The sequence below is a fragment of the Medicago sativa genome, chromosome 4 (assembly GCF_051527215.1).
Source record: "Medicago sativa cultivar Bolivia chromosome 4, Bolivia_mono, whole genome shotgun sequence".
NCBI lineage: Eukaryota > Viridiplantae > Streptophyta > Magnoliopsida > Fabales > Fabaceae > Medicago > Medicago sativa.
Genome location: NC_140752.1, coordinates 84400378 through 84519911, shown reverse-complemented (window position 1 = coordinate 84519911; position 119534 = coordinate 84400378). Strand labels below are relative to the sequence as shown.

Genomic DNA, 119534 nt, shown 5'->3' with positions numbered 1-119534 from the left:
CTTTTTTCTTCTAGTAGTTTTTGGCTGAAACTATGTACAGCAACAAATTTAAGAACTAAGCCCAGCTAAAAGTCAGAAAAAATAATCAATACAACCTTTGTTCACGTTTTCTGAAATCCACCCAGGATTTCCACCTTGTGTGGTGAAGTAAGTTACAAGTTACAACAGTGAGAATGAGAGAGCTCAAGTAATTCCCCAACAAAGTAATTCCGCATAGCATCTGGAGATTGGTCTTAGAGTTTCACAAGCTATGAATTGAGTCTTTTTGGGTCATATTGTCGGGTTGGGACCTTGAAGAGGGAAAACATTGAGTCTCTTGCAGTGACAAATTCATGAATAAATTGGAGAGATGCTATATCCCTGCGGTAAACAAATATCCTGTGTTCTTTTTCTTTTCCATTATCTATGTCATTCTCTGCCATCATTTTGTTAATGGTTGCCGCTAATTTTGCTTATTGGTGTGATTTTTAATAGAATTCACACCACTAGATTGTAATAACAAAGATCATTTTTAATTTTCAATTCCACAAGTATACCCATAAACATCTTACATATATTTTGCAATATGACAAATTCATGATAACAAAAAATACATTTTTTTTCCTTAAAAAAAAAATACATTTTTTCGGTTTTAAAAATCGAACCGATCATTGACCCAATAAAAATATTGGATTACTAGCTCATTGGTATAACCACATGTTCATTGAACTGAGATAATTTGTGTGTGAGATCATTTATTCTGTGAGAAAAATAAATCTAAAGTAGTTTGATATTTTCATACTTAGAATAAATTAATAGCTCTAGTATACTTGGTCATACATTAATTTGTCTCCGGTATTAAAATGTCAAATGATTACTTTGGATATTTTATGTTATTGAGTAACTAAATTGATCCACACAAGAATTATAAAGATGAAAATTGATCTTCACTTAAAAAAAGTCTTTACGTTGAGATAAAAATTGATCGAGTGTTATTTTACACATGTATTCAATGATGTGTTGTTCAATTACTGAATATAAATACATGAATTGCCAAAAAAAATATATAAATACATAAATTGTCATATTTATTAATTAACTTGTCACCACATGGTTTGATACGCATATGTAAAGTAATTATACACGAACCATACTAATTAAATCCATTTTAAATATGTTTGGTTTAAAATGGAGTACATACTTATCAAATACCGGTGGAACACACAACACAAGCGATCTAAAGATCCGGTTTCCGGTTTGGGCGTACTCTTGTTCACCACCACCACCGTGGGAGTTAATTTGTTTGTTTTTGTTGGTAGATAAATAGATGAAGACAGTGATGATGTAATAATAAGAACGAAGAAAGAGTGAAGAAGATTTAATCAATCCTCCAATTCCAACTCACTCGCATCGCATCGCATCGCATCGCATGGAGACTACTTTCCCACTACTGTTTATCTTCTTCTTCTTCTACTTTACGGTAATAATAACTAACAAATTCTCATTCATTCTCTTCAGTTCATTCATTTTTTACCTTCCCTATATATATTTGCATTGCGTTTTCAGGTTCATGTTGCTGCTCATTCCACAACCATGTCCATGTATGTAAGCTTCCTATTCCTATTCCTATTCCTATTCCTACACCTGTTAGTTAGTTAGTTTAACATCTTTATCTATCTCTCTCTACAGAGGATCATCCTGTCACCAATGTCATGAACGAGACATAACTCCAAATAGAATCCGGAATTATCCTCATCAAAAGGCATGTGATGTATTCTTTCACCAATTTAATTTATTTGTTTTACCATCATCTATAACACAAATAATAATGATTTTATGCAGGACATTGACATTATTGCAACATACAGTGATGCATCCGGTCATATTCGCCTAGCTAGGTTCAAAATGACCGACTTATCTGATTCTTGGCTTTGGGAAAACCCCAAACATCATAATTACTCACATGGAGGAATGGAGGACTCATTGCAAACGCATTCAAGATTTGAAGATAATCTCAACCACTCCACATATGATGAACATTATCCTGAAGAAAATTTAGTTCAAATTCCCTATTCCTCACCATTGACTCCGGTCAAGATCAAGCGCCGAGTAAGTGATAATCCAAATTTGTTTTTTACAACTCAGCCAAACGATGGATATTAGAGAAAAGAGAAATTGTTTTGTTCCATTTTCCTTCTTTTGCTGTTGGTCTGGGCTTTTTTAATAGTTTACTATCCCTTAGATAATGCGGCTACAAAGAAGAAAAGCTCGTGTTGCTGAGCTTATACACCAAAACAAAGACACAGACAGTCGCATTGTATCAGCAGCAATTGAACGCTCCCAAGGACTTGATACCACTATCAAGGGAAGGTATAGTATATGGAGGAAAGAATATGAAAACCCAAATTCTGATTCAACTCTTAAACTCATGCGAGACCAAATAATAATGGCCAAAGCTTATTCCAATATTGCAAAGTCTATCAACAAAACTGATCTTTACGAAGCTCTTGTCAAACACTCTAGAGATAGTCAACTAGCTATTGGAGATGCAACTTCTGATGCCGAGCTTCAAACTGGGTATTCTTTTATAGACTTTGTCTTGTTCCTTAGACTAATTAGGCTGTTTCAATTTACATATAATAAAGTTTCTACCAATTGCCTTTGCCAGAGCACTCGATTGGGCAAAAGCTATGGGTCACGTTCTTTCTATAGCTAAGGACCGACTTTATGACTGCAATTTAGTGTCTAGGAAGTTAAGGGCAATGCTTCAATCAACCGAAAATAGAGTGGATATGCAGAAGAAAAGAAGTGCATTCTTGATTCAACTAGCTGCGAAAACAGTGCCTAGACCATTGCATTGTCTTCCCCTGCAACTCACAGCGGATTATTACCTACAGGGATATCATAAGAAAGGCAATGTTGGAAAAGAAAAGATTGAAGATCCGTCTCTTTACCACTATGCTATCTTTTCTGATAATGTACTGGCTGCATCTGTGGTCGTTAATTCTACTGTACATAATGCAAACGAACCTGAGAAGCATGTATTCCATATAGTAACTGACAAATTAAATTTTGAAGCAATGAGAATGTGGTTTCTCATCAACCCTCCTTCTAAAGCAACCATGGATGTTCAGAATATCGATGATTTCAAGTGGCTGAATTCCTCGTATTGTTCTGTTTTACGCCAGCTTGAATCAGCAAGACTCAAGGAGTATTACTTTAAAGCCAATCATCCTTCCTCCCTCTCTGCTGGTTCTGACAATCTAAAATATAGAAATCCCAAATATTTGTCAATGCTGAATCACTTAAGGTTCTACCTTCCTGAAGTTTATCCAAAATTAGACAAAATTCTATTCTTGGATGATGACATTGTCGTGCAGAAAGATTTGACACCTCTTTGGTCAATTGATTTGAAAGGTATGGTGATCGGTGCAGTGGAGACATGCAAGGAGAGCTTCCATAGGTTTGATAAATACCTAAATTTTAGTAATCCACTGATCTCCAATAATTTCAGTCCCGATGCATGTGGTTGGGCATTTGGCATGAATGTCTTTGACTTGAAGGAGTGGAAGAAACGAAACATCACCGGAATCTATCATCGGTGGCAAGATCTGGTAAAAGTCACAAATCTTATTCCTCCTTTTATATTTGTCAAAATATACCTAACTATTTTAAGCCATTCTGTTTTCTAAATATTATGTAATGAAATTGTTTGCTTGAAGATTCCTATGTGTGTATCATGCCCTTCATTTTCAGACGTCAAATTGAAATGCCATTATGTAATGAAATTGTTTGATTGAAGATTCCTATGTGTGTATCATGCCCTTCATTTTCAGACATCAAATTGAAATGCCATAAAGCAATGTCTTACTGTTTTGTGCCTGTAGATAGTAGTTTCTTCTTATCAGATCTACATTTATCGTTTTTCTTCTCTGCAGAATGAGGATAGAACTCTCTGGAAGCTTGGAACCTTACCCCCGGGATTAATCACCTTTTATAATCTGACCTATCCGCTAGATCGAGGTTGGCATGTTTTGGGACTTGGCTATGATCCTGCTCTGAACCTAACGGAGATAGACAACGCTGCCGTCGTTCACTACAACGGAAACTACAAGCCATGGCTAAATCTTGCTGTTTCCAAGTACAAATCATACTGGTCCAAATATGTAATGTTTGACAATCCATATCTTCAAGTTTGCAACCTCAGTGAATAGGGATTTTTGTGCACATATATTTTCTCCACTAGCATATTGTACCGTCTGATAATGGTAGCACATGTAGTATAGGGTGTATGATTACAATTTACATCACAGGGTCCACTGTGGATAAAGCCTTTTAAGCAAGTCTTTTATTCTTTTAAAATTAAAAAATTAGCCCATTACTATTTCTCTAATTATTCCATTATGCTCCTGTAATTATCTATCTTAAACCTTAATAGAAACACACTAGTTCAATTTTTCCTCTCATCCAGACCTGGTTTAAAAACTGTGATCTAAGCACTAAGACAAGTTTGTAGCAATCCGTTTTGATGTATGTCTTACTGCATTTTTATTTGATTTGATTCGTTTGTGTCCTTCATCATATTCCACTTCTGGATTGTTTTGACATCACTATATATCATATTTGTAGCAATTAAATAAACTGACATTCATTCTATGGTGTATTAATGTTTGTGCAGATAATCTGCCATTGAGACTACTAATTAATGTTTACTATTTTCATTCATTCATTTTAAGCCATGTCCTGTTACTATTTTCATTGATTCCTAGAAATAGATTGTGTGCTTGTCCGTACTGCATTGTGTAATGTTTACTCTTAGGTTTGGATTTGAAGTGTTTTCTTTTTATTTCTAGCATAGATACAACAGATTCATGTCTGAGGAAACAGTGTTCAATTAAGACTAAAGTGCTCCTTGTATATTCTGCTTTGATCTTCAAAAAACACTAATTTGTTTGTTGAGTTGCTGGTCTATTCTGATATTTTGTTTACGGATGACATAATAAGGATCTATTCTTGCGTTCATTTTTTATGATAACATTGTCGTTATGTGTTATCAGCAATGAACTCTTATTTGATATTTTTGTCAAGTTCTAGTTTGCAAACTATCATTCAGATTATTAGATCTAATGAATTTTCCCCGTATATGCAGTATACACACTTGACTCATAGTAATGGAGATAATCCTTGGCTGACATGAAATAAGACACTTATTGAAAAGCAATAAAAAAAAAAACTAAAGGAACCTAGTTATTCGCACAAGTTTTTGGCCCTGTTTTTGTTATGATAGAAAACATGTTCTTTTTACCAACAATCAGTATATTTTGGTTTGATGCATTTTTGTAATATTACTAATTTTATTACTTAAAATTAGAATAATTTTTCACCTGCCCAAGATCACTTGGATTTGGATAAGATGGTGAATGATCTCATCCAACTTAATTAGATGTCATGGATTCAAATCGAGCCTTGAGAATACAATGGTGTTAAATATTTTGAGGTAGAGTTTTGTCATCCATTGTTATCCTATCCGTCTCGAGGGATTTGCCACCCATTGTAGTCATTCCCGACTCGAGATTTTTTTTTTAATGACAAATGTTAATTGTTAGTTTGTTAGATTAATATTTCATCCTTCGTCTGAGTTTGAACTAAGGACCTCCAACTGTTTTTTCTTTAACTCAAATCAGTTGAGCTACTCAACCCCCCTCGATAGATTAGTCTCTACAAGTGCAATTGTTGTAATGTAGAGAGTGGGCATTAACCGCCAATAACTGACATAAATGAGTAGCAATCAATCTTATAACTTATACATATCACAAGATGATGAATGGACTGGTTTTGCCGGGGAATGACATATATTCTCCTTTACAGGTGAAAGAAAGTACATAATCAAAGAATATCCATATGGTATATACAGAACAACCGCAGCAATAACAGAAGAAAACATCAAAATGTGATTCCACACTCCTAATCAATGCCTGAAAAATTCTAAGAAGCTTTTTTCTTCTTGTACTTTTTGGCTGAAACTATGTACACCAACATATTTAAGAAGCTAAGTCCAGCTAAAAGCCAGAAAAAATAATCAAGATGACCTTTGTTCAGGTTATCTGGAATCCACCCAGGATTTCCACCTTGTGTAGTGAAGTGAGTTACAACAGTGAGAATGAAAGAGCTCAAGTAATTTCCCAGTGAAGTAGTCAAAAGTGCCAAAGCACTGCATAAACTCCGCATGGCGTCTGGAGATTGGTCATAAAAGAATTCAAGTTGCCCCACGTTTGTGAATACTTCTGCTGCCCCAAATAAGAAATACTGAGGTATTTGAAAAAATATACTAATTGGTACAGCAACAGGTTTATCAATAAGGTCAAGCTCTTTTGCAAGCTGCAGACGCTTAATCTCAACAACAACAGCTGCTAACATGCTAAATATTGAGATAAAAAGGCCAATTCCCATTCTTTGCAACTCTGAAAAGCCTCGTTCTTTGCCTGTAAATTTCCTTGCCAGGGGAACTATAATCCTGTCATAGACTGGAACCCAGAAAATAACACTTATTACATCAAAACTTGAGAGGGAAGCTGGTGGTATTTTGAATGAACCAATACTTGTGTCCATCATAGTTCCTTGTTCCACAAACATTGTTGACAGCTGGGCATAAACAGCATTAAAAACTATTCCGGCAGCCCAAATTGGAAATATTCGGATCAAAATTTTCAATTCCTCCACCTGTGTCACAGTGCAAAGTCTCCACAGGTTAGAATAGTCGCCACTTTTCCTCTCAGCATCAGACACTATAGCTGCTTTATCGAGACACCTTCATTAAAACAATAAGACACTGAAAAACGTAAAGCAAAATTCCTCTTAATAGACAATATCACAAAATGGTGTTAAATTAAATCTTCTGAAGCAAGGAAGGACGTCATCAATAACTGAACCAATTATTATTCAGACAAATTAATAGTAAACAATTACCTTAGCTCATCACTATGCTCTAGTTTCCGACTTCCTAGAATTGCAGAACTCTTGTCTGGTGTCTCGTACAAGAGACTACTATCCTCAGGGACAACCAAATACCGCTTCTGAAAAGATGCTACCACAACTTGGAACATTCTTGTAATAGGACTTCCCCCTGGTTTTTGAAATCTGTAGAGGGGTGTGCCTAAAAAGAAGCTTCCTATAGCTAATCCCATAAATAAAGTAGGAATGCCGAATCCAATACCCCAGCCTGCATTTTCTTGAATCCACACAATAAAAGTGCCTGATACAAGGGCTCCTATGTTGATAGAAAAGTAAAACCAATTGAAAAATGACCCCTTCTTAACCCTTTCTTGGGGATCAGTATCATCAAACTGATCTGCCCCAAAAGACGACACACATGGTTTAATACCACCAGTCCCAAATGCAATCAGGTAGAGACCAAAGAAGAAGGCAGCATATTGTGAAGGAGTGGCTGAAGGGCATGCTGAACCGAAACAGTCTGCAGGCTTCAATGCGGGAACCGATGCAGAAAGAGTCAATGTACACATTCCCTGCATGAAACAGCCTTGTTACAGATTAACACAAGTAAGTAAAGATAATTAAACAACAAAGCATATGTAAGCAAAGGATGCATAGAAAAATACGATGATATAAACATACTGAGACAAATTCCAACTGTTCCTAATATTGACCTTATATATTTTTTTTTAAATGGGAAAGTGCATTCATTCTGAGTTATGTTCAGTGCTCAAGTGGAATCAATCAAAAAATACCTTAATTCAATTTTTTTTGAAGAATACCTTAATTTAATGTTAAAAACTTCAATATGGAGTAGAATCGATGCAATGGAAGGAAAGTTTTTGGATCATAGTAAATTCAAAATAGGTTTGGATCCTCAATTTTCCAGTGCTTTTCTTCCACATCCTTCATTATTCTCTAATCAGTTACAATGACATGTAAAAAAGAATTTGTACTCCAAATGGATACAATAAATTGCATCTTGCAAAAATTAGACGTGTGTGGAGAATCATTTCCATTTTCCAGCATTATAGCAAGATTGAGATGTGTGTGGAGAATCATTTAACTATGAGAATAGAGCCTTATCGGATTGTAATAATTACAATGAAATAAATGGCAGAGAAAACAGCAATAGTCCAGTATCGCCCCAAGTAAGAATCAGCTAGAATAGCTCCAATGAGTGGTGTAAGATAGCAAGTGCCTTGCCAAGTGGTCACATTTCTTGCAGCAGAGGCATTTCCTTGATGTAGTTTGCGGGTGAGATAGGTGACAAGATTTTTCGCAATGCCATAGTATGCCAAACGTTCGCAACATTCATTGCCTGTGATTCGTATTTCATATCAAACAAAAATGTTACGCACAAACACACACACACACACACACATTAATTGATACATAAGAGAAATGAAAAAAAACTTACCTAGGATAAATGGACAAGCTTTCCAATGGCCGGTATTCTGCTTGAGAACAGGCCTCCCTTTAAAGTCAACCGAACCATCTCCGGTGTATCGCCTTCTCTGCTCATCCTTCAGAATTCAGATACAAAATAACACAATGAATTAAACTAATAATCATGGTATAATAAATATAATTAAGTGGATATGACAAGGTATTTACAATTACTGGAAAAACATTTTACAGCAAAAGCAATACTTTGGACACTGATTTACAATGGATTCAGTCACCATGTTACAGTCTAGTTTGTCAATATTACTATTATCACAGTCTAGTGTCTTTCAACATTTCAAGACAATATTTGAAGAAAAAAGGTAGAGAGAAAGGGAAACCTGAAGAAGAGATTCTTCTTCCACAAGTGATGAATCATTCTCTGTGGAACCCATATATATATATAGCTCTGCTGAGAGTTGAGACGCTACAATTTCCTTTTCGAAGAAGTTGTTGTTGTTGTTGTTGTTTAATCAATTGAAAATCATGGTTGTGCGTTTGTAAGAAACTGAGAGCTGGAACTCTATAGAGTACGAAATTTAGTAGAGGTCAACGTAAACTGCTTAGCAATAAACCCGATATTTTTGTCGGAGTTCAACCGAGTGTCCAAAAAATATCTAATGTTTTTAATTCTATTTTCAATTTCTTTTTCTAAAACCAACTAAAAACCACTTCCGATTCCAAGACTCTACCTATTCACTTTACAAAACTGAAATTTTAACCACAATGTTACTTAACAAAAAATGGGATTTAACATTATTTTTTTAATTAGTAGTTTAGATATCAAAATAAAAGGAATAAAATTGTAAATATAATAATTTCAATAAAATATTAAATTGAAAGTAAAAAAGTCACCACAAAATCATGTATCATTTTTTTTTGGCTTAATTACACTTTTGGCCCCTTAAGTTTCCCAAAGTTGTGATATTGACCCCCTAAAAAAACAACTCTTTTCAAGCCCCCTAAGATTATTTTCTGTTGCAATTTTAACCCCCGAAGTTTACTTTTCAGGCCCCCTAATTTCGAGTCAAACAGTAAACTTAGGGGGCTAAAATTGCCATGAGGGGCTAAAATTGCAACAGAAAGTAAACTTAGGGGGCTTGAAAAGATTGTTTTTTCAGGGGGCCAAAATCACAATTTTAAGAAACTTAGGGGGCCAAAAGTGTAATTAAGCATTTTTTTTTTTGCAACATGTATCATTCTCTTAGATATATCTATAAGGGATATCAATAAACCAATATTACGTGTGTATCAAATGAGAATTCATTATTATATGAAAATTCCTTGTTTTAAACTGAATTTATAAAACTCTTTGAATACTCGTACTCATATTTTAAGGACGGTGAGTTGACAGCATAGGGATGAGGACACCATGATTTTCAATGTTGATGGAAGCGCGTTGACAAATTCATGAAAGGCATGATTCGGTTGATTAATTCATGCTATGATGGAAGTTTTCCACTTGGTTTTTTTGGTAGTGTAGGGATCTCAAATATCTCACATAAAAGACGCTATGAGGTCCAACCATTATGCAAATCTCTTGGAACTCATTCAGGTTTATCTTGTTAAGGGCTGTTCTATTTATATCCATTGTATCATTCAAGAGGGGAATTATTGTCTTAATATTCTTGTTAAGTTAGGAGCTAACAGTTCAAATCATCTTACTTCTTTTAACGAACCTCTTATGTGTTTATCATTATCGGTGTTATTAGATGATACTTTAGGCATGTTCTTTTCAAGAACTTTGTTAATTTTTGTTTTTGCTTCCTTTTTCTCATGTAACAAAAAAACGGAATTTATAATTTTGTCAAAAATAAATAAATTATAATTAATATTTTCGAGAGACAATTTATAATTGTAATAAATATATAATAATTAAATATTTGGTTGAATGATTGATCTTTTCAATTGTTGTGCAGAAATATACTATTAATATAAAAAATCAATGTAGTACTATATAATTCAAGGCAAATTCAACTGTGTAATAATCATTTTAATTGTTGAATGTGTAAAGAGTAGTCACAATAATCTTTTATTGTATCAAAATTCTAAAATAATCTTTGATTGTGTATTCTGTTAGTCAAAATAGTCTTCGGCGCTCCTTTAATACTCACAATAACTTTTTATTTTGGGGCTGAATTGATAATAAGTAAGTAACTATAAGGACTTATACAGTAATAAATAAGTATATTGAATGACTAATATGACAATATTAACGAAGTATTTTAATGTCGGATATTAATTTGACTAACGAAATACACAATTAACAACTATTTTAAAATTTTAATATACTATTGGTGTGTTACCAGTTACACCCTATGAAGTCAGGATACTCTAAAATAGAGACGTACCAATATCGAATACGTATCGTATACCGATACTCCACGAATAACGAAGTATCAGAATTAATTATTTAATTTTTAAAAAATATTTTATCATATACATATAAGATACTCCACATATACACAAATATACTTCATAGATACGTATCCTAGAAAAGATGAAATGTAAAAAAAATGAGACAATGTTGTAAAAATTCATTAAACATGTGTATGATTCGATTTTAGATATACATTATTAGAATTGTTTTTTTCGATGAACCACTTAAATTTATACTTCTTGTGGATAAAGGTAATGAAAGAGAAGTGATTCAATTAATCAACATTAAATAACATTTGTGTTGCATTCTTTTAATAATGTTTCTCTCAATATTCCAACATATGAAAATACTCCCTCCGTCCCTTAATGTAACCACCCATTTGATTTTATTTTTGTCCCTAAATGTAACCCCCTTTTCAAATTACTAGATGCATTTATTATTTTTTTCCTAAACATACCCCTAATTAATACTACTAACTTGTCTTGAAATATGAATAGTCAAATTTAATACACATACAAACAAAGGACAATTTGGTAATATTAATACATAAAACAGACACATTAATTACACTGACAACTTTTCTTAAGAAATGTGAAAAATGCAAAGGGGGGTTACATTAAGGGACGGAGGGAGTATAATATAATTTATAATCAAACATATCTTTTTTTTTTTTTTTGAGAGATAATCAAACATATCTTAAACGTACGATATCCTAAATTTCAAAAAATACATGTATCGACCGACATACACGTATCGTATCAGCACCGTGACCCGGGTTGCACCACACCAAAATGAATAAGCGAATATGAGAGTGGGCCCCAAGAGAAGGTTCGGGAGTAAGTGTTAACACTGAACAGAAGGTAGCAGAGTGCGAGCGAGTTAGTACAATGGAGGAAAAGAATTCAGGCGAAGAAGAGAGATCGAATCTTCTACTACTGGATCGTGCATCTCGAGCGACAAGAGGTAAACGTCTTTCGAAGCTTCTCGACGACGAAGTTCAACAAGATGAATTGTTCTGGGGTCAGGATGCTCTCAAAGAAGAAGACGAAGACGATAACTACCAAGAAGAAGCCGAAATCGCCGACGAATTCGACTCCGATTTCGATCAAGACGTAACTCTCTCTCCAAAACTCATTCATACCGATTAATTAATTCAATTCAATTCAATTCAATTAAACTAATTCTTCTTGATTTTCTCAGGAGCCTGAACCCGATGAAGAACAGCCACAAAACGATGATGAAAGAATGAATAAAAAGAAGCGATTGGTATATCCTGGGAAGGCGACATTGGCTAAAAAGAAGAAAAAGAAGAAAATCTTATCTAATTTGGATGATCCTCCCAAAATTGATGATAATGATGACGGAGATGATGATAAAAACAACAAGAACAACAACCAGGACGATGATGCGAAGGAGGTAATGATTAGGAAGTCTACCAGAACTTCCGTCATTGTTCGCCAAGCTGAAAGAGAAGCCATTCGCGAAGCTCTCAAAGCAACCTACAAGGTTATCTCCAATATCTTTTTCTGTGATTCATTAGGGTTTCTTTTCAATTCTTCATGTTATATCAGTTTTTCGATTATATATTTGTTTGAATTAGTGTATTTGTGCTCATCTAGTGGGATATACACCTGTGAGATTATTTGTGAGAGCTTATGTAAATAACTTATGACATATCCATAAGCTGTTTTTCAAGATAGCTTATGCTTCTGTTTGGATAAACAACTTAATTTGCACCTTATCACAACAATAGATAAAATGAAGTGAAACTGCTTTTGTATAAGCTATAAGCTGTTTTCACAAGTTACCCCAGAAAGATTATTGAAATAAGCTTATAACAGCTTATGGACATGGTATAAGTTCTTCTAAACAATATCCCAGGTGCTTATGCTAGTAGATAAGCTAAAATAAGCCAATCTTAACAGAATCTATGTAAATGGATTATATCTTATATATGAAAACAGTTGTCATTATTTTTAATCTTTTGTTATAGAAATAGACTATACATAAGCACCTATATGATAAGCATTTAAGTTAGAAGCACTGGATTAAGTTGTTTACTCAAGTTCCAAACAACACCTGATTATGGTCTGAAAATGTTTTTTTTCTTTTTTTTTTGGCTCAGCCAGTAATAAGGAAGAAAGGCGAGGAGAAGAAAATGTCACAAGAGGAGATGCTTTTAGAAGCTGCTCAAACAGGTCAATATTAGAATACACTTGGCATCTACTTGTTGATTTCTTTGCCTGCTTGTTTGTTTTAGTTTTCTAAAGATCCTTTGATGTTTCAATTATGCTTTTGGCTCTGCAGAAATTATGAACTTGAGGAATTTGGAGCGAGTTTTAGCTAGAGAGGAAGAAGTTAAGAGAAGAGCTATTGTGCATAAAACTGTCTTTAATGGTCCACAGATACACTACATATCACAAAATGGTTGGATGCTGCATTCCATGTGCATTTAGTTTGGTTGTATTGGTTCTTGCCATTTTACATATAGCAATCTGTTTATTTTTTCAGGTTGTTCGTATTTGGAGTTTACTAAAGGGGCATCATTTCACTCAGATATTGCCACAACGTCTGAAGAATGTGCGTCCCTTTTATTCTAGCACTATATTTTGGTTCATTTTTATGTTGAAGAATGTAATATATTCCGTTTCTTGGTTCATAAAGTTCTCACATGTGAAATTAAATTCCCAAAGAAATTGTTTCGTCATTGGTTTTCACAATACATTATTTGTTTGACTTATTGTTATTAGTTTATAGGCAATAACTAGAATAACTGGACACATTCCAAAGGAAGGACCTTGGTAGAGGCTTTGTTTCAGATGGTATCATTTTGCTGGATTAGACTGATGACATTATAACAAGTGCTAAGGTGCAGTTGAACATAAATGTTTTGGAGACCAAGGGATTTCTCTTGAGTTGTCCAAATACCGAATTTACAAAAATTAGTTAGGTTTAGGAAAGGAGGATGGATGAGAGTATGTATAGTAAACAATGAGTAGGAAGGAAGAGTACCCACAACTAAGTAAGGGCAATCCGGTGCACTGAAGCTTCCGCATATGCAGGGTCCAGGAAGGGGTCCCACCATTTGGTGTATTGTACGCAGCCTTACCCTGTTTTTACACAAGAGGCTGTTTCCAGGACTTGAACCCGTGACCTTACAGTCACATGACAACAACTTTACCAGTTGCGCCAAGGTTACCCCTCAGTACCCACAACTAAGTGTTTTAGATAATTAGGGTGTATCTTACAAAAGAAAGGATTGATAATAATGTCCCACAATATCCAAACAGGACAGGTTGAAGTAGAAAAATGCTTCAGGTGTTTGTATGCGCCTTTAAGTAGAAAAAGTTTTACAAAATCCTAGTAAGATTTGCAACTATGTATGGGTCAGAAATGTTGGGAAATAAACTGCAATCATGAGCATAAATGATGGTTGTAGGAATGAGTGGAGTATGGGACGAGTGGGCATACTGAGATGGATAGGTTTAAAGTGAATTCGTTAGATAAAAAATTGGAAAAGCTTCAATACAAAAAAAATTGACGGTTTAATTAGTTTAAAGTTAGGGTAGCTACTATATGGATAATGATTGACAAATCGTATATCATACTACCACCACATGCCTTCATAATATGTGAGGTTGAAGATGGCATGTTGGTAACTCTTACAAATGGGTAGGGGGAGATGAAAAAAAATGTGATAAAACTTGAAAGACTATTGAGAAGAATTTAAAGTACCCGGCATCAGGAAATTCTATGTAGCTAAATAACTATTTTATTTTTTTACTTATAGCCGACCCCACTTAGTGGGATAAGGCTTGGTTGTTGTTGTATTTGTTTTTTTACTTATACGATATATTGATACTTCTTTTCAGATCCAGAACAACCTGTTTGCGTTATTACTGGTTTGCCTGCCAAGTAAGAGCCTTTCTTGATGTATTGATGTGATTGTCACTGATTGATTACCAGTAGTTCAGTTGGATTATTAAAAAAAAAAAAAAAAGAAGTAGTTCAGCCGGAATATTTCCCTTTGTCTATAGCCACTGTACCTCAAATATTGTTAAGGAGTTCTCTCTTGATACAGGTACCGTGATCCAAAGACTGGGCTGCCATACGCTACAAAAGAAGCTTTTAAAATAATTCGACAACGGTATGACCTTCTAGATTGCAAGTAAACTTTTTCTGAATGTGTATTGAATTTGTCCTAATATTCTTTTATAACAGTATGTTAATGTGATTCACTTCATAGGAGTATTTTACAAAAACATCGACCAAAAAGATAACTTTTTATGATGCTATTTTCTCGCTACTCTCTCGTTTTTTTTTTTCATTCTGCAATGGTTTGATCTAATGTTCCAATAGAAGGATGACTGCAGACCAGTTTTCCCCACCATGATGTTATTGAATTACTAAAGCTATCAAAGTTATTTTGAATACAGAATAGAATAGCATGAAATTACAAACCAATGAACCATGTCATCTTAAGAAGGAAAGAAGTAATTGACAAATTGATGCTCAACTTGCGTCATTTGGATATTATCTTCGTTTATTCTTTTTCTTAGTCTTGAAGTCCAAGGCACATACTATTGTTGGATAGCTAATGATGGGTGTTATGTATAAAAACCATGCACGTGCCTTCACCCAATTTCTCTAGCTTTTCAGAGAGAGATGGTTTAGACATAGTATTAGAGCTTCCACACCCATGAAATTGTGTTTAATCCTAGTTATAATTGTTCTTATAGTATCGAAAAATTAAATTTCACGAGTGTCAGATAGCTTGTATGTTGTCTGCCAACTCTACACGTCAAGCTGTAAGAGCTATTGCATGAGGGGTTGTGTTAAATATAAAAGCATTCATGTGGGAGTTGGTTAATGATAGTAGGATTAGGCTTTATTTTAAAAAACGTGTTGATCATTGAATATATTGTTCAGAGCATGTAATCAAGTGATTGCTTGTAATTGATTTTAATTGGGGATTATTTTGCAGCATTCTGGATGAAAGTGCAAACTCTAGAAAAGAAACGAATATGGGAGGCTTATATGATTCAGTTTCTGGATATGGTTTTCCAACCAAGAAAAAGAGATCGACAATGCGAGATAAAAATATACATCCACATGATCGGTCCTTGGCTCGGTTTCGTAGAATTCCTACTTTTGAGGATGAAGATTCTGACTAACTGCCTTGGTGATTTTTTTTTCCTCCTATTTTTAGTCTTCTTTTATAGTTCACCCTCTTGTAATAACGATGCATTATTTTAATTTCAGTGCCAAATCATGAAAGAAGCCATTGCTGTGCTTCATCACGATTCGGACCTCAGGTTGGGATTAAAATAGAAACAGGGTATTTGAGGCCTGTTTCAGTAATCTTGGGTCTTCTGTGGTGTGTATACTTTTAAAATTGACCCTGCTCATTTTTTTATCAGGAGAATTCACTACAAAAGTTTGCAAACCTTGCGCTGAAGTATTGGAATATAACTTTTAGACTTTTACAAGACAGACACCATGGAGTTGTATAGATTGAAACAAGGAGTGGAGTGAAAGAAGATTAAAATTTGCTTAGATATCTAATGATGAGATTGGATACGGTATAACAACGATTGGATACTTTTCTGTTAGATGGGGTTGGGTGAGAAGATCAATTGACACCATAAAGTCCTATCATATATTTTGGGTCAAAGGCATATTTTTTGATAAAAAGTTCAAATGCCTGTTATTTAACTTCAAATCTTTCTTAAGGGTTTGACTAATAGTTTTCTTTGGTCTCCCTCATTTCCTCATTATCAAACTATTCTCTACTTAGTCTACTCTGCTTACAAAGTTACTAGTATTTCTGTCTGTCTTCTCCATACAATACCCGAGACAAGATTCTAATATATTTTCTGTTATCCCAATTTTCTCTCTAACAATTGCATTTAAATTCTGTTTTTTTATATGACCACCCATCCGGTGTGACATTCTCGTCTTTACATCTAGTTGTATACAACATTGAGGATCTTACAATTGTGTGGTAAAATTTGCTTTGGACTTGAAAGGTTTATATCACTTTGAAAAATCAACTACTGAGATTTTATGTTTGATTAATAGTACTTTTGATTCCCATAAAAATTTGTTTTGAAAATACTTAGTAATATTACAGAATTTTTTATGCAAAAGTTACCACTTTTAATTGCTTAAAAAATATCCTAAAGGCGCTCGTTAGTATTTTCTTATTTTATATACATAACAATCTTTTTAGAGTTTTCTATATACATGTGTGTGTGTGACAACTATAATTGTTGAAAGAGTTTTCTCCACAATGAGTATTAAGAATTGAACACGGAATCCCAAGAGAACAATTATGAAGTATATTTTTTTTGGAAAGAATTATGATGAATATTTATGTTTTCAAAATTAAAGTAGTGTGTGTTTGCGCACGCGTGTGGGTGGGTGCGTGCGTGCGTGTGTTACCCTCACTACTCAAGACTTTTGGGTCTGTCCCTGACTGTATTGACAAATTAACAAACAGATGTCTAAGTTTATTAAATTATGTGCATTAATCTTCGTATTGCTCGCTCTTGGCCTTGCTGCCACCGGAGCGGAAGAATTGAATTTCAATGGTGATATGAAAACGGTGGTCACATGCGGTTATCTCAAGTATCTCTGCCAATTCATAAACCCGCCTCTGTTTTGTCCTATTATCTATTATTCAAGTTGTACCAGATTCAATGGTGGTGGTGGTGATGATACCACCACCGTTGAAATCCCACCTAACTTCGTTCCTCCCGCTCCGCCTGCAGCCTCCAACAACTAGCCTCTCGCTATGCATGCGTAATCCCACCTAATGAATAAATGTTGTGTTGTGTGTCTCTCTGCATGAATGTCTTACTTATCTCATAGTGTTTTTTTTTTTCTTTTCTTTTTTCTTTTGTGTGTTTGTGTGAAGTCGTGTGTCTATGAATGTATCAACAAATTGTACCGTTGATTGAATAAATAAATTATGATTTGAAGAAGATTTCCAGTTTGTGCATGTTATATGATATTTCCAGTTTGATAATGCTTGCTCTATTCGTTATGCTTGCTCTCGGCCTCGCTGCCGCCGCCATAGCGGAGGATATTAAAACGGTGGTCGCATGTGGCTACCTCAAATACCTTTGCTAGTTCATTAACCCAGCTCTATTTTGTCCTATATACTATGCCAGCTGCACCGGATTGAGTGGTGGTGGTGGTGATGACCAACTCCGCCTTCAGCCTCCAACAACTACAGCTAGCCTCCCGCTCTGCCTTCGTAATCCCACCTAATGAATAAATGTTGTGTGTTACTTATCTCATGGTGTGTTTTTTTCTTTTACTTTTTTTGTGTGCGTGTTTGTGTGAAGTCGTGGAGGGCCAAAAGAGCCGAATTTCCACCACATGACATTACTTATGTTAAAGATACGGTTTTTCTCTTTAGGTGTGTATTACTTTCAATAGAAATTCATAATTTTCAAACACTCAGTTAACATTTTTATTTTATTTTTATCTCTTTCTTCCTCTAAACTATCCAATCCATTAGATCATTCTCTCTACCTCTATCTCTTTGTTAGTGTTGAATGGATAATAGGTGTGTATACAGATAATTTTCCTTTCCCATAAAATAAATAAATAGAATTATCACTTGGTAGGGATGGTTGTGGAAATTTTTGAGTATTAATGTATTTGAGAAATGACGTGAATGCGTGGAGAATTAACACATCCATCCTCTGCTGATTAATTTAAACATGAAGATTGAATAAGATTAATGATGGTTGGAACAAAAGCTGAGCAGCCAGAAGGGCGCCAACGTGAATAAACGACATAATTGTGTTTAGATTTAAAAATATTTTAGGGACCACGTGACACATGCAAATGAGTTGCCATTGTCGATCAAATCAAATATATGAGAAATTTATACCAACAAGTTTATCTTTCAATTTTCTCTAAAAAAAAAAAAAATCGATCTTTCAATTTCAATTCAACAATTACACATACGAAAAACGTCATACTAATTTGAGTAAAAAACAATACTACTAACTTCGTTTTATTTTTTGACATTCTAAATAAAGAAGACCTTAAGTAAAAACATTTTACAGGAGTTTTTTTTTTAACAATGTAAAAAACATTTTACCGGAGTTAATTATTACCATTATTTATTTTAAGAAAGAAATTAATTGTCAGACATCGTTCAAAAAAAAAAGTTAATTGTCTGACTAAAAAAAATTATTTTTCGTGCTTTATCTGTTATACTAAGGGCCCGTTTGTTACGGATTAAAATAAAAGTGATTTTGATATAAAATAATTTAGAGATTATATTTTAGAGATTATATGAAAAATCAGAATCTATTTTGCGTTTGTTTACTGTAATAAAAATCACTTTTTTTAAACAAATAATCTAGTTTGTTTGGATACAACTATATAAAATAAATTTTTTTGTTACAAAATTAGTTCAATCTTTTAAATTATATTTTCTCTCTCCTCTAAAAAAAATCTATTTTATTTTAAGCTGCTCCTAACAGCTTCTCATTTGAAGCTGTTTTTAGATTATTTTTAGATTCTGATTTTTTTTTAAAATCTGTAACAAACGGATACAATACTCTTAAAAGTGATTATTTTTTAAAAATAAGTGATTTTTTTCTTAAAAAAGCTATAACAAACGGGCTCTAAATTAATATTATTTTTTTTGGGATAAAATATGCAAGGTCCGACGTTCAAACCCCGGCTACTACCAAAAAAAATTAATAATTTTTTTTAATTTGTTTTTGTCTTTCGATCTTTCATTTTTTTTTTTTGCATGATATTCGTTTTAATATCTTTATTTTTATTTTTTTTACTCCCTCCATTTCAAAATGAGCGTTACTTTAGCCAAAAAAATTTGTTTCAAAATGAATGTCACTTTACATTTTCAATACAACTTTAATTTTTTTCTTCCAACTTTACCTTCAATAAATACTCCAACTTTTTTCTCACACAATTTTCAATGCAACTTTAATTTTGTCTTTTTCTTATAAAGTAAGGGCAGTTTAGTAAAAGCGTCATATCCAATGATTATTTCATTCCATTTCTTAATCTATGGGTCAAAACCTAAGCGACACTCATTTTGAAACAGAGGGAATATCTAGTAGCTTAGTGGCTAGCTGTGAAGCCCAGATACGAGATACGATACGGATACGATACTGCACCGATACGCCAATACGGAAAATTTTCAAAAATCAAGATACGATACGGCTGGGATACGTTAATAAAAAAAATTATATAGTTAAATGTACAATATAATTATAACCATTTTTTTAATATGCAAATATATTAACAAACACAAGAAACCAGGCTCGTAGCACATTAACATAAATATAAATAATATTGACGATTAAGAGCGTGGTCATTAGTCAATTACATACGCAATATATACAAAAAAGAGCACCATCGGTGCTATACATCAATGCTACAATATATCCAAAAGGAACATTGTTAGTGCTATACTATATCGATCCAAAAAAGAAGCGCTATATCCAAAAAAGAACACGTCAGTGCTAAGAGTTAACACTTTTACATCTCCTCTCCTCCATTCCCATCATCAAGATACAAATCAGCTTCCAAATCCGGTTCATCCAAAGACAACTCTGCTAACTTAATTCCAACATCATCAAGCGGTTCATGCGCATCTCTACTAATGTCCCACATTCTTGATTGTCCTTTCTTATATCCATCTTCTTTCCTTGACAAGAAAATGGCCGAGCAGTTCAACGGTGGCCAAAGTGGACGGCGACCACTTTGGAAGAAAAAGTTGAAACCCTAATTTTTTAGAAAGGGGAAGATGCAATTGTTTGTGTGGTGTGGGTCGTACTGGCAGGGGCGGATCTCTATTGAGACCCCCAGGTGCCGTGGCACCCCCCAAGTTTACTATATATATAGCATTATCCATAATACAGCAAGGAATTTCCAGTTGTTCTAGCGGATAGGGGGTGCTTTTACTAGGTTAAAGGTTGTGTGTTCAACCCTTTAGCCAGTATATTTTTGATATTTTCTTGTGCATTTTTAATATTTTATAAAAAAAAAACGTTCCCAAGGAGAATCGAACCCGCAACACAACGCTTATTTAAAGCAATTCAAACCACCAGATCACTTATTATTGTATGATATTACTTGAAATATTGTAATATATAAACGTTCATTAAAGGTGGAGTATACAAAAGCATTTGGCACCCTCAAGAAAATAAGTGAAGATCCGCCACTGCGTACTGGCACCAAAGAAAGATAAATGAAATGTATATATATTATAGTAATATAATGTTTTTATTCTTATTTTTTTTAAAAAAAAACAGAAATCAAAACAATATAAAAAACACAAGTATCCGTGCGTATCGGGATGTATCAGGAAGTATCGGATAATTATTTTTTAAAAAAATAAAATTTAATATTTGGATACTCTCCGGATACGTATCAGGAAGTATCGGGCAGGTATCGGTGCAGGATACGCAGGGGATACGGTACGTCATCCATTTTGAAGTATCGGGGCTTCACAGGTGGCTAGAATTCAGCTTTTTCAAGGTGAATAAGTGGAGTGTCCGGGGTTCAAACCCCGACCCCTGCATATAACAATGCATGTCCATGGCAACTGAGTTATGCTCACTGAGACAATACCTTTATCTTTTTTATTAAAGACTAAAATGAATGTTAGGTCAGGTGCATAAGGTTTTAGATTAGTTAGATTTCGGGGACTTTGAACAAAGATATTATCACATAGATTGATCTAAGTGGTACGAGACTTGAACTACTTAAATACGTGGTATGAAGTAATTTGATTTGGATGAAAGAACTAATCTTACGTGTTCTAAATATTTCTATCGAAACTAAGTGACGGTGAAAACTTCTAGCGAGTATTAATTAATTTTTAAAAAAATTGCAAATCAGTCAACTACTTAATCAAATTTTATCGGCTAAGTTTAATTATTACTCCATTGATTGATTTATTAGTCAAAAAGAATTATAATTAATCTAAATATATAAAGTTCAGTTTTTAATGAGTTTTTTTTTCTTTCTTTTCTGTGAATTTAAATGACTTGTTTTGACTTTGTATCCTTACCTTAGCGACGTTACCCTCCGTTATCTCTCGCTAATCTAAATCCCAAATTATTTCTCCATCGCCGGCCACAAAACAAAACCCAACAAAAAACAACCAAACAAAACAAAACGATAATAATAATTTGATTACAAATTTTGTTTCTTCTTTCTGTTCTGTGTTTATCTATCTATCTATCTATCTCTATTTTCATTGTTGAAGATTAAATTAAAAGCTGCAATAAATAAATAAAAAAAAATAATTGAGCGATTCGATGGTGACCAGAGGCGTGCCGGCGGAGGCGGTGATGGCCGTGGTCACCGCCCTTGACTTCACGGAAACATCCAATTGGTGGAGAGACATCAACAACTCTCCTCTCTGGCAGGACCGTATCTTCCACCTCCTCGCTATCCTCTATGGAATCGTCGCCGCCATCGCTCTGGTTCGTTTTCTCCCATTTTCGTTTCTTAGGGTTTTATTTCAATCCAATTTTATTTATTGATTTTTTGTTGTCAATTTTAGGTTCAACTTGTTAGAATACAATTAAGAGTACCGGAATATGGTTGGACCACGCAGAAGGTCTTTCACTTTCTCAATTTTTTCGTCAATGGGGGTTTGTATCATTCAAATTATCTTTCTTTTTTTGTTGTTGAATTTTTTGCTTTGAATTTCTTATCAACTTTTGTTGTTCAACTATGATTTTGATTGCAGTTCGATGTTTTGTTTTCGTTTTCCGGCGAGATGTCCAGAAGTTACAGCCAGAGGTATGAACATCTCATTGTAGCTATTTATTCTCATACTCACTTAGGACAATCGTTCCGAGAGAACCAGAATTCAATCACATAGTTGCATTTAATTCTAAAGGTGAAATATTGTGTGTATGTAGATTGTGCAACATATCCTACTTGACATGCCAAGTCTTGCTTTCTTTACCACATATGCACTTTTGGTGCTCTTCTGGGCTGAGATTTATTACCAGGCAAGTTTTACTTTTTTTGTTTTACTACTATTTATTTACATTTTTAAATAGCAACTTTATATTGGTAATTTGTTATTTCGCAGCCTGATTTCATGTTTGATCATGTTTTGCAGGCACGAGCTGTATCTACCGATGGTCTGAGACCAAGTTTCTACACAATTAATGCTGTGGTTTATGTTATTCAGGTGAAAAATCTTGCCCATGATTGCACTTGTGGTCAAAATAGTTGTTTTTTTTTTTTTTTGTGGCAATGGATGTTGTGTGCAACCTGTTTACATTTTCATCTTGTGTTTCTTAGCTTATGTAGAAACATTTACAGTATGTTTTGCGTAATTCGTAATCATCGTTCACATAGCTCAATTCGTAATCATCGTTCACATAGCTCTTTCGTGCGTAATTCGTAATCATCGTTCCCCTCTGATCTCTGTGTGTATAGGATATATCAGGAGTTTTACTCTATAATTTTCACTTACTAGAAAATTTGAAAAAACCGGTCAGACAATCCTGAATTGAGCTGTTGACCTCACATTATAACTGGGTTAATTGCGTTGATTAACCAACTCCACCTTAAACAGGCCAAACCATGTAGAGTCGTAGACTTCTTTAGATTCATAGCACTGTATTCTCTATCAATCTTATTTTTTGCTTTGATGACGCGTAATTGCCAAACATTTGCCAAACATTGTTAGTTTTTTAGTTGTCTGGTAACTTCCCATTGAATTTGCTTGTGACTCTGCCAGACTGTAACCACATATAATGCCTAACGAATTTCTCTATTGAATCCACCTGTCTTGAAATTTTCTGGTAATTTCCAATTGTTCACTATCATTGTATCAGGATGAATTTGCATTCCTTATATTATACTGTTACTCTTACTTCGTCAAAATCTGTTTGTTTCAAAAGCTTTCCAGTCTCCATGACTCAATTTTAGTATTAGTTTTTTACTAATCAGCTAGAATGTTATCATCATCTACCAAAAGTAGGTGTTTGAGGCACTTGTTCTGAATATGTGCGGTAAGTATGTACGTTGTACAATACAGACGGGAAAAAGATGAAGTCAGAGGCAGCTGTTGCTGTAAGCCTGTTATACGAATAATCATCACAACCACTAGACAACACTGCTACATAGAGCCTATTGCCACACATATTCATGCCTTACACCAAAGACAATATCCACACATACCTGAACGCTCACCACTTAACATGTACAGAATCATTATCATAAAAAACTTTGTCACTTGCACTGGTCCTAATCTGCTATCTAAACAGTGTATAACACCAGAACATACCAAAGCCACCAGTCAGCCCCAAGAAGTCAATTTTTAAGTACCAAAGAAAATAGCCGGAGAAAAGGTCACTAGAAATCCCTAGCAGATCCAAAAATTCCTTGAAAGTCGCCGGGCACTGTTTTATTCAACAGACCTGCAAGCTGCTAGACAACCTTTCTTGGACCAGAAACGCACCAGCCCAGATAGAAAACTCATGCGCAGAAGTGAAAAATGGCAAAAGGAACAAAAACACATTAAGTCGAGCCAAATTACACTGAAAGGCTTAAATCATAGTGCTGGAATGTTGCCATGTGTTTGTTCACCGACACACCTTCCCAACCATTTACATTTTTCTATGTGTTGGAATTGAGTCCCCAGTCACCCAATAATGCATTGCTTAGCCTCATGTACGCTGCCACCAGTCTTCTAACTGATGTTATTCAACTATGAACAGTTGATCACTTGGACAACTCCTTGCTGACTTCCTAAAACTTCAAACGCCTGTCACTGTAGGCTCCCATGCCCTTCAAATATGATATTTTTCATGATCTCTCTTTAATTTTTTTTTTTCTTGTCACAATGTTGAGAAGTTACTCTATAGAATATTACAAGTAAACGAATAATTGGAATGTAAAAGAGTTCTATGGGCATATTCCTGAAAAAAAGTTATATGGACCTTAACACTGCAGAACAGATAGACATTGAAGGTGGATGATACCACTCTAATAAGAATAAGGGTAGAGAATAAGGAAAAAAGAGAGAAAACAACTTCAGGTGATAAACTGAGAATATAATTGATAATGTACGATGTTCCAATATCTTAGCCTAATACTCATTCATATTTAATACTAATAATTTGGTCAAGTATTGATAAGTCCACTAACCATAAAACCAACAGCCTAACTACGGAAACAATCGATGAAGATACTATAAAATAATCTAAAAGTACTCTTCATACTCTTCCACAGAATTTATTAAAAATTATTAAACATTTGCCTCTGTCTTTGACCTTTGTTATCAGTTCTGTTATTCTATACTCCCTCCGTCCCGGATTAACTGAGCCATTTACTAAAAAAAAATGTCCCAAAATAACTGAGCCATTTCAATTTTCAATACTACTTTCATCATTCCCAATTCAATATATTCCACTTTTTCCCCTTTATAACTCTAATTAATACTACTTTCATGATTCCCAATTCAATATATTCCACTTTCCCCTTTATTTATACATTTTTCTTAATAAGTGTGAAATGAGCCAAGGGCTCAATTAATTCAGGACGGAGGGAGTAATATCTATTCAGAATTTGAAATAGTTGCTACTTTGATGTTGACTTGTTTTTTGTATTTGCTGATATCTCTTTTATTTGTATTTTTTTATAAACACTAGTATTTTATTTAAAATGTTTCAGATTGCTTTGTGGTTGATATTATGGTGGAAACCTGTCCGCATGCTGGTGATTTTATCGAAGATGTTCTTTGCAGGTTTGTCTGTTTGTGTTTTTGTTTCATTTTGTGTGTTTGGACCAGGGGTCAACTATCAGATCTGAACGATCATAACATTAATCAGGTTTTCCTATACATGTATGTAGGGGTCTCTTTGTTTGCAGCCCTTGGCTTTCTACTCTATGGTGGAAGGTAATTGTCTGTATAAATTTTCAACTGCATTTGATGTGTTTGGACTTTGGAATATTGAATGGAATTAATGCACCTGGGTTACAAAATAACAGTCACTTATGAATTTGCCTTGTCTGAAGTGAAAAAATGAAAAATAAAATAAAAATAACAGATTAGCATATATAGAAGCAATCTAAGTTCTTGAAACCTATGCTGGTTTTCTGAAATTGTGAAATTCCATTATTGCAAAAACATGGTCACTATGTATAAATATTTTGTCTATGGTCAGTGTTCCATTTAGGCTCTGTACAGAATATTTCTAATACTAAATTTTAAATGTTATAAGTTTACTTGCATTAGGCATATACTTCAGTATCCTTTGATCACCATACCCACTGTACCTTTTCTGTGCGTGATCTATGACAGATTATTCTTGATGCTACAACGCTTTCCTGTTGAATCTAAAGGTCGTCGCAAGAAGCTACAAGAGGTACTCAATTTTACATGGAATTATGTTTGATTGCATATCATAAAGGGTCCGTTCATCCCTCTCTCCTTTCCTTTCCCCTGAGTATTTACCTGCTCTTTCTAATGCAGGTTGGCTATGTGACTACCATATGTTTTTCATGCTTCCTTATCAGATGTGTTATGGTTAGTGGTTTTTTTCTTTAACTCTATGATTCTTGTTGATTGGTTTTTAAACTGAGTTTGATCATATTTTACTGTGTCAGATGTGCTTTAATGCATTTGATAAAGCGGCTGACCTTGATGTCTTGAACCATCCCATTCTAAACCTTATATATTACCTGGTGAGTTTGTTTATTAGATTCCTTGTAACATTCAATTTGAGCTCATAAGGTTAATGATGTTTTGAACCCACTGTTGAAAGCTGACATTCCCCTGCCTGAATTTTTTCTACAACCACTGAATTATGTGTTAGTTTTATTAACCTGCCTAAATTAATTTTTTCTGGCGTGCGATTTGAAGCTAGTCTTGGATTCTTGGTAAGGTCGTTTTCACATGAAACCTAATTAGCCAGTGAATTTGTAAGTCAGATAATCAAGTCATTGTTGTTTCAAATTCCTCCAATTCATATTGTTAGGGATCTATCTTTAGCAACATTCCGACCTGAGAAATTTTCTCTTGGGAAATGGTTAATTGGTGTTTTAATGTCCATGTAAAAAGGAAATTATTTGCTGCTATGAGGTATTAATAATTGTAATATCTCCGATGGTTACAGAATTATTTTACTCGGTTATTAACATTTGGTGTAAAGTGTAAGTCATGAAAAAGGGTGTTTGTTCATCGTGCTATAGGTCTCTCAACTACGATTCGTCATAACTTTCTTACATTTTTGCTGCAGTTGGTGGAAATATTGCCTTCTTCTTTGGTCCTTTTCATTTTGAGGAAGCTACCGCCTAAGCGAGGTATCACACAGTATCACCCAATTCGCTGAAAAGATTATGGCGAAAACTTAGTCATGAGGCATCATTAGAGGTTACATGTTTCTTGGATGTTTCTGCACTCCAAGGATAATTTCTAGAGGACAGAGAAGTCCGTATTTTGTATGTCGAGTGAGAAAGCTAATATCTTGGATTTAAAGTTCTCCTTAAGGTTTGTAGATTATGAAACGTGACATTATATGGATTGTCAAACGTGTTGGGCTATGTTCTGTATAATAAGATATATACTTGCACAAACAAAACAAAAAAAGATATATACTTGCATTGTCTATGGGAAAATGTCGGTGCCTTTTCATGTTCAGCAATTCAACACATTGAGCAAACTTTTTTGGGAGAGGACTCTGATACTGATATATTTGTAAAATAGTTTTGAAGTTTTAATTCCTGTAACTGTTACAAGTGGGTGGAATGTACTATTACTTTTCAGCCACGATCTAAATATTTCATTCAATTACTGTGTATCCCTACTTTCCTTTTTTTGTGAAGCTTAAATTTTCCTTTTGACATAAGCATAGCCTTGAATTTCAATTTTTTCTGATATTCTGTGCTAGTTCCTCAAATTTCATGGTTGAGCCTGATTATCCCTAAAGTTTATGTTGACAAAGCGTAGTGAAATTTTCCTTTCTGGAAAGTTCACTCTTCTTTAGCCTTGTTTCTTGGTTACCCTTGAGTTCTTAGTGTCTATGTTGTCCAAGTTATGTTCCACCCTCATGACAAACCAAGTTTGTGATGTGGCATGAAGAAGATTATTAACATACCATAGAAAACAAAAGTATTGAAAATGCAGAACATACTATAGCTAGAATCTTAGAAGATCAAAGAATTCATACCTGGGAACTATTTGCTTGAATTTGATGATGCCATCAATCAAAAGCATGCATGCTTCTCCGATGACGGATCTTGAGGCTCTAGTTTGATGAAGGGCTCTGTGTTGTGAATTGGCTTCTTTAGCATATCATTTCGATTTCAACTTGCATTAGTATCAAATATCGGACAGACAGTATTTGAATGTTTGGTTTGACTTCCTTCAGTGAAAGATGGTAGGTTTGAATCATTGACTATACCATAGCATGTGAACTGTGTTATGTTTGGGTTACGAAATAAAGTGAGAGAAAAAAGAAGAATAAAAGTTTTTTTCTTCTTATTCTGTAGAAAATAAAAGAAAAGGAAAGAGCAAATTTTTATAAAATAAATAAATAATGGATAGAACGATCGTAAATACTCTTTTACACAGTTGACGCATCCAAACACACATTATACATTATATTGGTAACCTCGTGCAATCATGTTATTGTGGAGTAAATGTGATACGCAAACTATAATCCTTGTTGTGCAAAATATAATTGCTTTTTAGATCTGAATGAAGATTGAAGAGGTTAGTGTTTCAATCAACATGATCAATAGATCATAGAAATCATAGAGCGGAAAGTAGAGTTGAGACAAAAACTTAAGGTATTAGAACCTTAACTAGATATCTACTTCATCATCAAATTAAATGTCACATTTGGATTATGTGTAGTTTTTAGAAAAATGATTAGATAAGTTGATTCCAATAGTAAAACTAGTATTATTTATGGAAATATCATTAATTGTACTTCGTAGTTAAGTAGAATAAAATTTTATAAAGAACAGTATATTAGTAGAAAAAAATGTTGCATTGATATTCTAAGTCGACAATTATTTCCAGACAAAAAAAATGCAAATGTGGTGCATTCTGAGACGGAAAAAGTATAGGAACTATGTATTGCATTGAAATTTGTGTATGTTTGGATGTGAAACACATTTGTGAAAACCACAACAACGCATAAACTTTGTTTTCTCGTTTCTGAAATCACGACAACTTTGTCTCGAGAATCGCATAGACAAGCAATGGCGGCAAAACGAAGCAGATCTAAACATATGCTTTGTAGTCTTTAGAATGAACAACGTGAATTAAACCCTCTTATCCTATAACAAGAAACTTATTTCTAATTACAAATGTTAATAATTAGTTGTTAAATTAGTTTTTTTTTTCTTCGTCTGAGTTTGAATCTAAGAACTTCAATTTCTTATCTCTTAACTCAAACCAGTGATTTACACAACCCCTCAATCCTATAAGAAGGAACTAAACTCCCCTTCCTTACTAGTCACGGGCTAGTTGTTGAACTAATGATAACCTTGAGCGGTTGTGTGCCCCTACAAAACATTAGGAACTCGAAACATTCCAACTTCATGAAAAAGGACGTATTTTCCTTTTAACAAAAATATTTTTTTGTCGAATAGTCTAATGGTTGGGGGCTTACACATTTTAAAGGCTTAATTGGACATTTGGTCCTCTAAATAATTATGTGTTTACATTTTGGTCCCATAAGTTGTAAAACTCACATTTTGGTCCTCTTGGTTTTGCTCCGTCAGTCAAAAATACCCTTTCTGTCAAATAAGTGAGTTTGCCGTTAGTGAGTGCACACGTGGAGGATCCAACGTGGCACGTATATAAGGCCTGGCTTGGACTTAGAGAGAGAAAGCAAGCTGTTTTAGAAACTGAAAGGGTTTTAGAGATAGAGAGAGAACGAAGCACAAGCACTTGAAGCTGTGGATTGAAGGAGAAAGAAAAATCTGTGTTTTCGCGAAAGTTGAAGACGAAAATGCCTGCAGAGGACGACGATTTTGATGCTCCGATTGATGAGGTAAGTATTCACCGTCGTTTATGATGCATAGTTAAGGTTTTTCTTATTTCCGGTTTAGGGTTTCGGTTTCTGGGATTTGATGGTGGTTTCTGGGTTTGTTTTCTGGTTTAGGGTTAGGGTTTGAATAAAAAACACATTTTTAATCAAATATTTATTTGGTTTTAGGGTTTTCGTTAAACATGTTTAAATGTCGTTTTAATCTTCATCTGGGATTGGGTAAAGTTGATATTTGCTATTTGTAACAGATGGAAGGTAGATTTGCGTTGGTTCTACACCATGGGGGGAGTTTAGTGAATTTCACCATGATGGCTATGAAGGCACACATACTGTGTTAGAATGTGAACCAGACTATTGGAGTTACTTCTCTTTGCTAGCAACTATTAAGAGACTAGGTTGCCCCATGATTAGGCAACTTTGGTACTATGACCCTTATATGTTGGAAGACTTCATTAGGTTGAATAGTGACAATGGTTGTAGAAGGATGCAAGCCATAGCAGAAATGAATGGTAGGGTTCACCTTTATGTAATACACAGTGTAGATGCCCCAGAAATTCATAATTTGAATCCTTTAGATGAAGCAAATGACTTCCCTGTACCAAATGCTGGTGTTGTGTTGGAGGAAATAGTGGAGGAAGGGCAAAATGTGGGAGGTGCAGTGTTGAATTTACCTATGATTGAATACCCAGTAGAAATTAATGGGGAGATGGCAATGGTAGAGCCTATGGTGGAAGATCAGGGAAGTGGTGAGGCTATGGTGGAAGATGAGGGAAGTGCTGAGGTTATGGTGGATAAAGAGGTAAGTTCTGAGGTTATTGTTGATAAAGAGAGAAGTGATGAGAGGTTATGGTGGAAAATGAAGAAAACAAGGGAGATGAGGGTAATGTAGTAACTATGGAGAGTGAAGTAGGAGGTGACATGGATGGTGGGGATGCTGGTGGGACCAATGGTGTGGTAAATGAGGAGAATAATATAATTGATAAGGGTCCCACAAAAGTGAATGAAACAAATGAGGTGGGGTCCACTGAGGTTGGTGGGGGAATAAATAATGACATAAATTGTGAAGGGCCATCTGTTGTTGAGAGTACTGGTGAGGAGGGAGCCAAAACAGGTCTAGAGGAAGATTTGTGGGATGGTCTGGAGCAAATTAACTTAGGGGATGAAATTGGGGGGATCTGGGAAGGAGAGCAAAGGGAGGACAGTGCTCTGGACATTTCTTTTGATGACTCAGATGAAGAGATTGGGGATGCAGACAACTTTGGTGGTGAGGTAGGTGATGAAGTTGTAGGTGAAGAAGTTCATGTTGAAGCAGCTGTTGTTCAAGAAAATGTGGTTGAAGAAAATGTTGTAGCAGCTGAAATTGTTCATGATGAAGTTGTAGGTGAAGTGACTGAGGCCACACAAACTGAAGGTGAAATTACTCAAGGAGCAGCAAGTGGTAGTAAGCCAAAGAGTAAAAGGGGAAGACCAAAGAAACAGAGAAAAAGGGCTACTAAACCTGTGTTTGAAGATGAGATATTGGCTGGGCAAGTTAACAGAAATGAAGTTGGTGGGGAAGAAATTGGTCAGTCTAGCATTGTGAGGGATAGGGGATTGAGTGATGAGGAGGAGTATAATAGTGATGTGTTAGATAGTCAGTCTGAAGATGAAGAAGAAAATGGAGGTAAGAAAGTTAAGTTTCTCACTTTCAAGCTTCCTGAGAACATGAGAGACTGTGAGTGGGAGGTAGGTACATACTTTGTTTCTAAGAAGGCTTTTCAGGAAGGTGTAAGAACTTATTCAGTACATGATGGTAGGCCTATAAAGTTTAGGAAGAGTGATAAGACAAGGGTGAGGGTTATATGTAAACTGCCTTGTAATTGGGAGCTATATTGTGTAAAGATACCAAATGAAGAAACCTGGCAATTGAGGAGGATAAAGGGCAAGCATAGCTGCACTAGGGCATTTAAGGTCAAGATGATGAATTCAGAATGGTTGGGTGGTAGGCTACATTCAAGGGTGAAGGACAATCCTGCACTGAAGTTGAAGACTATTGTGGAAAGAGCTCAAGAAAAATGGGGTCTGGGGGTAAGCTCACTAAGGCATATAGAGCTAGATCTAAAGCACTTGACATGGTTGATGGATCCTTTAGGGAGCAATACACTAGGCTTTATGACTATGCACATGAGCTTTTGAGGTCTAACAGAGGATCTAGTGTATTTATCAACACTATGCCATTCCAAGGGTCAGAAGAAGATCTTGAGGCACCTGGTGCTGTCTTGTGTCCCCATTTTCAGAGAATGTATGTTTGTTTCAAAGGATGCAAGGAGAGCTTTTTCAATTGTAGAAAAATAATTGGACTAGATGGTTGTTTTTTAAAAGGTTACTATGGTGGGCAGCTCTTGGCTGCAATTGGAAGGGACCCTAATGATCAAATGCTTCCAATAGCATTTGCTGTGGTTGAAGGGAAACAAAAGAATCATGGAAATGGTTCTTGGAGCTGCTCATTGCTGATCTAGGTGGTCCTGGATTGTGCTTGACTTACACTTTTATAAGTGATCAACAAAAGGTAAATTCAAGTTATAATTTATGTTGAATCAAATTTCTTTTATTTACTTTACATTGTATTTAACTTTCACATATATACAATGTAGGGACTTTTACCTGCTATGGATGAACTACTTCCTGGAGTTGACCAAAGGTTTTGTGTGAGGCATCTTTACAACAATTTTAGAAAGAAATATCCTGGAAAGAAGTTGAAGGAATTGATGTGGAAGGCAGCAAAGGCAAGTTATGATAATGCATTCAATGATGCAATGGCAGAGATAAAACAGATAAGTGAAGGAGCTTATGAATATCTTATGAAAATCCCTGCAAAACATTGGAGCAAGTCTAAGTTCACAAGTGGACCACTATGTGACACTCTGGTGAACAACATGTCAGAAGCCTTTAGTTCCACTATTGTTATAGCTAGGGGAAAACCAGTGGTGACAATGTTTGAGGACATTAGAGTATACTTGATGGAGAGGTGGGAAACAAGTAGACAGAAGATTGCAAGGTATGAGGGTGTGGTCCTTCCCAACATTAAGAAAAGAATTGAAAAAGAATCTGCATACACCAATAACTGGCTGGTTAGGTATGTCATCATTTTGCAAATTTGTATATTAAATTCACATTATGCTGAAATTATGGAATATGTTATGATATTTTGTGTTGCATTATCTAGGAAATCAACTGAGCATGATTATGAAGTCAGGCACATAGCTTGTCAAACAAATGAGAAGTATCATGTCAATCTGCTTAGGAGGGAATGTGACTGTAGGAGATGGCTCTTGACAGGATTGCCATGTTGTCATGCCATCTCCTGCATGAAGTCCCAAGACATGAACATAGATGACTATGTTCCTGATTGTTACAAGAAGGAAAGGTATGCAACTTGCTACAACAGTGTGATCTACCCAGCAAATGGACAATGTTTATGGGAGAGAACTAAATATGTTGATCTTCAGCCACCACCAATTAGAAGGCAACCTAGCAGGCCAAAGAAGAAAAGGACTAACAAATAAACATGACTCGAGTTGCCACTAATTCTGCATAACAATATTGTTCCTAACACTAAGCAAACACCAAACCAAAATAATCCAAAAATCAGAGACATCTTCAACCAAAATCTTGTCTTCCCCAATTCATTCTTAAACTTTGTATTCTTTTTCTCCAACTTTGCAATTTTCAGATCCCTATCATCAGTGAACTCTTCATCAACTAACTTGAAGAAACTGCAACCCTTGTCAAATTGATTTTTGTAGTTTCTGCAACCCCAGAACTTTTTTCCACATTTTGGATTGTAGCTATCTGTGACAGTTCGAACAACTGTTTCTTCTCCACACCTGCATTCCGTGATTCCTCTCTTTCTGAGACTAGAACCAACAGACCCAGCTGATTGACCCATTTGTTTGGACATTTTTCAGATTCGAATTTGACTGGAGGTAGAGGAATGATGGAGAAAACTGGCGATTTCAAAGAGAGAGAGAGTTGAAGATGAAGATTTCAAAGAGATAGAGAAGAAGATTGAAGATGAAGATTTCGAAGAGAGAGAGAGAGGAGAGGAAAAACAAAGATTTCGAAGAGAGAGAGAGAGGGGAGGAAGAAGATTGAAGATGAACCCTAATTTTCGACCCTTATATACGTGCCACATTGGAGCCACGTTGGATCCTCCACGTGTGCACTCACTAACGGCAAACTCACTTATTTGACAGAAAGGGTATTTTTGACTGACGGAGCAAAACCAAGAGGACCAAAATGTGAGTTTTACAACTTATGGGACCAAAATGTAAACACATAATTATTTAGAGGACCAAACGTCCAATTAAGCCCATTTTAAATATGGAGAAGTGAGGAGTTCGAGGTTCAAACTCTAACCCCTGCATAATATTGTTTTTTTGCAGCTACCAACTAATTGTGCTCACAGGACTAACAATAATGTTTTTAACACATTTTTTAGGAGAGAACGCAAGCGTTAGGAACACACAAATATGACATTGTATGTGTCTCTTATAAATATCAAATACATTTATTTATGCTTTTATGGTGAAATTTTATTTTTTCTAATTTTAAAAAAAAATATATAGATAATAATATAAGGATATTTTGTCAAAAAAAAAAAAACCCACTTGACTTGCCTTAATGATGTTTGGTTTGGCACGTTTTTGGTTTTGTTTCTCTCAATGTACCAAGTTTGAATCCTCTATATGTCAATTTCGGTGGATTGGTCCATACAAAATTTTGCTAAGACTTAAAATGAAACATCCTTCAAGTGGATAATTGAATCCTTCGAATTAGTCGGTTCCAAAGTAGGATATCGAGTTAAAAAAAAAAAAAAAAACTTCCATATGTTTGCAACCACAAAAACTTGTTTGTATCTCATTAAGGGTGCGTTTGTTTCAGCTTTAAAAAAAATAGATTTTGGGTTAAAAGAATCTAGAGATTTTTTTTTAGAGGTTTTCTAAAAAAATCTAAAGCTATTTCTGCTTGTTTACTAACAAAAAAAATCATTTTTTTAAGATTTGAAACTCTTACCCTTGAGTTTCTTGTGTTTAGAGAAAAAAAATAGATTTTGGAAAAGCTACTTAGAATAGCTTTTCATTTTGAGGCTAAAAATGATTTTTTTTAACAAGATGAATTTTTTAAAAATCTTAAACAAACACTACAAAAATGAAAAAAGTGATTTTTTAGTTAAAAAAATAGATTCTTTTTCAAAAAAATCTGAAACAAACAGGCGCTAAGCTTAGAATGCCTCGTTAACCAATAAAATGCAAGATTCATATCAACGTGTCCTTGGTTTTTAGGAGAGACAAACACAAATAATTCAGTGGATGATTTCGGACCTTGTGATCAGAGTATGATTAATAGTCTTATGATCTCTTAGATGGCTATAGAGTAGAGGATCATTTTAGAGCAATAATGATATTCTGACCGAGATGGTCGTGCACAATTGTCTGACAGTCTCCGACATTAAAGAATCAAATCTGCCGGATTTGTTTCCTCTGCCGGATTTTAACCAGCGTTTTAAATTTACTAATTTTATTACCAGAATAGTGCTGAAGGGAAATAAAGAGCAAAATTAGATATGGCATCATTTTATTGGGCACAAAAGTAGAATTCCCTATTATTATTTTCATTGAATCCTCAAACATAGCTCAAAAAATTGTGAATGTGGAGTAACTTAGTGTGTGAAATTAATAAAAAAAAAATTAGAATTTTATAATGGTCTATAATTGAAAATAATCTATGATATAAATTTTTGTTCTGGTCAAATTAATCTTTATTCTTAAAGAGTAATGATATTTTGACATCCATTTGATGACAACTTTGTTGACAACCTTGTTTTTCTCACTTCTTATTGGTCAAAAACAATGGAGAGAGAAAAAGGAAGAGAGGATAACAATATCAGGTGAGTATGAGAGAGAAAGTTGTCCAAAAGTTGTCAAAAAGTGGTTGTCAAAATATCATTTCTCATTCTTAAAAACAATCTCGCGCTACCAAGAAATTATTTTAACCAATTCAAGCACTATTTGGTCATAGTTACAATTTGACGTGGACAGTAACAAAATCTCAAAAAGCAACTAGAAAGAAGATTGTCTAGTTACTCGCCACTAGAAGCAAATAGAAATAGTAGTATTTTGCAATGAAATTTACTAAAGATTTAGCTTAAATTTGTTCCATGCAAAAGTCATCATAAGTGATATTAAAATACGTAACACGCTTGAACCATCAATGGGGATCTTAAAGGCTTAAGTAATTAAGAAGTTATATGTCAAAACAATAAATTAAGTTCAGTTAAAATGATGTTTATAGGACTAACTTAAATTGAAATACAAGCTTCCATCATATCAACTAAAGGAAAAAACTGTATTGTAACTGCAAATATTATTAACTCTCTAACGTTACAGGCTTGCACTCTGCATGAGAGTACAGCAAAATGCCCCACTTCTTACATAAAAATATCAACTCAATCAGATTAAAACACTGTAAAAATCAATACAAGAAAATAAAAATTGACAGATATTACCCCAGTTGAGGCCTACATGCTTAAGCAGAAAAAAGCTGCTAAGTTAAAGAGACAATATAAGGTCTCATCAGATCATTATCAATAGCAAAATATGTTTATGAACTTCTCCATAAAAATTATGAAAGAACAACACCAATCTTCTTGGCAAAGTCATCCCCATCTTCATCTTCCATATATTCTTGCTCTTGATTTTCACCCTCAACTTGTTCATACTCATACTCCTCATCACCTTGCTCATATTCATAGTCTCCTTCACCTTCATACTCCTGATCTTCGGCAGCTTCATCATATATCATTCCTTCCTCAGATGATTGACCACGAGTTACATCAGTATTGTCAACTCCATCAGCAGCCTGAATCTTGGGCTCTTCTTCCTTGCTCTCTGACAATGTTCCGTTTTCGGTAATTCCTTCATTCTTATTGTCATCATGTTTGCTACTGTGGGAGGAGCCTGCACCAGCTCCAACTCCTTTCTTCTCCTTCAGAATTTCACTAAGTGGTTTTGGACCTTCAAATGGTACATCATCTTCATATTGTTGGTGATCCCTGAAGCTTTTCCTCTTTCCAAATGATTGTTGGTCATTATTCTCAGTGTTCCTCCCATACTTAAGTTCAGCAAGACTTTTTGGCGCAGAGAACCCACTTCGGTCCTCATTCGATCGACTGCTGAAGTTTCTCCTCTCGTCATCTGGCAACCTTCCTCTTAATCTATCCTGGATCCTTCCCTCATGAGGCGATTGAAGCCTTCCAGATGACAACCGGCCACTGATTCTTCCTCTGTCCAAGTCCCTCTCTAGGTGACTGCTGGTTCTTCCTCTGTCTAAGTCCCTCTCTAGGTGACTGTCACCACCATTTGGTGGAAGATTTATTCTGCCTCGGAAACGATTATTGACGGATCTCTCATTTGAAGGTAACTGGTGTGAATCCTTCCGAGAAAATCGATGACTTTGCTCCTCATCATGAGCGACGACAGATTTTAAGCCGTTTCCCTTCCTGCGCTTGGATAAACGATGTCGGAGATCTGAGACCTCAACACTGTCAGGACTACGAGATCTGTGATGAGTCCTTTCTATTTGGGCTGATCCCTTTCTAGGTTCCCAGCCATATGGCTCTTGCATGTGATCATATGAGTCATAACCTTGGGGCACACGAAATCTATCTCGATCAATATCAGCAGCTAAACTATAATCAGCAGAATGCCCTACATCGTATTCATTCAAAGAGTCTGGGCCTCTTTCATCTTGACCTCTTGTTTTACCAAATTCATCTTCCCCATGATAGTAATCAGAATTTCTAAGTTCGTCAGCTACAAGAACATCAAACCCAGGAGACGACTCTCTGAGAAACTCGTCATTGTCCTTACCACTATGGAAATTGTGATCATCTGGCAAACGAGGTTGATGCACACGATTAGACCGGGCATTAGGCCCATTGGTTGGCGGTGGAGAACTAGTTGTCTTAAATCGCGAAGCCTCATTATCTAACCCTGCAGGTGGTGGCGGTACATGCTTCACCAACTTAAACATATTTTTCTGTGGAGCAGTCTCAAATTTTTGGACAGGTTTAGCTTCAACACCTGCAACATTTGCTTGGGAAGTTTTCCTTTCTTGTGCATGTTTTTCAATGCCGCCAAAAGGTTTCTTAAAACTTGGATTCTCAGCTCCTTGGTTGGTCATTGTCATTGACCCCTGTGTAGCTATTTTACTGCCACTGGTAGGGTTTGGTCCATGCAGGAAGGCACATCTGTCACCTTTTAAGCAAAACCCCTTTTGAAAGAAAATGCAAGGTACGGCTTGTTTACTACCATTATAAGGCGGTGCATGGGTTGCAGATGTTGCCGCAATCTGTGGCGTGGGGACAGATGGTCCAGCAGCAGCAGCAGTTGCCGGTGGTGTTCCTAACAACCCGTCAAGAGGCTGCATGTAAAAACAAAATGCTGTTAGTAAAAGCCATACAGACAAGTCAAAAGATAGGACAAAATGGCAGATATTAGCTCATAACTCAATTAAAATAAAAGGACAGAAAACTCGTGCTGGTAAAGAAACTCACCGGATGACGGAATGAACACTTGGGATTCAAGCAGTTACCATTCAACCAATACCAACAATCTCTAGGATTGACTCTAGCATACTCACTATGGCGGTACTCACATTCGTTTCCCTGTTTCAATAAAGAAGAGAACAAATCAAAATGACGTCAGCAATGAAATCAAATTATGTATCAGCTTTCAATGACGAGATAACCTTATATTCTTAATAACAGATGCACATTATTGTTCAGCAAAAACTAATCATTGCCACATGATTCGCACAGCCACAAAAATAAAAGCAGCATGTATTAGAATGAATCTATAAAAATAAAAAATAAAAAAAAAGCAGTTCTTTCAAGTAGATTTTGAAATCTAGTTAACAAAAACAACTTCCAGGATTACTCAAAAAAACACAACTGCTAACAAACACTATACAGGCTAACCTATAATCAAGACTCAAATACTCTAGCTACAAACTTTTTATTTTAATAATAATAGGGACCTGTTTGGATAAATAGCTTATTTGCAGCTTATAGCACAAGCGCTATCATGATAAACGCTTATGTATAATACTCTAAACTTAATGAAAGGCCATTCACTACACTATACACATGCTTTCAAAATTCCAAATGCTCAATTGACATCAGCTTACACTTTTGTGGCTGAATTTATGCAATTGATCTAATCTAATAAAATAACAAAAATTATGGTCCTAACAATCACAATTAGGGTTCAAGAGCCCCGTTCATCCTAATTTCCTTCACCCACTATGTTAAATACAAAAGGAATGATCAAAAAGTGAGGCAAAAAACAGTCAGTGAGATCCAATCAAATAACAAGATGATCAATTAATCAAGATACCAAGAAACGCAATCCATAAAAAATTCACAGTCTAACAAAAAAATCTTCATGGATGGGATATCTACAATTCAACAATTTTAGGGAATTAAAAACACAAACTTTAATCAAAGAAAACCAAACCCCATTAATCAAAATTAAATTTTTATTTCAAATCAATAATTAAAAGATAGAATAACCAAAACTAATTCGAATCTGAAACCCTAAAAGATATAATTGATAAAGAAAAAAAAAGGGCTTTTTAGAAAAAGGTAGAAGAAGAAAAGAACCTTTTTGCATGTCAAGGGAGAAGCAAGAAAGTAGACACAATCGGTGTTCCTTTTCAAGGCTTCATCTTGAGGAGAAGGTGTTGGTTGCTGAGTCTGAATCTGAAGTTGTGGCTGTTGGGCAACCATGGCGAACAACCCAACCCAGAAGAAGAGATCGATGGATCCAAATCTCAATCTGAGAAGAGGAGAAGAAGTAGAGGTAGAGAGAGAGCCGCCACAGAAATTGGGTAGAGAGAGAGAGAGAGTAGATGAGAGAGAAACAGAGTTTTATTATTTGTTAGAGAGAGAGTAAGAGAATGTGATGATGGGCTTTAAGGTAAAACAAGTAAGCGTGGTTTGGTTTTATTTTTGTGATTTTTGTCGAAATTGTAAGATTTACATGATTCATATTTGTCTTTGTGTTTGTGTGTTGTGTGTACTTTTAATGGTTCGATTTGAATGAGAGAAGATCTTGACAAAATTTTGTTGGACACCTGTCCTATTTCTGTTGACTCACTTGTTATCATCATCTTCTCTCTGCAACGGTATAGTGAAACAAAATACTTACCGCACCACCATAGGGCTTAGACTGCCTGCCCTCTAGAGCTAAAAGACTTTCTTTTCATTTGGTTTTAGGTTTAGGTTTTAAGTGTTAAAAAAAAGTGTTTTGCTACCTTAATCACTTTTTATAGTGTGTGTTTGATATGGCGGTGGAGAGAATTGATTTTGATAGAATTGAGTTTGAGAGAATTGATTTTGGTTAAAAGTGAGTTGGATGTGAATTGATTTTTGTTTGGATATACTTATTTAAAAGTGATTCTTATGAGTTGATGTTGTTTGGATAGTTTGAATCAAAATTGATTTTGAATGTGTAATGACCAAATTATCCTTTTAATTGTATTTAAAAGTAAATGTCTCATTCTCATTATATGATTATTTCAACTTATCATAAATGGATTTTATTACTTAAAAAATTCATTTAAAAATAATATTAATTTATAAGAGTAGCTTTTTTTTTCTGTCAAAAAAAATAAGAGTAGTTTTTTTTCTTCAATTGGGTGATTTTTTTAATACAATATAAGCTTCGAAAGATGTAAAAAAAAATATAAAATAATCCATTATAAACAATAGGTGCACCGTAATAAATAAATCATGGCTTAAAAAATACACAAGACCCTTTTTTTTCCGTAGAAACTTGGCCTTATCCTTTAACCCATTATCCTTCTCCGTATCCACGTACAGTCTCTAAGCAAAGAAACACCACTCCCACAAGAAGCTTACTCCATTGAAGCACTGATTAAGAACAGATATGCGCAGAGTTTTGATTTTCAGTCTTTCAATTCATTTTCTTTGATTTAATTTATATTACGTTTTCTCCTCTTTTCTTTGTTTCATCTGCAAATCTGTACAAAATTAGGAGATCTGAAGAAAATTGGAGAAGAAGGTATGGGTAAATTGGTCACTTGAGAAATTAAAGGTTGAAACCACGTTTTCCCAGCCGTAGAAGCTACAAAACTCAGCTTCAGGAAAACTGGCTTTTTGAACCAAAACCACGTTTTACAAACCGACTTTTTCATTCATCCAAACAACATGAAAAATGCAAAAACGCGGTTTGGCAACAAAAAACCACGTTTGGGAGCTGAAAACGGGTTACCAAACACATACATAGTAAGATTTTTGTTTTACGACAACAAACTCAACTAATTTCATTGTAATAACAATCAATTATCAATTATATATTTGATTAGATACAGTATTATAAACTTAGGGACTAGATGTAACACTACCGTGTTAGCTAACAAATGAAAGACCTTTGTTTGTTTCAAATGAAACTTACTCTAAATATTAGAAAAAAATTGTATCAAAGTTTTATGATGCAAAATAATGCTGCTAAATTTGAGGTGAGAGTTAAGTATACAAGATAGATCATCCTTCCTAAAAAAATGATAAGTCGTCCATAGATGACTTACAATCAAATTCAATAGACGCAATAATAATGTTCAATTCATCAAGCTCATTTATAACTTCTGGTTTGACCAACCTCGTTGTTTCTGTTTTCTTGTGCATTGGTATGATGCATGAGTGTGCAACCAACTGCACTAGCAGTTCTGCGTCAACTGCACAAAAATCATGTGTCTTACTTCGTGGCTTTCCCACTTTTTATTTTTTTTGGTGCCGCCAAATACACTACAATATCATTACGAATCATCAGGGTCGTCTCATAGCCCGTCTAGACTGGGTTAGACCATTGGGCCTCAAAAAATTTGGGCCCATCATACTTTTTTCTTACATATAAGGTTGAAAACATTCGTTATATGATGTCAAAGTTAACTATTTTTAAACAATTTGCAGCAGATCAGTGGTTAAGTGTAACGCGTGTATGCCCTTGGTCTTGGGTTCAAATCTTCGATAGTGTAGTGAATCTTTTTAATGATTTTAGTAAGTTTTTTAAAATTGTGTTTTTAGTGTTTGTTTTATTAAGGGCCCAATTCATAAGATTAAAACGAGGCCTTAGAATTGTCTAAGACAACCCTGCAAATCATCAAACATGATCATGTAACCTTACCTATAGAATCTTGAACAAAAGTGATATAAAACCATATGTCGGCTTTACTAAGCCACTAACAAGATTCCAAAAACTTATCACTAGCCATATCTCTCTTGCTTTGTTGCATCCAAAAAAGTGTGTCAATCGTTCTCATAAGAATCTTCACAATGAGTACAACAATCGAAACAATTCACCACATTCTTGAACATGACAGGAGGTCGGAAGATAGCCCCTTACTACACGTCAAAGGAACACTTTAACATTTTGAGGTATTTTCAAGTTCCAAATCTTCATCTGATCTACTTCTATTTCATTAATTTCATCTATTGCATTTGCTATTTCTTTCTCTTTAGATTTTGCTTCCTCATCAGATTTGATTCCCGCATCAGGCATGTCCCCTGCATCAAGCATTACATCATACTTCATTTTTTTTAGTTCCGGTTTTTAAATTCAACAAATACCATATCTTTATTGATGATAATATTCTTTAAAATTGAATCATAGAGCCTATAAGCTTTTGATTCTTCACTGCTTTCAAGAATTGCACGATTAACACTTTTGTCATCCAACCTCTTTCCTTAATTGTTAGGTATGTGAACATGATTTAGGAGAAATGTTCGAAACATCTTATTTTCAATTTCAACATACTCTTTAATATTCGCTCTTTTATTTGATAAGATCCACACGTGTCCTATCACTTTATGTGGAGACTCATTTACAATGCATAGGATCTACATTGATTTTACCTAATGAATGAATGTTTGTTTGAAAAAGTGTTGAGAAAATAGTGTTATTAGCACTTCTCCATAGCTTATACACAAAAATTCTAACGAAGTGACCATAGGGCTTTATATCACTCCAAGCTTCTTCTCGATTAATATATTTTACAAAAGATGCAGGATTCCTTTTTGCATAGGTACCCAACTGTTTACCCCTTTAGGCCAGAATTCTAAGGTTATCATTTTCAGACAATATATTGCATACCATATTTTGTTTTTAGAATATAAATTTTGTGTGTATAATATGTTAGTTTACTGTTAATATACTTATAATTTTTTGGAAGAAAAAAAATCATTACCAATGGATTATTCCCTTAGAAAAAATTTAAAAATATCATTTAAATGTTATAGTTATCTAGGGAATTTTCCTTCAAAAATTTACCTATGAGTGTTTTCTCAGAAACCTTACCTACAATAGGTAACGTTTAGGAGAGAAACAATTCCAATTGAATTGTGTCCATGAGAATCGAATCCTCAGAAACAACACATTAACCCAAAATTTATAGGGTTATCGATGGATTTTGCATGTGGTTAATCAACACTTTTCTTGTAGTGTTCCAAATATCTTTGATGTGTCATTGTTGAAGATATTCTCGGTAATTCCTCTATCAATTGCTTGAAAGAGGTGATTCTTGATCTTCAAATCCTGCCCCCCTCCCCTTGTCTTCCATGGCTCCTGTGTTGCACCTTGAGGTGGTGTGAAAACTTCAATTTCAATCAAGCTAATAATATTCTTTGGAACATTGACCAATGATCATAGCTAGCGACCATCAAATGTGAAAATCATTTATACAAAGAGTTCTTTAACTGAAAAGCTAAAAAAACAACATAATTCTAAAAAGCCAACTAAGTAAGTTTGGGCCTGAGTTAATTAATACAAACACTTAATAACTTGTTATGCAGAAAATGTATGCATGATTTTAGAGTTAGCATGGGAAAAATAGAAGAATGCATATTTAACATGGGACGTGAGTCTCATTAATTTTCAAAGCAGAAACGGCAGCAAGAGATTGCTTTAGTTGAAAAATGTCCGGCTTGTTCTTCAACAGCACCAGCTACGCCCTCAGCAACGACCTCCTTAACTTGATTATTTCTATTGGCTTTTGCGGCCGCGGCAGCTCGCATTTTCTCAGCCTTCTGCCTTGTTGCTGCTATTTCATTCTTCACATCATCATGTGACTTCCGTAGTCTTTCAATCTCTATCTGCAACGTACCAATTTATCTTGTTTTGAGAATAAATTATTTTTATTATATAAAATTTAGGGAAACAAGGAGAAGAAGAAGAAATTAATTTTAACAAACAAAAGAATGCACACACACCTCAATTTTTTTCATCTTTGCTTCTGCTTTTGCTATCTTATGATTTTCCCATTCTTGAATTTTCACCTCATCGCTCTTAAATCTGCCGCATAGCTTAAATCTGCTGCACAGTACGTCCCAATTATTTTATTCTAGAACTAGAACAACTCACGATATTTACACATTTCAAATATATTGTTAATTATCCTCTCAAAAAAAAATATATATTGTTAATTATGTTAAATGGATATTACTTAATGAATAGAACAATACACTGCAATCAACATCCACTCAATACATTTAACCGCAAATTTAAACATCATTATCCATAACTTTTAAGTGCATTTTTTTTGTCGGGGTTTAAAATCCAGACCTTACATATTTTATGCATTGTCCTAGTTAAACTCATTTGAACTCAAATAAAGGTTAATTAATACTACTTTGTGTCTCATAATAACTCACACTTACACAAAAAAATATATCCCAACAAAAAAAGTCACTTATAGTTTTCAACGTAATTTTAATAACATATTCTAATTAAGATCTTTATCACTCTTAATTTATCATTTTCCATAATTTATCATTTTCCATTTATGATAACGAGAATACACATATCTTTATATTTTTATCACTTTTTTTTAAGAGAGCTGCTAAATAGCACGGAGATATTTCATACCAAATTTCACGAAGGGCAAATTGACATCACCAAAGTGAGTGGCTTCCCCTCGTAAAATTATTTTTTAACTTAAGTAAGATTAAATCAAACATAAAAAAAAAATAAAAACAACCATACTGGAAATATCACCAATAATGCTTCTGCCTAATCCTACTATCAATGAAGTCGTCGGGAAAATTTGGAGGAGGAGATTCTAGAAAGAGGAAGGCTAACAACACACTCTGTTTGATTGTTTAATATTCACATGGGTTCCACTAAATCACGTGGGTCCTATATAAATTTGGTGGGTTCCGTGTGAATTTTAACGAATCAAAAGAGTGTGTTGAAACAAGTGTTGCTAGCATTTCTCTTTTAAAAATTAATTTCATCATGTGTTATAAAACTGCTATGGAAATTCAATAAAAGAACTAAGTGTTAGCTTGTATGAAGCAGACAAGATTGATAGAGGTGCTCAGAAATCTTTTCGTGGGAAGAGAAGTTGGTGGTGGAGTACTTTTCTTTATTAGATAATGTTTCGTTGCATGTTAACGTCAATGATAAATGGGTATGGAGTAATGCTCATAGTCAAGATTAGACGATATTCATATAGTGTGTTGACGAATAGGGATTGCAGTACTTCTCGTTTTTGTGATGTCATTTGGAATAAGCTTGTTCCACTAAAGGTCTCGCTGTTTGCGTGGAGGTTTAGCAATAAACCACTTGGGAGTTGGGTCTTTAGGTGTCATTGTTGTTTAACTTTAAATGTCATAGGACGTCTAGATGGTGCTTGAGCATTTATAGGCTTGCCTTAGTTGGCTTATGTTTAATTGCTTCTGTGTACTATCCACTGTACTTTTTGTTTATTCCAGCACACCTTGTACTTTGAATAAACTGTTTGGCTTTTTCAAAAAATGAAACACTAGACTTCTATTTATGATTCTGTAGGAATAAAATATCAAAGAAACAAAAACTGGACAAATAGCAACTCTTCTAACTGACAATTTTTTATGCAGAAAATATATCATTTAATACCATGAAGAAAATACAAGAAGCATATTGAACATGCTTGGACGTAGGCAGCAAAAGGCAATGAACACAGAACACCTATAGAAAAACAATACATTAACAAGAAACAAGGAGTGACTCTCTTTAAGAGCACCAAGTGCAGCAATGAAATGAAAAATATGAAGAAGGTACATGACCGGTTCTTCTGATATATTCTGCTTGCTCCTCGGTTTTAGCAGCTTGATTATTTCTATTGGCTTCTGCTGCTGCTCGCTTTTCCTCAGCTTTGTGCCTTGCAGCTGCTAATTTGTTCATCAGCTTATCATGCGACTTACTCCGTATTCTTTCAACCTCTACCTGAAACCAGTGTATTATTGTTATTGTTGGCGATTTTTTTATTGGGGGGGGATTATGAGTATTGTTTTCATAAGTTTAATAGCTATATATCATCAATGTAAAACAAAGTGTATACAAATGTTCAATTGTATTTTGTCATCTTACTACATAATAATATTATTTCTTTAAACACTCACAATTACTTATCATGGTAATATACGATTAGACATGTAAAACTAGTTTATATTGTAGGTATATGATTATTAATACTCTTGCCTTCTTAACATGTGTTAGCAAAATGCCATGTTAGAAACAACAAAATTAGTATTTAAGCAGACAATGCACACCTCAATTTTTCTCATCTTGGCTTCTGTTTTTGCTTTCTGATGATTTTCCCATGCCTGAATCTTCATCTCATCGCGCCTAAATCTGCATAATTAACACCATATCCCTATTAGAAAAATGACAACAATAAGATTAAAGGAGTTAGGTAACAGAGAATGACAATCTTCTAGAGGTGTGTTATGTACTCACTCACAACTCACAAGAATGATAATATTTTTATTTTCATCTATAATCGATATAGATCAAATAATTAGTGCACTTAAGTGCTTCATTGCAGTTTAAAGCATTAAAACATTCTTATTTTGTAACTTCTCAGTATAGCTCCTATTTTATTTTATAAACCAAGGTATCTCCCGCACGTAACTGCTCTTCAGATAGCTCGTATTCAACTGATAGTGAAAACATTCATAATTAGAGTAAACTTACCTGGCCATATATTTGGCCTTCTCAGCCTCCTCCCATGCTGCTGCGCGTGCTTCAACGACACTCTTAGCTGGTCGTTCAGCATTTTTTGTTTTAAGTGAAGTGGATGCATCCTTATCCTCTTCTTCTTTGCTAGCCCAAGCGGCAATGTTCATTTTACCTAGTTGCGTCCCAAGGACCATTATTTCTCGCCTGGTTTTCATCTGTAGCTCCTTTTCAGACAACTCGTTCTTGTTAAGATTCAGATTATCGTTACATGGATCGGTAAAAATTGTAGGGGCGGCTCTAGTGGGAGTAGAAGGCCTGGAAGAATTAGGGCTACGCATTGGTGTTGTTGCCCCTACTGGTGTACCTGTTCTTGATGGCTCTTGGCTAGCAATAGGTGTCATTTCTGTTCCCATATCTCTCATTGACACCGATCGAGCTGTTGATGGGGGAGGAACAAATGTTGCTGCAGTCTGGGCAGCAATAGATGAATTATGCTGGCTGAGACTAACCGCTGATATCAAATAGCCAAAAGAAAACAGCAGAACAAAGAAGAATCAGTGAGAGTTGGTCACAAGTACTATAATTACTAAATTAAACTACTTCGTTTATTTAACTGCTTATTTCCATAGTTTTAGCAACTTCTAATCATAGGATATCATTAGTTAATTTCACATCCATGTGTCCCAAGTCTCAAACTATTTATTATATGACTTAAGACTTTCAAATCCAGTCAACAGAAAAGTAAGTAATTGTCCTAAGTAAATCTAATGTGCCTACTCAAATGACTTCGCTGTTAGGCCTTAGAATGAAAGTTTATTTAAAACATAATTTCTTAAATTTTCATAAATAACAAGATTTGAGCAAAACTATGAAGAAATCAGCATAATTATGGTTAACCATTGGTGAACGTGCACGGAAAGTCTAATTCAAGAAGCCAAGGGTCTAAGACACACACTAGCAGAGTCCTTGGATGACAAATAATGGAGTGAATCACGAGGAATGATGCTAGATCAAAAATAACAGTAAAAAGTTCTCTATGCGAGACAGCGGAAGGTGCCAGATGTCTCTGGCAAGGCCGACATAGCGGTGGAAGGTATCGCTCTTATATCATATTAGGAATCAGACAAGGAAGAGGAAATCAAGGAGAAACTATACCTTTAGAGCTGGGAAATTGAGAGTAAAACTCATAGGGAATCATATTGAAAAGATGTGAAATGAAGGATACAAATGGATTATTTATAGAGACTAGCCTCCTAAGTAATTCCTAACTAACTAATTAATCCTATTATAACTGGCATCCTTTAACACTTCCTATCAAAAAAATTGAATAGAGGTTGTTGATAAAATTAATAAAACTACCAACAGAAGATAAAAGACAGGAGACACCTTGGCATTTCAGTACCACACCTATAATTCTCAGACATTACACTGGATAAAATTATATGCCAGCTTTTGGTACCGAAAAAGTGGGTATTCCTGCCATTCCATTTTTGGTTAAATGCTTAGCAACCTTTTTATTTTAGCTTTTTATTACACTCTGAGCATGTTTTAAAAATGACTTGAAAAAAAATGAATGGCGGTAGGTAGTAGAAGTGTAGAACCCATTCTTTCAATACTACCGAAGGGCAATAAATTTTTCCTAGAAAAAGACATGCGTCACACACCTGGAAGTTAATATTTTTCATACCTAATTATATCATTCATACAGGACTCGTCAAACTTGTGAATAAACAGCCCCAATTAAATAAATACAAACCTTAACATCCTTAAAATAATAACTTAAGAAAACCCTATACAAGAACCCCTTGGCCTCTAAATAAGTTACCAACTAAATTAACATAATCTACCAAAATTTTAATTAATATCTTTAAGCTATGTCCTCTGCATTGCAGAGCCTGCATCAACTGGACACATTAGAAATTATAAATAGACCAAACCAATTTCCATAAAAATAGCAGGAAAATAATTTATTTTTATATTTTGAAATTGGAAAAGATAGCGTGTTCAAGTGATAACTCGGTAAAGTAGTCTAAACCAAAATCATAAGTTTACCGTAAGCATCTGCAATTGCATAGGGGTCATCATCCCAATTCAAAAACTTCTGTCCGCCACTTTCCATCTTCGTTTGATTTGCATCAATTTGCTTGGTATCCGGTTCATCTAAACCAATTTCTTTTTGATCTGGAACTTCAACGACAACCTTCATTGAAGCTTGCCGGCTTCCAAGACCACCAACCTTACGCGGTACTGCATGCCCACCTTGACCCTGGCTTTGTCCAGTCTTTGGCCTGTTTGATGTCGGACTTGCTATCCACTTCTGTGCATCGTCCCATTTAGATGGTGCTGGTTTTGAGAAAGGCCCCACAGGTACTCGTGGTGGGGCACGCTCGGCCTTTTGAAATTCAAACATTGATGGGGACATGATCATGCTATCATACCCACTATCATAATCTAAAGAAGGGTCTTCGAGGATTCTATTCCTTGAAGTCATTACTGCATTAGCCTTCGCCAAACGGTCACCACAATCTGCCTCAATGCTACAGGTTTGATCGGTAGAAGTTGAATATTCAGGAAGGACACTCACAACATCTACATATTTACAATGATCAGAACTGCTGCCACCTGTAACAGATAACAGATATGTGACTGTGTCAAACAGCGAGCTTACCAAAATAGGAAACACCAGTCACTCTATTATGGTAAGTTAGTAACAGGCAGATCCATAAATGACACTCCTTTCAATATCATATGTTATGTAGGGCCAGTTTGGATTGACTTATTTGAGCTTATCTGTTGGCATAAACAATAGCGAGACTGTTTAAAGACTTTATGAAAATAACTTATGATATGTCGGTAAGTTGTTTTCAACTTATTTTTGTAAGCTCTCTAGAACAGCTTATGAAAACAATGTATAACTTATATGAAAATAATTTCATCTCATTTTATGTTTTGTTATGGAAATAGCTTATATGATACGCACTTATGCTATAAACACTTAATTAAGTTGTTTATCCACACAGGATACAAATCAAAACACATTTGAATTTCAAACTCTTCAAACAGGAGGCTCAACCAACAGTTAAAATATATGTCAGTGAAAAGAATATAGAATCAGTAGATCATAAGAAACAATGCAATTACACAATGGTCATGGAGAAACCAACAAACTCTGACAAAACATACATTTAGAGAAACTCAACATACACTATTTCTAAGCAGCATTATAATTTCAAAGAAACAGGAACAAAAATCACATGAAAAAACATACCAGATTCATCCATGTCCGAATCTCGAGATCTCGGAGTAAAATTAGAATCAAGCTCTTCCTCTTGTTTCCTCTTCTTCTCCACACCAAGAAGCATGCTCCTCAATTTTCCTGGTGAAAATCCACCACCACCCTACAAACCCAAGTTCCAAATAAGACCAAAAATCAAAATCATAAAAGAATCCCAAAAAAGAAACAGATCAGAAAGAACAAAGAAGTGTTACACTTTGCAGTAAAGTCGAGAAAAGTAAACAACTTTAACATTGTTACATTGATATATCAGTTTCCTAATAGCACAGAAAGCTGGTAATAAGAGTAAAATGTTCAAATCAAGCTAAAAGGGGGTGTTGGAAGAAATGGGATAGATAGAAATGAACCTGAGGCTTTTGAATCCTTTCATAATCCATTTTTGATAAATGGGTTTGTCCTTGATGAAGTAAAAATGCAATCTTTACATAATGGGTTGTCCTTGATTTCTGTGTTGAAAGAAGCTGTGATTAAGCAAGTTATGTGTGGGGTTGAAAAAGAAACTTTAAATTGCAATGGTGACAGTATTCTTTCTATGTTTCAACTTTCAATGAGCAGAGAGAGAGGCAGCAATGGAGTTGTCTGTCATCTGTTGTACTGCCTTCTCTTAGCTCCCATCAGATGCTTTTGTTTTTGTGGTCCACTTCCACACTTCTATGATTATGATTTAATTGTAATTTTAATCTCTTATTTGCTTCTCACTAATTATTAGTATTTGTCTTGTCTGTGATGCAGAACTCATCAAATTTAGTTAGTTTAATATGATTAAACTTGAGTTTAACTAACCAACTACGAATTGAGTTAAGTAGTTGACGAGTTTTATTAAATGACTAATTAGTAAGGAGAATTCGAGTTTGAATCGTAAATAGAATAATTTTTGATCAAACATTACTTATCTTAAGATCGAACTCTAAATTACTAATATTTTATGAATGATAGGGTTAAAAAAATGGAGTGGAAGAGCTTAACTTTGATAATCATAACCCTAATCATGTTGCCATGTGCTTGCATGTCATGTTAATAATTAATAAAGCCAATTTTGTACTTTTTATCATAAGGGAAACAAACAATTTTATACGAGAAGGCTAAAATATAAATAATTTATTATAAAAAAATTTGTCTTAAAAATATAAATCAAACACATAAAAATAATAATTGCATAACTTTTTATGCAAAAAGAATATACACTTTTATATGATATTCTTAATTTGAGATACGACGCGTTAATTTAAACGTTGAACAAAAAAAACATCACTTGGAAAAATAAGAACTAGATGATGGCCGGTGCTACTATATTGAGTGGTTGTCGTGAGCCATGCAGGAAAATATGATTCTTTAATAAAAAATGAAAGGAAAATGATTGAGTATAAATAGATGTTATTGATGTTCGGTCCTCGTGAGCTTAATTCGGTTGGTATTTTTTTTTGGTTACAAAAGAAAAAGAAAAAAAAAGGAAGAAAAGAAAGAAAAAAAGAATTAAGTCCTTGAAAAGGACACGCCTAAGGCATCGCCTAGTAAAGCTGATGCTAAACAATGAAGAGGTTCACTGAAAGTAACAAGATGGTCTGAACGGTTAGCTCCCATCTTAGCAAGAATGTCGGCACAAGAATTCCCCTCTCGAAGGATATGATGAATCGAAATAGATCAATTCTTAACTCAGTTGATATGGACAATGCATAAAATATGCAAAGTTCAGGGTTTGAACGTCAGTCACTACAAAAAAAAAATAAGTTGTTGATGCCCAACACACAGAAAATGAAAACATCCCCTAAAAAAAAGGGAAAATGAAAACATTTTTTTTACTTTTAATTAAAAATTAAACATGTGAGAGATGAAAGCGTAGATTGTTGTACCATTGTGTTTAATTAAAAATAACTTCATACTTTTTTTTTAAACAAAAAATAACCTCATACTAATGGCAAATAAATTAAAATATAATTTATTGATTTAAACCATTTTTAAAACAAAAATTTGAATATTTGGATATAAATGTACAAAATATAATATTTGGATTCATAATTAATTGTGACCAATATTTTATAACAATTATTGTTTTATCTTAATGAAATGTCTAAAAGATTCATGTGATAAATTTTATGGTTGTGTGATTGTTTGATACATAAATATTTATGGATTAAATTAATTTAATTTGAATGATTTTTTTTGACAAAATTTAAATTGTGTGATAATGCATACAATTCATAATTATTTTATGATCACGGAAATGAATTTTTTTTTTTTTTTGTGGTGGTTGGTCGGGGTTCGAACTCCAACCTTACATATATTATGTATTATTCATGCCAACTGAGCTAAGCTCATGAAGACAAAATAAAAACACGGAAATGAATATATTGTATGTTTATAAATTTTTGTATTTTTTATGATCATTCATGTGAACACAGTTCCACGAGTTGTATTTTTTTTTTTGTTACAATTGTATGAGTTGTGAAATCTTAAATATTACATGAGTTAAATGAAGTAAACTAAATTCAAAAATGAATTTTATTGTATGAATCATATAATTATTGAATTAACAATAATAACAAATAAAATAATAAATAGTTTAATTTGCATGCAACGTAAATCCAACAACATTTTACATGAGACATCCAATCATGTTTTTTTTTTTTTGACAAGAAGAAACTTATTGCATTTCATTCATAATAATAGTAGAGATACAAGATGGAATCCTAATATGAATATGGAAACTAGCATGACGCAAATTAACATCCAATCATGTTTAACATACGAATAATTGTGAACATAGCTTGGTAACTAACATAACATCATTTTTTTATTTTTTTTTTGTATCAAAAACTTAGTGACATAATGAGAAGAAACGATTGAGTGTTTGTACCAAAAAAAAAAAAAAAGAAACGATTGAATGTATACATGTTTTTTAAAGTCTTTAATGTATATTAATTATACTTCACCCGTTTTCTTGGGAGTATCATTTTAAAATAGTAACACTAAATTATAGAATTGGATTTTTGGAGTTTTTGTTCTTTCACTTATACTCTTATTTCAATTAACCAATAATTTTTATTTCTTTACCCACATTTTTTGTTTCCAATAATTTTAATATGTTGTTTTTATCCCGTAACAAACAATTATTAGTTACACTCCATCACTAGGACAAATTTCTATTTTTAATGTTTTTTTAAAATGGATGATGTCGGTTCTGTTAGGCTAATTTTTGACAAACTTCCCACAGAAGTAAGAGATATTTCTATTTAGATTGGTTCGATGTAGGGCTACATTGGGGCTCACAAACTTCATGAAGTTGTACATCTATTTTATTTAACGATAGAAGGTGGTGTGTGTGTCAAATTTGCACATATTATATAATTTGTTGCCATTTTTTTTGGGTCAAAATACTACTTCTCAATATCTATATCTATACAGAGAATACATATTTCGGTGTAATTTTTTCTTTTCAATTTTACTTACACAAATTATTTTATTTACAATTTAATCCATATTTATTTGATTAAATAATAATAAAAATTCCAAATATCTATTTCAAAGAAACTAAATTTTTATGTTATCTTTTTCTTTTAATTTTACCCTTCACTTAAACTTAGTTTCTTTTCCCAATTTCTCATTTCTTACTAATCGAATATATTTTTTCAAAGGGTCTTGTTAACCAGTGCCCCCGGGGCGGGGACACTGGTTAAGGAATCCAAAAATAGAATTTTCTGTCTTGGAACTATAAACTATCACTTTTCATCAAGTAATAATTACATTACTTTTTAACAAAAACTTACTTCTTTTGGTGCTTAACCAATGCCCCCGGGGCACTGTTTAACATTCTCCTTTTTCAAATAACAGATGATATATCTTACAGCTTCTATTACTTTTATCAATAAAAATACTGGTTTTAACGTATAATATATAAATGATCAATCAATAAGATTGAGGATGAAAATGATTTTTTTAGAGGAGAAAATGATTTGGTTTTATAAAAAAACAATGGAAATAAGAATGTATGGCAACATTGGCAAAAAAGAAAAAGAGGTCTATTTGGTATGCATTATACCAAAGAACAGAGGTTCGAACCTCAAATTTTCACCATTTATTCAAATGACTTAAATACCTTTTTGGTCCATTATCTTTATTTTGGGTTCATATTGATCCCTTATTAAAAAAGAAAACAACACAGATAAATCCATTAATTTGTTTAATTGGTACCACGTCCTTTTCATGTGAATTCATGGGTTTGAAGTACGGGATCCACTTGAATTTATGTTGGATCCACCCTCTCCGTCACTCTTCAACAATTTCAAAAGGTAAGCTTACGAGGAACCTCATAAAATTTACATGTTTGCTCAATAGAGGGAAAAAAATTGGTTGCAAACTTACATGTCACATACACATAAAATGCCATTAGCCTTTTTTTTTTATAAAAAAAAAAATGTCATATGGATGGAAAAGCCTAAGGTGGTACCAATTAAACAAATTAAAGAATACATTTTTTTTTTTAAATAAAGAACCTATATAAAACTCGAAACAAAAGATTAAGTATAAAAGATGTGTTTAAGCATATTTAAATTGGTAAAAATCCAACAGCTAGAAAATAAAGAAAAAAGAAAAAGAGACAAAGATTATAAACCTCGATGAACAAAAAAGAAAACCCTAAACCCTAACAACATGCATTCACTGAATCACTCATTCAATCACAAGAATCAAACTTTGTAATGTGCCGCCATTGCCAATTCCAATCTTCTCAATATGAAGAATCAAATTCCAATTGAATCTTTTTTGATCAAATCATGTTGCATTTTGCGCGCAATCTCTTCCACGTCACTGGTGTTCGAGTTCGAGTAAGCTCCTTCAATTCACAATTTCATCCAAACCCATTTTCCATTTTCTTCACTCCATCAACCCCATCTTCTCAAAATTCGATTTTTGGTCCACCCATGATTTTTTTCACTGGTTTTCTTTGTGTTGTTAGATACCCTTTTAGCTCAAAATCTTCTATTGATAATAATGTTTCAGAGACAGTGCGTAGTTTCTTGCAGCGTGATGGTGGGTCCCGTATGCTAGATTCATCACTTGCACCTATTTTGGTGTCTAAGGTTTTGGTGAATTTGAAAGGGGACCCAAAATCTGCATTGAAGTTCTTTTATTGGGCAGGGAATCAAGTTGGGTTTCGCCACACTACTGAATCTTATTGTATTCTTGTTCATATTTTGTTTTGTGGGATGTTTTATTTTGATGCGAAAAGTGTTATTAAAGAGTGGATTTTGTTGAGGAGGGAAATTCCAGGTCGCGATTGGTTTGATATGTTGTGGTTGACTAGGAATGTGTGTCGGACGGGTTATGGGGTGTTTGATGCTTTGTTTGGTGTTTTGGTTGAGTTAGGGATGCTTGAAGAAGCTAGGCAGTGTTTTTGGAAGATGAACAAGTTCAGGGTTCTGCCGACAGTGCGGTCCTGTAATGAGCTTCTTCACAAGTTTTCAAAATCAGGTCAAGGGAAATCGTCCTTGAGTTTTTTCAATGAGATGGCCGGGGCTGGCCTTTCGCCCTCGGTTTTCACGTATAATATAGTGATAGGTTATTTGAGCAAAGAAGGGGAGTTAGAAACTGCTAGGAGCTTGTTTGAACAGATGAAACAGACGGGCCTTAAGCCGGATGTAGTCACTTATAATTCTCTCATTGATGGGTATGGAAAGGTGGGATTGCTGGCCGAAGCAGTTTTTATTTTTGAGGAAATGAAAGTTGCAGGATGTCAACCAGATGTGATTACATACAATTCTTTAATCAATTGTTTCTGTAAATTTGAAGGAATTCCTCAAGCTTTTTGTTATCTGCGTGAGATGAAGGAAAGAGGGTTGAAGCCAAATGTTGTGACCTATAGTACAATGGTAGACGCATTTTGCAAGGCTGGCATGATGCTGGAAGCGTTTAAATTTTTCATTGACATGATACGTGTTGGTCTTCAACCTAACGAGTTTACTTATACGTCTCTGATCGATGCAAATTGTAAAATAGGCGATCTGGGCGAAGCATTCAAACTGGCAAATGAGATGTTACAGGCTGGTCTTAACTTAAATATCGTCACCTATACTGCATTACTCGATGGCCTTTGTGAAGATGGTAGAATGAAAGAAGCGGAAGAACTATTCAGAGCATTGTTGGAAGCTGGAGTGGCTCTTAATCTGCAAATTTATACTTCCCTTATTCATGGATATATGAAGGCTAAGATGATGGAGAAAGCAATGGATATTTTAGAAGAAATGAACAAGAAAAACTTCAAACTAGATTCAACACTGTATGGAACCAAAATATGGGGCCTTTGTAGCCAAAATAAAATAGAAGAATCCGAGGCAGTAATGCGTGAGATGAAGGATCATGGTTTGACTGCAAATAGTTATATATACACATCCCTTATGGATGCATATTTTAAGGTTGGAAAAATCACAGAGGCTGTTACTCTATTACAAGAGATGCAGAAATTTGGTATCGAGACAACGGCTGTAACCTATGGTGTACTGATTGATGGTTTATGCAAAAAAGGTTTAGTTCAACAGGCTGTCAGTTACTTTGACTGCATGACTAAAACTGGTTTGCAGCCGAATATTATTACTTTTACCGCGCTGATTGACGGCCTTTATAAAAATGATTGTGTTGAAGCAGCCAATAAACTGTTCAATGAGATGTTGGATAAGGGAATCAGGCCAGATAAGTTAGTTTATACTGCTTTGATTGATGGAAACCTGAAGCATGGTAATCCTGAAGAAGCTTTGAGTTTGAAAAATAGAATGGTTGAATCGGGTATGGAACTTGATCTGCATGCTTATACTTCATTGGTCTGGGGTTTGTCGCATTGCGGCAAATTACAACAGGCCAAGTCATTTTTTTATGAGATGCTCATAAACGGCGTTGTTCCTGATCAGATTCTCTGTATTTGTCTTCTGAAAAAATATTATGAGCTAGGAGACACAAATGAAGCTCAGGAACTTCTTAATGATATGACGAGGAGAGGCCTAGTTGCTGAGACAATGGACATAAAAAATTCCCTCTATACACACTTGAGATGAAAAACCTGTTTTTATATACTTGGTTTGGTCTACTCTTATCTTTATGGCACAAAATGTGGATTCTTTCATTTTTTTGCCAAAGTTGAGTAACCTAATTGAAATGAATTTGGTGCATCATTATATAATGGCAATTGCCTGTTCTAATTGATGCATTCTCATTCGCAAGACATTTGTTTTCTCTTGATTTAAATCCTGCAGCTTCTAGGGCGTGCTTTTCAATATTCATGTTTCTCATGTGATCATCAAGACAACCCATAAAACGATGCCTCCCTGTTAACTGAAAGTTTTTACTTCCTTTAGCGAGTGGGGATCAATTTTACTGTTAATGTAATTACAAAGCTCATAATGATAGGTATAACTACTGGATACTGTTCTTGTATGTACACAGATTTCTCTTTTTTCCTTAATCATGTATTTGATGCAATTTGTCTTATAGTCTTGTTCCTTTTGTTACAGCATGTTTACTTCTATACCGGTGTTACATAATTTCTCGAGCTTACTGTTCCTACCCAAGGACTGATTAGCCATACAGCCATAGTGGATGCGCTTTTTACCAGTTATACAAGGTATATGATACTTTCGTGCTATTTTATTAATTTTAATATTGTCAACACATACAACTTTTGTAGTGATCTCAAGTCTCTATTAGACATAGGCCTTATACTGTAACTTTCTCTACTTAGGATGATTCGACATTTGATAGAAAGGAAGCTTATTGGTGGCTAATCAACACAGATCGGTATTTTGGGGCCATTAGGGTAACCTGAGGAGGAAAAGCTATCATCGGCAGTGATGTCATTGAAAAGAAGTGCTCTAAAGTTGTGGTTTTCTCGGAAAGCGAGCAAAATGCGACTCTTCCATGCAATCTTCATTCAAGTAGCTAAGGTGGAGTTTCAAGAGAATTTGTATTACATGATGACGACGATTACTTGTCAAGTTTTAATATATTAGACAGTGGGAGTCCATTGAAACCTTATTCCCATCAATGACAAAGCAGTTCACTTTGAGGACAAGGTGAGTCTATTTTGAAGGCTGTGAGCATTGAGAGGGGTGTCAGTTGAGGGAGATATTAGTTAGTTAGGCTTAGTTACAGATGGGTTTATATTGTATATAAAATAATCAGGAGTGAAAGGGAAAATGTCTTGTCATTTGAGAGAGGATTAAGGGCATAGATAGGCACAGACCCCTGAAGTAGCGTTCAATCTTTGCAATTAGGGTTTATCCACATTTTTTTCTAATAAAATACCCTTTCCTATCACATCATTTTGTGCTTCTCTCTATACATTTCACAATGTAATAATCACTACTATGTAAAATTTTCTAGTTGGTTCATAAAGTTTTGAAGTAATTGTATTTTTCGCAATTGTCAGCATCGTCATTTATTCATAATATATATTGTTGTGGTGCTTGTTTATGGTTTGTTTTAAAAAATGTGGGATTTTTACCTTTTCTTGGGGGACGGTGGGGGGAAGCAGGACCACGACATATGCAATTCTCGGTCCTTGTTTCACTGAAATTATTACAATTTCCCCCTATTATGTTTTAGGTTTTGTAGAGCTGTATGTCGTAGCTATTCCATTTGGAACCCGCTGTTACTTTTAAGTTAATGAGGAGTGTGTTTCTGTCATAGATTTTGCTTTTCTATGTACTGCACATATGAATTTTTTTTTAAGTTATGATCTGCAGGCAATTTTACTCTGTTCTGTAGTTAGTACTTAGTAGAATAGTTATGAATTTTTTTACGAAGTAGCAATGAAACATCACGATTCGCTATAAATTATATGAAATGTAAAGTCGCCATGTGCAGTTGAATAGATTTTTGTTAGCTGAAATAAGTTGGGCCCATAAAAACTCCATATTCAATCTCTATCTACACTTTTCCAGATAGTTACAACCATTTCCAAGTGCTGGACGTACCAATGAAACCCAGAACGAAATTGGACCACATGAAATTAATGAGAGGTGGAATCCAAAGGAAAAAGTAGCAGAAAGTGAACGATCATAATGATGTCATGAAGAACAGATCAGTTCATGAGGGGTTTGTTTATATATGTGTAAATATCAGAACAATCCTCATCCATTAATTCTTTTTCTATCAAATCTCTTGTTTCTCCTTCCTTTTATATTTTTTTCTTACCTATACTATACCTCTTGCACTTTAACTTTGGTTTGCCTGCATTTATAGATTGACTCATGAATAACTATGACATGTAATCACTACAGGATTATTGAGAGTTTTTAAAAACACTTTATGACATGTCTAGAAACTATTTTTGCCAATTTCGATTAACTCTTCGTGATAGCTTATAAAAAAGTCCTATAACTTAAATTAAAAATTAAAACAATTTGACCATATTTTATTTTCTGAAATAGCTCTTAATTTAACTGTATATCTAAAGTGACTCTTTGTTAGCAGAATTATAATACCCAGTTGCGGTGGAAGCATTAACTGAAAATGATGATTGATTGAGGCGACAATAATAGGTGAAAGGAGTGGTGGCAACCATAACAATGGCAAGAGTATGGGTATGATAAAGACAAACAACACTAATTCCAAAAAAAGGCAAACAACACTGTGATATGATAATAACGATAGCTCAGTGTTGTAATGGTGGGACATTATCAACTATTCCGTTAGTCGACATGATGGTGATAGTAATAAATTATGAGAATGATCTAGCTGAAATTATGGTGGTAGGATATAGTATCTTGTTTCCATACAATTGTGCAGATATGAGAGAAAATTATTTCTTAAAATCCCAAGAAACTGTATTTAAACTACTAGTATTTATGATAAACTACGGGTGTTTTTTTTAACTCATAAACTATGGGTGATATAAAATCATTCAATTTTGGAAGGCATCACTAACTATCACTCTTTTTTTTTTTTTTTTTGAGGGACATCACTATCACTCTTGTAGGAATGAACACTAATTCGTAAACAAAATATACTACGGATTCATGATATTCTTATATTTTTCACAAACTCTTTGCAATGAACCAATCTTTAGTCTTGACCTATGAGCTGCATTTATATAGAGTAAAAGACAAGAATGCATTTATTTTTGGGTTAAATATGTTTTTGGTCCCTATAAAATTGCGACCTTCTACGTTTAGTCCTTACTTAATTTTAATAGCTTTTTTAATCCCTACAAAAAAATTTACTTATAATTTTAGTCCCTGCTAAAATAAATTTTGTTTAATTATCCTTAAACTCTTAAATTTTTTAACGATTCTTTTTATACAAGTTTAGAACACTATGAAAGGTTCATTTACTAAAATCTATAATTTTTTAACATGAAATAAATTAAATATGAATTTTTTAAAACGACAAAAGTTTAAGATATAAGTAACAAAAATATGGACCTAGAAATCAAATTTTTGCGATATTTTTTTCGGAGGACCTTTTAATAACGTTCTTAACACGCCTGTAAAAAATTGTTGAAAAACTTAAGAGTTTAAGCATAAATTAAACAAATTTGGATTGAGTAAGGACTAATAATGAGTGCAGAAATTTTTTGTAGGGATTAAAAATGCTATTAAAATTAAGTAAGGACTAAACTTACAAGGTCGCAATTTTGTAGGGACCAAAAACATAATTAACCCTTTATTTTTTATTTTTGACCAAAGAATGCATTTATTTTGAATTGTTTATGTTTATCATATCAAACATTCGGTTGACTCTAAAAAAGTCGCTGATTATTTCAACAATAGCCGAGGAGATATCACCGAGTTTGGGTCCATCATGGAAAGTAGTATCTACTTCCTTAACAACTTTTTAACAAACTCTCATGTCGAGTTTATTAGGAGGCAAGCAAATGAGGTTGCTCATACTTTAGCTAAGGCAGCCACATCTAGTACTAGCTTCCAAATCTTTGATGATATTCCAACATGTATTACTGATCTGATTTTTAATGAAATGATATAATTTACTCTCTCAAAAAAAAAATATCAAACATTCGGCAATCTAGTCACTGAGCTTATCATGGTGACTATAATTTTACGAAGACTTTCTTAAAAAAAAAAGGTTAATTATGTTTCCAGTCCCTATAAAATAGCGACCTTGTAAGTTTAGTCCTTATTTAATTTTAATAGCATTTTTAGTCCCTATAAAAAAAATTTACTTATAATTTTAGTCCCTGCTAAAACAAAGTTTGATTAATTATCCTTAAACTCTTAAATTTTTGAACAATTTTTTTGAGACAAGATTAAAACACTATGAAAGGTTCGTTTACTAAAATTTAGAATTTTCAGACATGAAATGAATTAAATAAGAATTTTTTAAAACGACAAAAGTTAATGATAAAAAGTAATAAAATCTGAATGTAGAAATCAAATTTTGCGATAATTTTTTGCGGAGGAACTTTTAGTAATGTTCTAAACATGTCTGCAAAAAATTGTTCAAAAATTTAAGAGTTTAAGCATAAATTAAACAAATTTGAATTGAGTAGGGACTAATACTCAGGGCAAAAAAACAAAATTAGGGACTAAAAATGCTATTAAAATTAAGTAAGGACTAAACTTACAAGGCCGCTATTTTATAGGGACTAGAAACATAATTAACCCAAAAAAAAATGTTTTTTACAAAGACTAGCATTTTCGGCTGTCTAAATAATCGCAATTCGCAACCATTTAAAACCAAAGAAAAAAATAATGGTTCTGTCAACAGAAGGAAAAAAAAAATGCATCATGAAAAGTGGGCGCATACAGACAAAAAAAAAAGAGAGAGGATATTTTATCCATGTTAATTTAAGTTAAAACCAAAGAAAAAAATAATGGTTCTGTCAACAGAAGGAAAAAAAAAATGCATCATGAAAAGTGGGCGCACACAGACAAAAAAAAGAGAGAGGATATTTTATCCATGTTAATTTAAGTTCAATTCATTACACTTGATCAAAAAAAGTTCAATTCATTACGGTTTAAGTGAATAAATAGAGTCATGTTAACAAATGTTAATGATATTGTTTAACGAACCTAAATAAATAAATTTTACTTGAAATTACAAGTCAAACACACGTGAAAGTTATAACTATGAAATTCTATATGCAAAAGTTACCACTTTTGATTACTAATACAGTGGAAATTTGTTGGCATTTTCCATAAATAAAATCGAGAAGTCAAAAGAGACAACCAAATCTGGACAGAATTTGAGCTACTAGTCTGTATAGCATCTTCTTCCAATTGAATCCTATAATTCCTTCATACCTTAAACAAGGTGACAACACACCACTTTTATCCATGTGGTTTAATTAGCAAAAATATGGTCAGTAACGTAGCCAAAGAGCCGAAAATGTAAACTTGATATCTTCAAGCTATCGGCTTCTTGAAGTTCTGTATTGACAAAGCTGGCAAACGTGCAATCCCGATTGATTAATTACAAATATTTACACAGACTACAACATTTCAAGTCAAAACTGAACTATTTTTCTATTTATCCTAAATACATTTCTTAAAACTAAGAATACTATGTAAAACCAGTCATATCGTAAAAAACTTTGAATACACCTGTGATCAAAAGAATGATGAGGGACAAATCTGTCATATTCCTAACCTCTTTGAACCACATTCGGAGCAAAACTTTGACGTCTCCCTCAAATAGGGTGCCCCACATTCATCGCAAAACTTCGCAGGACTTGGTGGCTGTGCAGCATCATATAGTTCAGAATAAGATAAAATAGTTCTATGATATATCAAACAGCTAAAATCATTCAAATCAATTACTTTGGTCAAGTGTTTCGCATAGCATTATAGAAATATTCAATCTATTCGCTTCATCATGCACTGTAGGCCCATTATCACACTGCTATAAGTAAGCAGTCCTATTGAGGGTTGAGAAATGCAAAACAAGTTTTTGCTTATGTCTAAATGTTGAAAAAGAAATGTTGAAAAAGCTGAGTGTTAACCAAGCATGCAATTAGACTTAGAGAAATGACACAACAACATAGATGCAAGTTGAATATCAAAAACATTATCATTGTTTTATAAAAAGTTCCATCATCAACATTGAAACATAATCTAGCCAATAAACTCACCATCATGTGCAAGCGTCCTCCGACATGGCCACCTGTGAAAGATTGTAAGCAACTCATCTGTTGAGATATTGATGGCTGGTGAGAATGAGAAATTTCAGATAGGTGTGAAGGGGGGCCATTTTGATGGTTATGAGAATAGGGCCCTGCATGCTGACTTTGGTGCATAGTTTGATTGTTCTGGAGACCAGGGTGAAACTGGGGTTGATGTGCCAGTGATTGCATGTGATGTTTGCCGAGGGCTTGATGCTGACTTTGTGGCTGGGAAATAAAGTCCCACGTCAGTATAAAATTATCGTTAGAACTTTGAAGTAACACTTAAAAAATAAAACCCAAGACCCACCCCAAGAAACAGGTAGCAGAATCAAGGTATAGATAGACATGCAAATACGATGAACAGACTCAATTTTCAGAAACACCGAAAGAGAGAAAAGTAACAGAACATCAAATATGAGCCAACTTAAATTTAATGGAATCATTGACTTCATCTGCATTTTTGCAGTCCAAACCAGAAAATCAAACTGAAGTGAAAAAACAGCATTCACCATCCATCCCATATGATGACAAATTAACAAAAACAATAATATATTAACTTTATAATACTTACTGAGCGATATCCTTGAGTAGTATTCAATGTCGTAGAATTGTCTGCACCAGGATAACTCTGTAAAAACAAATCAAATGTCAACATCATAATGTTTAGGACAAGAAACTGCAGCAATTACCATTTATGCAACCTTTGAATAGTATTACTATTCCATTTAGTATAATATATATCATGACATATCAATCATTATACAGTGCAGCAGCAGATGCCAAAGCACATTATATTCATATTCATAGCCAACATGTGCTAGTAAAATATTTCCATAGCGGCACTATTTAGACATTGCACACAAAACTGAAGTAGCTTACGTATTGAGCATCTTAAAAACAGCACTTCATTTTCCAAAATGAGGCAACAGCATTCTTACAGGGATATCGGGGATATTTGGAAGTGAAATTGATGCACCACGCCTATACTTGTGTCTTGGAGAGTAAAATTTATAATCGTTAGCTGAGATTGCTACTTCACTCCGACCAGTCAATCTTTTAAACCTAAAACAAAAAACAAAGCAAGTGAGACCAAGCCTGTACCTCATTATAACTGTGATGTTATTACACACATTAGTAATAAAAGGGAACAGGCAAGCATAGCATCAGAGAGCTGTCACAAGTTCAATTAAAATTGACACAATAATTTCATAAAAAAAAAATGACATAATAAAATGCTGGTATACAACGGAACTACAGATAAAATACAAGTTCTATTTCTTAGGTCTCGCATTCTGAAAGTAGAAAGTAAAAACAGCATGGTACCAATTTTCAATCTCTACATACAAAAGAAATCCAAACGAAAGAGACCCACAAAATTCAAATACATTAAAAAAAAAGGAACTAATATCCACCAAGATATAGAAAATAGACAAATCGCGACTGCAAATAATTCATCCTATAGGCCTATATAGCTTAGTATAATAATTAACAGATTAAATCTAAATATGTAAGCAGCCATAGCAGATCATCAGCTAAAATGAAAACATATCAATAAGCAAAAGGAAAAAACTAATTGGGGTCGGCTGCTTGGATCAAATAAAAAAGAAACACTACAACACGCAACTCACCACTCAGCGTCATCAATAGGCACAGAATTCGGTCTTTCAACAATTTTCAATCCATTCACTACCACAAAGCGAACACGCTTCTCTTCTTGTATAACTAGTTCCGGAAACCTAGTCCTCGTCTCGGTTGAAGTTGCCAATTCTCTTCTCTTATATGTACAAGGTCCTGTTGAGATAAAGAAAACAATAAATGTTAAAACCAATATATCATATGACCAAATACAAACGAAACATTAAATACACAATAAAAAATTTCCACTTATAAAAGCAAATGAAATCTAATAATCTACATAGAAAGGACAGGTTAAAAACCTTTTTTAGGAAATTTCTTAGCAAGTCTTCTATACAAACCACCAGCAGCTTCAAGAGCAACACCAATTGATTTATCGCGAATGCCATTCAACGAAGCAAGCCTAATATTAACTTCATTAACCAAACACTCATACATATTAGCTACATACATCAAAGGCAACGCAAAATTCGGATCTCCTTCATACCGAACCTCTCTCGTCCTCCTCTTGTTCATTTTATCTTGATCACCATAATCAACATCCGTATCAACCACTTCAATCACATGATCATGGATAAAATAATCCATCACAATTTGCATAAACCTCGCTCTAGCTGATTCAATCGGCGAAACATCTACTTCACAAATTCAACAAAAATAAAAATCAATTAACCACATCATTTGATCAACAAACTGAAGAAGAGATTGTAGAATGTTACCGTCAATGGTTAAGATATCGTAGAATGTTCTAGAAGATTCGCTTGTTTCGAGACTAGACCGATCTTCGTCGATTTCTGTACTGTGAAGTGGCAAACAGACGGTGGCGGCGTGATCTTCGGCGGTGGTGATGTCGTCGATGGAAGGGGCGGTGGTTCGGGTATCAACGGAGTTGAGGACGTGGAGAGGGCTTTCGATGAAGGAAGTGGGAGAGTTGAGGTTGTAGTGTTCCGGAACCCTAGTGCTCATTTTCACGGTGGTTCGGTAAATTGGTTCGGAGATTGGTGTGGGATTAACGGATATCCGAACTTGAATTGGGAGATAAGAAAAGGGAAGAGTGGAGAGTCCAAACCTGAGGTTTCTGGTGCTCAAAGCTGTATCCAAACCTCAGCTCCTTTCCACAGCAACCCTTTGACTCTACCATACCTCATTTATTTTCTTCTTTTCATTTTTTTAATTTAATTATGTAGTAATTTGTTACGTTGCCTCGTAAATATTTCAATAAACGTTTACAAAGCAAGATAGATCGTACAAACTTTTTTGATTCAACTGTTAGAATTATGTGTATGTTAGAGGGAGTAGACAAATCACATGAAGTGATTATATCCTAAACTTGTAATTTTAGAGTTTGATGGAAAGTAAACATGTTTTACATGGTCATCAAATAGTTTGAGGCAAAGTTTAGGGTGCGTAAGTAAGGTATGTCTTATACGGCACGCAAGATCTTAAATTCGTATTTAAAAAAAAAAAGGAAAAAGATTACAAAAACTTCTTTCTAAACTCTATAGTAGATGGAAACTGTTTAATGAAATTGTATAAACCTAATCTAATTAACCAAATTTAACAATTGAATTAGCTTTGGTAAAAAAAAAAAAAGAAGAAGATAGATTGGCTAAATTTATTTCACACAAAATAGACATTTAGGGGGGTGTATTAGATTAGGATTTTGAAGGACAATTTTTGCTTAAAAAAGTCTCAAAGATTTTAAAAGATTTTGTAGGATTTTAATGACTTTCATGATTTTAAAAGACAATCAGGATTTTCAATTTGGATTTCAATGGATTTACATCATAAGATTTTAAAGGATTTTATGGATTTATAAGATTTCAAAAGATTTTATGAATTTTAAGGACTCATTGAAAAGAAATGATTACAACACACTCTCTATCATAATATTTTGAAAACATACTCTTATTTTTTATTTTATTTTTATGAGAGATAGAGAGAGGGGGAAGAGAGGAGGGAGAGAAGGGGGAAAAGAGAGGAGAGAGAGGGGAGAAGAGAGAGAGAGAGATATAGAGAGGGAGAAGAGAGAGATGGGAGAAAAGAGAGAGGAGAGAGAGAGAGAGAGAGAGAGAGAGAGAGAGAGAGAGAGAAGGGAGAAGAGAGAGACGAAGAGAGAAGGGAGAAAAGAGAGGAGAGAGGGAAGGGAGAAGAGAGAAGGAAGAAGTGATAAGAAAGAGATAGTAAAAACTTTTAAAGAAAAACAATCCTAAGAAATCTTATGTCTTCGTGAAAGACTTTTTTTTGTTAAAATTTCACTAGAAAATCCCACAAAATCCATCAAAATCTAATTTATTAAACAATCCTTTGAAATTTGAATGATTTTGAATACCATGAGACTTTTTTTAAGTGATGAAAAGTTTTGATTGAATACCTCAAGACTTTTTTAAAATGACAAAGAATCTTGATTGAATACCACAAGACTTTTTTTAAATTGCAAAGAGTCTTGATTGAATACCATAAGACTTTTTCATAATTAAAAAGTCTTTTAAAATCCCTCAAAATCATAATCCAATACATCCCCCTTACTTTCTATAAAAAATCCGTAGCAGTAAGGATAAAATTATGTTTATTTTGACACTTATGTCAATAGACTTTCATTAACTATAAACAAGGAATACGATTTTTGTCAAAAAAAAAACAAAGTAATGCGATAAAATTTGTACCAAAAAAAAAAGTAGTACGATAAATTTGAGCAAAGGTATAGTGTTAATAAGTTAAGGAAACATTTAAGCAGTCCTAAATTTCATGAGATTAGAAGAATTTGAGCTTGCAACGGCAGCCAACAGGATCCTTGTCTAAATCGAAGATCACCTTTTACAATCTACCAAGATACTCAAATATTAAGGCATGTCAATGAATTGAGATTTTAAGAGACTATTTTGATCCTCTCAAAAAAAAAAAAAGAGACTATTTTGATTAAAAAAAAAAGTCTAAAAGATTTTAAAAGGGATTGTAGGAATGCATTCATTTTTAAGATTTTTTTTTTGAAGTTTTTGTACAATCAAGATTTTAAATTTTGGAAAAAAGTCTTCAAATTGTTGTCAATAAGGTGACAAATATATCTATTGTTGTCCTAAATTTTGCAAAATGTCTCAGACCAATGAATTTTTGGGTCAAGTCGAGCAAAAAATATTGAGATTATTTTTTTTCCAGCGTAATCCACATTTTATACCAGGTAATGGATCGTAAGGAGATCATAAAAGCTTGCAACATAGGAAGACAACATCTGGCTCAATGGAATTTGGAAAGGCTTGACCGTGGATGCTACACAGCCAATTTATTCGTCTCAGTTTAAAGGACAGGATTGTTCTAGTTGAGGCTGGAAGTGATAAAGCTTTGGAAATGAACAAGGCTGAAAAAACATGGTTCATGTTACTTGGTCAGTAAACGGATTAGACAATGCAGTATGGTTATAGGGTGAAGACCAAAGAGGAGTAGAGTCGGAGTAAGGAGAGACATTTTTTAGTTGTTTTAGACAGAAATACTTCTTTAGAGGAGTTGAGGCTCTAATACTTCATTGCACGAGCTAAGACACTCTTCTGCTTTTAACATTATTCTTACACCATTCTTGTTACTGGTATTCTAGTCAGAGATCGGTGTTTGTGACGAGAGCCGGATCACATTTAGATGAAAACAATGCATTTGGCGGTCATTAAAGAACACTACCCTAACTAGGTCATAACATGCAATCTTCAAATCAGATGGCTGAAACTTGAAATTACTCAGAAAGCAACGATTAAGTGCACAATTGATAATATTTCATCCAAGGTAACCATAAATTAGCCCATCTTGAAGATCTATGACAGGATTTTAAATTATAACCAAACAATACAGATCATTCAAGCTACATAGAACTTGTGAACTTCAAGAGATTATTGACCATAATGTACAAAGCAAAACAACAAACACCCTGAAAGCTGCAATCAAAGGATGATTCAACGTCTATCACCTGCCACTGATTCAGCATTGAAGAGATACTTCACCCGTGAAAGAACTGAATCATGAGCAGGATCATAAGGGTGGTCTTTTGAAGGGATTTCAAGAATTGCAGGAACTGGCTTGTTATAACTATCAACCAAAAACCTTATCATATTTGCAACCTGCATAGTCAAAGAAATTATAAGATATAAATAACCCAAGATTGTAACGGCCAAATAAGCAAGAAGGTTTTCTAAATAGGAACCGGGTGCATGAAATAGTTTTTAAATCCCAGCTAGGATATCACAATGGCTGAATGAGCTAAAAGGACGGATCCAAATATCCAACTAATAACTGATCCAACAGTGAGAAACCAATGACCATATAAACTAGTCAACATTTTTTTGCAATAATATAACTTGTCGACATTTAAACCCAAAGGATGGCTATCGAAAGAAGTGCCAATTTTATGATTGAATCTCACTGGTACTGTCACATTGGTCTGTCAAATAAAATCTCCAGTTATCCAGCATTATTCATTAACCTCATGTAAGTTTTGGAACCTGATGCAGTAGATAATTAAAATATTCCCTCCAGATTTTCCCTAACAATAGTGTTGATTACCAAACAGAACATGTGTTAAACTATAATAGGTAAGGATAAGTAAAAAGTCTTTTGGACGTAATAAGCTGATGTCTCAGGCCGTAGGAAGTAGGAACTAACAGTAGCAGGTATGGTGTTTTACTTAACTAAGAAGCAAGAACAAAACAGCCTGAATCATTTTTATGGCCATGAAATATGACTTACAAATTGGCTAATCAGCACAATTGCAATATCCTCCCGTGTTGAGAATTCTTTGAATGCATCCTCGATTTGTTTGACAGTCGTTTCTGAAGATCAAAATCAAGAGTTAAAACAAAAAACTTCCGTCAAATCAATTTGTTTTGAAACTGAGCAAGAAATTACCAGGAATATTTTCAGAACTTGACACGCTATTCAGAGAGAAAAAATGATGCTATATTTAAAATAAAAATAAAAAATGATGCTATCTTATCAATCTGTAGTGAGTAATCCAAGTACTACCCAAGGTTCAAGTACCAATTAACCTCAGTTTCAGGGCACCTACTAATAACCTTTGCATAAAAAAATAGCCCATGCCCAAAATAAGTATTCTACGGTTTTTCTGGGGAGTGTCTAAGCTATGAAATGTATTAAAGATAAGGTTTGTGGAAATCACAACATTTCTACACATCCTATATAGGAGAGACATATCCCCATGCTTATTTACGAGGTCCACGATATACAACAGTAAGTCTTTATAAAACATAAAAGAACACATGTACTATTTTTATTGGACATCTACCACAATCAGAAAATTAGGTGAAAAGGCAGGGAGTCTCCACATGAACATGATGCACAGATTAACAGGAAAAAATTGTATGGGGGAATTCAAAACTAGCCCTCATAAATAATAGTAAGTAAATATAGTTTAGTGACTTACTTGAATCCACAATAAGGTAATTTGTCTTCCGACGTATGTCAACGTTTCCCACTCCAGCCAAAAGAAACCCAACTATGGTATCCTGTGGAAAATAAAATTGAATTCAAAATCTCAGAACATTTTAATCATTTCAATCATAATGAATACCAATTACAAAAAAAAAAAAAAAAAAATCTAAAATGGAATTGGGAAATGATATGAGCAAAATTAGAATATAAAAAAGAGAAGCTCAAAGAATATAATATCTCACTAGTTATTCAAATTAATAGGGGCCAGTTGTAATGTTCAATTGCCGACTGAACTATATCTGATTTTAAGATTAGAAAACTTATAATGTCAAAAGATTATTATACTTTCAGTTTTCAGCCATAGGGATATTTTAGTGCGGTGCTGCTAGGACTGTATAGTTAAGTATATAGTCATATACTCATGTCCAACACTCCAACTGTCATTGTATGGATTTTGGCTTTGGGGGAGTTTGTGTTTTATTTCCTTATTTCAGGGTTCCGTTTATACTAGTAATTGGCTAGATTTGACTTAGAGTAATTGGACCTGCAGTTTCAGACTGCTTGGTACAAATCACAGGGTACTTATACTCCTATTTCATTAACAAGGCAATCAAAAACATCAATAAAATACCAGCTTATATAATATGGAAGTATATTGCTCCTCCTTGACTATGTGTGATGCAATCAAACTCAATGTATGATGATTTTCTTCTTTTCCTATGATCTCTAAATCCCTTTCTTCAATTTTATCAGAGAGACAAATTTAGTTTCTTTGGATGAGGACGACCTCACAATTTCCTATTTCATTTAAATCCTGTTAATTTTTGCTAGAATCTATTTAAGGAAAACTCAATTAATAAAAAAGGAAATCAGTGGTTTTAGGCAGCATCTGAAATGTCGTCAATCTGACTTCTTAAGTCATCTTATGGCTGAAAGTCCCTTCCTCGAGAACCTATCCATCCACTTATTTTCTAAACCCTGAATTTGATCCTTTCAAGAGAACCTAAACCTAACCTATTAAACCCCAAGCCTTCTAGTACTCCACACCAGGAAAATGTACAATAATAGTTTGTTTTCTTAAGAAGTGTGCAGTGGTGCATAATGAGTTGTACGCCAATAGCAAAATAGATCTTTAAAATATCACAAAATTCTCTAGCAGCGAACTTATATTAGCTAAGATGATTTTGCGGCTAAACCCTATTCAATCATGCATCCTAGTTATCATATCATCTGATTTGACATTCTTTTAGACAACATATCACTGATAAGAAAGTATATACAACATGGGCACGCGCTTACCTCGTCAGCAATCATGGCAATAAGTGATGAATTGTTGGCAGGAATCGGAACTCTGTTGGCCATATCGAATAGCTGAAGACAAATACAACGAATAGCATTGATGAATAAAATGCATAATATCCCTTGATTACTATGAATCAATTCAGCATCAACTTGAAAGCTTAACAATAGGTTTTTTATTTCTTCATACAAATTCACAATTCAGAGTATAAACTAATGACAGATCTTACTCGCTGTTGATCCAAATCGAGAAAAAAAAAGGTTGAAATAATGTTAAGATCTATAGATTGAAAACAGAATGCGAATTGGAACAATTTGATCGGAGATTAAAGTGATGATCTAAATGAATTACGTGTTGAAAATGGTTATAAGAAGATCGAGATCGACGTAACAAGTGTGAGCATCAAAAGAACTGAATTAAAAAATTTACAAGTTGGAGAGCAAAGGAAAGGATGAATAGAACGCACCGGATGCGACAGATGAGATGGAGACGGCGGAGCGTGACGGAGACGGGAGGAATCCGGTCTGTTTCGAGAGCTGCTAATTCCCACACGCACTCTCAAAGCTAGTTAGTTTCAACTCTTATCTTTTTTATTTTTATTTTGCATTTGCACACTTTATATTATATTAACTTTTAAGAAGTTGAATGCACAACTTTTCATGCGTATATTTCTTTAACAAATTCCTTAACATGTGTCCTTGAGGGCACAAGTTAACATTTGCCTTATAGTATTTTCAATTCTTTTTTATTTATACGTTTATATTATTTTCTCCTGAAAAAAAATGTCTATTATTTTCAATTAACTTTCGACCAACAAAAAATAAGTTTTTTTCCTCAACGAGTTTAACTCGACTAGTAAAGACATTGTATTATATATATGGGTGCTGCTAACCGGTGCTTCGGGGAACTGGTTAAGTATACCATAAAAGAGAATTATTACCATAAAAGGAAACTGTTTTTGACTTTATTATAAATTAATTACACAATTTCAATGCATTAACTACTATATAATTTCCTTTTTCATAACCTTAACCAATGCCCCGGGCACCGGTTAGCATTTCCATATATATATATATATATATATATATATATATATATATATATATATATATATATATATATATATGTCTATATATATGTCTATATATATATATATACACACACACACGGGTTTAAAGCTGGACTTCCCACTTATACATTTAATAGGTGAATTTACCAACTAAACTAGTTGAAAAAAGTAGGTCTTTTTACAGGGTCGAATATTGTTTTTTTTTTTTGGTTTAGTAGCATAAGAGCTAGATTTCATACATTTAAATGTGGATAAATGAGGTGTTCAGAGTTCGGACCCCGACCCCTGCATAAATTATGCAATGTCCCTACCAATTGAGTTAGGGGACATCAAATATTTTTTTAAATAAAGTGCATGTTCCTTATATTATCAACGATTGTTTTTATTTTATTGGAATTTAATTAATTTTTAATTGATAATTTAGATAGTATTAAAAAATTAAAAAATAAGTTCATTGATGTGTAAAAATAAAAGAAAAACATCAGCGCAAAGTGATGTATCCCCTTTGTATAATAATACTAGCAAAAAGACATGCACTATCGAGTTTGTCTGTCCTCTTTTTTTCCTACGCTAATGTGTGTGTATATTTTGTTATGCTTGTTTGTATAGTTTTGATTACATTTTAAAAAAATTTAAATATTAATGGAAATTATTCGTATATCGATTTATCTACAAATTATTGTCAAAGTATATAACGAAATTATTCATCATCTCGACTTATTTTGGTTTGTCTGTATATAAATTAAAATAATAAATAACGATGATTTTCTTATTGATTACATTTATAGTGACATATACTTGATATAGTTTGTCACAATTTTTTTTAAGGATAAAGTAAAAAAATGGACATATACTCGTATCATTTTTGTCACACGATATATTTTGTGGTAACAAAAAATATTGTGTTTGTTACATTTTTTTTTAATATTTACTCTTATCTATTTGTTATATGTGTTATTTTCATTGAATGTTGAGGGTAATTTTGAAAAGAGAAAAAGTCGGTCCAAAAGAGGCTATTTTCTTTATATATAATATTTTTTTTTGAGAGATTATATATAATATAGATATACTCCCTCTAGTCTCTATTACAAGAGAAAGTGCATTTTTAGATTCATTTATTAAATGTATCTAAAAATTAAAATTTCTTTCATAATAGTGACCGGAGTAGTATATATATATATATAGTTATAAAATAGATGAGTGTTCATTTTCATAGTGGTCCAGATACACCAATGTTTCAAATCATTGGAAATTTTAACGACGAGACGATTTTCCATACTAATGAGAGAAGATTGAATCATTACGAGTCTTTCATAATAACCACACCATTGTGTACCAAACCAACTACAAACCCTTGGTGATCTTCTTCTTACCGAGGAAGAAACAACAACTCTCCAACAAAGGGGAGGAGATTGTCTCCAATGGTTTCTTTATCATGTGTAATCTAGACCCTCCATTAAATAAGTGAAATAATTTGTTGTAATATTAAAAAGGGAGAAAGAGTGTAATTAAAGGTGGATGATAAGCCACTGCAGAAAACATGAGAGATCTCCACTAGAAGGATCCACTCCCCCAGCAAAGTAACTAAATCCAGTGGAAGTACCAATCATCCCAAACGACACAAATACATGATACCGCAATTGGCCAACAAACTTATTAAGCTGAACACCAAATACAACGAGTTTTTAGTCTATCAGAATGGTGTAGGGGACTAATTGGGGACTGATTTTTTTTCTTAGAGTTTTCTTAGCAGAACCTTTTTGTTCCTTGAGGTCTGATCCATTGCTCTTGTTTAGAGGTGATTTAGCTCTTGGATACTGATTTGGTGTTCACTCTTGTACCAAATACAATTCAAAACTCCTCCGGTGACCGCCATATTTGCCACAAAAATACTAATCACTTTTGAGGGTGCATAACTCTTCCAAAATCTCGTCTACTTATTAAATTTTTTACTTAAAAATAAAAAGAATAACGATAATGAATAAAAACAAACAAAAAGAAAGCAAAGGTTGAAGAGAAGCCACACAAAAAAACATAAATAAGAGCCACACCTACCCCCACCCCACCCAAACCCACGTGTCTCTTGCTTTGATTATTTAAAATCTTAAACCCCAAATCAAGTCAAAAACCTAACCACTAACCCCTCTTCAGTCTTCATTACATTACATTGCATATTCTTCTTCAACATTGTTCTCTCCACCCGCATTCCATTCATTCAAACCCTAAATCGAAAAAAAATTCATTCCATCATGATTTCCACTATCCCCAATTCACCCTCTTTCTCCATCCCATCCTTTAATCCCACCATCACCAACACCCCTTCTCAATTTCCCCCTCTCCGCTCTATACGCCACCACCGTCGAATCACCGTCAAAGCTCAATCTTCCAACTCTCCCATCCTCCACCACCTCAAAGCCCTCGCCGGAGCAGCACTCTTCACTGCCGCAACCACCACCTCCGCATTCACATTCCCCGCCTCCCCCGCCAGAGCCGAACCACCACCGACACTTACCGAAGTCATCGACGAAACTGACACTGTTGTCACCGATGCAGACGCCGGAGCAACCTCTCCCTTATCGGAATTCCTCGAAACGAACAATGAATCCATTGAAGCTCTCAAGTCTTTACTTCAGCAGAAACTTGAACTCGGCGAAGACGAAGAAGCGTTGAAGATCCTCAAAAACTTGATCTCGTTGCAACCAGAAGAAACAGAGTGGAAATTCATCGCTGCAAGGTTAACAATCGAAATGGGAGACACAGACACCGCGCGAAGTTTCTACGGCGAAATCTTAAAGTCAAACCCGCTTTCCTTCGAAGCGCTTTTCGAAAACGCGCTTTTGATGGACCGTTGCGGAGAAGGGGAAGCTGTAATTGAGAGGCTTGAAGATGCTCTTAGAGTTGCAGTGGAAGACAATAAGGAAAAAGAAGCAAGGGATGTGAAGTTGATAATGGCTCAGATTCAGTTTCTTCAGAAGAATGTTGATGAAGCTTTGGGTCTGTATGAGGTATTAATCAAAGAAGATCCTAATGATTTTAGACCTTATTTTTGCAGGGGAATGATTTATACATTGCTTGATAAGAATGATGAAGCTAAGGAACAGTTTGCTAAGTATAAGGAATTGTCACCTAAGAAATTTGAGGTTGATGGGTATTTGAGAACCCCTTTGTCAAGGATCAAAGATTTTGGTACTGATCAAAGCTGAAATAGGAAAAGTAAATCATTGTTATAGTAAAATTGATGATAAATTTGAGTTTTTTTTTTTTGCAATTGGAATAAAACAAGGATGGATGGTGGATACTATCAACACCAGACAAGGTTTTGCTGTCTAATCTTTTAGATGATTCTTCTCTTTACTTGCACCTGAGTTAAATTATTTAACTTTATCAGTTGAAGTTAAGTAATTAGCAATCTTAGTAATATGGGTGGGGTGTTAAAAGAGGTTAGTTGTATGTTTAGTGAGAACGATAGAGATATAATAATGGTGACAATTGAGTTAGTTATACTGAACTAGTTTTTAAAGATTTGATTTGTCATCTGCATATGGAAGGGTAGTTCCTAATTCCATGTTGTAATAATGGGCTTGCTTTCTTGCCAAGCTACTATGTATTAAGGAAAATTTGTGCCAATTGAATTCCAATTTTGCATTGCTGCTTTGTGTTCATGTTCAAATACATCATCTTGCTGATTAACCGTGGCTTCATCTTTCCCTTTATCTGATTTTGTGCAAGATACCTGAGCAGTTTCAACTTTTCTGTAGATTATTGAACAATCATCCGAGCCTAGTTTATATCTCCTGGCATTATGATCTGAGCTGTCTCAAATTTATCTTTTTTTCCCCATGTATTGTGTATTTTAATGACACATAAACCTGGTGCCGAGGCATTTTAGGGTAGGACCCTCCCTACAATATCGTCACCACATCTAGAGTTTAAACACTAAGTTCGAGATGGACTAGTGTGGTTCCTCTACGCCTAGGACACTAGAATATCGAAATGTTTTGGTTTCTCTACGCCTAGTACACTAGAATATCGAACCATGAATGAAGTAAAGACACGAGATAACAGTATAACGACTATTCATTGTGAGACTCTAATTCTTGACTGGTAAAAATATTGCAAATGCTAGGCTTGTTTAAATATTACATTTACTTGGTAAGGAAAACTCAAGCTGTCTTACTATACTTGGCGCTGGTTTGTTTTCACGTTGAAAACAAAGCAAATGTGCAGTTCATTCCGATGCTATGGTTCCTAGCTTCTGTATTTTCATGAAAACAAAGCAAATGTGCAGTTCATTCCGATGCTACGATTCCTACCTTCTGTATTTTCATGTTAGACAAGCACTGGGACACGATAATAAATTGACACAAACGCTGTTCCAAACACATACTTAAAGGTTTAATTTCAAAGAGGTAAATAATGCTTTGCCCACCTGATTAGACTACAAAACAGAAAGATTTACTCGAGTGAGTTTGAACAATATATTTGAAGCTAAAGATCACATTCATGGGTAAAATTTTCAACTCTAGGACCTGTTCAGGGTTGTGGGTTTTTGTATTTAAAACAACAATTTCAAAACCAAAACATGCTCGGCTAAAATTTGATTTATAACTTATTTTCAAAACAATTTTTCTCTAAAACTCGACACCAAAAAAAATATTTTTGTTTTGGGTTGTTAGTTTTAATTTTCACATTAACACATCTTCTTTCACCGCTGCCTACTAATTTGTGTTGTTTATCCTTAATACTCTTCTTAAGTATGCGAAAACTTTTCTGTCAAAAAAAAGTATGCGAAAACTTTATTTTTATTCAATCTTTGTCTTTAAAAAAAATTAATTTAAAAGGTTAGAGATCTAAAACAATTGTCTTTTTTGAAGAAAAATTAACTTTTAAATTATGTGATTTGAGCAAACGAAATGAACTGAATTATTTGTGAATTTAAAACAAATTAAGTTCAAACAAAAAATAAAAATCCGTATCAAACTCAAATTTTCAACTGAACCAATTCGTATTTTAAATCAAGTTGAACCAATTCATATACTTTTTTTTGGTGCACATTTTCTCCATTAATTTTTTTTTTCAACGGTGTTCTCCATTTTATTCCTTTATGACTAGAACCCAAGACTTGGTTTTACTTTTTTAAATAATATTAACTATAAAACTGTCACGTGGAAATAAAAAGAAACAAAAAATAACAACAAAAATTCAACTTATCTTTTCAAATCAATGTGTTTGCACAATTAGATGTCATAAAAATCTAAAAATTGGAAGATCTTGTTTTCGCACACTTAAAGCTGAGATCGTTTAAATAGTGGTAATTAGGGGTGGAAATGAGTTAAATCGGACCAGACTTTATAAGATCTAAATCTGACGTACTTCAAAAATTATAGGCCTGAGTCTGACCTATTATTCATCATAGGTTCATTTTTAAGACCTGCCCTGACATTTTTTAAGGTCCGATGAAGTCTGAAAACCTATTTAAAAGCATATTTTACACTAAGATCTAACAACACCTATAAATCTACTACTAAATATCCCAAATCTTATGAAGGCCTAGAACACACGAAGATGTGTACTACTAAATAACGAAACCTTAGGAAGGTCTAATCACACCAATATACCTTCTACTAAATAATCAAATCATATGAAAGCTTGAATTTGTAAAAAATGGAAGAAATATTATATATAATAAGCTTAATAGGTCGGCCTGACGGGGCTTAATAAGTTTTTTTGTAAGCCAAAGCCATACCAATTTAATTAAATAGACTTTATAAAAAGCTTGAGCTCAACCTTCTTATTAAACGAGCTGAGTCATACTAGACTTTAAATAGGTTAGACCATAGGCCCCTGTCGGGTGACCTGACATGTGTCCCACCCCTAGTGGTAATTAAGGATTTTTTTTAACTTTAAATTATTAAGTGGGGATTGTTATTTTTTAGCCACAAATCTTTTGACTTAATTATAATTTTGGTCATCCTATTTTTATCCATTTATGAAACTGGTCCATCCATTTTAAAATCATTTGGTTATGACTTCTTTATCAACTTTTCATACTTAAAAATGGTGAATTTGATGTTGAAACTGAAATCCATTTAACGAGTTTTGATCACTTCATGTCATTGTGTTGTATATTATCACATCATTTAAATTAGGCTTAATTGCACTTTTGGCCCCCTATCTTTCTAAAAGTTGCGATTTTGGCCCCCTAACTAATTTAAATACAAAACAGTCCCCTAAGTATTGAATCTTTGGCAGTTTTGGCCCCCAAGGTTGACGTGGCACCCTAAGTGAGGAGCCACGTGTCATTTTTTTATTTTTTTTGACCTTGGGGGGCCAAAACTGCCAAAGATTCAATACTTAGGGGGGCTGTTTTATATTTAAATTAGTTAGGGGGCCAAAATCGCAACTTTAAATTATGTAAAACTACTAATTTTAAGTACAAAGATTTGATGGAGAAACCAAAACAAGGTAATTTGGGATAGAGAGTGTGAATGAACGAAAAAAGGAGATCAAAATTGCGATCAAACATTTTTATTTGCAACAAATCATGTTAGTAAATAGTTGTTTGTTAGGTTAATATTTTATCTCCTCCATCCGAGTTTTAATTCAAAATCTTTAACTCATTTAACTCTTAACCCAAGTTAGTTGATGTATTCAATCTCAACCCAACGTAACAAATAGTATTAATTTCAAACATATTAAACTTTCTCTTCAATTATTATTGTCAATATAAAGATGAATAAATAAATGATTGGATAATAAATAAAAATTGAAGGGACCAAGTAGGAAAACCAAAAATGATTTCTAAAAGTGAAAAAGCGAAGCTGCTTTATGCTCCACATAGACATCACATCGGTAATGACCGTTTTAGACAGAAACAAAACCAAAAATAACGAAGCGGAAACTTGCGATGAAATTCTTTGAAACGGCGTCGTGTAGGGTTCATTTACATTTGATGAAGAAAAAAACAAAAGCTAGATTGAGCACAGTACAAATTTTCGTTCCATTTTTGTTTGATAAGAAAGAAAGAGACCCATTGTATACCCACTCACTCACTCACACTTTTCTACACTCATCTTCTCTCTCTTCTTATCACACACCACACTCTCTCTATTTCTTTCTCTCGTTGAATCAGTGTCACAGTTTACACAAGTTCAAATTCTGGAGCAAGAAGAAAAACCATGAATGCTTCAACTTCAACTTCAACTTCAAGGAAGAAGAAGAAAAAGAGTAGTTACGAAGATCATAACTTCATCAACACCATCTTTTCTTGGTCTCTTCAAGATATTTTCAACCATGATCTTTATAGCAACTATGTATGATTTCATCTTTCTTCTCTTACGAAGATCACATTATCTTTTTTAGTTTTTGTTTTGCCATTACATTTTAATCGAATTTTTTTTTCTATTGTAGGTGGATTATATCAGTTTATCGTTCGATTCCGTTGGACAGTATTTGAAGTCATTTGTGTATCCGTTGTTGGATGAAACTCGAGCTGAACTATGCTCTTGTATGGAGACTTTGTCAACTTCACCTTTTGCTCAAGTCATTTCACTTCAACACTCACATTCACATGGTGGTAGAAATCACTATCTTGTTAAAATTGATACTTGGAAAAACAGCTTCTCTCATTATGGTAAAAAGCTGCATAAAACATTGCCGGGAGATGTATTCATTTTGGCTGATTTTAAACCTGAAACTGTTAATGATTTGGAAAGGTCGGGAAGGACATGGAGGTTTGTGTTGTCGGCTGGGATTCTTGATGAGGAGATTGAAGGAGACGATGATGAGAATAAACTTACCTCTACTTTTAAAGTGATCGCTTCTAAAGACATTGACATTGATGAAATGGGGCAAAAATCTATGTTTATTATATTCTTGACGAATATAACCCCAAATAGAAGAATATGGAATGCGCTGCACATGGATGGAGATTCAAAGCTTATTGAGAAAATTTTATGCGCTAGTGATGTGGTAAGAAAGCTAGTTTTATGTTAATTAGGATTTTAGTTTTCAATGCATTTGTAATGTTCTTTCATACTATACCAACCAATGTAGTTAAGTTCATGTTATCTTGATATTCATTGTTTGTTGTTTGTTATAGTTATTTGTAGAACTGTGGTTGAAGGAAAGTACGTAGTTGGAAGTTGTATTGCTTAAATGTTTACAAATTTCTGAATGACATTTTCTACTTTATTGTTATGGAGACTGTAGCTATTTCTCCAAGTAGAACATATTTTGACATTTAGTTATACTGCAACTAATGGATGCATTCTGAGGTGCAGATTGATGAAAACTGTGATTACTGTTCATCGAAGACCGATGCTCTTAGGGATGATGAAACATATCAAAGGCTGTTATCTGAGTTGAATGAGTCGCAAAACAAGGCAATTTGTGCCTGCCTTTCTTCCTTTCATTGCAATCATAAGTCTACCATGGATCTTATTTGTGGTCCACCTGGAACTGGCAAAACAAAAACTTTGGGCACGCTGCTTTTTGCTCTATTCAAAATGAACTCCAGGACTCTTGTTTGTGCTCCAACCAATGTTGCCATTAAGGAAGTGGCATCGCGTGTCCTGAGCATGGTGAGAGAATCATTTGATAGAAATTCCGATGCTTTGTTTTGTAATTTAGGAGACATGGTGTTATTTGGGAATCATGAGCGGCTCAAAGTTGGTGCAGAAATTGAAGAGATATATTTGAACTATCGTGTCAAGCAGCTCTTACTGTGTTTTACCCCACCTAGTGGTTGGAAATGTTGTTTTGTTTCAATGATTGATCTTCTTGAAAATTGTGTTTCCTATTATCATCAAACTGGTGATAATAACTCTAATAGAGCAAAAGATGACAGCCCTTCAGATTCTGGTGTGGGGATGCACAAATCTTTTGTTGAGTTTGTCAGAGAGAGGTTTCTGGCTATAGCATCGCCACTCAGAGACTGCATTTCCATCTTATGTACTCATATAGCCAGAAGTTGTATTATGGAACATAACTTGAAAGATTTGGCCCGTCTTATTTACTCTCTCACTTCATTTCAAGCTTTGCTGTTTGAAAATAATATTGTTTGTGAAGTACTGGAAAAGCTTTTCTCTCCTGCAAGTCAATATAGTTGTTTTGAATCGGTGGTAGGGTTTGAATACTCGTTGCAGCAGAGCAGAACTGAATGCCTTTCGCTATTGAAAACCCTTAAAGTTTCACTTGGTTACCTCAACCTGCCAGATGTTGTGACTAAAGAGTCAATCAGAGAGTTCTGTTTACGAACAGCGTCATTAATATTTTCAACTGCTTCTAGTTCCTTTATGCTGTATTCTGTTGTCATGGAACCACTTGACGTTTTAGTGATTGATGAAGCTGCACAGTTGAAGGAATGTGAGTCAATCATACCTTTACTACTTCCGGAAATAAACCATGCCATTCTTGTTGGAGATGAATGCCAGCTTCCAGCAATGGTTGAAAGTAGTGTATGTATTCTTAAAATGCCCTGTTTAAAAAATTTAGTACCCAAGTAACCTACATTTTCACTAACGTTAGAAAGTTTTTCATTGACATTTAATACTAATGCTTGTCCTTCATATGTCTAAGGTTTCTTTTGAAGTCGGTTTCGGAAGAAGTTTATTTGCCAGACTGAGCACAATGGGTCATCCAAATCACCTTCTCAATATCCAATACAGGATGCATCCATCAATAAGTTCCTTTCCAAATTCAAGCTTCTATTTGAACCAAATTCTTGATGCTCCAAAGGTTATCGCAGAGAACTACAGGAAGCAATATCTCCCCGGGAAAATGTTTGGTCCATATTCCTTTATAAATATAACTGGCGGCACCGAAGAGTTTGATGATACTGGACGAAGCCGGAAAAATATGGTTGAAGTGGCGGTTGTGAGGAAAATAATTAGAAATTGTTTCAGAGGTTTGTCCGTGTGTGTATAATATTTGTATGTATGTATATGATCCCTCAGTTGTGATTTATCATGTTAGCATTTTCTTATTCCCGCTTAAGAGTATACCAGTCATTAGAGAAAATATTGAGATTGTGTTTGTCTTAATGTTTGTTTTTAGGTAACATTTCAAGCATTAACGTATTAACAGTCCTGTATCATGTTATTGTGTTTTCTCTTTCCTTGTAGAGTATGCTATTGTTTTTAAATTGCACGGTTGCAAATTGCTCAAACTATGATAGTATTTATAATGTGATGAACTTTGTCGGGTAAACAATGTTTTTTATTTTAAAATGATCTTTTTCCTACAAAGTTTTTAAATTGCACGGTTGCAAATTGCTCAAACTATGATAGTATTTATAATGTGATGAACTTTGTCGGGTAAACAATGTTTTTTATTTTAAAATGATCTTTTTCCTACAAATACCCTCAAGCAAATAATAGAAAGGTACATGATAAAAATGTTGTATACACTAGATATTATGAATTTTTTCTAATACTTTATTAGTGTGTGCATATTTTCTAATAGAAAAATACATCCTGCTTAATGCTTTTGCATGGAATGATGCAGCATGGAATGGCTCAAACGAGAACCTCAGTATAGGTGTAGTGTCTCCTTATGCTGCCCAAGTTGTTGCACTTCAGGACATGCTTGGACAGAAGTATGATAAACACGAAGGTTTTGATGTGAAGGTGAATACAATAGATGGTTTCCAGGGTGGAGAGCAGGACATTATTATGTTTTCAACCGTCAGAACTGATTGCAGTACTTCACTTGACCAGAGGACTAATGTTGCTCTTACCAGGGCTAGGTAAAACCTAATATGTGCCGTTACAATTGCATTTGTTTTTGTCCAAAAAGAATGTTTGCACGAATGCTATTGATTTCATATTCAACAGGCATTGTCTATGGATATTGGGAAATGAAAGAACCCTAGTAAGTCAGGATAATGTATGGAAAGCATTGGTGCTTGATGCTAAACAACGTCAATGCTTCTTTAATGCGGATGAAGACAAGGACTTAGCGAAAGGTATCTGGGATGCCAAGAAAGAGCTGGATCAACTTGATGATTTGCTTAACTCAGAGAGTGTCATTTTTAGAAACTCTAGGTGGAAGGTATTTGGATATCCGATCTTGTAATATTACTTATTATGATCATGTGCTTGACCTTTAGTTCATATTACTCCAACGATTGTGCAGGTTCTTTTTAGTGATAACTTCCTTAAGTCATTTAAAAATCTTCCAACAAAGCAGACAAAAAAGTGGGTCATTAGCCTCTTACTTAAACTTTCCAGTGGATGGAGACCAAAAAGGATAAAAGGGGATTTGATTTGTGGAAATTCATCCCAGATGTTAAAACAGTATAAAGTTGAAGGTCTCTTTGTTGTTTGTTCGAAGGACATAGTAAAAGAAGTGAATTTCACTCAAGTTTTAAGGATATGGGATATACTGCCTCCGGAGGATATTGCTAAAGTAGTTAAGCATCTAGATAGTATTTTTGAAAGCTATACTGATGATTTCGTAAGTCGCTCCAGTGAGCAATGTTTTGAAGGGTAAGTACTTTGATTTGTATTTTATTATACCTAAGTTACTTTAGCTAACTGATAACACTTGTGTTTTGCTTCTTGTCTAGGAAGATGGAGGTTCCAATGAGTTGGGATAAATCAACAGAAATCATCAAAATTAAGAATCTTGTTAATACTGGAATTGAAGCAAATTCAAGTTGTTGTGATCAAAGAATTTATGTTGAGAACTCAAAGGTTGAGGAGAGTTTTTTATTGATGAAATTCTATTCTTTATCATCTGTTGTGGTTAGCCACTTGCTTTCTGATCGTAATAGTAAAGAACTGGAACTTCCATTTGAAGTATCAGATGAAGAACAGGACATTATACTCTTTTCTAAAAGTACATTTGTATTGGGTCGCTCTGGTACCGGGAAAACCACTGTTTTGACCATGAAGTTATTTAGAAAGGAGGAATTGCACCATGCGGCTCTTGAACACACATATGGAATTAAGAGCGTTGAAGTTCCCTGTTTGAGTTATGAGAAAGAGTATAAAGACAGTTCTACCTTGAATGACAGGCCTGTCCTACACCAATTATTTGTAACAGTGAGTCCTAAACTTTGTCAAGCAGTAAAACAGCAGGTTGGTAGAATGCAAAGGTATGGAACTTCTACTTCAAACTATCAAATTTTCTTTCTTTTTAGACAAATTAAGGTTAAAGTGTCTTACTGAACCTTATTTGTCTGTCAAAGGATATCTTCACCTACTTGTTACTTTCAAACGCTAAAAGTGTGCTCCATAATGCTAGGACCTTATTTGTGTTGTTGTATTTGTAATATATTTACGTTAATTTTCACTGTCATGAAAAAATCTGTTGAATTGTTTTCAAATAATTTTTGTTGTTCCTATACATCATTTTATAGTTTTCTTCTTGTAATTATTTTGTGATCTATTATGTTGCTTTTTACCATTAATGACGTAGTTTTGTTAGTTTTTATCGTGTGTATATTTACTAACCAATATTGTTTTTTGGAATACACATTTTTATCGTAAAATATGTTCAATATTGAAGAAAAAATCTCTAATTTTTTAAACATGAGTGATTTCACCCCAAAATTTGCTGCATGTATTGCAATTTCCGTAGTGAAATGATGATAAGGTGTATGTATACACGGGCAAATGGAGGTCCCCTGAATTTTGTACTACTTCACTGTCTCCTTAATGTCTTTTATAGAGTCAATCTTTAGCTTGGCATCTTTTGACTATTAGCCTTTCTTGTATGTCCTTCTCTTAGTGTTAATTGTCCACCGTAATAGTAAGTTTTTGGTCCGCCATCAGGTATATAGTAAATTTTTACTGAGATTACAATTTTTAACTTTGCTTTCTACTTAAGTAATTAGGTAATGGTGTCAAAGATACACTTTTGTAACTCCTATATTTCAGTAACCATTGTAGTATCACATGTTCAAGTCTTTTGAAATAGTTTGGTCCTCCTGTTCGTTCGTTTAGTTCACTTAAATTTCATTTATTTTAGAGTTTTCTATGCAGTATTTAATTGGTATCTAATATTGATATTGTTTATGTTGTGCATCCAGGTTCATATGTGGTGCTGATATTTCCTCCAAAAGTTGTTCTATTGAAGAAGAAATAGTTGATGTTGATACATCAATACAGTTTAGGGATATACCTGATTCTTTTGTCAATCTTCCCGCCAACTCATACCCACTTGTGATAACATTTCAGAAGTTTTTAATGATGCTTGATGGGACTGTGGGGAATTCTTTTTTTGAAAGATTTAGTGATCTATCTTCTCTAAGCGAGAACCTTGGTGTAAGATCTGTTGTCTTGGAGACTTTTATAAGGAAGAAGGAGGTGACTTATGACAGGTTTGATTCATTATATTGGCCGCATTTCAATTCCCAATATACCAAGACGCTAGATTCATCCAGAGTGTTCACTGAAATCATGTCTCATATAAAAGGGAGTTTGTCATCTGTGGAGTCTGGTGAAGGGAAGTTAAGCCGTCAAGATTATCTTTTCTTGTCTGAAAACCGGGCGTCAAGTTTAAGCAAGCAGAAAAGGGAGATCATATATGATATTTATCAAAGTTATGAAAAAATGAAGATGGATAAGGGGGATTTTGATTTGGCTGATATTGTTGCTGACCTTCATTGCCGATTCAGAATTCACAAATATGAGGGCGATGAAATGCACTTTGTTTATATTGACGAAGTGCAGGATCTAACCATGAGTCAAATTACTTTATTTAAGTATGTGTGTCAAAATGTAGAAGAGGGTTTCGTTTTTTGCGGGGATACTGCACAGACCATCGCAAGGGGAATTGATTTTAAGTTCCAGGATATCAGATCTCTCTTTTACAAGAAATTTGTGCTAGAATCAAAGAGAAATGCCTATAACCAAGGAAAGGATAAAATGAAAGTTTCAGAAATTTTTTTGTTGAATCAGAACTTTCGGACTCATGCTGGAGTGTTGAAATTGTCTCAGAGCATCATTGAGCTTCTTTTCCGTTTTTTCCCTCATTCTATTGATGTTTTGAAGCCTGAGACCAGTTTGTTATACGGGGAAGCTCCGGTTGTTCTTGAATGTAGAAGCAGAAAAAATGCAATTGTAACTATTTTTGGCAACACCGGGCATGAGAGTGGGAAAATTGTTGGTTTTGGAGCAGAGCAAGTTATTTTGGTACGTGATGATGACGCTCGGAAGGAAATTTTAGACTATGTTGGGAAACAAGCTCTTGTTTTAACTATTTTGGAGTGCAAAGGGCTCGAGTTTCAGGTTGTTTAAAAGTCATCATATATGATTCATTTGTGTTTGGAATGTTATGTTTGTTAATTTTAATGGTCATCTGTGTTCTATTGTAGGATGTATTGTTGTACAACTTTTTTGGCACTTCACCTTTGAAAAATCGATGGAGGGTGATTTATGAGTATATGAGTGAACAAGATATTGTGGAACTTACAGAATCAAACTCTTTTCCAAGTTTCAATGATTCCAAACACAACATTTTGTGTTCTGAGCTGAAACAGCTATATGTGGCTATTACTCGTACAAGACAGAGATTGTGGATATGTGAGAATACAGAGGAGTATTGTATACCTATGTTTGATTATTGGAAAAAGAAGTGTCTTGTGCAATTCAAAGAACTGGATGATTCACTTGCTCAGGCAATGAAAGTTGCAAGCAGTCCCCAAGAATGGAAGTCACGTGGCAAAAAGGTTGTTTTTGTAGCTGACTGTTATATTCATTGGGATTTTAATTTCATAGTATTAGATTTTATTAATATGTCTTATTTTTTATTTTATTGAATCATGAAGCAATGTTACTTGTTAGCTCGTTATTATAATTTTCTTTTCAATTTAAATTATCCCTATACCTAAATACCTCACAGGTGATATTATGCTATATCACACATAGTTTTATACTTTTATTACTGTGTAACGTATAGAGCAATGCTTTTAGATGCTCCTCTTTTGTCTAGTATTCTTTCTGCTCTAAATGATATATTATTTTGACTGTTCCTTTGCAGTTATATTATCAAAATAACTATGAGATGGCAACAGTTTGTTTTGAAAGAGCAGGAGACTCTTATTGGGAAAAAAAGTCTAAGGCTGCTAGTCTTAGGGCTACTGCAATCCGTTTACATGACTTGAATTCCGAGGATGCAAATGCAATCCTTAGGGAAGCTGCTGAAATTTTTGAAGGCCTTGGCATAGTTGAGTCTGCTGCCCAGTGTTTTTCTGATTTGGGGGATTATGAAAGAGCTGGTAAAATCTTTAGCTTTGCCATCTATGATTATAGTTTTCTGTCATTTTCTATTAAAAAAACATTAGGATATCTTTTTAGAACACAAATAGCAAGTTTATCCTACATGGTCCTATTTTGTGCTCTAGAATATTAAACGACGAAGATAGTTCATTTCACTGATGAATATATAAATCAAAACTCATAATACACATGGTAAATTTTGGTTTTGTGATATAAAATTGAACACCAACATTTGGAAGACGTTCTCGTTGATTTTTTACGTTTTGGTATTGGGATGCTTTGTTTTATCAATTTTTTTCCTTGTTTTCTGTTTTGTTCTTTTGTTTATGAGGATTCTTGTTTTCTACTCACGCATTAATAAATTTCTTTTTCAATGTTAACATCAACACTAAACAACAGTACTGCACTTCTATGCATGAGGTGTATAAGCATTTGTGCCTAGTGCCCACAGTAAATTTGTTTACTTCAAGTCATATAACTGTTCTTTCAGTATTTAAGCATTTCTTCAACAAGTACTTTTGAACTTAGACACTCCATCATACTACTACATGTGGGACTTGAGCATTCCACAATATGTTTCTATCAAAGGACAAAATTGAGGGAAGGCTCGGAGAAATAATGAGCCAAATACTATATTATTAATTTATGGGTAAATTACACTCACCTCCCTTAAGGTTTATTCAAATGTCACTCACACCCCCTCTACTTATTAATTTTGGACCTTTTATGCATTTTGCATTGGCCATGAAATCAGTTTCACATGGTAGGCGAAATTCGACTAGGACCCATGCCAATTTTTTTTTTTTTAATTCCTTTCATATCAGCTATAAAATTTGGTGAGAGCTTCAAGAAGACTGTATAGATTTCGATTCTCCTTTACTTTAGAAGATTTGTTCCGGAGCGAACTCAGTTCAGAAAAATATGAGGGAGACGAACAGTAACTTCAATTTCCTTTTCTTTTGTTATAAAAAAAAAATCCTTTTCTAACGGGTGTTTAACAGTGTCAAAATGAAGGGAGGTAAGTGTTTTTTCAAAACTAGAGGGGTGTGAGTGACATTTGAATAAACTTTAGGGGAGGTGAATGTAATTTGCCCTTAATCTATTAAGCTACTTTGAAATATATGGAGAGTCTAGAAGCAAAGAGGGAAATGCAGGAATCAGATGTAGGAGGTGGTTGTGATGCTAAAAGATAGTGGAGTGATGAAATTACAAACAGTTTTATTGTGAGGTTGTTTAGAGTATTGTAAATATAACAGAGCATCTATGTTCCAAGGATTGTAATCCTCAAATTTTGATTAATGATCAGAGGGTTATTTTCAAGTTACTGTTTCTTTATTTTACTCTTTTTTTAAGAGCTATTTAACGAAGCTAAGAAAATGATTATATTTCCAAAAAAAACCATTCCAAACACACATTAAGTTTAACTTTTTAGTGTTGTTCACTTCTAAAATATGACCATAAAGCAGTAATATTTCAATTACTAAAGGAATTATATATCGCATGCTTTGATTAAAATTTATTTTCCTTTTTTGTTTGCAGATGAAATTCAATCAAACTAAAATATATTCTGGACTAAAACTGTTTTTATAAGTACTGCAAGATATAAAAGGTTTATGCAGATTCGTATAAAAATTACACCTTTCATCTAAATTTAGCTTTTTTTATAAAGACTTATATATTTCACTCAGACAAAGCTTTTATATGACTATTCAGAACTTTTGTCTATACTTAACTTTAGTTATAGTTGCTGATAATATTTAATTGACTTCATATTATGCGAGTGTTGGTAGTTTTTTTGTTGTTGATGAATCCGTTTGATTTGAGTTAGGCATTTGACTAATTTTGTTGTAGAAGCAAATATAATTTGGTAAACATCATTTTTAATCCTCTAATGAGATCACCTATGCTTACACATTTTAATTGATTTTATGTTTAGGCTATTTTTTGCATTGTGAACTTTTACTCTTCAAAATTAATCGTTTTCTGCTAACAGGGAAACTTTACTTGGAAAAATGTGAAGAGCCTGATTTGAAAAGGGCAGGGGATTGCTTTTACTTAGCACGTTGTCACGAAATGGCTGCTCAAGTGTATGCTAGAGGAAGTTTCTTCTCAGATTGTTTGAATGTTTGTGCAAAAGGTGGATTGTTTGACATTGGATTACATTACATTCAGTGCTGGAAACAAAATGAGAGTGCTGACCCTGGTTGGGCTAATAGCCATGATCTGAACGCAATTGAACAGAAATATATGGAAAATTGTGCCCACAATTATTTTGAGAAAAAAGATATCAAATCTATGATGAAATTTGTTCGAGCTTTTCACTCTATGGATTTAAAGCGCGGGTTCTTACGATCATTAGACTTACTTGACGAGCTTCTTGAATTGGAAGAGGAATCAGGCAACTTTATGGAGGCTTTGAACATTGCTAAGCTGATGGGTGATATTCTTCACGGGGCTGATTATCTTGGAAAAGCTGGTGAATTCTTGGAAGCATATGAACTAATGTTTTTCTATGTACTTGCAAAATCTCTTTGGTCTGGAGGAAGCAAAGCATGGCCCTTCAAGCAGTTTACACATAAGGAAGATCTTTTGGGAAGAGCGTTGACATTTGCAAAGGAAGTGTCAAGCAGCTTTTATGAGCTTGCATCCACAGAAGTTGAAATACTATCAAATAAGCATGATAACAGTTTTGAAATAATGAATCAATTGAAATCATCTCGCATTCATAGAAGTATCAGAGGGGAAATATTATGTTTGTGGAAGCTGCTGGATTCTCATTTTCGGCTAAACTCCTCTAAGTATGTCTGGCAAGACAGCTTGTTTGATGTTTCTGTCGAAGGCATGATTATGAAGAATCAATTTTCCGTGGAGACATTGTTTTATTGTTGGACATGTTGGAAGGATAACATTGTTCATATGCTCGAATCCCTTTCAAATTTCAAAACTCAAGAGCCTCATCCACATTGCAGTTACCTAAAGTTTGCATTCAATTATTTGGGTGTTCAGAAGCAGATTTATAATCTCAATGACATTTACCTTTTGGTCATCCCTGATGCTAACTGGGTGAAGAAATTGGGCGATAGATTGCTAAAGAAGAATGGTAGGCTAGTCTCCGTTGATGTTCAACCTCTAGTTTCTTTTGCTCAGAGTTATTGGAGTTCAGAATTACTTTCTGTTGGCGTGGATGTCCTGCACAACCTCGACGCACTCTACAAGTTTTCAGTTCATAAGGCCTTTTCCAAATTCAATCAAGTACAGTCGTTACTGCATATCTATGAGGTCTCAAAATTTCTTCTCAAGTCCAAGTGTTTTAGCCATAGCCACAGTAACTTGAAAACACTGGAGACATTTTTCAGAAAGCCAATTGAGTGTTTATTCCACCATGTAGTTCCTCTTGACTGGAAGAAATCACTGGCAAAAGAAATGGTTTACCTAAGGTTAACTGAAGTGTGGCAGGACATAATGAAAGAGGTCATCTATGAAAACACTAAACAGAAAGATAGATTGACCTATGGTAAAATTGGAAGGGTGGTAGTTATGATTCTTGGTACAGCTAATGTAAAAGATGATCTGTTCGTGCAAGTTATGACAAGGTTTGAAGATAACAAATACTGGAAAGATTTCATTGAAAGCTTAAGGTTGTTTTCAGCGCATGATATTTTACCAGACAAGAAAACAGATTTTGAGATGCATCCTGCTTGTAAGCTTTACAAAGCATTGTGTTATACTTGGAGTGTGAATCGGATAAAGGAAGTTGACTATATATCTCCCAGCTGCTTTATGTATCTTGTTGAACAGCTACTTCTGTTGACATCATGTTCGATGGGGAGGCTCATTTATGCGACAAAGTCATCTTTCACTGAATGGCTTATTTGCCAAAATAAAATTTCCCTTGCAAATTTGATCTTTAAGGCTCCTGTAGACACAAGAGATGTCCATGTTTTTATTGAGAATTTCCTCCGCAAATTTGTTAATGATCAAAGTGATGTCAAAACCTGGATTAAAAAATCAAACTTGGATGTGGATAAGAATTTTCCATCACTTTTCCTTCGATCGGTTGTTTTGATGTGCTTGCTTTACCTCAGCACTGGGAGTCCGAAGTATTTAGAATTATTACTTCATAGTTTGTTGAAGAAAAGCGATATAACCGCTCAATTGCCTTTGGAATTTTGCAATGTTCTTCGGAAAGGAAATAAACACATGGGTTTGGAAGTCATTGCAGAGGCATTTAAAGTAATTGGAAACCCCTTGGTAATTGTCAGGCTTCAGAACAGTTCTTCCGAAATCGTGTGTTCAGATGCTGTGTTTGTGGATTTAGCGACGTACAAAAAAAGAGAGCTCGTTTTAGAAATATTATTTCCTAGTATAGTTGACAGTGTGGGTTGGGAAACCACAGCAGAAGCCTCTGAATCAAAATCTAAGGAGTTTCCTTCAAACCTTCAAAATAAAAGCTCTGCTTCTGTTCCAGATCAGGCATCAGATGTGGATGGTGACTGCTTCTGGAATTGGTTGGAAAATTTCAAGTCTGAAACTGATGTATTATGTCTTAAAAGTCTTTCACCTGATTCCATATGGGCCAGCCAATTTTTTCTTCAATATTTACATTCTCTCCAGGGTTTTTTGGATCATTACAATGAGCTTTGGAATTTGTTACAAGAAAACCCTGTTATTATGGAAAACAAAATTGAAATGGAGGAGTATGTGAGCTTTCTTGATGAAATGAAGGAACTTCGAAAAATTATGAGCAAGGGGTAAGCTATATAAGTATACAAGTTTTTAGGTTGCTGTCCAATACTAATCAGCACTTTTAAACATTTCAATATGGTTTTCTGTTTCTGCTTTACTTACTCGTTAATCATTTTGTTCTCTTCTCCAGCGGTTCGATGACCGAGAAGGAGAAGGACACTGCTATTGTGCTTCCAAAGAAAATTCTTTCAAGACGATCAACAGTAGCGCACATCTTGTATCAGCTGAATTTGGCTCAAAGGAATACCGATGCTGAGTCCGATTCATCACAAGCCAGCACAACAGTAAGCGAAGATGACTACGAGGAAGATTTTTGAAGGAATCAATAGGTAACATGTCCAATAATTCTCAAGGAGCAGTTAATTCAGGACATGGAAAGGCCAAGGAAAATAACAAGGGGAAGAAAAACAAGGGAGGGAAAAAGGGTAAGAAGTGAAAATTGTCAGGTCTTTTGTATATGCAAATGCTGTAGTAATTTTTGTGTTTACACTTCAAACTGTCCGGTTATGGTATATCCTGATTTTGGAATCTTTTCAGTAAACTTTTGAAAAGTGTTTTAAAGATTTATTATTGATATGAAAATGTTCGTACGAAAATATTTAGAGATGCCCCGTATAAATTTAGAATTTGATTCATTCATGAACGAGAAATCAAAGTCAGAAGTTCTAGCATTTTGACTGCATGTATATATAGAACAATAGCTATCGATTGATTATATATAATTATAATCAATCAATAGCTATTGTTCTATATATATCATACTAGAAAAATGAGATTTTTTATCTCAGGTTATTTTTTTACCCATTTTTTTTTATCTTAGGTTAACAAAGGATACGAGAGGAATGGAATAATGTTGGTTCAATTTTTTTTATTTTTTTAAGATGGTTTAATTCTTATTTCTTATACAAATTAATAATAAATCAAACTTTGTACGATACATAAGTCTTAGCCAAATCTCATTTTTGTCCATACAAGAAAAAAATTGTGATTTATGTTCAATCACTCCAGATGGCAACATAACACGATCAAAACATTATACAGTCATCTCATATAGCGTTTATTTATCAAAACAATAGCTATAACATGTATCTGTCAGCCTTTGATATCAATTGATGAATTTTTAACAAATTAGCCAAATCATAGATATAAAATTATAGCATATATTCATATTTGGCGATGATCAAGAACAATGTATCTTTTAGAGTTTGAGAGACATGGGGTGAGAGAACAAGTATGACCTTCATTGTCTCTAAGACCATCAATAACGGGGGAGAGGGTCCTCACACTCATCGTGTCATTAGAGAAATGTGGCAGATGCATTCCAAATCAAATGACATCACCATCAATATTTCTATTTATTTACCGACAGTAGAAAGAACACTATGCCTCAACCTCTGATTCTTCTAGGTTGATTGGACGGTTTTTTCCAAAGTTTTTCTCCCATATACGACATGTGAACCTTATTTTACTTTAAAACATTATAACAATCATATTATACCAAAAAGAGTTTTCTAAAAGCATTATTCAAACATCCCATTATTCTGAACTCTCTAAGTACAACAGGACCAATAGCGTGACTTTAGTAACTGAACTCTATATATCGATGAACCAACCTTATTGCTTTGTACAAAAATAAATGTAAGATTAATACATAGCCAACTCAAGTAAATAGTGTTTGGCAGCAAGTATAGTTGACAAAAAATATAAACAGATCATGCAGGAAGTGTGTGACAACGATAATATATGGCAAAAACTATAGCCAACTCAAGTAAATTGTACATAACTATTAACCATTCCATGAAATTATAAATATGACCACTCAGCAAGCAATAAGGATGCTGTCAATTTCAAACTACTCGCAAATATATAAAAAGGTTGAAATTTGGAGGAAGGCATAGTGCATTCTAAAGGTTTGGCAATTTTCTACTCTGCTAACAAAAATTGTTGCACTTACTTGCATAATGAGAACTGTTAAGTAACACAGAAGAAACCAATTATATCACGCAGTTAATCAATGGCAAATTTTTCATGAAGAGGTAGCATGATATTCACGGACAGATTGGACAGAGTACTTCACAACATTTGTATCCTTATTCCTTCTCAATATACACAGTCAAAACCAGAAGTTTATAATTAAAAAGAAAATGAAATGTTGTTGGCACCTTTAAGATTAGGTACTGCACATGAGCACATCTATTGACTTGTGGAGGTCCAGATGGTTGCTGGAGCTGCACCCTTCATTCTTTATTATCAGAAGCTGTTCATAGAGTTGATTACAGTGGCAGAGAAAATAGAATGAGATGACAAAATTGAGAGCTTTATGTACAAAGGTACTAGACAGTAAATTAGCCACAGAAAACCATATGTTTATCAAGTTTAAACTCTAACAACATGCTGCTACATCTGATATGCTTGTAAAAAAAAGGTCTTGGCACACGTTATATAACTGAGCGTTAATTTTCTTGCCTTTAATTGGTTCTATTCCAATCTTGATATTTCTTGGCAATAGAGATTAGTTGATACACTCGTGCAAGCAAATAATGATTTGGTGATCTCGTTCCACATTCTAAATCTTACTGAGTTATTAAAAGGTTGTGACTTATGAGAGCTTCTTTTTAAGTAAAGTTGTTTTAAAATCTTTTTAGTAGTGCTCATTTGAATCAAGATAAAAGTTTTACTTTGAAAAATGAAGCTGGATTGCATAATAATCAAAGCAATTTGAGACAACTGTGTATTTAGAACTGAAGGAAGCTAGGGAGTTGATCTTTCACATTCAAAGGCAGAATTTGTCCTGAGTTAAATTATTTAACTTTAGCCGTTGAAGGTAAGTAATTAGCAAGTAATATGGGTAGGGTGTTAAAAGAGGTTAGTTGCATGTTTACTGAGAATGGTAGAGAAATAATAAGGATGACAATTGAGTTGGTTATACACTGAACTAGTTTTTGAGGATGATTTGATTTGTCATCTGCATATGGAGGGATAGCTCCCAATTCCATGCTGTAATAATGGGATTGCTTTCTTGCCAAGCTACTATGTATTAAGGAAACTTTATGTCAATTGAATTCCAATTTCGTGATGCTGCTTTGTGTTCATGTTCGAATACATCATCTTACTGATTAATTGCTGCAACATCTTTCCCTTTATCAGATGTTGCGCAAGATACCTGAACAATCATAACTTTTCTGTAGATTACTGAACAATGTAGATTACTGAACAATCATTCAACCCTGGTTTATATGTCCAGGCATTACGATCTGAACTGTCTCAAATTTATGTTTTTTCACATGTATTATGTATTTTTATAGTAAATAAACCCTGCGCCGAGCTATTTTACTGTAGGACCTCCCCTACAATATTGTTATCACGGTAGAGTTTAACCACCAAGTTCGAGATGGATTGGTGTGGTACCTCCACGCCTGGGACACTAGAATATCGAACCATGAACAAAGTAAAGGCATGAGATAAAAACATATTGCGAGGTCCTACTTCTTGACACGCTAAAATGTTACAAATCCTAAGCTTGTTTAAATATTATATATTTGGCATGAAAATCTCAAGTTGTCTTTCTATACTTTGACAGAGACATCTGTTTTATTTTAGTTTTATTTGAAAGATGCAAGTAATGTTATGCGCAACCTATTTATTTGTGGGCCAAGTCTATGATGAACAAGTGAGACAAGTCTTGTATCATGCACAAGCTTGTTTTCACCGTTGGATCAATAAGTTTCACCATCGGATCAAATGAGATGTGATGAACTTTATGGTGTAAATAATGTTAATTTAAAAAATAGATAAGAAATTAAAAAAAAATTCACATAAGATAATTGATGAAACCGTTTAGATTCTAAAACTTGTACCATTTCTAAAACTTGTACCATTGAAATGAAGGGTTGAGTGTTACTTAAAAATCATGTGTATCATAATAGATATTTTAAAAAGCACAATCTTAGTTCAAAACATTGGAGGCCACTTATTCTAAAACTTTGTTATTCTAATACCTTTCAATTTCTAAAATAAATTTCACGGAAAGAATAAATCTCTGTCTTTCACATTCCGTCAAAGCATTTAACACCTATTTGGGACTTAAATAAGAAAGACAGGATGAGATAAGTTTGGGTACGTCTTTGAGAAAAGGTGGTGGATGACGTTAAACTTTTATCATGAAAAATACTTCAATTGAAAGTAAAATGATTTCAGTAATTTTTTTTTTTATATATATATCATAATGCATGAATCCTTTACTTTGTCTTGGTGTTATTTCTTGATTGGAATGTAACTATCCTTAATGTTCATCTGTATTCTTGCATGATATATCAACCTTCTGATGATGAAGAATCCACGGTGCGATACGTGATGATTTAGGTGTTATGGTGAGAAAAATTGGAAGATGTGCTAGGAATGAGGGAAATCAAATTAGTCGATTATAAATCAACGGTTCCATGAATGCACGGGCATTTTTCTAGTTATCATTAACGTTGAAAAATACTGGGCTGAAATAAGTGTGCAAAACAAACACCCATTATGACAAGAGGGTACGTTTTCATATCAATAATAGATCTTCAAAATACTTATCAAAAGTTCACTGCAAAGATTCCACGCTGAGGAAATACCATAAACAGAAAGTTTGAAGTGAAAGCACAAAAATTCCTACAGCATTTGCATGTACAAAACACCCGACAATTTCACTTATTACCCTTTTTTCCTCCCTTCTTTTTCTTGAATTTGTTTTTCTTCCCCTTGTTATTTTCCTTGGCCTTTTCATGTCCTGAATTAACCGGAGCTTGAGAATTGTTGGACACGTTACCTTTGGATTCCATCAAAACATTTTGCCTGTGGTCATCGTTGCCTACTGCAGTGCTGACTTGTGATGGATCGGACTCAACATTAGTATTCCTCTGAACCAAATTCAGCTGATACAAGATGTGCGCTACTTTTGATTGTCCCGAAAGAATTTTCTTTGAAAGTAAAATTACAGCGTCCTTCTCAATCACCGAATCACTAGATAATAGACGACAGAAAGATTAACAAGTAAAGCAAAATAAGAAAACCATATTGCAATGTCTTAAAGTGCTGATTAGTATTGGACAGCAACCTAAAAACTTGTCTACAATTACTTATGACAAGCTACTTATATAACTTACCTCATGTTCATAGAGGCTCGAAGTTGCTTCATTTCATCAAGCAAGCTCACAAACTCCTCCATCTCATTTTTGTTTTCCATCTTGACAGGGTTTCGTAGCAACAAATTCCAAAGTCCAATGAATTGATCCAAGAAACCCTGGAGAGAATGAAAAGAGCAAAGAAAAAAAACTTGTGATAAAAGAATATAAATATTAATCATTTGATATAATAACATTTTATTCAGAATCAACAAAAAGCTGGCTGACCTTTATAATCATGGAATCAGGTGAAACATTATTAAGACATGATACATCAGTTGCAGACTCAAAATTTTCCAACCAATTCAAGAAGTCATCATTCACAGACAAGTTAATTTCATCTTTGATCTGTCCATCTGATGCCTGATCTGAAACAGCAGCAGAGCTTTTATCTTGAAGGTTTGAAGGAAACTCCTTAGATTTTGAATCAGTAGCTTCTGCTATGGTTTCCTCAGCCACATAGTCAACTGTACTAGGAAACAATGTTTGTAATATGAGCTCTCTTTTTTGGCAGATCGTTAAATCCACAAAGATAGCATCTGAACACACAATTTCTGTAGAATTGTTCCGAAGCTTGGCAATTATCAAGGGATTGCCAATCACTTTAAATGCCTCGGCAAAGACTTCCAAACCCAAGTGTTTCTTTCCTTTTTGAAGAACATTGCAAAATTCCAATGGAAGTTGACTGGTTATATGTCTCTTCCCCAACAAATTGCGAAGTAATTGTAAATACTTCCCACTCCCAGAGCTGAGATGAAGTGAACACATTGAAACAACCAACCTCAGGAGAAGCGTTGGAAAATAATTCTTCACATCCAAGTTTGATTTTTTAATCCAGTTATTGGTACCATTTTGATCATAAACAAACTCACGGAGAATATTGGCGATAAAATCATGGGCACTGACTAATTCATTAGACATGAAGCTCAAATTTGAAAGGGAATTTTCATCCTGGCAAATAAGCCACTCAATAAAAGATGATTTTGTCGCATAAATGAGCCCCTTCCAGCATGAAGTCAACAGCAGTAGCCGTTCAACAAGATACATAAAGCAATCGGGAGATATATAGTCAACTTCCTTTATCCAATTCACACTGCAAGTATATTGCAATGCAAGGTAAAGCTTACGAGTGCAATGCATCTCTAAAACCGCTTTATCAGTTGACCCATTTCCTGAATTCAACCGCAAGCTTTGAATGAAATCCTTCCAGTCATCTTTATCATCAAATCTAGTCATGACTTGCACGAACAGATCGTCTTGTACATTAGCTGTGCCAAGAATCATAACTACCACCCTTCCAATTTGACCATAGGTCAATGTATCTTTCCGTTTAGTGTTTTCATTTATGACTTCTTTCATAATATCCTGCCAAGCTTCAGTTACCCTTTGATAAACCATTTCTTTTGCCAGCGATTTCTTCCAGTCAAGGGGAGCTACATGGTGGAATAAACACTCAATTGGCAGTCTGTAAAATCTCTCCAATGTTTTTAAGTTACCGTGGCCATGGCTAAAACATTTGGACTTGAGAAGAAATTTTGAGACCTCATAGATATGCAATAAAGACTGCACTTGACAGAATTCAGAAAAAGCTTTATTAACTGAAAACTTGTAGAGTGCATCGAGGTTGCGCAAGACATCCATGCCAACAGAAAGTAACTCTGAACTCCAATAACTCTGAGCAAAAGAAACTAAAGGTTGAACATCAACAGAGACTAGCCTACCATTCTTCTTTAGAAACCTATCACCCAATTTCATCACCCAGGTAGCATCAGGGATGAACAAAAGGTAAATGTCATTTAGATTATAAATCTGCTTCTGAACACCCAGATAATTCAATGCAAACTTTACATAACTGTTATGCTGATGAGACTCTGGAACTTTGAAATTCGAAAGGAAATCAAGCATTTGAACAATGTTATCCTTCCAATATGTCCAACAATAAAACAACGTCTCCAAAGAAAATTGATTCCTCAAAATCATACCTTCGACAGGAACATCAAGCATGTTGTCTTGCCAAACATACTTGGATGAGTTCAGCCGAAAATGAGAATCCAGCAGTTTCCACAAACATAATACTTCCCCTCTGATACTGTTATGAATGCGAGAAGATTTCAATTGATTCATTATTTCGAAAATGTTGTCATGCTTATTTGATAGAATTTCAGCTTCTGTAGACGCGAGCTCATAAAAGCTGCTTGACACTCCCTTTGCAAATGTCAAAGCTCTTCCCAAAAGCTCGGCCTTCAGTGTAAACTGCTTTAAGGGCCATGCTTTGCTTCCCCCAGACCAAAGAGAATTTGCAAGTACATAGAAAATCATGAGTTCATATGCTTCCAAGAATTTACCAGCTTTTCCTAGCAAATCAGCCTCCCGAAGAATATCACCCATCATCTTAGCAATATTTACAGCCTCCATATAGTTGCCTGATTCCTCTTCCAATTCAAGAAGCTCGTCAAGTAAACTTAACGATTGTAAGAACTCACGCTTCAAACACATCGAATGAAAAGCTCTAACAAACTTCATCATGGACTTGATATCTTTGTTGTCAAAATATTTGCGGGCACAATTTTCCAGAAATTTCTGTTCAATTGCGTACAAATCATGACTATTAGCCCAACCAGGGTCAGCACTTTCATTTTGTTTCCAGTGCTGAATGTAATGTAAGCCAATGTCAAACAATCCACCTTTTGCACAAACATTCAAACAATCCGAGAAGAAACATCCTCTAGCATACACTTGAGCTGCCATGTCAAAACAACGACCTAAATAAAAGCAATCGCCTGCCCTTTTCAAATCAGGCTCTTCACATTTTTCCAAGTAAAGCTTCCCTGTTAGCAATAATTCGATTAATTTTGTCGAGTAAAAGTCACCGTGCAAAAAATAAGTTAAACCTGAGAATCAATAAAAATGTGTGCAAGCTTAGGTGATCTCATTAGGAGACTAAAAAAGATGTTTAGACTATAATATTTGCTTGTACAACAAAATAAGTTAAATCCCTATCTCAAATCAAATGAACTCATCAACAACAAAATAATTAATAACACTCACATAACTTGAAGTCAATAAATTAGTATATCAGTAACTACAACAAAAGTTAGGTCTAGATGAATGTTGTAAATACTAAATAGTTATAATAAAAGTGTAAGTTTCTATAACAAAAGCTATGTTTAGATGATATCCTAATATTTTTTGACCGAAAATGACATAAAAATATAGACATAGATGCCAAAGCTAAAGTTCATACCAGCTCTTTCATAATCCTCCAAATCAGAAAAACACTGGGCAGAAGACTCAGCCATTCCAATGCCTTCAAAAATTTCAGCAGCTTCCCTAAGGATTGCATTTGCATCCTCAGGATTCAAGTCACGTAACCGATTTGCAGTTGCCCTAAGACCAGCAGCCTTGGACTTTTTTTCCCAATAAGAGTCCCCTGCTCTTTCAAAACACATTGTTGCCATCTCGTAGTTATTTTGATAATATAACTGCAATAGAACAATCAACAGAATATATCATTTGGAGCAAAAATAATACTAGACAAAAGCAGCACATCCAAAAGCTTTGCTCTATGCGTTACACAGTAAAAAAGTATAAAACTATCACATAATATCACATACGAGGTATTTAGGTATAGGAATGATTTAAATTGCAAAGAAAAAGAAAAAAAAAAACTGAGAAGTAATACTGCTTAATGATTCAGTATAAAAAAATATGAGACCTATTAATAAAATCCATTACTAAGATAGCACAATAAATATGATGATCAAGTACAAAAACAACCTTTTTGCCACGTGACTTCCATTCTTCTGGACTACTTGCAACTTTCATTGCCTGAGCAAGTGAATCATCAAGCTCTTTGAATTGTACAAGACACTTCCTTTTCCAATAATCAAACATGGGTTTGCAATACTCCTCTGTGTTCTCGCAAATCCACAATCTCTGTCTTGTACGAGTTATAGCCACATATAGTTGTTTTAGCTCGGAACACAAAATATTATGTTTGGAATCATTGAAAGTTGGAAAAGACTTGGATTCTGTCGGTTCCAGCATATCTTGTTCGTTCATATACTCATAAATCACCCTCCATCGATTTTTCAAAGGTGAAGTGCCAAAAAAGTTGTACAGCAGTACATCCTGTAAAAGAACACAGATTATCATTCAAATAAATAAACATAGAATTCAAAACAAAAATGAATCAGATATGATGATTTTTAACCTACCTGAAACTCAAGCCCTTTGCACTCCAAGATAGTTAAAACAAGAGCTTGTTTCCCAACATAGTCTAAAATTTCCTTTCGAGCATAATCATCGCGTACCAAAATTACTTGCTCTGCTCCAAAGCCAATAATTTTTCCACTCTCATGTCCAGTGTTGCCAAAAATGGTTACAATTGCATTTTTCCTGCTTCCACATTCAAGAACAACCGGAGCTTCCCCGTATATCAAACTGGTCTCAGGCTTCAAAACATCAATAGAATGAGGGAAAAAACGGAAAAGAAGCTCAATGATGCTCTGAGACAATTTCAATACTCCAGCATGAGTCCGAAAGTTTTGATTCAACAAAAATGTTTCAGAAACTTTCACTTTATCCCTTCCTTGGTTATAAGTTCCTCTCTTTGATTCTAGCACAAACTTCTTGTAAAAGAGAGATTTTATATCCTGGAATCTAAAATCAATTCCCCTTGCTATGGTCTGTGCAGTATCACCACAAAAAACAAAACCCTCTTCTACATTTTGACACACATATTTAAACAAAGCAATCTGACTCATGGTTAGATCCTGCACTTCATCAATATATACAAAGTGCATTTCATCACCCTCATATTTGTTTATTCTGAGTCGGCGATGAAGGTCAGCAACAATATCAGCCAAATCAAAATCTCCTTTATCCAACTTCATTTTTTCATAACTTTGAAAAATATCGTATATGATCTCCCTTTTCTGCTTGCTTAAACTTGACGCCCGGTTTTCAGACAATGATAGATAATCCTGACGGCTTAACTTCCCTTCACCAGGCTCCACAGACTGCATACTCCCTTTTATATGAGACACGATTTCAGTGAACACTCTGGACGAATCTAGCGTCTTGGTATATTGGGAATTGAAATGTGGCCAATATAATGATTCAAACCTGTCATACGTCACCTCCTTCTTCCTTATAAAAGTCTCCAAAGCAACAGATCTTACACCAAGATTCTCACTTAAAGAAGATACATCACTAAATCTTTCAAAATAAGAATTCCCCACAGTCCCATCAAGCATCATTAAAAACTTCTGAAAGGTTATCACAAGTGGATATGAGTTGGTGGGAAGATTAACAAAAGAATCAGGTATATTCTTAAACTGTATTGATGTATCAACATCGACTATATCTTCATCAATAGAACAACTTTTGGCAGAAATATCCCCGCCACATATGAATCTGCATGCACAATACAAATAATATTAGATTAGATACCAATTAAAGACTGCATAGAAAACTATGAAATAAATTAAACTTAAGTGAACTCAGCAAATAAACATGAGGACCAAATTATTTAAAATACTTGCAAAGTGATACTACAATGGTTACTAAAATTAAGGAGTTACAACAGTATCCTTTACACCATTACTTAATTTCTTAAGTAGAATGCGAAGTTAAAAACTGTAATCTCAGAAAAAAAAATTACTATATACCAGAAGGCGAACCAAAAACTTAGTATAAGGAGGCGAAATTAACACTAAGTGACATACAAGGAAGGCCAATAGGCATTTAGGAAGACAGTGAGATAGTACAAAGTTCGGGAGGCACTCCATCCGCCTGGGTGCACCTTAGCATGCAATTCACTACTGAAATTGCAATTCATGCAGGAAATGTTGGGGGAAATCATTAATGTTTAAAAAAACATGTTCTTTTTTGCTTCTCAATAATAAACATATTTTAGTCTAAAAATTGTGCATTCATAAAACAAATATTGGTTAGTAAATATGCATGATAAAAATTAACAAAACTATATTATGAATGATAAAAAGCAACATAATAGATCACAAAATAATTACATAAAGAAAACTATAAAATGATGTATAGAAACAACAAAAGTTATATGAAAACAATCACACAGATATTGTCAGGACAAATAAAAATTAACGTGTATTTATTAAAAAAATAACACAGATAAAACAAACAGATAAGTTAAAGATGCTAAAACTAAACGAGTCCTAGTATCATAGACCACATTTTTAGCTTTTGGAATTAATAAATAGGTGAAGATATCCTTTGATAGACACATAGGGTTCAACGGGATATTTTAACAGTAATTTATCTAACAAGAAGAAAGAAAAATTGATAATCTGAAGTACAAGCTCCATACCTTTTCATTCTAACGACCTGTTGTTTCACTGCTTGACAAAGTTTGGGACTCACTGTTACAAATAATTGATGTAAGACAGGCCTGTCATTCACAGTAGAACTGTCTTTATACTCTTTCTCATCATTCAAACAAGGAACTTCAACACTCTTAATTCCATATGTGTGTTCAAGAGCTGCATGGTGCAATTCCTCCTTTTTAAATAACTTCATTGTCAAAACAGTGGTTTTCCCAGTACCAGAGCGACCCAGTACAAATGTACTTTTAGAAAAGAGTATTATGTCATGTTCTTCATCTGATACTTCAAAAGGAAGTTCCAGTTCATTACTGTTACGATCAGAAAGCAAGTGGCTAACCACAACAGATGATAAAGAATAGAATTTCATCAATAGAAAGCTTTCCTCAACCTTTGAATTCTCAACATAAATTCTTTGATCGCAGCAACTCGATTCTGCTTCATTTCCATTACTATCAAGATTCTTAATTTTGATGATTTCTGTTGATTTCTCCCAATTCATTGGAACCTCCATTTTCCTAGAAAAGCAAAACAAAACCACGATCAGTTAGCTATAGTAGCTTAGGGTGTAATAAACTACAACTCTAAGTACCTACCCCTCAAAACATTGCTCACTGCAGCGCTTTATAAAATCATCAGTATAACTTCCAAAAATACTATCAAGACGCTTCACTACTTTCGGAATATCCTCTGGAGGCAGTATATCCCATATCCTTAAAACTTGAGTGAAATTCAATTCTTTTACTATGTCCTTTGAACAAACAATAAAAAGACCTTCAACTTTATATTGCTTTAATATCTGGGATGAATTTCCACAAAGCAAATCCACTTTTATTCTTTTTGGTCTCCACCCACTAGAGAGTTTGAGTAAGAGGTTAAGCACCGACTTCTTTGTCCGCTTTGACGGAAGATTTTTAAATGACTTGAGAAAGTTATCACTAAAAAGAACCTGCACAATTGTTGAGGATTAAAAGGAACAAAAGGTAAAGCACATGATCACAATAAGTAATATTACAATATCGTAATCCAAATACCTTCCACCTAGAGTTTCTGAAAATGAGACTATCTGCATTAAGCAAATCGTCAAGTTGATCCAGCTCTTTCTTGGCATCCCAGATACCTTTCGCTAAATCCTCGTCTTCATCAGCATTAAAGAAACATTGTCGCTTTTTAGCATCAAGCACCAAATCTTTCCATACATTTTCCTGACTTACTAGGGTCCTTTCATTTCCCAATATCCATAGACAATGCCTGTTGAATATAAAAGCAATAGCATTGATGCAAACATTCGTTTTGGACAAAAACAAATGCAATTGTAACAGAACTTAGAAGGTTTTACCTAGCCCTGGTGAGAGCAACATTAGTCCTATGGTTATTGGAAATGAACCCAAGTGAAGTACTACAATCAGTTCTGACGGTGGATAAGATAATTATGTCCTGCTCCCCACCCTGGAAACCATCTATTGTTTTCACCTTCACATCGAAACCTTCGTGCTTATCATACTTCTGTCCAAGCATATCCTGAAGTGAAACAACTTGGGCAGCATATGGAGACACTACACCTATACTAAGGTTTTCATTTGACCCAAGCCATGCTGCATTCCACGCAAAATAATTAAGCAGTCAGTATTTCTCTATTAGAAATATGTTTCGCATTAACAGAGCATTAAAAAACAATTCATAATATCTAGTTTATACCACATTTTTATAATGTATCTTTATGTCCTTTGCTTGAGAGTATTTGTAGTAACAGATCATTTTAAAATAAAAAATATTATTTTCCGATAAAGTTGAACACATTATAAAAACTATAATACTTTAAGCAAACTGCAGCCATGCAGTTTAGCAAACAAACAATAAATTATCTTCTTATTAAACCAATCATAATCCAAAGAAATATTTTCTCTAAAGGAAAATAAACACAATAACATTATACAGGACTGTTAATACATTAATGCTTGAAATGTTACCGATAAACAAACATTAAACCAATCACAGTCTAAAGAAATATTTTCTCGACGGATTAGTATCATCCTGTGCAGAGAATGCATGCATTCTAACATGATAAATAACAACAGATGATTCATATACATAAATTATACGCACATGCACACATACAAACCTCTAAAACAATTTCTGATTATTTTCATCACAACCGCCACTTCAACCATGTTTTTCCGGCTTCGTCCAGCATCATCAAACTCTTCGGTGCCACCAATTATATTAATAAAGGAATATGGACCAAACATTTGCCCGGGGAGATATTGTTTCCTGTAGTTCTTTGCAATAACATTTGGAGCATCAAGAATTTGGTTCAAATAGAAGCATGAATTTGGAAAGGAACTAATTGCAGGATGCATCCTGTACTGTATATTGAGGAAGTGATTTGGATGACCCAATGTGCTCAGTCTCGCAAATAAACTTCTTCCGAAACCAACTTCAAGAGAAACCTTAGACATATTAAGGACAGGTATTAGTATTAATTGTCAATGGAAAACTTTATAACATTAGTGAATGTAGGAAACAGGGGTACTAAAAGTTAACTGAAAGGGTCATTTTTAGAATACGTACACTACTTTCAATCATGGCTGGTAGCTGGCGTTCATCTCCAACAAGAATGGCATGGTTTATGTCTGAAAGTAGTAGAGGTATGATTGACTCACATTCCTTCAACTGTGCAGCTTCATCGATTACTACAACGTCTAGTGGTTCCATGTCAACAGAATGCAGCTTAAAGGAACTAGATGCAGTGGAAAATATTAATAAAGATGACTGGAAACAGAACTCTCTGATTGACTCTTCAGTCACAACATCTGGAAGGTTGAGGTCACCAATTGAAACTTTAAGGGTTCTTAATAGAGAAAGGCATTCAGTTCTGCTCCTCTGGTGCAATGAGTATTCAGCAGCACTTACAACAACTGACTCGAAAGAACTGTGTTGACTTTCTGGAGGAGAGAAAAGCTCTTCCAATTTTTCACAAACAATGTTATTTTCAAACAGCAAAGCTTGAAATGAACTGAGAGAGTAAATCAGACGAGCCAAATCTTTCAAGTTATGTTCCATAATACAACTTCTTGCAATATGAGTACATAAGATAGAAATGCAGTCTCTGAGTGGCGATGCTATAGCCAGAAACCTCTCTCTGACAAACTCAACAAAAGATTTGTGAATCCCCACACCAGAATCTGATGGGCTGTCATCTTTTGCCCTATTAAAGTTATTGTCATCAGTTTGATCATGTTCCTTTCTCATCTCGTTCTCAATGAATATCTGATAGTGGGAAACACAGTTTTCAAGAAGATCAATCATTGAAGCAAAACAATATTTCCAACCATTGGGTGGGGTGAAACAGAATGTGAGCTGCTTGACACGATAGTCCAAATATATCTCTTCAATTTCTGCACCAACTTTGAGCCGCTCATGATTCCCAAATAACAGCATGTCTCCTAAATTACAAAACAAAGCATCAGAATTTCTTTCAAATGATTCTCTCACCATGCTCAAGACACGCGATGCCACTTCCTTAATGGCAACATTTGTTGGAGCACAAACAAGAGTCCTACAGTTCATTTTGAATAGAGCAAAAAGCAGTGTGCCCAATGTTTTTGTTTTTCCGGTTCCTGGTGGACCCCAAATAAGATCCACGGTAGACTTATGGTTGCAATGAAAGGAAGAAAGGCAAGCACAAATTGCCTTGTTTTGTGACTCATTCAACTCAGATGACAGCCTTTGATATGTTTCATCATCCCTAAGAGCATCAGTCTTCGGAGAACAGTAATAACAGTTTTCCTCAACCTGCACCCCAAAATACATCCATTAAAGTTGGCATAAATGAAAAGTCAAAATATGTTCTACTTGGAAATAGTCAGTCTCAATGACAATAAACTAGAAAATGTCATTCACCACAAAGGGAAATGCTAAAGAGTGCCCTTGGGGCACTAGTTAGCATGATCCTTTGTAAATAATTAAACAATACAACTTCCAACTACATACTTTCTTTCTATAATAATAATAATAATGATAATGCTATAACCATAACAATCGATCGACGGTGAACATCAAAATAACAAACTTTATGACTGTGGTTATGCTTTGGTATAATATGAGTAAACACTGCAGTTAGTTCATAGGAACAACTGATAATCTTATATTTATAGACTTTGAATCATTGAATCAAATAATTAAGATAAAAATAACTCTCTTACCACATCACTAGCACATAAAATCTTCTGAATCAGTTTTGAATCTCCATCCATATGCAGTGCATTCCATATTCTTCTATTTGGGGTTATATTCGTCAAGAATATAATAAACAAAGATTTTTGCCCCATTTCATCAATGTCAATGTCTTTGGAAGCAATGACTTTAAAAGTAGACATAAGTTTATTCTCATCATCATCATCACCTTCAATCTCCTCATCAAGAATCCCAGCCGACAACACAAAACTCCAAGTCCTTCCAGACCTTTGCAAATCATTAACCGTTTCAGGTTTAAAATCGGCCAAAATAAAAACATCGCCAAACAATGTTTTGTATAACTCTTTTCCATGACCAGATGACCTGTTTTTCCAAGTATCAGTTTTAACAACATAGTGATTCCTACCATACGAATGTGACCGTGAATGTTCAAGTGAAATGACTTGAGCATAAGGTGAACTTGACAAAATTTCCATACAAGAACAGAGTTGTGCTCGAGTTTCTTCCAACAACGGATACACAAATGATTGAAAATACTGTTCAGTGGAATCGAATGATAAATCGATATAATCCACCTACAAAAACAAAAAAAAAAAAAGGATTAAAATGTAATGTCAAAGAAAGATAATGTGAGAAAGTAAGAGAAGAAAGTTGAAAACCTTGTTGTTATAAAGTTCTTGGTTAAAAATGTCTTGGAGAGACCAAGAAAAGATGGTGTCTATGAAGTTTTTATCGTCATGGTAAGTAGTCTTCTTCTTCTTCCTCCTCCTTGAAGTTGAAGTTGAACGGTTCATTGTGTAGAGGTTTTCTTCTTTCTTAGCAACCAAAACAAAAATCTAAAGAAGAGGTTTTTGGTTGATAGATAGAACACTGAAATGAGTAGAAACAGTATCAGTGGAATAAAACTTTCCTCAAGTTCCAAGAATCTTTCCTTCCTTTGGATGCAATGAAATTGTGCATGGAAATATTGGTTCAGACGTGGGATCCACACAAAAAACTTTCCTCCCACTAGTGGAGAGAAAGCTAGCCGTACCAGCAATTTGTTTGTATTTCTTTTTTTCCCCTTGCTTCCTATCATATTTTATTTATTTTTTATAATGTTTTTGTTCTTTCTAAAATGCCTTTTTTTACGCTTAAATACATGTGGCATCAATGCTTTTAAAATATAACTAATATTTTTCTAAATATGAATATTTATAATTATACATGTATGTCTTATCTTGTCAAAAAAATGTTTTTAAATAAAAACATTTATACTTATGTTATATAAGGGCAATTATGTCATTGAATAAATATATACCTTTCTTTCCTCTCACTATCTTTTCACTATCACCCCAACCAAACAATTACAAAATCATCTCACATTTCATTCACTTTCTACTCACTTTTATTCCTTCAATATTCTTTCCATTTACTTTCTTTCCTTTCACTTTCTTCTTGACATCCAAACAAAGCCTAAAAGAAATGGATTTCTTAATAACCAAGAATAGAAATAGAAATGAAAAGTCGTACCGTGCATGTAGCTTCAGGCCCCCTTCTTTGTTGGTTCATCAAAGTCAATCAAAATCAAAATGTGGTCTGAATCAGCGGAAGAAGTAACTTCCTTTCAGTAATTATCCAAATGATTTTGGGGTAAATAGTCATTTTAGTTGGTAATCAACACTTATAATTACTTTAAAATGTTCATTAATATTGTCATATCAATTTTTACAGGTACTCCTATATTTTATGAAAGTTTTTGCATTTATTGCATTGAAAATTGAAATCTTTAATTTTAAAAAAAATAATTTATACATTATGAATGCTTAAAGAGTGTCCTAAAAACACTCGTTAACAAGACTTATATTTCTTGTAAAAAAAAAACTCATATTTATTTACTTTCATATAAATCCTTATTAGTATTTGTATACTGTCATATGGGTGTTTATAAAATTTGGAAAATGTTAATCGATGTCTTAATTTGAAAAATGTTAACCAGTGTCCCATGATACCGATTAAGGAAACAAATATACTAACTTTTGCATTAAAAAAAGAGTAATGATATTTTGACATCCATTTGATGACAACTTTTTTGACAACCTTGTTTTTCTCACTTCTTGTTGGTCAAAAACAATGGAGAGAGAAAAAGGAAGAGAGAGGATAACAACATCATGTGAGTATGATAGAGAAAGTTGTCCAAAAGTTGTCAAAAAGTGGTTGTCAAAATATCATTTCTCTTAAAAAAATACAACTTTCGCTTTGATCTTGATTGTGAGAAAAAAGTTGTACGTTAAATATTGGATGTGATAAGGTTTTGAAAAATAAAGTGGTAACTTTCAAAAAAAAAAGGAAAACCTTTTCATTTAAATGTAAACATGACTAGGAAAATAAATGTAAAGTCAAAAGTTGAGGTCGTTTGGTTTCCTTCCTCAACAAGTTTGCACGAATTTTGTCTCATACGGACTGACCAATGACCATAGTCATAGTCATTATTATTATTTATTACCAAGGTGACACAACACAACTCACAAGCAGACACAAGGTGGTGGGTCGGGTCGTTTCTTTTCCTTACTTTTTCATCTTCTTATCCTACTACTAGGCTACCTAGGACCTAGGAGTCCTATCCATTTTTTTGGTTATTAGTGGGGGCCGGGGGGATTTAGCTAACGACGAAAAATATATTTTACTTAAAATAAATATATTAATTCCAATACTTAATCAATACTCTTATATAAAAAATAAAAGTGTCACTATTTTTTTTCTTTCTTATAAAAAATATTGATCAATTTTATATATGTTTCTATAAGTTACTTCTTCCATCCCAAATTATATATTATTTTAATAAAATATATTTCTTCAATTATAAAATATAAATAAAACATTGATTTTTTTTTATTATGTACTTGATATTTTTTATTGTATCATTTTCCCATTCTTTTAGTTAATGTTTAATATTTTTGTATACGATTAATGAATGAAATTTTTGTAAAAAAAAATCATAGTTTTTTAGTGGAATGAGACCCTAATAATTTAAGAAAATTGTTGTTGACACATTCCATATGGCTGGGACACACATGTAAAATACCTTTTTACCCCCTCGGCAGTTAACTGCCTAGGAATTTGAAATCCGGCTGCAGTTAACTGCCGAGGATTTCCTCGGTAGTTAACTGCCGAGTATTATGTTTCGTCAGATGAAACAGGAAACCTGCTCCTGTAACGCCCGTCTTAATTATTCGATTATTTAAAAATATATTTATATATATGATTTACGTGATTTTCATGATTGATATGTGTGAATTTTATGATTCATGAAGTTGAGTGGGTTATATGATTTATAACTGCATAATGTGGAGTATTTTGTTGTGGTGAAGTTGCTATGTTGTTATGACTTATTTTATTATTAAATAAAATAAGATTTGATAAATAAAATAAAAATATGAAAAATTGGGCTGTGTTGTGAGATGAGCAATTAGTAGTGATAAGAGTAATTAGAAGAGACAAATAGACAACAAAAAGTTAGAAAACAGAATACGTACGTTTTTGGAGAAAAAGGGAGAAAAGTCAGAAAAGAGGAGAACTAGAGGGAGAGCTGCGATTTCATCATAACCAGGTAAGGGTGAGACTAATTTATTAAGGGTATAATTCTATAGGATGAATTTAGCATGATTAGGTTAAGTTTTGGTGAGAATTGGGAATTAGGTTTAGGATCAATTTTGATGAATGAATCAAGAACAGATGTTAGATTGATGCAAAATTAGTGTACAGACCTTAGATATGACTTAAGATGATAATTAGATGCTATTTGGATGAAGGAATCGTGAATATAGGTGAAAAGTTGTGATTTTTAGGTTTCTGGCCGTACTGACATTCATCGCTCGCACCTGCGAGCAAGAACACTCGCATCTGCGAGCTAGAACCCAGAACTCGCAACTGCGAGCAATGCAACTCGCAACTGCGAGTGACCTGTGAGCTCGCAACCGCGAGCAGAATAACTCGCCACTGCGAGTAAATACGTAGGAACCCAGAATGCACACTTTGCTCGCCATTGCGAGTGAAGTTACTCGCCACTGCGAGTTAGGCTGTTAGTTGCCCAAAATTGTCCCGATGCGATCCTTTCGCACGTGTAGTCTTGAGATGACCTTAGAAGTAAGTTAGAGAGCTGTTTAGGATGCTTTCATAAGCTCCAGAAGTCTGTTATGGTGACTGAAACTAGAAGTGTTGCTGCATGAATGCTATAATGATGTTTTATGATATTTATATTGATGTAATTAATTCTTTATGTGAATGTTAACACATTCAAGCGTTGTTAATTGTTGTACGTTGCTGCTGTTTTCTGTTGTCGACTGTTAGTGTCTTGAGGTTGCATGAGTCGGTCTATGTTGTTGGAATTTAAGAAGTCGTCCATGATTATGAGTCGTATGAGTTGTACACGTCGTTGTCTAAGTTGTTGGAAGTTGAGTTCATTGCATACTCATTAAAGTTGGGGGCTTTAGGCCCGGCAGCCTTTGTGCTCATTAAAGTTGGGGGCTTTAGGCCCGGCAGCCTTTGTGCTCATTAAAGTTGGGGGCTTTAGGCCCGGCAGCCTTTGTGCTCATTAAAGTTGGGGGCTTTAGGCCCGGCAGCCTTTGTGCTCACTAAAGTTGGGGGCTTTAAGCCCGGCAGCCTTTGTGCTCATTAAAGTTGGGGGCTTTAGGCCCGGCAGCCTTTGTGCTCACACGTTGAAGAGCCTATTATGCTCATTTTGTTGCTGATTGGTACCACATGCATTTGCATATCAAGAAGTTCATGATGTCTAAGTTGTCGAGTTGTTGTCGAGTTGATAGAGTTGCATGGTCAAGGATGAGTCGTGTTGTTAGGTTGTTGTTGAGTTGATAGAGTTGCATGGTCAAGGATGAGTTGTGTCGTCAAGTTGAGTGTTAAGTTGATTATGATTTGTGATGAAAATTAGTAATGGTATTTGATGATCGTATTTGTTATGTAATGAAAAATATGTCAATTGTTAATTGTTGATATGTTATTAATGTTTAAGTTGTTAAATGCATTTTATTGGATTATATGCTTAATGTATTGATTATGAAATCTCACCCCTTCTGCGTATATGTTGCCTCGACCGTGGGTAATGTGCAGGTAATAAAGATTAGAGGCGTTCGTGAGTGGACTCCTCAGTTGGTGTCTAGGTGCTCTGATACGTAACGGGATGGGGGCTTGCTTTTACTTCTATTCCTTACGTGTCTCTTTTATGAACTAATTTATGAGATTTTCCAATAAGGCCTGCGTGCCAAGACTTTAAAATGTTGAACTATTTTCCGCTGCAATAGTTTAAGATATTTCATGATGTTGAATTTGAAAGATAATCATTATTATCCATTTTATGATTTAAATGAAGTATGTGACATTCCGTTGTGATCAAAATACTCTGATTTTAAATGAAATTTTTATGTTGGGAAAACGGGGTGTTACAGCTCCCCTACACACTATTTTCATCAACTTCCATATCAAACTCATCCATTCCCCCCAAATCCAATAATTTTTTTCTATCAAATCTTCCCCCAAATGATTCAAACATCAAGCCTAGGATCATTCAACACACTTTTGACGTAAAAAAATAGGTATTGTGCATTTTATTCGGTTTATTTTTTGTATATGTTACACTGTCATGTTGGTTTACAACGTCAGTCACGTAAGACTGTCATGGGGAATCTCGGTAGCTTACTGCCGAGGAAAACCTCGGTAGCTTACTGCCGAGGGAAACCTCGGTAGTTAAGTACCGAGGAACACTTAGGAAAATTTTGAAGGACGAAAAAATGGCAGCTACTGCCATTTTTTCAAAAAAAAAAATTTCTTTGTTTTTTTTTTGTTTTTTTTGTTTTAGTTCATTATGGTATTGATGTTTATGCATTAGTTAGTTGTTAATTCATATTTATGTGTTGTTTAATTATAGTAATGACCGAGAACGCAGAAGATGTTTAGGAAGAGACAAAACGTAATTTTGTCCAAATTTCCGGAGATGTCAAGCCGCCTAAGGTTGAAGTCAAACCAAACATTGAACAACCTTCTAAATATGTTAGCCCCGGTGTCGTCCCATTTCAAGCCCACGAAGTGGACACGGCTAGGTTTTTTTCTGACGACATTAAGTTTCAAGATAGAGAAGAATTGCTTGGGTGGGTACGTTGTCAAGCAAATAAGGCGGGATTTACAATTGTTACACAAAGATCAAGCTTGATCCATCCAATATTGCGCCTAGTGTGTGAAAGGAGTGGAGCTCACAAAGTGCCTAAAAAAAAAACCAAAGCATGCGACAACGGGCTCAAGAAAATGCGGGTGCTTGTTCATGATTAGTGGATATCAAAGTACACAAACAAAGGAATGGGGATTGAACATTCTTAATGGAGTTCACAACCAAAGCAACAATTTGAAGTTATTGCGGAAGATGAGGAAGATTTTATGTCACTTGATCTTCTCCAATCACTTGGCCTTTAACGAGTGATTTTTTTGTCGGTGTTAGTCCTTTTTTTTGGTAGACATTACACCGATGTATATTTTGGGGTCAAAATTGTAATGCCAATTTTTTGTGGTCAATATATAAGTAACATTATGTAAATGATATTGATATATATATGATAATATGACTTTTATTGACTTGAAACTAGTGCAATACTTATTTATAGCTTATTAATGTTTACGCATTTGATTTATTCGTTATTACATTCCATTTAATTTTGTTCTAATCTATGATTATTTTGTTAAAGCTTTTGTCAAGTGAAACATGTCAGAGGTTACAAGAATTGAAGGTCGTGTTAGGTATTGCGCGTTTAAAAAGACGGTTAAGGTTATGATAACACCGACGGACTCTATTGATGATTTGAAGACACAACTTAACACTTATTTTGAGCATCTTGGTGAAAATCAATATACACGTCACTTGTCTGCTCTAATGCCAATGATAGACCTAGGAGAAGATAGAGATGAATTCACATGGAAACGGCAAGCTATATGCCTTTGGCTTATTAAAGACGATAGCGTCGGATTTATGTTTAGGAATATTGTGGAAAATAATGTATTATATATATATATATATATATATATATATGTTCGTTCCATATGCAATTGTAATGAATGTAAGTAGAGATTTAATTTAATGATGTGTAATGATGTGTAATGACTTGTAATGTGTTGTTTGATTATGGACACTATGTTCCGTTTTGATGAATTTCAAACTTTTGTGTGGTTTGAACCAAATGTCGGTTTGATTTAATTATGGACATATGTAAAAGATATTGTATTTTTCTTGTTTATGACCGAGTTTCATTGTTGTATAATTTGAATTGCCTATGGAAATGCTCTGGTGAAATTACAGGTCAAAACTGGCCTAAAAACGGCTTGGTAAGGGTTAGCATTAATGCAGGACCTGCTGTCTGCATAAATGCTTTCCTCGGCAGTTAACTACCGAGGAATTCCTCGGCAGTTAACTGCAGCCGGATTTCAAATTCCTCGGCAGTTAACTGCCGAGGGGGCAAAAGCGTATTTTACATGTGTGTCCCAGCCTTCTCTAATGTGTGAACATCAATTTTCATAATTTAAAGTTCGATTGTGGAAAAATAAATCATAGACAAAACAAATTGTCCGGTATAAAAAAATCAAGTACTCCCTCCATCCCTATATCTAAGCACTCATTTGACTTTATTTTTGTCCCTAAATGTAAACCTTTTTTCAAATCACTAGATGCATTTATTATTTGTTTCCCTAATTAATACTACTAACTTGTCTTGAAATATGAAAAGTCAAATTTAATACACATACAAACAAAGGATAATTTAGTAATATTAACGCACAAAATAAACACATTAATTACACTAACAACTTTTCTTAAGAAATGTGAAAAAAGTAAAAGGCATATAGGGACGGAGGGAGTATATTGTATCAATTTTGGCTTAAATGTGTCATTAGTCCCTGCAGTTACACTAGTTTTTGGGATTGGTCCCTACATTTTTTTTGTTTGGTTTTGGTCCTTGCACTTTATAAAAAATTTGGTTTTGATCCTTGCTGTTAGTAGACTGTTAAAAAAAAGGTCAAAATTAACTGAGTGCCATGTGGCCCAATTGTTACATGCCATGTGGCACATCAAAATGAAATACTTATAATTTTAATTAAATAAAATAAAACTATTGATTTATAATTTGTTTTGTTATTATTATTAGAGCTTAGTGTTCTTCATTTCATCATATCAATCCCAATCCAACCCAGAAAAAAAAAAAAAACTTCCTTGCATCCTTTATTTTCTTGGCTTTACACAACCCACCCAACACCAAATTATACACATAAGAGCATCTACAATGGAGACTCTCATCTTTGAGGTCTTAAATGAGTCTCACATTGACACATCACCTTTTAATAATTTTTTAATAATAGTACCTAATAGGTACTCAACCACTCCAATGGAGATCCTCTAACAAAATGTCTAATTGGGTCCCACCAATATTATTTATTTAATACACTATCTATTTTAATACACTTTTTAATTATTATTTTAATAAAAAGGTGATGTGGGCCCATTTAAGAATGAGGTCTTAATTTAGACCTTGAATCTTTTAAGACTCTCACTTTTTTTCCCACAATGGGGGTACCTATTAGGTACCAGGTCTTAAATGTTTAAGACTCTCCCATTGTGGATGCTCTAAGCATTAGGACAAGTCCCATCTTTCTCAAACTTCCAATCAGGACTACTATTATTAACCTTCTCTAACTTTCAATTCCAATTTCCAAAAGAGGAATGATATTTTGACACCCAATTTTAAACAACTTTTTAGGGATAACCTTTTTCCTCCATTCTTATTGGACAATAACAATAGAGAAAAAAAGGAAGAGAGAGAATAAAGGTATAATGAGAGTATGAAAGAGAGTTGTCACAAAAGTTGTTGAAAATTGGTTGTCAAAATATCATTCCTCTTTCCAAAAACAAATTACTCTAGTACTCATTGTTATGGATTGCAAAGGAAAGCAATTATAACACACGCATCTCATCCCATCCATAAAATTTTCAGAGCTGACTTTAATTTGAGCTTCATTGTAGAGTGTTTTTTGTTCGGTCGGGTGAATAGGTGGTTTGTAATTCTAGAGAAAGATGATTGATAAGAAAATGTATGAAAAAGCTAGTATTATCAGTGCTTGTGTTGCTGAAGCCATTGAGCGAGTGAGTGTTTTGGATTTTGGGAATGGAATGGGTTGTTGAGGATAGTGTATATATACTACCACTACTACTGGTGCTAATAGGGTAAACTACGAAGTTGGCCTTATTTTGTCTCAAGATTTTGGTAGTTTTTCCGATACGATGAAAGGGATATGTGGAAATTGATGGATATAAGGGTAAAAATTGATGAATAAATTGATGGGTATCCTAAGGGAGTGTTAGTGATTCGGAACAGAACAATGAAATGAAAGTGTTGATGTGGGATTGGAGGGGATGGTGAGCAGCTATTGATGGGATTCCGAATAACCATTCACTCGAAACCGATCCGCCAGCTACTGATCACCGCCTTGGTAAGCTATTACCTCACCTTCCCGATACGTATCAGAAGAGTATCCGAAGATTAAATTTTATTTTTTTAAAAAATAATTATCCGATACTTCCCGATACGTATCAGGAGAGTATCCGATCATTATCCTACACCGATATCTGCCCTGATACTTCCCAATTAATGTTAACTAAAATAACTTAACTTTTGAGTACTTATGTGTTCTTTTTTGAATATAGTGCTTCTTTTTTGGATCGATATAGTATAACACTAACAATGTTCTTTTTGATATAGTATAACACTGATGGTGCTCTTTTTGGGATATATTGTGTATGTAGTTGGCTAATAATCAGTCTCTTAATCGTCAATATTATTTATATTTATGTTGACGTGTTACGAGCCTATGACTGGTTTCTGTTGTTTGATAATATATTTTCATATTAAAAAAAAATGTTAGAATTATATTGTACATTTATATATATAATTTTTGGGTAGTGTTAACTTATGCCCTTAGGGCACATGTTAAGAAATCCAAAAAAAGAAATATTCCCTTAAACTTTGTGCATTCAATTCATTAAAACATTAAAGATTAAATTTAATGTACGCATTCCAATACATTATTTCTACATTTGGCTTCTAAACTTGTGTCTTAAGGGCACAAGTTAACATTTCCCATAATTTTTTTATTAACGTATCTCAGCCGTATCGTATCTTGATTTTTAAAATTTTTCCGTATCGACGTATCAGTGCAGTATCGTATCCGTATCGTATCTCGTATCCGGGCTTCATAGGTGAGCAGTAAGCTCTAGTAATAATAATAATAATAAAACAAATTATAAATCAAATGTTTTATTTTATTTAATTAAATTTGTAAATATTTATTTTTGCTGTGCCACATGAAATGTAATGATTGGGCCACATGGCACTCAGTTAATTTTGACCTTTTTTTTTAACGGTCAACTAAAGCAAGGACTAAAACCAAATTTTTTATAAAGTGTAAGGATTAAAACCAAACAAAAAAGGGTCATGTTAACTTGTGCCCTTAGGGCACAAGTTAAGGAGCTTAAAATGGAAATCAATAATAAATTTTATATTAAAAGTATAACTTTTGCATCTTCTATGATATTGAATGCACAAGTTCCAATAAAAACCTTCTACATTTGATTTCTTAACTTATGCTCCAAGTGCGCAAGTTATCAAGTGCAAGGACCAAACCCAAAAAATTGTGTAACTGCAGGGACTAATGACACATTTAAACTTTTTTTTTAATATTTAATAACTTTAAAATTAATTTAAACTTTTTAGGAGTAATTAATTTTGTCAAGAGGTATTGGTACACACCAAATTTCAATGACATTTTCTTTATGCATACATAACTTTTAGATGTGTCATTGGTCCCTGCACTTTCATCAGAATTTGGCATTGGTCCCTGCACTTTTTTTTGTTTGGCATTGGTCCCTACACTTTGTAAAAATATTGGCATTGGTCCCTCTGTTAACTTTCTGTTAAAAAAAAACATAAAACTAACGGAGTGCCAGGTGGCCCAATCATTTCATGCCACGTGGCACCAATACCAATATTTTTACAAAGTGCAGGGACCAATACCAATATTTTTACAAAGTGTAGGGACCA

The 119534-nt window shown here is 34.2% G+C and overlaps 11 protein-coding genes and 1 pseudogene across 20 annotated transcripts; 6 read left to right on the top strand and 6 right to left on the bottom strand.

Annotated features, from left to right (window-relative positions):
* The first annotated feature begins 1176 nt into the window (after positions 1-1176).
* On the top strand, positions 1177-4445 carry LOC146932948 (putative galacturonosyltransferase 3). 2 transcript variants are annotated; one of them, XM_085704670.1, is made up of 7 exons: positions 1177-1459; positions 1546-1580; positions 1669-1741; positions 1822-2088; positions 2222-2556; positions 2648-3593; positions 3918-4445. In XM_085704670.1, exons 1-7 carry the CDS (start codon positions 1409-1411, stop codon positions 4191-4193), a joined length of 1983 nt encoding a protein of 660 aa, XP_085560796.1. In that variant the 5' UTR covers positions 1177-1408; the 3' UTR covers positions 4194-4445. The 2 variants fall into 2 exon arrangements, with proteins under 2 accessions (XP_085560796.1, XP_085560797.1); XM_085704671.1 differs by having other exon boundaries at positions 1546-1584.
* Positions 4446-5797: 1352 nt separating this feature from the next.
* LOC146932947 (protein NRT1/ PTR FAMILY 8.3-like) lies at positions 5798-8971 on the bottom strand. Its single transcript, XM_085704672.1, has 5 exons — positions 8757-8971; positions 8390-8495; positions 8073-8290; positions 6946-7502; positions 5798-6787 (listed from the first exon to the last, which is right to left on the bottom strand). Exons 1-5 carry the CDS (start codon positions 8808-8810, stop codon positions 5965-5967), a joined length of 1758 nt encoding a protein of 585 aa, XP_085560798.1. The 5' UTR covers positions 8811-8971; the 3' UTR covers positions 5798-5964.
* Positions 8972-11665: 2694 nt separating this feature from the next.
* Positions 11666-16683, top strand: SWC2 (DNA binding protein SWC2). 5 transcript variants are annotated; one of them, XR_015007290.1, is made up of 10 exons: positions 11666-11907; positions 11996-12301; positions 12921-12993; positions 13103-13222; positions 13307-13375; positions 14668-14710; positions 14877-14942; positions 15780-15977; positions 16058-16110; positions 16290-16683. XR_015007290.1 is itself a non-coding variant. In XM_085704654.1 (9 exons), the coding sequence occupies exons 1-8, from the start codon at positions 11683-11685 to the stop codon at positions 15967-15969; spliced, it is 1092 nt and encodes a 363-aa protein (XP_085560780.1). In that variant the 5' UTR covers positions 11666-11682; the 3' UTR covers positions 15970-15977; positions 16216-16683. The 5 variants fall into 5 exon arrangements, 2 of the variants coding, with proteins under 2 accessions (XP_085560780.1, XP_085560779.1); XR_015007288.1 differs by having other exon boundaries at positions 16216-16683; XR_015007289.1 differs by having other exon boundaries at positions 15780-16110.
* A 5181-nt stretch (positions 16684-21864) lies between these two features.
* LOC146932945 (tobamovirus multiplication protein 3) lies at positions 21865-27627 on the top strand. The gene is made up of 11 exons (XM_085704668.1): positions 21865-22284; positions 22365-22455; positions 22554-22606; positions 22729-22821; positions 22935-23006; positions 25499-25571; positions 25679-25724; positions 26130-26193; positions 26301-26354; positions 26435-26512; positions 27067-27627. The coding sequence occupies exons 1-11, from the start codon at positions 22117-22119 to the stop codon at positions 27157-27159; spliced, it is 885 nt and encodes a 294-aa protein (XP_085560794.1). The 5' UTR covers positions 21865-22116; the 3' UTR covers positions 27160-27627.
* An 8588-nt stretch (positions 27628-36215) lies between these two features.
* Positions 36216-39845, bottom strand: LOC146932944 (CCCH-type zinc finger family protein). The gene is made up of 3 exons (XM_085704667.1): positions 39533-39845; positions 38426-38536; positions 36216-38292 (listed from the first exon to the last, which is right to left on the bottom strand). The coding sequence occupies exons 1-3, from the start codon at positions 39656-39658 to the stop codon at positions 36493-36495; spliced, it is 2037 nt and encodes a 678-aa protein (XP_085560793.1). The 5' UTR covers positions 39659-39845; the 3' UTR covers positions 36216-36492.
* A 5918-nt stretch (positions 39846-45763) lies between these two features.
* LOC146932943 (Remorin family protein) lies at positions 45764-51358 on the bottom strand. The gene is made up of 6 exons (XM_085704666.1): positions 50532-51358; positions 50158-50287; positions 48942-49511; positions 46905-47400; positions 46481-46562; positions 45764-46154 (listed from the first exon to the last, which is right to left on the bottom strand). Exons 1-6 carry the CDS (start codon positions 50559-50561, stop codon positions 45942-45944), a joined length of 1521 nt encoding a protein of 506 aa, XP_085560792.1. The 5' UTR covers positions 50562-51358; the 3' UTR covers positions 45764-45941.
* A 3355-nt stretch (positions 51359-54713) lies between these two features.
* Positions 54714-58572, top strand: EMB2794 (Tetratricopeptide repeat (TPR)-like superfamily protein). The gene is made up of 3 exons (XM_085704665.1): positions 54714-57576; positions 57681-57790; positions 57908-58572. The coding sequence occupies exon 1, from the start codon at positions 54954-54956 to the stop codon at positions 57222-57224; it is 2271 nt and encodes a 756-aa protein (XP_085560791.1). The 5' UTR covers positions 54714-54953; the 3' UTR covers positions 57225-57576; positions 57681-57790; positions 57908-58572.
* A 3589-nt stretch (positions 58573-62161) lies between these two features.
* On the bottom strand, positions 62162-66043 carry LOC146932941 (PPR containing protein). Of its 4 annotated transcripts, none has more exons than XM_085704662.1 (8): positions 65644-66043; positions 65227-65559; positions 64918-65080; positions 64228-64351; positions 63861-63917; positions 63257-63514; positions 62776-62864; positions 62162-62569 (listed from the first exon to the last, which is right to left on the bottom strand). In XM_085704662.1, the coding sequence occupies exons 1-8, from the start codon at positions 65888-65890 to the stop codon at positions 62470-62472; spliced, it is 1371 nt and encodes a 456-aa protein (XP_085560788.1). In that variant the 5' UTR covers positions 65891-66043; the 3' UTR covers positions 62162-62469. The 4 variants fall into 4 exon arrangements, with proteins under 4 accessions (XP_085560788.1, XP_085560787.1, XP_085560789.1 ...); XM_085704661.1 differs by having other exon boundaries at positions 62170-62569; positions 65227-65562; XM_085704663.1 differs by having other exon boundaries at positions 62518-62864; positions 65227-65562.
* Positions 66044-68663: 2620 nt separating this feature from the next.
* On the bottom strand, positions 68664-72237 carry LOC146932940 (vacuolar ATPase subunit F family protein). Its single transcript, XM_085704660.1, has 5 exons — positions 72121-72237; positions 71654-71725; positions 70347-70428; positions 69653-69735; positions 68664-69027 (listed from the first exon to the last, which is right to left on the bottom strand). Exons 2-5 carry the CDS (start codon positions 71714-71716, stop codon positions 68863-68865), a joined length of 393 nt encoding a protein of 130 aa, XP_085560786.1. The 5' UTR covers positions 71717-71725; positions 72121-72237; the 3' UTR covers positions 68664-68862.
* A 2478-nt stretch (positions 72238-74715) lies between these two features.
* LOC146932939 (Protein prenylyltransferase superfamily protein) lies at positions 74716-76385 on the top strand. The gene has a single exon (XM_085704651.1). It carries the CDS (start codon positions 74973-74975, stop codon positions 75924-75926), a length of 954 nt encoding a protein of 317 aa, XP_085560777.1. The 5' UTR covers positions 74716-74972; the 3' UTR covers positions 75927-76385.
* A 3214-nt stretch (positions 76386-79599) lies between these two features.
* Positions 79600-93292, top strand: LOC146932938 (uncharacterized; annotated as a pseudogene). The gene is made up of 13 exons (XR_015007287.1): positions 79600-80036; positions 80134-80694; positions 81006-82181; positions 82303-82630; positions 83230-83470; positions 83559-83775; positions 83860-84212; positions 84293-84823; positions 85760-86960; positions 87047-87400; positions 87712-87949; positions 89944-92701; positions 92827-93292. The product of XR_015007287.1 is annotated as an uncharacterized LOC146932938 (transcript).
* A 3923-nt stretch (positions 93293-97215) lies between these two features.
* On the bottom strand, positions 97216-109345 carry LOC146932937 (uncharacterized). The gene is made up of 14 exons (XM_085704659.1): positions 109071-109345; positions 108420-108986; positions 106786-108009; positions 106337-106664; positions 105554-105809; positions 105249-105465; positions 104811-105163; positions 104202-104732; positions 102073-103273; positions 101633-101986; positions 101100-101337; positions 98084-100683; positions 97838-97974; positions 97216-97694 (listed from the first exon to the last, which is right to left on the bottom strand). Exons 1-14 carry the CDS (start codon positions 109203-109205, stop codon positions 97379-97381), a joined length of 8457 nt encoding a protein of 2818 aa, XP_085560785.1. The 5' UTR covers positions 109206-109345; the 3' UTR covers positions 97216-97378.
* Positions 109346-119534: the final 10189 nt, after the last annotated feature.

What these genes read in the sequence shown, in the direction of transcription:
- LOC146932940 (XM_085704660.1), bottom strand. Translation starts at nt 71,716, where the DNA reads ATGGCCAACAGAGTTCCGATTCCTGCCAACAATTCATCACTTATTGCC. An exon ending in TTACCTTATTGTGGATTCAA is followed by an intron (nt 69,736 to 70,346) that starts GTAAGTCACTAA and finishes TTTGATCTTCAG; the next exon opens with AAACGACTGTCAAACAAATC. An exon ending in TTGTGCTGATTAGCCAATTT is followed by an intron (nt 69,028 to 69,652) that starts GTAAGTCATATT and finishes TTGACTATGCAG; the next exon opens with GTTGCAAATATGATAAGGTT.
- LOC146932939 (XM_085704651.1), top strand. Translation starts at nt 74,973, where the DNA reads ATGATTTCCACTATCCCCAATTCACCCTCTTTCTCCATCCCATCCTTT.
- LOC146932937 (XM_085704659.1), bottom strand. Translation starts at nt 109,205, where the DNA reads ATGAACCGTTCAACTTCAACTTCAAGGAGGAGGAAGAAGAAGAAGACT. An exon ending in AATCAGAAATTGTTTTAGAG is followed by an intron (nt 105,810 to 106,336) that starts GTTTGTATGTGT and finishes CGTGGAATGCAG; the next exon opens with CATGGCTTGGGTCAAATGAA. An exon ending in AGTGAGCAATGTTTTGAGGG is followed by an intron (nt 104,733 to 104,810) that starts GTAGGTACTTAG and finishes TTGCTTTTCTAG; the next exon opens with GAAAATGGAGGTTCCAATGA.
- SWC2 (XM_085704654.1), top strand. Translation starts at nt 11,683, where the DNA reads ATGGAGGAAAAGAATTCAGGCGAAGAAGAGAGATCGAATCTTCTACTA. An exon ending in ATTACTGGTTTGCCTGCCAA is followed by an intron (nt 14,711 to 14,876) that starts GTAAGAGCCTTT and finishes CTCTTGATACAG; the next exon opens with GTACCGTGATCCAAAGACTG. An exon ending in TTTAAAATAATTCGACAACG is followed by an intron (nt 14,943 to 15,779) that starts GTATGACCTTCT and finishes ATTATTTTGCAG; the next exon opens with CATTCTGGATGAAAGTGCAA.
- EMB2794 (XM_085704665.1), top strand. Translation starts at nt 54,954, where the DNA reads ATGTTGCATTTTGCGCGCAATCTCTTCCACGTCACTGGTGTTCGAGTT.
- LOC146932945 (XM_085704668.1), top strand. Translation starts at nt 22,117, where the DNA reads ATGGTGACCAGAGGCGTGCCGGCGGAGGCGGTGATGGCCGTGGTCACC. An exon ending in CTGTGGTTTATGTTATTCAG is followed by an intron (nt 23,007 to 25,498) that starts GTGAAAAATCTT and finishes AAAATGTTTCAG; the next exon opens with ATTGCTTTGTGGTTGATATT. An exon ending in TCCTTATCAGATGTGTTATG is followed by an intron (nt 26,355 to 26,434) that starts GTTAGTGGTTTT and finishes TTACTGTGTCAG; the next exon opens with ATGTGCTTTAATGCATTTGA.
- LOC146932944 (XM_085704667.1), bottom strand. Translation starts at nt 39,658, where the DNA reads ATGGTTGCCCAACAGCCACAACTTCAGATTCAGACTCAGCAACCAACA. An exon ending in CTCCCTTGACATGCAAAAAG is followed by an intron (nt 38,537 to 39,532) that starts GTTCTTTTCTTC and finishes TTATTGAAACAG; the next exon opens with GGAAACGAATGTGAGTACCG. An exon ending in AGTGTTCATTCCGTCATCCG is followed by an intron (nt 38,293 to 38,425) that starts GTGAGTTTCTTT and finishes TTTTACATGCAG; the next exon opens with CCTCTTGACGGGTTGTTAGG.
- LOC146932947 (XM_085704672.1), bottom strand. Translation starts at nt 8,810, where the DNA reads ATGGGTTCCACAGAGAATGATTCATCACTTGTGGAAGAAGAATCTCTT. An exon ending in AAGAAGAATCTCTTCTTCAG is followed by an intron (nt 8,496 to 8,756) that starts GTTTCCCTTTCT and finishes TGAATTCTGAAG; the next exon opens with GATGAGCAGAGAAGGCGATA. An exon ending in AGCTTGTCCATTTATCCTAG is followed by an intron (nt 8,291 to 8,389) that starts GTAAGTTTTTTT and finishes TACGAATCACAG; the next exon opens with GCAATGAATGTTGCGAACGT.
- LOC146932948 (XM_085704670.1), top strand. Translation starts at nt 1,409, where the DNA reads ATGGAGACTACTTTCCCACTACTGTTTATCTTCTTCTTCTTCTACTTT. An exon ending in GATGCCGAGCTTCAAACTGG is followed by an intron (nt 2,557 to 2,647) that starts GTATTCTTTTAT and finishes TGCCTTTGCCAG; the next exon opens with AGCACTCGATTGGGCAAAAG. An exon ending in ATCATCGGTGGCAAGATCTG is followed by an intron (nt 3,594 to 3,917) that starts GTAAAAGTCACA and finishes TCTTCTCTGCAG; the next exon opens with AATGAGGATAGAACTCTCTG.
- LOC146932941 (XM_085704661.1), bottom strand. Translation starts at nt 65,890, where the DNA reads ATGAGCACTAGGGTTCCGGAACACTACAACCTCAACTCTCCCACTTCC. An exon ending in CTACTCAAGGATATCGCTCA is followed by an intron (nt 63,515 to 63,860) that starts GTAAGTATTATA and finishes TTTATTTCCCAG; the next exon opens with CCACAAAGTCAGCATCAAGC. An exon ending in GAGGACGCTTGCACATGATG is followed by an intron (nt 62,865 to 63,256) that starts GTGAGTTTATTG and finishes GATGCTGCACAG; the next exon opens with CCACCAAGTCCTGCGAAGTT.
- LOC146932943 (XM_085704666.1), bottom strand. Translation starts at nt 50,561, where the DNA reads ATGGATTATGAAAGGATTCAAAAGCCTCAG. An exon ending in TTCGGACATGGATGAATCTG is followed by an intron (nt 49,512 to 50,157) that starts GTATGTTTTTTC and finishes TATCTGTTACAG; the next exon opens with GTGGCAGCAGTTCTGATCAT. An exon ending in AAGGCCAAATATATGGCCAG is followed by an intron (nt 46,563 to 46,904) that starts GTAAGTTTACTC and finishes TTAATTATGCAG; the next exon opens with ATTTAGGCGCGATGAGATGA.